This window comes from Cupressus sempervirens, chromosome 1 (assembly GCF_028749045.1).
Source record: "Cupressus sempervirens isolate cs-2001-9-10 chromosome 1, ASM2874904v1, whole genome shotgun sequence".
NCBI classification, from domain to species: Eukaryota; Viridiplantae; Streptophyta; class Pinopsida; order Cupressales; family Cupressaceae; genus Cupressus; species Cupressus sempervirens.
In genome coordinates this window covers 735,774,721-735,918,899 of record NC_143118.1, presented here as the reverse complement: position 1 = coordinate 735,918,899, position 144,179 = coordinate 735,774,721, and the positions used below count along the sequence as shown (strand labels likewise).

At 34.6% G+C, this 144,179-nt stretch overlaps 1 pseudogene; it reads right to left on the bottom strand.

Moving 5' to 3' along the window:
• Positions 1-38,208: 38,208 nt before the first annotated feature.
• LOC149580030 (putative anion transporter 3, chloroplastic) lies at positions 38,209-109,356 on the bottom strand (annotated as a pseudogene).
• Positions 109,357-144,179: the final 34,823 nt, after the last annotated feature.

Below are 144,179 nucleotides of genomic sequence, written 5' to 3'. Positions count from 1 at the left end.
AGTGTTTGATATTCAAGAAAAGAGCTATGATTCAAATAACAAGATAGGCTTGGATGCCCTAGTAGGAAGATGGATAGCTTTTGAACTAGACAACTTTGACAACTATGTTCCTACTTCAAAGAATATTAAAACAACATTTGAAGCCAAGCTCTCACTCAAAGAAAAGGTCAAGAAATCAAAAGCCAATCAATTAGGAAGTGAGGAAGAAACTAAAGAAAGTTCTAATAGTGATCTTGAAATTGTTGAATCCCTACTTGCAAAGAAATAATCTAGAGGCAGAGGAAAATACAAAGGTAAAATCACTCTAATCTATTTTTTTTTTGAAGAAATTGGTCATATTGTTGCCAAGTGTCCAAAAAAAGAAAGCAAGGATGAAAAGAAATACCACAAATACAAAGGCAAGAAGGAATTCAAAGGTCACAAATCCTACAAGGACAAAGGTAAGAAAACTTTTTTTATGGCTAAAGATTCTAATAATAGTAAAGATGAAATGGTATACGTTGCTATAAAAGATGTATCTGATGATGATGAAGATAAGATGACACTTATTTCTAATGTTAGCAAAAATGTTACATGGATTATTCATAGTGGATGTTCACATCATATGACTGGTGATAAAAAAAAATTGAAAATTTTGAATACTATGATGGAGGTAGTGTACGGTTTGGAAATAATGAACCTTGTTGCATAAAGGGAAAAGGTTGTATCTCATTAACCAATGAAATTGTATGTGATAATGCCTATTGAGTTGAAGGACTAAAGAATAATCTTTTTAGTAAATCATAGTTAAACAACATTGGATTCAAGGTAGAATTCATGAATGACAAAGCAAAACTACTAGATGACAAAGGAAATCTGGTTGGATTAGGCAAGCAAACTAAAGGTAATCTATTTTATCTTGAACTTGGTGAATGCTCATGTTTTATTTCTCAAGTAGAAGAAAGTTGGTTATGGCACACAATATTATTTCATTTAAATTTTGATAGTCCAAAATTAAAAGAGTAAAAGGTATTCCTAGCTTGAAGAAACCTGATGTTGGATTGTACAAAAATTGCCAAATTGGTAAAATGGGAAAAACTAGTTTTAAGAGCAAAAACTATTAGTCAAAAGAAGTCTTAGAAATTGTACATATTGCCTTATGTGGACCCATTGGAATAGAAAGCTAGAGTGGAGAAAATTTCTTCATTCTTTTTGTTGATGATTATTCTAGAATGATGATTGTGATGTATCTAAAAGAAAAATTAGAAGCCTTTGAGAAATTCAAATGGTATCTAGAAAGAGTTGAAAAAGAAACTCAAAATAAATTGAAGTGTTTAAGATCAGATAGAGGTGGTGAATTCATCTCCAATGAATTCAATAATTTTTGCATTGAAAGAGGAATCAAAAGACAAGTACCAACCCTTGGCACACCAGAGCAGAATGGAATAGTTAAAAGAAGAAATAGATCCATCATGGATTATACAAGGACACTAATGATTGAGAAGAATGTTTCTATAAAATATTGGAAAGAAGCTATCAGTATTGTAGTTCATACCTTAAATCAAGTTTAGTTGAAGAAAGACTCAAAATAAATTTCCTATGAACTATGGTATGGCTACAAACCCAATGTAAGTTACTTGAAAGTATTTGGCAACAAGTGTTATATCTTGAAAGAATCTAGAAAAGAAAAATTTGATGTAAAAGGTGATGAAGACATATTTCTAGGATACTCCTATAGAAGTAAAGCATACAAATGTTTGAATTTGTCTACTCATAAGATAATAGAAAGTGCACATGTAAGAACTGATGAGTTTGCATAAAGGAGTGAAGAAGAAAGCAAAAAGGAGCAAGAGGATTATAGAAGATTTGTCTACTATGAACTTGATACCCTACCAAATCTATTTTAGAGAAAGGAGACTTTATCTCCCGAGCTTTACAAATTTCCAATAGTTACTGAGTTGTAGGAAGTGCACACCAATTCACAGGGACTTGAGTCACATTCAAAGGCTATCGAGCTAGTTCAAATTGAGCTGGATGAACTTGAGCCACAAATAGAAGGACCCAAGCCTAAAGCTAAAGTTCATAATGAATATAGTAGAATTCATTCTAAAACCAAAGAACCTATATTGGAAAAATATGTCAGAAGGCATCATGCACCTGACCTGATCATAGGAGATAAATTAGATGGAACAATGACAAGAAGCAAAGTAAAAGGTACATGTTTACTTGCTAAATTTGAGCCGAGAAATGTTAAAGATTCTCTAGAAAATGAAAGTTGGATTGAGGCTATGAATGAAGAGATAGAATAGATTGTAAAGAACAATACTTGGACCCTTATTCCTAGTCCTAAAAATAAAAACGTAATTGGAACAAAATGGGTATTCAGAAATAAGTTGAATGAAGATGGAAAAGTCTCCAGAAATAAAGAAAGATTGGTATATAAAGGCTATTCTTAAGAAGAATATATTGATTATGGTGAAACCTTTTCTCCTGCTAGATGGATGTTAAATCTACATTCTTGAATAGAATTCTTGATGAGGAAGTCTACATTGAACAACCATAAGGTTTTGTAGATCTTAACAAAAGGGACATTGTCTACAAATTACACAAAGCACTATATGGTCTCAAACAAGCTCCTAGAGCCTGGTATGAAAGACTACATAACTATTTGATATAGATTGGTTTTCAAAGAAGATAATAGTAGTCTGTAATATCAAGGAAGGACCAAATAAGAAGATTGTGTTGGTAGAAATATTTGTTTATGATACTCTATTTATAGGAAATGATGACTTATGCAAAGTAGTTTTAGAAGAAATGAGTAAAGAATTTGAAATGTCCATGTTTGGTGAGATAAAATTCTTTGTTGGATTGTAGATTCAGTAGAACAAAAATAGTATCTATATCACTCAATCCAAGTATATCAAGGAGACACTAAAGAAATTTGGATTGGAAGATTCAAGACCATTTGGAACTCCCATGTGTATTGGACATAAGCTAACCAAAAATGATGACTCCAAAGAAGTAGATCAGACCTTATATAGGTGAATGATTGGAAAATTATAGTATGTAGTACATACAAGACCTGACATTGCCTTAGCAGTTGGGATAGTGGCAAGATCCTCAGCAAAACCCAGAGAAAATCACATGATGGCAATCAAAAGAATCATGAGATATCTATAATGAAATAAAGATTATGGATTATGGTATAAACTTGGAGGCAATCTGGACTTGAACGTGTTTACTGATGCTAATTGAGCAAGATGTCTTGATAATAGAAAAAGCACTAGTGGTGGAGCATTCTTTCTTGGTAAAAGACTAGTATCTTAGACAAGTAAGAAACAAAAGTACACATCCCAATCTGTAGTAGAGTAAACTATTCTAACATTTTTTGGTTCAAAAAATTGTTGGAAGGAATAAAGGTTGAAATGAAGCAGATAGTAGTCATTTATTGTGATAACACTAGTGCAATCAACATATCAAAGAATCCATTGATGTATTCCAAAATAAATCACATTGCTATAAAATATCACTTTGTAAGAGAATTAGTCTAGGAAAAATAAGTTAGATTGGAATATGTGAATACAAAAGAATAGATTTCAGACATATTCACCAAACCATTACCTAAGGATGCATTCTTGTATCTAAGAGGTAAGCTAGGGGTCATTCCCCTATCTGAAGGTCACTAAATAAAGTTTAGTAAAGCATCAATAGGAACTAAGTTGAAGATCAACTAGTTGATGTAGTATTGATAAGAGCATATTGTAGATGAATCAATACTCAAGGTACATTGATGCTAATTAGAACTATTTTCTTTGGCATGTGTTGTCAAAGAGGGAGAAGCTTACTATCATATTTCTCTATTAAAAAAAAAATTTATTTGATAGAGCGGGAAGTTCTCTAAAGTAAGATAGTATAAGAGGGAGAATTCTACAAGAGGGAGAAGTTCTATTAAGGGACATCAGAAGAATAAACTTGGCAGAAGATTGTTGCAAATGGAAGTTTACTAACAGAGGGAGTCTTGTTCTCAAAATTCCATAATGTTATGACATGTTGTGTTGCCATTAATGCCAAAGAGGGAGATTGTTTGATACATTTGATTAATTGTGTGTTGTCTTTCATGTTACACAAATGTCATAATAGTTTTTAGTTAGTGCATGCTAAGACAGTGTCTACTGAAGATAGTGTCTACCCATGCAGAAGACAATGTCTACTGAGTTCACTCAGGCATTGAAGGAATTCATGTAGAAAAGAGTGTTAACTAAGCTCACTCAGTTAATAAAGGAAAGTTGGATGGCATCAGTGGTGAACAAGTTCACTTGGCTACCAAAGGATTTTTTCCATTTTGTAGTGTTAATTGAGCTTCTATTAGTTAACATAAAAAATCACTTCTGAGTTAGTTTCTATTGAGTTAAGTCATCTAATGAAGGATTTTCTTATTTTGGCATATTAAGCTCAATTGATTTATCTATTGGTTCTAGCCAATAGTGATGATGAATATTAGTTATTCTAAATTGTATTTGGGATGACTTGACAATATGAAGAGTATAAGTAAAAGGTCAAGTTGTGATCTCAAAGTGTGAGAGTTGTATTAAATGAATTACAAGAGATGAAGAAAGGAAGTGAATTTAAAGGATAACCATAATATCCTTGAGGAGAAGAAAAGCTATATTTGATCAAGAAGGATTAATTGTAACCTAGAAATAGAGATTTTTAATTAGCAATTTAGTTGCATCTCAGTCAAGTCATTTCATTGTTACTCTCTAACCATTGTAGCAGTGATCTAAAATCTCTTAACAGAGTTGATTCAATAGCCATTTTTAAATCCTCTTACTTGGTGGCAATTCTATTGAATTTTTTTGAAGACCTTTGACAAGGCCACTCCTAATAGGTTGATTAAATCCTTTAATAGGGTCGCACCTAATAGTGTATTTTTTAACCTATAACAGGGTTGGCTCCTAATAGGGCTCACTTTAGAAGAGAGAAAAATAGTAACTAGTTACCATTAGTGATTTTTTTCAAATTGGGTTTCCACGTCAAATCCTAGTGTCATATGTGTTCATGTTATTCATTTCATGCTTGCAATTAAGATTAAGTAATCATTGATAATATCTCAAAGATCTACAAAGTTAACACATTCTGTATTTACCGAGTTATGGTATTTTATATGTTTACCAAGCATCAGTAGTATTTAGCTTTCATATTGTAATTTTGTATTGACATCTAAGGGATCTAGAATCTATTTTAGTAGTAACTAATTCAACCCTTCCCTCTTTTTTACTCCTCTTATATTTCCAACAAAAGCAATTCCTACTAGGGTTGAGGCTTCTAACAAGGCCTAGTCCTCTAACAAGGACTCAAGACACTATATGTACTTCATCGAATCCTAGTAGGCTCAATATCCTTAACAAGATTCCTTTGTTTAGTGGATTATCTAGTGGGTATCATCCCCACTAGGGTTTTCCCTTGTCCTAGGTTTACCTAGTTAACAAATAATATTATGAGTTCTCTTTGTGCATGGTTATATTTATTTTTCAACATTGTTATTTTACTTTCATATGCAAGTTATAAATTAATTAACAATATTCAGTTGTGGGAAAGGTTTACAAAATATTGATCCCCTCCACTATTATCTATTTCTAATATTGTTTCAAAATATGCACACATTTAATTTGTGTATGAGCACAATTATCTTAGAGGATTCAATTTTTCCACTCAAATAAAGGAAGAGAGAGGAGAATAAAATCTATTTGAATCCTTGTTGGGACAATATGTGAGAAGATGAATTTCAAACAAGGGAATATGATGAAAGAGGGGAAACTACACATCCTAATGGAGGTATGCTACTTTTTCCTACAATAGTAATCAATGGCATAGGAGGAGAATGCACAAAATTAGTTAACCTAGAAGGCATTCTTTTCACCATATTAACACTAAGTGAATTAAAAATGATATAATTTGAAGTATCCTTGACCAACTTAATTGTAATGTGTTCAAGTAGCATACTTTTCCATACATAGAAAGAATATGATGCTTTCAAGAATGAGTAGTCTAAACCCATATAAATTCTAGAAAAATACAACCTACATAAAAATGGAATGTTACAATCTATAGTCTAACTCTAATCAATATTCTAACTAATTATGGTCAAGAACATATTAAAATGTCTCTACTAGAGAGGAATGTATAAAAAAATTCCACAAGAATATGGAAAAAGGGTGATATGAGAGAATATTTTAGTGGTTTGGTTCACCATTACAAAAATCCTAATGAGTTATCAATGCGCATATAGAGAGAATTATACTTAAAATTAAGAGAAATGTTTAGACAAATCCAAACTAGTAATGGATTAAATGATTAAATGAGAGGGATAGTAGAGGAAACCCTTACTAGAGAAAAGGAACATTCCATCCCAAAACCAAGAAGGAATCCTAAACATAATATCTTATTCAAAGATCAAATCAAATGCTACTATAAAGAAATCATTAGCACAAGGATAATCTAAAATATTTATCTATTCATAGTTATCTCTTCTCAAAGTTTTATCAATTTAAATTAAAAAAGGGAAGTCCAAGATTTATTAAATATCTATGTATTAATCCCTTCTAACATTAGAAAAACACTAATATGTAAGGTAGTGAGCCCTAGGATTCTACATACATTCTCAAATCTCAAATGTTCATATCATAGCATTGGAATACAAATTTGTTCATCTCCAATCCTAATAGGAAATTTAAATACTAGGATTTTATTCCTTTGTTGGAGAGTTGGAGAGAGAGATTGGGTTTATGAAGAAAAATGAGTGTTTCAAAAGTATCTCATTCTAAGGCATTTAACACTTTGTAAACCATCACTAGTAGAATTTGCATCTATTTTCAATGAAAATTGGTCAAATTTTCTACCTAAATTGGTCGAACGATCCACAAATGGCCTTGTCACTATTTTTTTTGTTGAACTTTCAAAAAATCCTTGTTCAAGTCAAACTTGATACACAAGTCCTTGTCAAAATTGACACCAACATTTGGCCATTGTGGTCATCAAAAATTCAATCATTGTTGGCTGAAACATGTCCCTCGTTGGACCAGGATACCAAACTAACAATGATATCCTAGTCAGTCATTTTGTTAAAATTTTGACAAAGGTTGGTTGAGCTTTCGACCAGCCTTAGTTAAAGTTGAGAAATCAGCATTTACGTTTTTCCATATATGGTCATTGAACCTTCCACCAATGCTCATTGAAAGGGATAGCCCATTTGACCCATGATGGTGGCCTTGTTAGTGAGTTGGTCAAAAGTTGGACTACTTCTGGTTGAAATTTTGACTATGGTTAGTTGAAAGTTTGACTATACTTTGTTATAATTTTTTTAAAACACCTAAAGATAAATATATATACTAATCACCAATGGTATCCTAGTTGGTGATTAGTCTAGATATTTATCTCCAAGTGTTACTTTGCATTCTTAATACCCAATCCATGGGAAGTCGGTCCATGTATGACTATGGAACAACTTGGGGCTAAAGAGATAAGAGAATGCCTCAAGAAGGCATAGATGCAAGTTAATTCTTCCCAAGTGTTGAGGAACAGTGAAGAATTCAAAACTGAGATGAATGGTAATAACCATTTTTTCTAAGAAGACAAAGTGAATTCCATAGATCAAAAGTATTTGCATGTGCTACGATGTTGTTGAAGAATGTTGATATCCTTAAAGGCCATACGAAGGTAGTAAGTTTGAAAAATTGAAAGAATGTATTAGAGATAAGGAAACAAATTTTCTACTTCGCATGTTAGGTTTTTGTATAATTGCTTGTTTTTTTCTCTCATTCGTTATTGCATTTTTATTCAGTTGTATGTATAATATTTTTACTACATGCTTAATGCACTATTATATTCACCTCATGGAGCATAGAAACCAAGTAGGATGTATGCAATAACCACAATAGATTATTTTTTAAAATATTTTTGTGTATACATGAAAACCTAACCTGTCAGGAGCATGCATAACCAAGAAAACATTAGTAGCATGTGCATATCAAAGATTTGAAACAAATGGAAAACAATGAATGTTAGGCTTGAGTTTTATAACTTAAAGCAACTAGAAAATAAGAGTTCCCATACAACTTCAAAGAATCTCAACAAGGGCACCCATAAGAGGCCTTGTTGGTGTTCTTTAAGTGTGGGGGATATAGATGTTCTCTCCCAAACACAACTATTGAATCCTAATGACTGATAAATGATATGCAATGACAATGAGACTATACTACGATGAATGGAGAATGCTTCAAACAATGGCTATGGAAGCAACCTTGCTTGAAAGCACTCAAGGATATGGATATGAATGAAAGGAATAAAACTAAGTTAACAATGAAAATGACATGAAATCTAGCAACTACCAAAGGTTAGTAACAATGCATAGGAATGCTAAAATCACTAAAAAGCTCTAATTCTAAACTAGCATGATAACAATGCAAATATGGGAGATGAAAAATGCTTGAGACAAGGGCTCTATTTATAGGTTTAAGAGAGGCCTTGGGGAGGTGGCATCTATGTGACATCCACATAAGTTCCACAAGGGAGACACATGGGCTAAATGAAGAGTCATGAAAAAGTCAAGAATAACCTTTATGGTTGAGAGGATCAAGGTGTGCTCACACATGTGTGAGAAACCTTGGGGAAAGGAGTAGGGGAAAAAGGTGTAAGAGTACCCTTTGGAGAGTTTAATGAAGGGAGGCTCCTTGAGCCTTGTATTGCTCGGATATGTGTGAGCAACCACTTAGTTGCTAAAAAAGGTGATTTAAAGAGGTTTAAGATAATAAAGTGGGATTAGTTAATGGATAGGCTTAGGAGGATGAGAGTGATAGGTGTAGAGTAGGTTTTAGGATGGGATTAGGATTAAATTAAATATGAGTTAACTTAATCATAAGATTAAAGAATTTAATAAAGTGGACGGACTTAAATAAATTAGAATTTTTCTAAAAGGAGATTTATGGAGCACTATGCATTAAATAAATTTAATACATTAAAGGGGAAGTATTTAAATTAAATTTAAATACATTAGGAAAAATGAGCCTATTTAATTAAATAAATTTAATTAAATAAGTAGAAGAATATGAAAAATATAATTAATTAATAATTAAAAAGGAAATATTAAATAAATTAATATAGCATTTGGGATAATTTTAAGCATCTACATTTTGCCCCTCTTTGATGTGATGTCAAAATGACATTATATTAAAGAAAAGAAAATATAGGTTGCCTTAGAGAGGATAGGAATCCTAGGAGATGTGCCATAGTGACAATAGGAGAGGAGGGTGCCCCCTCAGAAAAATAGAGAAAAAAAATTTTGGGCAGTTTTCATGAAAAGGACTTTAAAAGAAAAGAAATGGTAGTAAAAAGGCATAAATAAATATTTTGCATGACTCGAGGATAAGCGGGGCTCGACATGGTCAAGAAAAGAGCACAAGCTTAAAAGGGGGCCTTGGAGGGCCTATATAAGCCTCCTAGTGGCTTAAGGAAGGGTCATTTGCACCCCTAAAGAACATAAAACCAAAGCAAAAGATGGATCCAATCGAGAAATTATAGCTTGGAGAGTGCATTCAGGAGCACTAGAGTTTAGCCAAGATGGGTCCATCGATAATTTGACCATCTCAACTTGTCAAATGTTGGATTACACATTTAAATTCAACATTTATTGCACATTAAATGGGGAGAAAAATGAGGTTAGGGTGGAGACAATAGCTGTCCACTCTATCATCTTCATAGATGACAAAATAGGGGTTAGGGCTCTATGGAGACAACAAGTTTCATCCTGTCATCTTCAAAGATGACATGCTTCATACTTTTGTCTATACAAACACCAAGGGGGGGGCGGATAGAAGGTTTGGGGATGGGTTACAGATGATGATCTTTGTGTTATAATCTCTATAGATGATAGTTGAGCAACTACCAGCAAAAAACTAGCATCTACATAGTTGCTAGAGATGCCAAATTAACATCTCCATGGATTGTCATCTCCTCTAATCCATGTCTATGTGGATTGGAATCTTCACTGATTTGGACAAACTAGTAGAATTAGGCTATGAGATAACCTAGGGATGAACAAAGTAGGATGCCCCATGCTTAGGAAAGAAAAATGAGTAAGAAGATAATAGATATACTAAACATTGCATGTATGTGTTGTAGATGGTGATAGTGAAATTTTGATCATGGGAGTACTAACCAGTGATGATGGTGTTAGGAGACACACTAACTGCGGTAGAGTGGGGTCACATGAGACTATGCAGTTTTGAGCATGTCCATGAGTGGCCTAATCTAAGGGTGCAGTTGTTGGCACTTATAGAGCAGTGGCATACACTAACTTCAAGATTTTGTCTACCTACTAGAGAGGCAACAATTACTCTGCTTGATGTATGATAGATTCTCCAAGTGTTGATCTATGGTAGTTATTTGAAGTATTTTCTAGAGAGTGTAGATCCTTATCTATGAGAGTGTTTTAGGCATTGATGACAGAGGCTATTGATCTAGAAATTGTGGTTGATATGGTGGAAAGCATTAAAGTAGAGGTTACCACAACTTGTGCTCTACCTAGCCTCACTAGTATGGAGAATGGTGCCAAACCATGCTAGGCATGGATTTTTAATTAGCTGGACATGAGTGCTAAACATTCTATTATATGATGATGGCATGGTCTTCTACTGGGTTCAAACTATCTTAATTGAGCTATATCATGATCTACACGTGTGCCTATATGACATAGTAGACCCTAGGCCTAGGATTGACATTATTGATGGTGTGGTCATGAGATAAAATAGGTGTGATGCACCCCATTACAAGGCATGAGACTTGATAGCATAGTGAGCCATTGGCACATTGATAGCAACCACCAATCCAATACACCTCAATTGAGTTAGTCAAATTTTGGAGATGTCTAAATCAGATCATTATGTTTGACTGGAAACCATACGATAATGTGGAGCAATGGGGGCCTACATTAGCAATAGGAAGAGAGGATGATAGTAAGGATTAGCTCTACCTTCCTTACATGAAAATAGACTATTGGCTCATTGATCAAACCATACATATTGTGATGAGATATATGCCCTCTAGGGTAGAGTGATAGTTCGGGAGGATTCAAGATGTGATGCCTGATAGATTCCTATATCTGGTGGTATCCCAAGAGTATGGGAGATTATGGGGTTTCATGACCATGCTAAGATTGGCTTAGATCTCATGAAAAGGTATCTAGCTAGTGCCCTAGGTGCATGGACAAGATCAAGGGGATACAGGGATGACACCTACATACACACAATGGTGGATGACTATGCAACTCAAGATACCAGAAGCACCACCAATACTAGAGATGGGAATAGGTGGTAGTGGTATCACTACTACCATAGGGAGCACAATAGGGTCCACAAGGGTATAGAGTTTGTCAAAGGAGAGGACTAGTACTAGTAGGGGCACTAGTAGTATAGGGGCCATAGGTGTAGGGGCTACAAGGATAGGTACCATAGGGGCCACCACCATAGGTAGAGGTGGATAGAGGGAGGGTGGAGTGGGTTAGCCTCCAGATAGAGGTTTCCTGACTATAGGCTAAGGTATAAGTGGAAAAAGCAAGGGAAAATAATGCCCAATAGGCCTTGGCATCACTGTAGGTTGAGGTATAGGTAGAGTGAGCAAGGGTAGACAGTGCCCAGCAGGGCTTGGTAGCACTGCAGGCTAGGATAGATGTAGGGGAGTTTAGTGAATTCACCATGTAGGCCAAAGATGGAAAGGCTGGTGGAGATAGACACTTTGTGGTAGGAGGTGGGTACCCTATGGCTAGAGAGGGAGATGTAGTAGAGGCAGATGGATGAGTATCATAGCCAACACAATATTTTGTGATAGATGGTATAGTCTGGCGGAGCGATGGTTGTGATGTAGGAGGTTGTGACTACATGTCAACATGTGGCACAAGCTGTGTAAGAGGTGGCCTACTATAGGTCTTTGTATCATGATGTTATGCTAACAAATCATTGTTAGCCAAATTTTTGGGATTCATCAAGCTCATGGACTACAAGGGGCTACCAGAGATTAGAGTTGTCAGTTGGACAGGGTAGGCCTCCATAAGGAGGGGGTATAGGAGGGGTTGAGCCCTCACAACTAGCTCCATGATTTCTACAATGAGTAGTTTTTTGACATAGTGATGTAGATGTAATGAGTTTTTGATGATGCATTATGCATGATGTACTACATGTAGTGCCTCTCCCATTTGACTTTTGTAAGTCATCCTGATGGATGCAACCTTGCTGATCTTTTGTTATGATGGATCATGATTGTGACCCTAAGTGGTCTACACCGTTGAGGTGTTTGGGTTTATGTTTCTGTATTAGTTGCTTTGTTTATGCTTTTGACTAATCTTTGAGATTATGATGTGATTTTTGGTTCACTAAGGTTTGTGCTAGTGGTTACCAGGATCGATGTGGTATCATGAGGTTGTTTCATGATTACCTTGAGATGTGTGCAGAGATTGCACTATGTTCTATTAGCATGCTACATGGGACTAGGTTCCTGTAGCAGTGGTTAGTCATGTTTATGACTGTGTTTGCTTATGTGTTTTAAGTGTTTTTTTTATGTAGAGTAATCAATCATTATTAAATGCATAAGTAATTAAAAGGATTGTTCTTGCTAGATTATTTGGTTATGTGCTGCAGACATTTACCTTGTTTTATTTTGATCTGAGAGATATTTCTTACTCATGTTATGTTTATATTTGAGAGGACCTGAGGGTCAGATGTTACATCTTGATTCTAGTATCATAGATTTTAGACTACTATGCTATTCAGTAAATCATATTGCATTATGATGCCATTTTGAGATGAAAGTGTGTTTTATGATGATATTTGGTTATCTGGTATTTGGACATACCTCTGATTTTGTTATGTGATGGATTTAATGCTATGGTTATTTACTTCATTCTTGCATTTTTATGCTTTATGCGAATGTGAGTGATGTAAATAGATTATTTCAATATAATTAAATAAATGGTTAAATTAGGTGATTTAATGCATTTATTGCTTTGGCTATGTTATTATATGCAATTGCACTTGATCATGTTGTTTAGTGTGCAGGATTATATCCCTGGCAGTGGCACATGGAGTTAGTGATTCAGCCTTTCATATTTTACCAATTTTGTCCTTGTATGGTTGACGTATCCTTTATTAAAATGTTTCATTTAAACCTTTTAGTGATTATTAAATCCAAACTCATTGCATTATGTGATTAGATCAGTAAGCGTGTCTATGCATTTAGAGGTTCGCATTGTCGCGAAAGTTGTTTAAGGTGATATTTGTGTTTTTGGGTTTTCGGGCTTTTTATTTGATTTATTTTAATTTTTGGCAGCTTTGCTATAGATGAATTCCTATTTATAGGAATAGCCTATTTTCGTTTGGGTTGATTCAGGGTTTAACTAGATTGGCTGGTTAAATGCCCTAATCGATTATTCACCCAAAAAGTGAATAAGTATCCAAAGAGGAATTTAATTCCTCACTTCTCACTTTCAAATTGGAAAGTTGGAGAGTAAAACCCAAAATCCTCTTCATGAGGATTTACTATTTTGTTCATTGTGGGAGCTACGGGTGTGGAATCGTCGCGAGGTTGGGCTCGTTGGATCTAGCTCGGGGAAGCCTTGGATTGTCGCAATTTTTAGCTACTTCTACGAGATACTTATTTTATGGTTCAAATTCTTGTTTTTCCCTTTTGGCTGTGAGGTAGGGCTTTCCCATTTTATTGTTTCTGCTCTATTTCTGCTTCTATTTTTGGTAGCCATTTGTTTGGAGGCTGAGAACTAGTGTTCCCCTTCATTTCTGTATGCTAGTTCTACCCGGTTGGGCAGGTATGAACATTTCCCTATTTTTTGGGATGAGGTTTTGGGATTTTATGCCATTATGCTAGCCATTTTTGCATACAGTGTCCGATTCCATTTATTTTTGGATTTTTGGGGTTTTTGAACCCAAAGGTCAAATGGGTTTTAATTTTGAAATTTTTCTAAAATTTGGGATTTTTACCTCATTTTGTGTGTTGCCCTGTTTTCTCATATTTTCTTGGCACAATGTGGGTTGTGGATCTGGATGATCCATTTGGATATCAGTCAGACCATTATTGCACTTTTATGTTGCATTGGGATGCATGTTACATATGTACTCCCGACATTGTGTTTGGTTGAGTGATTTTATACCTATTATGGTTTCTTTTAGACCTTTGCTTTTGTTTTGTGAATGCTAGGATTCATGTAGAATCCATACTCTCGGATTGAGGCCGGTTGAGTAAGTTCATGACTTTTGGTCTTCTTTCATCATTGGGATTCGTGTAGAATCCATACTCTCAGATTGAGGCTAGTTGAGTGATTTTATGATGTATGGTTTTTTGGCTTTGGGATTCGTGTACAATCCATCCTTCCTATGTTTCTTTCGGTTGGGTGTTTCTTTGCATTGTATTCTCATTCCTGTCCTTGTGTTGTGATCTTCATGATGGTGGTGCACCACACACGAGTACGTGCGCATACATTTGTTGGGTGAATTGCGAGGCCCGATCTTCTGTGGTATTGCCGAAAGTTATGATCATTGGGGTTGGGATGGGAGTATGCATGCCCACAAGCACTTGTTGTAGGATGAGCATAGGTAGGGTAGGGTAGCATATGGAGGGGGCTTCTATCTCACAACCTAGTGACCTTAGTCCCATAGGGTTGGCAGAGGAAATTTTAAATAAGTGATAATTAAAGAAAATGTGTGACTGGTAATAAAACTTAAGATAATAAAATGTGTGTTCGGGGCCCTCCATTGAGGAGTTGAAATGCACAATCCAAGCTTGGGTTTTTCAATGCCAAGTGACTCTCCATGATGTCAACCCCTACTTAGTAGCCTTTTGAGTGTCTAACGAGGACCTGTACTGCTTGCATTGTCTTAGGTTCTTGGTTCAACCATCATACTTTCTAGTGTGAGTGTTAGCCATGGATGTTGTGTTTTATGTGTGTTTGTGGTTGGATCATTATCTCCATCAGCACAATGGGTGTGGACCTATGGATGCCACATGGTTGGGAGGCATAGCTACCTTCACCACTACTAGGGATCGGTGTATAGAGATGATCTTTGTCCTAGTGCGACCGTTGCTAGATGTCTTCACTTGGTACTTCAAGTTTCGGAGTCTGCTTTCTTGTGATTTATGCTTTCATTGGGATGCTTGTATATCATGTTTAGATGATGTTATTTTATTTGGTGCATTCCCTTATTATGATGTTTAGCATATGATTAGATGATGTGATTTGCTTTAGTAGTATATCTATTGCTTACTACTGGTTAGCATGTGATAGGTGATGTTATCTACTATAGAATTATCTTATGCATTATCACTAACATGTTAAATTTTCTTATGCTGTTATTGTGCATGTTTTAGTAGTGAGGTCCCTATTATGAAAGTACTGACGATTTGGTGGGTGGCTTGGGATGTTACGCACGGGGGATGGCTAGGACCCACAATGGTCTTATGATGCTATTGACGGTTGGGAGGAACCGTGTACTTAGTTTGGTTGTTTTGTTCCTAAGATATATTTATGTACATTGAGATGTTGCTTTTGTTCTCTGCGATGTTTATATTTAGTGTGTTCTTTGCTGCTGTAGTTTAGATGGATTGATGTTCTTCATTCTATGTTGTTCTTGCACTCAAGTGTTCATTCCTCAAGCCTTTGTGGATCTGGTACTCCCTGGTGTGGAGGTTCTTTGCTCCATTTTGGTTCTTTTTTCTTTTAGGAGTGTTTTTGTTTTTTATGGGTGACATTTGTTCAGCATTGTACGACACTTTAAAAAGTATCACACGCCCATGCAAACTATGTCGTACGACACTATAAAGTATCACATGCCTTCTTGAGAAATGTCGTACAACACTGGAAGAGTGTCGCATGCCTTCTTGAGAAGTGTCGTACGATGCTGAAAAGTGTCGCATGCCTTCTTGAGAAATGTCGTACGATATTGGAAGAGTGTCACACACCTTAAGGAGAAGTATCACCTTCCCTTAGTAAAAAGTGTCGCATGGTTTTTGTGAAAAACCTGCACGTGCCATCAGCGGTCACTTTTGTTCATGATTCGATCTTTTTGAGAGTTGTTTTGGATACCTTTTTGGGCATTCTTCGACCCTATGTTGTTGCATTTTGTATTCTGTTGGTTTTTCTTGAATGCAATTTTTCATGTTCAGTTGTTGTCTCTTGGGGTTTAAGATATACCATTTAAGTATAAGTTGACGTATATATTTTAATATATACGTCAAATCATTTGAGATAGGTTTCAGACCTCCCAGAGATAAGTTATGGATTCTAGGAAATTTTTGGGCTTCAGAAATCCAAACTTAGCCAATTTTTAGGGCTTCAGGATTTCAGGCTTAGCCAAATTTTGGGATTCTACATTTTACCCTGGCTTGGTGTTTTGTTGATGAGTGGTCATTTCTTGTGCCCTCATCTTGTTGTGGTGGTTGTTGGCTTTTGTTTGGGTATGTCAGTTGGGTAGTGGCGTTCAGAGATTTGTTGGTTGCCGAGATTGTGTTGAAGTCTTCCATTGTGATCTTTGTGATCCCTGTATGATGTTGTCTTGTGCATTCATACTTGTGAAAAAAAAATATCCTGGCTTGATTTGAATCCTTGTTTCCAAGGATCTCTGGGCGAGGCATTACACTACATGATTCTTTTGTATATGGATTGTACATAGACACTTTATATATATATATATATATATATATATATATATATATATATATATATATATATATATATATATGACATGATTTGATGAGCCTATATGTATATGGATGATTTTCTCTTATGAATGTGATGTTTATGATGTTATTACTAACATTGTGATGTAGGATATGTGTGATGTTATGATTCCTATGATGCATATATGATGACTAATATGTGAATGATATAGGTCCTATGGTGATATATGAGATGCATACATTTTGTTATTGTACATGTATGGATTTACTATATGCTTTGTGAGATGTATCATGATGTATATGTTACTAAATGTAATGGGTAGAATGTATATACATAATGGATTAATATAATGAATAATGGGATCTAATAATGAATGAAATGTCTAATGCAATGATTGTACTAAAAATGAATGTATCCTACATGAAAATGTTAGTAACAAAAAAAGGACCCTAATTATGAATGTAAAGTAAAATAATAAAAACTTAAGTGTAAATATGAGATATGAAAATGTAATATGAATGAACCTATTGAATGGAAATGTTTCAAACTTTTCACTCATAGGAATCAAGTAGCTTAGCATAGGAGGGGGGATAAATAGAACCATTGTCTCAAGTAGGGCATAATCAAATCCTATACTACATGAAGCCTAGCCTACCTACATGATACTAAGGGATTCAGTTGTGTTTATATGGGAGAGCACACCCTAGTTTGATTTTGGAAAAGGAGTTATGCACCATATGCTATAGAAGCATAGATGAAATGGTTCCTTTGCATAGACTAGACTCTCAAAAAAATAGATACTTTAGGATGATATATATAGTTTGCATAGTCATGATGGAATAAATGTCATATATGCCTTGGAGTGCTCTAAGCACACCCAAAGTCTTTCTAGGGATCTTTGGTGGAAAGTGTGCTAACCTATTGCCCCTAATGAGAAATGCATAACCATAACTCAAAACTGACATATATGTACTAAAGCATAAATGACACATGTAGTCAGTTCGAGCCACTCAAGTGATACCAAAATATGGAAGATCAAGGCACACCATAAAAGGCACTATTAACATACAAAATGAAATCAACCAAAAAGAGGCTACATGACCAAGTAGTCATTCAGTCCATAGTTCCTACCAAGAATGTTAAGTCCCAAAGGTGAAAGGTCATAATGCCATGTATAGGAAGGATTAATCCTATGAAAGTTTGTTTGTCTAATGCTATTTTTGCAAATATTTGTTGGCAAGGGCTGTAAAAAGAACAATTTTTTTGAATCATTAAGTCTCAAATAGTGATTTGTTTAGGTTTTTTTGTAGTCACTATTGTGAGAATAACCTCAATGTAATAGGATTAGGACAAACACTTGATAGGAAAATGCCTCACAAACTACAAGTCTTTTGAAAGATGGAAGTGAATGGATGCTTCACAAATAAGAGGTCTTTTATTGGATGCATGGAAAGTTCAAGTTAGATGAGACTTTTGCACAAAGATGGGATGAAATGGGGGAATATGGTGAAGTGAGATGAGCCTTATAGATAATGGACCTTATAACTTTTTTAAGGAACTTTTTCTTCTTTTTAGTCATTTCTTCAAGAACATTTTATTAATGGTTTTGGAGTTTTTTGATTTTCTAACTTTTTTATATTTTTCATGGAACTATAGCAACATTGTACAGGGACTGGAGGACTCAAGCATAGAACTACTTGAGATATTAGATATTTATAGGCTGATGGAGTGGATCTCCCTCTAAAGTGGCAATCTGATATGCCCTAGAACCATATTTGGCTGTAATGATGAATAGATAAAGCCAATTACCTTCAAAATTTTCCTTTCTTTTCATGATTCTGGAGGTTCCTCATGTTATGCTACAAAACTAAGTCACCCACCTCAAATTCCCAAGGTCTAACTTTTTTGTGAAACTTGAGTTGAAGGTGGTTTTGATACATGTAGAGGTTGTTTAGGGCATTGAGGCATATCTCATCAAGGATTTATAGCTATTGCAAGAAAGCAACTTGGTATTCTTCTTTGAACATTAGATTCTTAAGAGAGATTCTAAAGGAAGGGAGCTCAATATTGATCAGTAAGACTACTTTAGAACAATAAACAAGGGAAAATGGAGTTGCTCCTATGGGGGTATGGATGGAGGTGAGGTAAGCCCAAAAGGAAAGATAAATTTGGAGGTGCTAGTCATGGCCAGCTACATCAATAGTTTTCTTTAATATTTTCAAAATGGTTTTATTGGTTGCTTCAGCTTGACCATTGCCTTAGGGGAAGTATTTGGTGGAAAAATGTTGGGTGATTTTGAATTTCCTACACAATGTGGTAACTTCCTAATTTTTGAAAGGAGTTCCATTATTAGTCATGATGTCTTGAGGTATATCAAAATGATAGATAATGTAGTTCAATATGAACTATGAAAGCTATTTTTTGGTGGTGTAGGTTAATGGGATAGCCTTTAGCCACTTTGTGAAGTACTCAGTGGTGACATTAATATACTTGTGGCCATTTGAAGAATTTTGATATATTTAACCAACATCAAATCTCTAATGAGAAGAGGACCATGGTGTGATGGTGAGTTGAAGGTCTTGGGTGGGGGCATGTATCAAATCTCCATGTTGCTAACAAGGAACACATCTTTTTCACAAAATGATAGGCATCCACTTCCATAGTTGGCCAATAGTAACTGATTCTAAGGAGCTTTTTTTCTAATGTAATGCCATTGGAATGGGTACCATAGATTCCTTGGTGAACCACTTCTAATGATGTTCTAGCTTCACCTGAATTGAGACATCAAAGGAGGGTTCCATCAAAGTGTTTTTGAAAAAATTTAACACCTAGGATAGTATATAGGGCAGTGCAATGGATAAAGGTTTTTCTTTCATTTGTGGAAAGGGCTATGGGTATGGTTTTGTCATGAACGCAAGAAAAAAAATGTAGGAGTACCATGGAGACTTAGGACAGAAAATCTCACACACCAGCTCTGGTTTAGGTTTCTCATAAGTAGGAAGAAAAAGATTCTCAACAAGAAACTCACACTTAGGACTATACTTAGGCATGGTGAGCATGGATGCAATGGTTTCCATAACATCTATTTCTTTTTTATTAGTCCTTGGTATCTACTAGAATACTATCTCAATGAAGTGTTGTTTAAGATATTCAACTATTTGGCGATATGGCAACAACTTTTCATCCTTTGTTTGGTATTCATCTATGGCTTTTTAATGACCAATTGAGAGTCTCCAAAGATAAGAAAGATCTTAATATTCCATCTAATAGCTTAAAAAATCTGTATTACTAAACCTTTATACTCAATGAAGTTTTTTGTGCAAGGGAATGAAATCTTATAAGACTTAGAAATAAGGTCTCCTTGTTGTGTAACAAACAAAATTCCTACCCCCAATCCCTTTTTCATGTAGGAATCATCAAAATATAGTTTCCATTGTGTACTAGGTGTAAAATTCATAATTGTGTCATCTAGAAGATTTTCTATAATAGGGTTGTCTCCTTGAAGAGGAGCTTTAGCAAGCTGGTCTGCTATAATAGGACTAAGATAGTATATGGCTTGCTAATTACCTTTGTCATCTAGTTATGCCAAAAGAGAACCTAAGGTAACTGAAGTGGCAGAAATGTATAGAATTAATGGTCATCCTATAATTGGAGGGACTAGAATTGGTGGATTAGCCAAGTATGCTTTAGCTTTCTCAAATGCTTTTTGACATAGGCAATCCCATTGAAACTTAGTGTCTTTTCAAAGCAAATGGTTGAGTGGATGAAACTTATCTGATAAATGGGACACAAACCATCTAATGGATTGTAGCCTTCCTTGAAAACTATGGAATTGTTTCAATGTAGTAGGTGGAGGCATTTTCATGATGGCTTTCACTTTGGTGGGATCTAGCTAAATGCCTCTTCTTAACACTATGTAACCTAACAACTTGCCTGATTTGACCCAAACACACACTTCTTTGGATTAAGGTGCACTTTATATTTCTCCAACCTTTCAAAAATGGTGGTGAGAAAATCAATGTGGGAATCATGTGTCTTAGACTTTCCTAGAATATCATCAACATAGTCCTCCATTATGACATGTAGAAGTTCATGGAAGATTGTACTCATTACATGTTGATATGTGGCGCCGACATTCTTCAAGCCAAAAGTCATGACTTGGTAACAAAAGGTTCCCCATGGGGTAGTAAATGATGTTTTATGTTGATCTTCTATAATTTTTATTTGATTGTAACTAGAGAAACCATTCATTAAAGACAACATTTAATGTCTAACAATCAAATCCATTATGATGTCTATGTTAGGAAGTGGAAAATCATCCTTAGGACATGCAATATTTAAATCTAAAAAATCTAAACAAATGTGGATGCCCCTAGATGCTTTCGCTATAGGAACCATGTTGGAATGATGGAGACACAACCCAAGAACAGAATGGACACAACAAAAAAGGGAAATTATATTAACTGAGAAAATAAGCTAGTACAAATAGTACAGAGAAAATAAACTTCAAAACATGCCCTAAGGGCTTACAATAGCATAAATCTGGAGATAAATTCTCCTTTCAGTACCTCCTCTCAAACTCTACTCCAAAACTGTCTTTTACAATGCCAAAAATCTCCTTAAATAGACCCCAGAGGGTTAAGGACTAGGAGTACATTCTAGAAAGTGCTAGTAGGCACCCACCGACCAAATAGAAGGTTCTAAAAGCTGTAGCAGAAGTCGGTGCACATCTAGAAGAATCCAGAAATGGTAACCGAACTTTCGAGAGGCATAACTTTTGAACCTAAGCTCCGATTGATGAACTATTTACATTTTTGGAAAGCTCTCAAAGCGCTCTATAGCCCTATGGAAAAGCTTCACTCTTCCCCCATTTTTTGACCCTTTTCAAAGTCATTTAATGCCCCTAACCTAACTTTGAAGCATTCTTAGGAGGTCTCCAAAACTCAAAAAGCTGCAATAACTTTCAAACCGTGGGGTCTATTGACCTGATTCTTTTTTTGGAATTCTCTAAATCATGATTACATTCATCTAGCCAATTCACACCTTCTAGTTTACCAAAATGATGGCCCAATTACATGCTCCTATTTTTTCAAGATTTACAAACACACTTATAGTTGAACTGTGAGAGTTGGAACCTTTATTTGACCCAAATGGGTATCCAAAAATGTAAAGACATGAAACAAAAACTAAGTCTAAGTACATTTTTTTGGGTGACATAGGATTGCCCTTATACCTCTGGATGCTCCTACATCAGACACCTAGGGTAGATTGAAAAGTGACCCTGTCACATTATGGATGGTAGAGGAAATTCCAAATGGGAAACCTCAGCTGTTGAAATCCAAGTTGAGTCCTTGATCAACCGTCCTTTCCATTTGACCAAATACTCTTCATACTACCTATTTCTGGTACTCCTACCCACATGATGATCTAGAATGTCTTCTATCTCCTCCTTCTTAGAAGTAGGAATTGGACATGGCTCTAACACCAACTCCTCATCTGCACCATCATCATGATACTCTGTTAAATCTACAACGTTGAAAATGGGATAAATGTGAATACCATCTGGCAGCTCCACCTCATATGCATTTCATGAGTCATGTTTCTTCAAAATTTTGCAAGGGCCAAATTTCTTCACTTTCAGCTTGTTGTAAGTACCGGCTGGAAATATTTCTTTTTGTAAGTGCACCATGACTAAATCTCCTACTTGGAATTCCTTATGTCTTCTCCTTTGATCAGCCCTAGCTTTATACTCTTGATTCATCTTGGTTATGTGTGCCTGAACCTCCTCATGTAGACGCTTGATATGTTCAGCAAATTCCTTAGCTTCAACACTCATCCTCTCCCCGTGTTCTATCTTCCTCAACTCTAGTGTAGTCCTTGGGCTATTCCCATATACAATTTGGAATGGTGATTTTCCAGTACTCCTATTTACAAAGTTATTATAAGAAAACTCTGCCTGTGGTAGAATCAAATCCCATCCCTTGGGCTTATCCCCAACTAAACATCTCAGCAAATTGCCTAGACTTCTGTTTACCACTTCTGTCTGGCTGTCATTTTGTGGGTGATGCATGGAACTAAATTTCAAGTCTGTTCTCAACTTTTTACATAATGTCCTCTAGAAATACCCCACAAATTTAGTGTCTCTGTCAGAAACTATACTCCTTGGAAGACCATGTAGTCTTACCACCTCTTTGAAAAACAAGTCTGCAATATGGACAACATCATGAGTTTTGTGGTATGGAATGAAATGTGCCATTTCGGAGAACCTATCAACCACCCCGAATACTGAGTCATTATCCCTTTATTTCCTTGGCAATCCAAGAACAAAATCCATACTTATGTCCTCCCATGGCCTTGATGGAATAGGCAATGGCTGATATAGGCCAGTATTGTGACTAAATCCCTTGGCAACTTGACAAACCTGGCAACTCTGTACAAACTTCTTCACATCCTGTGTAATTTGAGGCCAAAAATAATGTTCTCTAAGAATGGAAATGGTCTTATCTTGACCAAAATGTCCTACCATCCCTCCACTGTGTTTCTCCTTAATCAATTTTTCCCTCATGGAACTCCTTGGAATGCACAATTGACTACCTTTGAACAACATGCCATCTTGAATCAAATAGTCTAACCACTTGGTTCTATCTATAGCAACAGGTTCTTTACAAGCTTTCCATGCTTTAGCAAAATTAGGATCCTCACGGTACAAATTCTTGAGTTCATCAAATCCAACTACTTCAACCTGCATTACTGTAAGCAACAATTGCCTCCTACTTAGTGCATCTGCAACCTTGTTAGATTTTCCACTTCTATGCTTCAACACAAATGTATAGCTCTGCAAGAACTCTACCCACTTCATATGCCTTTGATTCAATTTACCTTGGCTATTTAGGTACTGTAATGCCTGATGATCAGTATACAAAACAAATTCTTTTGGCAATAAATAATGCCTCCATTTCTTTAAGGCCTGAACTATTGCATAGAACTCTTGATCATAAATAGAATACTTCTTCTTTGCATCATTCAATTTTTCACTAAAATATGCAATAGGCTTACCTTCTTGGCTTAATACAACCCCAATAGTGCTTCCACTGGCATCACAATCTACCTGAAAAACCTTTCTAAAATTTGGAAGTGCCAACACAGGCTGTTCTGTTACCTTCTTCTTCAGCAATTCAAAACTTCTCGTAGCTGTTGCAGTCCATTTGAACTCTTTTCTATCCCCTCTTATTGTATTATTTAGGGGTGCACATATGCCACTGAAATTCTTAATAAACTTCCTATAAAAACTAACCAGACCATGAAATAATCTTACCTCAGTAGTAGACCTTGGAGTAGGCCATTCCAAGATGGCTTTTACCTTCTCTGGATCCATTTTGAGACCTTCAGGTGATATAACAAACCCCAAATAGACTAACTCCCTTTTTGCAAAGTTACACTTCTTCAGATTAATTAACAATTTCTCTTCCCTTAGCCTTTCAAGGACACTACAAATATGCAATAAATGTTCTTCCAAAGTCTTGTTAAAAATTAAAAAATCATCCAAATAGACAATAACAAATTTTCCCAAGAACTTCTTAAGTACCTCATTCATGAGCCGCATGAAAGTGCTTGGGGTGTTCGTCAGTCCAAAGGGCATGACTAACCACTCATAAAGACCCTCCTTGGTCTTGAAGGCTATTTTCCACTCATCTCCTTCTTGAATCTATATCTGGTGACAACCACTCTTTAGATCCATCTTTTTGAAGTACTGAGCTCCACTCAAGTAGTCCATAATATCATCCATCCTTGGCAAAGGAAACTGGTACTTGATGGTGATCCTATTTATAGCTCAAGAATCTATACACATCCTCCACTCTCCATCCTTCTTTGGTATGAGTACTGCAGGTACTGCACATGGACTCAGGCTCTCTCAAATCAAGCCCTTCTTTAATATCTCTTGAACCTGTCTATTTAGCTCCTTTATTTCAATAGGAGTCATCCTATGAGCAGCCTTGTTCGACAAACTAGCTCCTAGTATCAGATCTATCTGATGACTAATTTTCCTTATTGGTGGCAATCCATCTGGAACATTATCAGAGATAATATCTCCAAACTCCCCTAGTAAATTTGAAACTTCAAGTGGCATTTCACTACTACCTTCTTTATCTTTCCTAGGAATCAAAGCATAACACATATGCTGATGTTTCATGCCATCTAAAAACTTCCTTCCATCAACAAGACAAATCCTAGCACTGCTACATACCTTTTCACCTTCCTTTTTCATGGGCTTCAATTTGTGGCAAACTCCATCCTTTGTGAGAGAGTATGTGTTTGCATGTCCATCATGCACTGCATGTCTATCAAACTGTCATGGTCTTCCTAACAATAGATGGCAAACATCCATCGAAATAACATCACAGAGAACTTCATCATGGTAACTCCAAATTTTGAATTTCACTAAATATTGTTTACTTACCAGGACCTTATGATCATCTTTTACCCAAGCAATCTGATAGGGCTGGGGATGTTTCTCCCTCTTGAGCTTTAGCTTAGAGACCATCTCTTCTGATACCAAGTTATTAGTGCTACCACCATCAATGATCACATCACAACATTTATCCTCACACTTGCATCTGGTACGAAACAAACTCCTTCATTGTCCTAGTTCAATCTCACCACTTAGTAGGACTCTTTCATTTACCAAGGTCTCTCCACTTTCTGCATCCTTTGAATGTGATGATTGTGCATCCTCATCCACATGAGCAACCCTAGCTTGGCCCTTAGCTCTCCTATCTATCCTTCCTTGTCATTGAGGGCATTCAAAGGCACGATGACCTTCTTCATTGCAATGGAAATAGGTACCACAAAAGCCTCCTCTTCCTTATTGATGTCCTCTACCTCTTCCTCTCTAATTTCCAAAGTCTTGATCATGGGAGTGGTTGAAACCCTCATTCCTCTGGTTCCTGCTAGTACCCTCATCTTCATTTTTCTTTTGGGTTTCATTGCGGCCTCCAGATGACCTACCGCTTCCCCTTCCTCCTTGACCATTCCCTCTTTGTCTTCCTTCAAACCTTTTATTTAGCTTCTCTTCAACTCTTAGGGCAAACTGGTATGCCTCTTCAATGTTGGTCATTCTTACTAGACTTAATTCCTCCTGGATGCTAGGTCGCAACCCACTGATATAATGAGAAACCTTCTCCTTATTTGCTTCTACATGCCCTGCTCTAATCAAGAGTCATTAAAACTCCTCTATATATTCTTGGACCGATCTTCTTGCTTGCTTTAACCCATGCATCTTCTTAAACAAATCAAGCTCATAGTCCACAGTAATGAACTGCTTCTATAATTTGTCCACCATGCAATCCCATCTTGTGATCTTCTCCTTTCCTCTTCTATTTCTTTCCAATTGGACCTCTTGCCACCAAATTTTGGCATGGCCTTTCAGTTTGGCCTTTGCAAACTTAACCCTATCTGGGTCCCTGATATCCTCATACTCAAAGTATTCTTCCAGTTCATTGATCCAATCGATCAACTCATCTGGTTTCAGATTTCCTGAAAATACACCCACTTCAATTGTAGGTCTTTTCCCAAACTTAGTAATGGCCCTAAAAAGCCTTTCCTCTGCATGATTCAAAACTTCCCCATCAAATTCCCCTTCTGGTTCCATTACTTCTTCTTCATTTTCATCCTCATTGTCGTCACCTACGGCAACATTTGCTCCTCTACGGAGCTCCTCTTGCAATGCCTGCACCTGCCTTTGGAGGGCTCTAACCTCCTCAAGATTAATAGCTCTAGCCCTTCCACCACGCTCTCTTCATGGAGGCATCTTCTAACTCGATCCCACAACCACACAGTCCTGGTGCAAACTGCCTCACAGTCGGCACTCTATCTACACACTCAGGAAAACCAGCTCTAATACCACTTGATGGAGACACAACCCAAGAACAGAATGGACACAACAGAAAAGGGAAATTATATTAACTGAGAAAATAAGCTAGTACAAATAGTATAGAGAAAATAAACTTCAAAACATGCCCTAAGGGCTTACAATAGCATAAATCTAGAGATAAATTCTCCTTTCAGTACCTCCTTTCAAACTCTACTCCAAAATTGCCTTTTACGATGCCAAAAATCTCCTTAAATAGACCCTGGAGGGTTAAGGACTAGGAGCACATTCTAGAAAGTGCTAGTAGGCACCCACCGACCAAATAGAAGGTTTCAAAAGCTGTAGTAGAAGTCGGCGCAAATCTAGAAGAATCCAGAAACGGTAACCGAACTTCTAGGAGGAATAACTTTTGAACCGTAGCTTCGATTGACGAACTGTTTACATTTTCAAAAAGCTCTTGAAGTGCTCTATAGCCCTATGGACAAGATTCACTCATCCCCCATTTTTTGACCCTTTTCAAGGTCATTTAATGCCCCTAACCTGACTTTGAAGCATTCTTAGGAGGTCTCCAAAACTCAAAAAACTACAATAACTTTCAAACTCTGGGGTCTATTGACTTGATTCTTTTTTTGGAATGCTCTAAATCATGATTACATTCATCTGGCCAATTCACGCCTTCTAGTTTACCAAAATGATGGCCCAAATACATGCTCCTATTTTTTTGGGATTTTCAAACACACTGATAGTTGAACTGTGAGAGTTGGAACCTTTATTTGACCCAAATGGGTATCCAAAAATGTAAAGACATGAAACAGAAACTAAGTCTAAGTACATTTTTTTGGGTGACACAGGATTGCCCTTATACCTCTGGATGCTCCTACATCATGGAAACTCACTCATGATAATCAATAGGTCAGATGAAATTTACCTCTAGCATTTTCCATAGTTCTACTTTGACTAAAAGTGATACCTTAGGATGTATCTTGTGCAACCTTTGTTTCACAAGTTTAATCTTTAGATCTACTGCTAAGTGATGCACAACCAAATCTATGTCTAAACTAGGCATGTCTTTGTATGTCAATGAAAAAATTGATTTTTACTTTTTGTAGGAACTTAGTCATCACATTTTGTTCTTCTAGACTTAGGGTAGCTGCAATGTAGGTGATTTGTGGGTTATCTATCATGCCCAAGTTAATTGGAATTGTGTCCTCATTCAATATAGATGACTTTTTTGGCAGTAAAGATCTAAATGGAAAGTCAACCTCTCCCTCTTCTGGCACCTCTAGGAGGTTTTCACTAGAAGATGAATCCTTTATTTTGTCTTTTTCTTCATCCAAAAGTGCTCTAAAAGAGTTTTCACTAGAGGATGTTTCTTCTATTTTTTAATTTTGATCTTATTTTTCACTTTTACAACTAAGAGAGTTTATTTGACTACAAAAGTAGGCTTCCTCGTTGTATTTGATCTCATGTTCATAGTCGTGGAGACTCTTAAGGCCAAAGAGTGCCATCACTACTATGTTACAGCTATAGATACCAAGAGCTGGTGGTGTGTCTTGAAGGTCCTAGACTATCATGTCATGGTTTGTGAGGGGTAAGTTAGTAAATGAAAGGTTGGCTATGGTAATGGTGTGGAGATAATTATCTAGGTCATCTTCAATATATTGGCAGGGGACTTTGAAGAATTCCTCCTCCTCTGTCTCAGAATTAGGTTCAGCCATACAATAGTTGTCAACAAAGGACACCTTGGGTTTAATGGATCCCAAACCACATCATTTAGGATAGTTATTAGCCTCAAGGGGTTGTCTAATTCCATCTTCTTTAGGTCTAAGGCTAATGTCATTATATCCCACATTTTCAATGATGGGAGAAGCCTTAACATACTTATCTTTAGGGAATTCCACATGCTCATCTTTTCCATCAAAATATAGCCAATCTAAGATCTTAGACTCCATGTGTTCATCACTAAGTGAACTCCAATGTTCAAATGTTGTCTTATTAAAATGCATAGTATCCTTATTTTTAGAAGATGGTATTCGAGAAGGTTTTCTAAAGGATTGAGGGGAGAGTGGTTGTTTTCCAACACACAAGGCATTTTAAAACTTATACTCTACCATTCCTTGGTCAATAAAAGTAACCTTCTTCACTGTAGTATTGACTTTAATATCTCCAACCTCCTCTTTTCCTTTACAAGAACTAGAATCAATATTGGATAATTTTGGTACTATTGTAGAAGGTACTTCTATTATTGTGAGAGATCTAGGTATAACCTTAGCAAACTCACTAATTGGAAAAAAATTTGTTGGGGCACTTTCCAATCTTTTGCAAAAAGTGTAAGGTAAAGGATCGCCTAGAATTGTGATCTCTCTTCCTTGGTAGGGAAACTTCAAGCATTGATGACATGTAGATGGTACCACTTTGAGTGTATGTATCCAGGGTTGACCAAGCAAGATGTTATATGACAAGTCCAAATCTAGGACATGGCATTCATTGTTTATTACAACTAGCCCAACCTTTAGTGGTAGCATGATAACTCCCTTTTATTCTCTTTCTCTTTCATCATATTCTTATATTGTTATCCTTTAATTGATATCTAGGAGGTCTTCTAGAAGCCCCGAGAAATAAATCATCTTTAATGTACAAAGGTTCCAACCAGATCCATTATCTGTAAGGACTCATTTTATTTTATGTCACTATATAAGGACTTCAATATGGAGTGAAAAATTTTGGTGTTGATTAGGACCTTGGAAATCTTTTTCTATGAATACAAGGTGTTGTTGTGTGGTAAGATTTCCAATCATGGTGGTGAATTGGGATGTGTTAATGTTTTCAAGAACACAAGACTCTAAAAGAGCAGTCTCCAAAATCTCTTTGTGGATGCATGAGGTGGTGAGGAGCTCTAGAATGGATATCTATATAGGAGTCTTCCCTAACTAGGATAATACATCATAGTGAGAAGTGGGCCTTTGTGAAGTGGGTGGCGCAATAGGCACATGTGGAACTGATGGATTGGTGGGATTGGGAGTGGTAGTTTGTAAAACAATCCTTCCCCACCAAGTGGTTTCATCACAATTAGTTGCTTGGAGGACAAGGGTATTCACAAGAGTGTCCACCTCTTCAATGCGGCCACACATGGATTCAAAACCACATATATCATTTGTTTCTATTTTACCACACAAGGAGTAAAATCTTGATACATGATTAGTAGAATAGGCATAGTGTAATGCATTGGATGTGGAAGCTCGGTTGAAATTGCTTGTATTTTTATTTCCATTGTTGTTATAGTCATTATTATGGTAAGAAAATTGCTTTTGAAATATCTTCAATTTAGCATCTTTAGAGGGTGGTCCCCCTTTTACCTCAATTTCTCCATCATCGAAAATAATTTGAATGAAGACCTTGAGTTTGATACACTTGTTTGTGTCATGTCCTTTGATGCAATGGTATTTTCAATATTCATTTTCCCTATTCCATTTCAATTTGGTTTGATTTTCATCAAAGGGCCATGTGTTGGGAACCACCATTGAATTGTGATCCACTAGTTTTTTGAATATGGCATCCAATAGTTCAAAAAAGTTAGTGAACTTCTTATTGTGATCATATGTCATGGTTGTAATTATTGTTGGTATTGTTTTTGTTGCGAGGAAAAAATTGTGTTTGATTACAAGATTACTTGTCATTTTGGTTGTTGTTTTAATTTTAATTGTCATAGTTTGAATTGTTGTTATTTCGGTTATGATAGCTGTTGTTGTTGTTGTTTCCACCTTGCAGGTTTTGTACACTTTTGACATCGGTAACCCCATCATTGGTAACACCTTTTTTTTGGACCAAAATTTGGGTTTTCTATTGTTGTTCATGTCATTTTTTGAGGATGAAGAGATATAATGTTTAATGGAACCTTTGTCGAACAGTCCATTTTCAATGTTCTTTCCTTTCTTGACTAATGTGGCAAAGTCTTTAGGACTAGCCATCTTCTTTTGGAAAGACATTTCTGGTATCAAATTCTTGATAAATATATCCACAAGGTTAGAATCCTTAGTTTTGTATGGCATGTGATTAGCAAGATGCCTCCACCACTATAGAAAGCTGGAAAATGTTTCATCATTTCATTGTTTTGTGTTGCACAAATCACTCAGTGCGGCATGATTTTTGATGTTGTAAGAGTATTGTGCTACAAATTTTCCTATCAAAACATTGAAGGAAGTGATGGAACCATTGGGTAAGTTCATTATCCACTCAAATGCAAGGCCTTTAAGAGTTTGTGTGAAGAGCCTCTTAAGATAATCCTCACTATAGGACACTTCTTAACATAGGGTGGAAAAGTCCTTGAGATGTGCAATGGAACATGTTTCTTCCTTGTATTTATAAACTTTAGAAATCTCAAAGTTTGGTAGAAATGGTATCATGTTAATGGATATATCAAATGAAAAGGGACAAATTTCATCAAAAGAGAAATCATTCACCCCTTTATTGTTCATGTTATGAACCAAATTTTGAAGTTCATGCAACTACTAGGCTAGGCCTTGGTTTGGTTGTATTTTTTTATTGTAGAGAATTCATAAACCCAACTCCAAAGTTGTATGGATTCCAAAACATATTATGAGGTGGTGAAAGTGGCAGTGCACCACTTTGGCCAATGTATTGATATGTAGTCATTGGAACTGGCACAAATTTTTTTGTCATACTTGATGGCATTTGTAAATAAGAGGAATATATTGGTTGTGTTGGAATTTTCATCTATTGTGTAGGTACTTTCCCAATGTTTAAGCATCCTATAATTGGACCTGTCAAGGTTGACTACAAAATACTAGCATGTGTAGTAGTGTTGTACATAGCACTAATGATTTGTTGGATATCTTCCACACTTAATTGGAACATTGGTTTTCTTGAAACACTTGATATAGGTATGGAAATAGTTCTCACCACAGGTTCATTTTCCTTGCTAGATGTTTGGGATATGTTTGAAGTTGGCAACATGGAAGCACCATCCTTGGTAATTTGTCTAAACAAAGTGCTCTCATCAAAACTCGTAGGGATGTTAGCACCATCTTTAACTAGGTTTAGGATGGTCTTAGTCTTGTTTGCCCTAATAGATTTTTCCAACATTTTCAAGCTATATGGATCTGCAAGAAATTTTTGGACATCACTAGGGATGTTATTATTGTCAACAAGATCTCCATCTTGGTATAATTCTTCATCATCATGTGAATTAATCCATAGAGTGGTGTTTTGAAAGGGATTCTTTGGTTCTTGTGTGGATGTTGAGCTAGGCATACCAAAGTTTTTACTAGGGGGAAATGTGCTCCCTAATGAGGTTGACCATGGAGGAAAAGGATTATCTATCTCTTGTTGTCTTAGTGATTCCAATAATTGAGACATGGGGTTAAATGTGATCCTTCCAAATCGTGTTTGTACCATACAATTATGACCAAACCAAATGGATGGAGGATTGTGGAATAAAAAAGAAAATGTAAGAGAGTAGCTTAACCTTATATGATAAGAGGGCCAACAACCTAAATGTAAAGAAAAGACCTTGTTAATTTTGAAAACCAAGTGTGATATAGGATAAAAGTATCTTTCTCCTACCAAAGATGGACAAGTGATCTTTGGACAAGATAAGACACCAAATACATTAGTCACTATTTGGAGATGGACTTGTGATCCAAAATGTGTGATTATAACTATGATAAATGTTTTCTTGTGGATAAAGGTCTAGTGTTGTAACCTTAGAAGTTTTATGACTAATATGTTCTTATGCCAAAAGATTAAGGTTCAAATGATCAGGCTCTCTAGAGGAAATTTTGCAAATGGAAGACTAGGAATTTTGAAAATGGGTTGATGTGGAAAATGAGGGTGATATAATCACTATGTGAATAACTCAATCCTCTCTCATTAGAAACAAAAATATCAAGTTTACTCCAAGAAAGAAAAACCAATTTCGAAGTTTACCATTGTATAAGATTCTATCATAAACATCCTATTTAGCTTCTTCTTTCTTGATGTCTTTGATAGCGTATCAAAATTATTTATCACTATATGCTAGGTTTTTCCTTTCCATATAGGAAAATGGCTTGGATAATTTCACCTTATTAGGTTTGACTGTTTCAGTCATGGTAGGAATAAAATAGACCTAGTTACAAGACTATGTATGAAAATTTTGCAAGTAAGATTATGATTAAAAGACCAAATGAATTTCAAGTGCTAGACCAAATATAAGGACTCCTAAAAATAACTATAGGTCAAGAGGACCCACTTACAACCATTTCACTCATTTTTTGACTTTTTTGATGTTTGGTGTTGGTTTTGAATATTTAAACAATCAAGCACATTGAACACATCAACAATCCTAATAAGGTTGCCACTAGGATGTATAAAGATTATCTGAAAGATGTCCTTGATATACACAAGATACATGAGGCCCAAATCTATAGATGAAAGAAAATAGTGTCACATAGTTGGGAGGACACAGTAACTCAAATCTCCACCTTCACTTCAAAAAGGTATAAAGTTCTTTGGGGCTTAGCCAAGAGTGACAAAATTTTGCTTCCAAGAGAGGTGTCTTTTGATTCACCCACTAATATTTATACTCTACTAGAATGCTAGAGTTGAGGTTATACCAAGAGGTGATGAAATATCTAAGCAAGCCTCCTAAAAATAAAAACAAGACTCACTTATTTCTTATGCACTCAAGATCACACGAAGGCATGAGAAGAGAGAATATGTAAGTGGCCTTGGGGCTTAAAAGAAACTTGTTCTTTCCCAATGAAGCTTATATTTTCTATATACTTTGAAGACACTCATGTTTAAACATGTATTATTCTTTCTAACTTGATGGCATTTTCAACATAATAAAAGCAAGAATTCATCAACATAAAGTAAATTGATCATCTTCAACATAAGAAAAATACTGAAAATAAACAAATTCCGTTAAGTCATTCAAGATTGAGTGAATTCATTTTAAGCACCAAATCCAAATATTTCATAGCAAGCTTCTTTGACCTTAGGCATTCAAGAGTGTATGCACTATCTAACCATTCATTCCGATGAAAGAATGTCAATTTCCTTAAGGCACTCAAGATTGTATTTGACTACTCTACACATGCATTCCAATGAAAATATTGTTCATTCATTAAGGCATTCAAGAATGTGTTTGAACATCATTCCAATGAAATATGTGTAAGTTTCCTTAAATCATTCAAGAGTATGTAATGTTTTTCCTTAATGCATTCAAGAGTGTGTTTGATTTTTGATATTAGTTGAAACATACATTCCAAGGAAAAATTATTAGTTTGTATAAGTTCATTCACCATTTAAATCCTACAAGTGATTACATTCACTACAAATTCCCAATTGATTGAAATCACTATAAATCCCTAAGTGATGAAAATTAATACAAATTCTCAAGTGATTAAAATCATAAAAATATTTCCAAAGCTTATCTCCTACAATAAAAACCAATCCCTGTAGATCAACCAATCAATGAGTTTATTATTAAAACTATAAGTTAATCTGTCAACAATTAGAGATGAAAAACACCAGGTGAAGCTGATAGGACAATGTAGATGCCAAAACACATAGACAATAGGAAAGCACATACACCAAAATACTCAGATGACAAAACAATGAGTAGTGCAATTTTCTTTTCACAGATAGTTTTAAAGTCACAAATGATGGACTAGTCTTAGAGACGTTAAACTACTCAAATGAAAAATAATGTAGACAACATAGATTTGGAAGTGTTGTTAGGCATAGATGATATAGTAAAGAAGTAGAGATAACAATATAATATTATGTAGGGTTTAGTATGCCAACAATGTAGATGATAATGAAGGAAAGATGTCAAAGACGATAATCTAAAAAGATGAGTAATTTCTACACCTACAATGCAGATGACAGAGTACCAAACTATGGAGATGACATAGTAATGTTCGAAGACATCAAATTATTTCAGAGACAACAAGATGTTGCAAGATTAACAAGTCAAAATAGCACAAGCAGAGATGCCAATATGCATGGATGTTGATCTACATAAATGACAAAGCCTCTTTATAGATGACCTTGTATCCTAGCAAAGATGATAGTACATGGGTTTTGATAGCAAGTTACAATTTTTTCATGCAATTTGATATTAGAGAAGGGAATGGGTTCAATCGAGCATGCCAAAATGTATGTGTGAAAACCTAACCTATTTAGAGCATGTGTAAACAAGAAAACATTATTACCATGTGCATATCAAAGATTTAAAAAAAATAGAAAACAACTAATGTTAGGCTTGAGTTTTATAACTTAAAGTAACTAAAAAGGAAGAGTTCCCACACAACCTCAAAGCAGCTCAACAAGGGCACCAATAAGAGACCTTGTTGGTGTGCTTAAGTGTGGGGGGTGTGGATGTGCTCTCCCAAACACAACTATTGAATCCCAATGATTGATAAATGAAATGCAATGATAATGAGACTATGCTAAAATGAATGGAGAATGCTTCAAACAATGACTATGGAAGCAACCATGCTTGAAAGCACTCAAGGATATGGATATGGATACAAGGAATCAAAATAAGTTAACAATTCAAATGACATAAAATCTAGCAACTACCAAAGGTTAGTAAAAATGCATTAGAATACTAAAATCACTAAGAAGCTCTAACTCTAAACTAGCCTAATAACAATAGAAATGTGGGAGATGAAAAATGCTTGAGACAAGGGCTCTATTTATAGGTTTGAGAGAGGCCTTGGGGAGGTGGAATCCATGTGGCATCCACATAGGTGCCACAAGGGAGACAAATGGGCTAAAGTAAGAGTCATGCAAAAGTCAAGAATAACCTTTATGGTTGAGAGGCTCACGGTGTGCTCACACATGTATTAGCAACCTTGGAGAAAGGAGTGGGGGACAAAGGTATAAGATTACTCTTTGGAGAGTTTAATGAAGAGAGGCTCCTTGAACCTCGTGTTGCTCACATGTGTGTGAGCAACCACTTAGTTGCTAAAAAAGGTGATTTAAAGAGATTTAGGATAATAAAGTGGGATTAGTTAATGGATAGGCTTAGAAGGATGATAGTGATGGGTGTAAACTAGGTTTTAGGATGGGATTAGGATTAAATTAAATAGAATTTAACTTAATCATAGGATTAAAGAATTTAATAAAGTGAAGGGACTAAAATAAATTAGAATTTATTTTCAAATGGATTTATGGAGCACTAAGTATTAAATAAATTTAATGCATTTAATTTAAATACATTAGGAAAAATGAACCTATTTAATTAAATAAATTTAACTAAATAAGTAGAAGAATATGACAAATATAATTAATTATAATGTCAAAGGAAATATTAAATGAATTAATATAGCATTTGGGATGATTTAAGTGTCTACAGTTTGTTACAAAATATTTTCCAAATAAAGTATTTTTTATGCTTAATTTTAGTTTGCATTCATGACAAGATAACAAGAAAATGGCATGATATTTTGCATAAAAAAATTGAGGGTGAACTGTTAATCATGATATGTCTTCATACAATTTTCATAGGATACATTTATATATTATAACAAAACTTAGAATGCTAAGTTATGATCCCATGTAACCTTCAAGCATAAGTAACAAGAACAATTTATATGAATTTCCTTCTAGTCTCTAAAATCGTATAAGTATTCTCTAACATTGATAGAAAGTTTACCAGTAGTATGAGGCACCCAAGATGGAAGAAAAAAAATTGACTAAGTGTAGGAATCAAACGTGATACAATTTCAATAACCAAGAAAAATGTATGGCCTTTCTACAATAGGGTGATTTAACTATAAAACTCAATTCTTCACCAAATATTGTAAGCAATCTCTCAAAATGCACTGCTCAACAAGATTTTTCAAGTTATATCTTACCAAGTGTTTTGAAAATAAAATAGTTATTAGATTGGTTGCATGGTGTTATTGTTGGATACTTCTAGGAAGAGACTGTAAATTACAACATAATTTGTGATGGCTTGATTCTTGGATTCCCTTATTCACACACTTTAGTAATTTACATCTATTGTCACTTGAGCACTATTTTCACTCAGGTGCCCCATATCTTCTCTTTTATAAACTAACAGAAGGGGAAAATAAAGTTAGCTCCTTCCAAAATACTGTTGCATTTTCCACCAATTTTGTCTTGTGATGGAGATAATGAGAAATCAAGAACAAGTCCCACACCTCAAATTTTCTAATTGTTTCATGTTATCATAGATAGTATTCCTTGTATCCTACTCAAATAATTTATATTCATATGATTTTTAAATGTGTTTAGTATTTAATACTCACTCATATTGTAAAGACCTATACTACTTGAGTAGTACTTTCTTCCATGACCTTTTTGATAAATAATCTCAATAATATCACCAAAAACATAATTAGAATATCAAGCTTATTTTGTTTTCAATTTTCTTTTAATAGATGCAGAAAAATCATGTTGACATCATAATCAAAAGTGTCAAGATTCCATGTTGATTCCATCAATTTCATCCTTGTAACAAAAAAAATACAATTTAGCTTTTACTTATTTTTAAGAGGAAAATTTACATTATGCACATTGATTCCTATCAACAAATACACATTATATAAATTACCTTGGTCATTTTTCATTGTAATGAAATGAAGGCCATGCAAAGAGTGAGAGATTTAATATTGTGATGACAATTTTCCATGAGTAACATTGTAATAATTTTATTTTTATTCCTCTTGTTGTCTATGGCCAACAAGGTGCACTTGCACTTACAGCTATAGGAAAAACTTAATTTCTACGTTACTAATTTCTTTGTGAATACTAATTTTCATATCTATTGTGACAATTGAATGCTTTGTACATCTATTTTCACTATTTTTCTTTATAATATATATACCTTATACTCTTGTTGAACTTGGCAACCCAGGCAATGAAATAATCGGGTTACAAATTCCTAGTAGCAAAGAGACCCTAAACCTATGCTACATTTTCTAGAGACATGGGAGAAGTCACTACTGGCTTTAGTACTTCATAACATTTTGGATCATCTAGTGATGCCCAAATTAATAGTTGTAGTAGATAATTGGGATCCTCATAGGAAGATTGTTCCAATACATGCATGCTTACATCCTTGGATTCTATTGTTGGGCTAGCATATGGAGCCTTTATACCCAAAAATTATTTATAAGTTGGGGAATGTGCTTCATGCCTAGCATGCAAGTGATGCATTTGCATATGCAATTTTATCACCTTGGAAAAATATATTTGATCTTGCTAGCTAGGAATAGGTGATTTTTCATTTTATTGTACCTAATCTGATGATAGTTCTATAGGAATTTGTAATCAACCCAGCTAATTAGCAACTAGACCAATTTAACTGGGTTATGGCTTGGCCATCTGCTATTCTCATTTATTAGAACACTGATTATAAAGCTTTAGAGTAAAATCATATTATGAAGCTCGGGTCTTCAAATGTCAACCCATTATTTTAGGACACCCAAAGTGATAGTAAGTGTCAAGAAACAGTGGAATAAACCCAACCACTGAACAAAATACCCTATTCTAATTGTGCTCACAATGACTCTAAATGTCCCAATTGAATTTTTGATACCTACCTAGTATAGATATTAAGAATAAGAATTTTTTTCATGAATGAATCCAATTAATAAGAAATCAATCCATTTCCTTGAAACTTGAGGATAAAAAAGTGATCAACCATCATACTGTGAAGATCTCCTATATATTGTGGTGCTATATCCTGATTATACAACAAAAAAAGAAGAAACCAAATATTCAAAAAGTGATTTTTCTAAGTAGATAAAATCATGATATCATTGTTCAAATTTCTTTACGCTATTGACACATTGAATTCAAATGGAGTACTTTTTATAGTCAAATTTAAGTTAGATCTTGTTATTTGGTGTATGGATTTATGGAGTACTTTTACATATATAACAAAGTTAGTGGAGCTCTCCATTTCATAAAACTAAGCATAGTCATAAGATTTGAAGGCATGAAGTTTTATGAATACTCAAAATTTTGTGAAATATAATCAATAAAATGTTTGCCTATTTTTTAAATTTTTTTTATGAAATCCAACAAATAGACTAATCTATTTTTTTCAAACATGTAAATCAACCAAACCCATTGCAAAAGTGGTAGACTGATGATAAACATGGTATTGGGAGTTAAGATAGAATTTGGAAACAAAAGCATTATTTAAAATTGTCACAATTCAAGGTTTTTACTTGAAAATCTTATGACTAAATAAGTAATTTATCTATAAACATAATAAGCTTTAACTAACCTGCACGATTTTGCACATTGTAGTGACTGAATAGCCTGATTGAATCAAAATGTTTTAAACAATACCAGCTCCATACCCTGCAATTACCATTATCCCCCATGGAATAACATTAAACCATGCAACTTGCTTCAAATTTACATTAAATTCCTATATGCAAAGATAAAATTGACTTTACCATTTCTATTTTTGAATTCAAATGTAGTGAAATTTTCAATATGAATGAACTAAAACTGTACTCATGACTCTTGCAATTTTGTTTTGACATATTCCTTGATTAAAACTATTTTAAAAAATAGTACACATTGTGATTAGAACAAAGCTTACAGTTTTGAAATATATTGGCATCCAAGAGAGAAGAACAAGATAACCCTTTGAAAACAAAAGAAAAAAAATATTATACATAAAAAAGATGGACTTGCGATGTTCAAGTAAAGGTATCCTTTTTGTTGAGTTGTTGTTTTGTATGATGCTTAATGGTAGGAATCCTTTCAAACTCCTCTCTTGAAAAGCTAATCTAGGATCAACTTCAAAGTTTTGGGTGATCTTATGACCTACTAGAATCTACTCAATTGAAGTTAAATGTGTATGTTCACAAGGAGGCCTTTGATGATTTGAACAATTTTAGATAAAATGTTTGATCTATTTTTGTAAAAGGTAACTACAAAAGAGGTGTATTTTTGGTATTTTCTATTTTATGATGAATACAATTTATTGATGCAACTATATGAATTATTATTTTAACCAAGTATTAGAAAATAAAATAATAGAGATAAGCTAATGAGAGATTGAAGAAAATAACTTGAAATGGAAATTCCTAATAGACATAAACCATGACAAAAATAGGTTTGTGAGTTAAATCATCAAAAAAATTAGGTAGGAAACCAATGAAAATAGGAGTAGTGCTTTCTCAATTCTATTGATGCAATCATTGATGGGAAATCAATAATAATCAAAAGATGTTTCACTTCTCATCAAATTGCAAAGCCACAAAAAGTGCACTCATGCAAGAGAAGAAGCTATATAGGAAGAATAAGTGATATCTCCAACTTGGTACATCAATAGAATTCATTAACACAAGAAAAACACCAAAACTAATAGGTTGCACAATCGTAAAAATGCAATAAAACCATTGGCTTCATTATTATTCATTAACATGTATTCACAAAAATAACACACTCCGGCAAGAATAATTACACTCAGAATGAGAGCACCAATAACATATATTATTGCATCAAAATAGCAACTTGGAGTACATATTACATCCATGTATTTATTGTTGAATACAATTGATTAATTGTGTGTTGTCTTTGATGTTACACAAAATGTCATATCATTACCAGTCAGTGTATGTCGAGCTCACTCAGGCATTAAAGATAGTTTTTGGTGACTACTGAGCATTCTAGAGTTTTTCTAGATTAGAAGGTAGTATCTGTAGTGCCTCTCATGCTTGCAGTTTGTACCTTATTTTGATTTGAGAGATACTTGATACTCTTATTATATGTATGTTGAGCTGACATGAGGATCAGATGTTATACTTTGATTTGGTCCCATAGATGCTTTACTGCTATGTTGTTTAGTTTACCATATTTGCATGTTGATGCCATTTTGAGATGATAGTAGATCTATCATGATATCTAGTTATCTAGAATTTGGACATACTTTCTGATTATGTTATGTGATGGATTTTATGCTAAGGTGATTTACACCATTCTTGTCTCTTTATGCTTTATGCGAACGTGAGTGATATAAATGGATTAATTAGGTATTTAATGCATTATTTCTTTGGTTATGATATTATTATGAAATTTCACTTGATCATGTGTTTTAGTGTGCATAAATTATATCCCTGGAAGTGGCACGTGGAGTTAGTGATGCAACTATTCATATTTACCAATGTCATCCCTATATGATCGATGTATCCTTATTTTAGTTATTTAAATTAAAACTTTTTGGTGATTATTAGATCCAAACTCATCTTCATAATGTGATTAGACCAGTGAGTGTGTCTGTGCATTTAGAGGTTCACATTATCATGAAAGTTGATTAGAGTTTTTTGTGATTTTGGGTTTTCAAGCTTTAAATCTTCTCAAATTTAATTTTTGGCAACTTTTCCTTAGGTGAATTCCCATTACAAGGAATAATCTTTTTTTTTTGGGGGGGGGGGGGGGGGAGGGAGGGTGGCGCGGTTAATTTGGAGTCTAGCTAGCCTAGCTAGCTATTTTCCCTAATTGACTATTCACTAAAAAAGTGAATAAGTATTGAAGAGGGGGTTTTATTATTCATTTCTCACTTTTGAAAATACAAATTTGAGATCTTTTCTAAAATCCTCTTACTAAAGGATTGGATTTCTATTTGTTCTAGGAGTTATGACTATGGGATCTTTGTGAGGTTGATCTTGTTGGATCTAACTCTAGTAGACCTTGCTTTGCTATGATTTCTGGTAGCTTCAATAGGCATTTTATTTTATTGTGTGAGTTTTAGTTTCTATCCCTTTTTTTGTTAGGTAGGGATTTCCCATTTTATTGTTTCTACTCCATTTCAAGTTCTTTTTTGGGTAGCCATTTGTCTAGAGGTTGAGAACTAGTGTTCCCCTCCATTTATGTTTGTTGGTTCATCCATTTTCTTAGTTTTTGGGATGGGGGTTTGGGGTTTCACAACATTATTCTGCTCATTTTTGCATACAGTGTTTAAACCCAAATATTATTGGATTTTTGGAGTTTTTCTACTCAAAGGCCAAATGGGTTTTAATTTTGAAGTTTTTTAATTTTTGGGATTTTAGCCTTATTTTGTGTCACCCTATTTTCTTAGATTTTCTTAGCATGAGTTTGGTCATAGACATGGATCATCTATTTGGATGTCAATTGGACCATTGTTGCACTTTTATTATTGTATTGGTATGCTTATCACATTTTTACTCCTAAGTTATTTTTGGTTGAGTATTATTTATGCTTTTGTTCTCATCCAATCCTTGTATTATGATCTTCATGATGGTGGTGTACCACACACAAGTACGTGCACATACATTTGTTGAGTGACTTGTGAGTTCTGACTTTTTATGGTATTTCCAAAAGTTATGATTATTGGGGTTGGGTTGGGAATATGTATGCCTATGGGCACTTGTCATTGGATGAGAATGGGTAGGGTAGGGTAGCATATGAAGGGGGCTTCTATCTCATAGCCTAATTTCATGATGCCATAGGGTTGGTAGAGGAAGTTTTAACCAGGTGATAAATAAAGAAAATACACGGTGGTAATAAAGATTAAGATAATAAAACAATGCTTTAGTGTGAGAGTCTTCCATTGGGAAGTTTATTCTGAATAGATCTAAGCTTGGGTTTGTCTATGCCAAGTGATTCTCCATGATGTTAGCCCCTACTTAGTAGCCTATTGATTGTCTAACCAGTACCTATAGTTTATGCATTGTCTATGTCTTGGATTCAGTCATTATATGGTCTGGCATGGTGATAGCCATGGATATTTATTTTGTGTGTGTTTGTGGTTGAATCATTATCTCCATCATCATGGTGGGGGTGGTCCTATAGGTTCCATATGGTTGGAAGGTGCAGCTGCTCATATCACTACTAGGGATTGGTTTACAGAGATGATCTATTGTCCTAGTGCAACCATTGTTGGATTTTTTAACTTGGTACTTCAAGTTCCAAAGTATGTTTTCTTGTGATTTATGCTTTCATTGGGATACTTGTATATCATGTTTAGATGATGTTTACTTATTTGTGCATTTCCTTATTATGATGATTAGCATATGATATATGATGTTTTCCATATCTGTAGGATTATCTTATGCTTTTCTCCTAGCATATTTTAGTAGTGACATCCTTATATGATAGTATCGACAATCTGATCTTGTAGCTTGGGATGTTACATATGGGGGATGGCTAGGGTCCATGATGATCTTATGGTGCTATTATGATTGGGAGGAGCCATGTACTTAGTTTGGTTGTACTATACATTGTAATGTTATTTCAGCTACTATGATGTTTCCTTCTATACTTTCCCTTCATTAACTGTTAGATGGTTAGATTGGGTTTCTATCTTTCAACATTGTATTTGAGTGTTTATGCCTTTAATTATGGATCCAATACTCCCAAGCATAGAGGTTCTAAACTCTATTTCATTCTCTATTCTTCCCTTAAGAATTTTTCCTTTTGTTCTTGGGGAACCATGTGTCATCATGGGGTGATACAATAATGTGTCATGCGCCTAATATAGTTCTGTCGTGTGTTCCCTAATTGTGTCACATGCCTCTTAGAGAAATATCATGTAATACTTTCTTGTATCACACACCCATTGAAGAATTATCATACGATACTTGTAAAGTAACACACACCCTTAAGAGAAGTGTCACCAAAACCCTAAAAGTGTTGCCCTTCTTCTTCAGAAATATTGTGTGATACTAGAAAATATCACCTAGTTTTTTGTAAAAACATGTCCAAATGAAAAGTGAGCACCTTTTGATAAGGACCAAACTTTTCAAGAAGTGTTTTGGCTATCCTCTTAGGTTCTCTTCAATCCTTTGGTGTCACATTTTGAATTCAGAATGTTTTGATTCAAATTTAGTTTTGTTTCTTTCATTGTTAGTCATTTTGGTTAGTGGTGGAATTTGGAGATCTATTGGTGTGAAGATGTTTGGTTAGTCTTCTATTGTGATATTTTTTATCCTTGGATGTCATATTTTGTATGCATCCATAATTATTTTAAAAAAAATTATCTTGGCTTATATTTATCCTTATTTCCAAGGATCTCTAGGTAGGGCATTACATTTGGTATCAGAGCCCATGTTGAAACATTGGGATCTATGTGTTATGCTTCAACTATGTTTTATTTTCTACTATGTATTGTTGTATTATATTTTATTATTTGATATCTCATTAGTTCATGCTTTTGACTCTTATGCTTATGATCCTTATGTTTGACTTTATCTTGTTGCTTCCATAATGATGCCTCTTGCACATAGGTGTAGTTAGAGTAGTAACTGATAGGTTGTTCAAGAGGAAGAATACCATGAGGAGGACCCACAAGAGAGTGGGGGAGAACAAGGTAATGCTAATTAGAATGTCATGGGAGCATTGATGGTAGTGATTTAGGAAAGTCTTGCTCATTTGCACCCTCATGTGGTGGAGCTCCAATAGGACCATAACCAGGAGGAGGGATCCCATCATGGTGATTCCCATCATTCAAAGCATAGAGAGGAGGAACATGAGAAAAAAAATTCTCAAACACCAATTGGTGGTAGGAGGCATTGATGGAGAGGCCAGGTTTAGGATGATGATGATTTCACTAAAATTGAAATGATGTAGGAACTTTAGAGGTCCAAACCACTAGTGTTTGATGGTTAGGGAACAAGACTCAAGGCTGAGACCTGGTTGCTTGATATGGGGCATTTTTTCTCCTTACTACCTTATGGAAGCAATGTGAAGGCCCATTTTGCAATCACATAGCTAAGGAAACATGGTTCTATTTGGTGGGATTCAAAGAGTGATAGGCTTTAGATCAATGCCATAGATCTCACTTAGGAGATCTTTGACGAGAGGTTCAGAGAGAAATTTATATCACCATAGTATTGTGAGGCTCGCATTAATGAATTTCATGAGCTTAGAAAGGGCTTTGTGATAGTTGATTAGTATTAGAAGAAATTCCTTGGTCTAAACTAGTACATGAGCTATAGGCATGATGAGGCACTCACCACTCAGCATTTTGTTAGGGGCCTCAGAGACTCCATAATCAAAGATGTTCATGCTCATCAATCAAGGATACTTGCTCTTACCATTGAGAACATGAGGATCATTGAGAGAAATGTGGCTAGGGGTTTCAGTGGTAAATCTAGCTCTCAAAACCAAATTTCTTAGAATTCAAGGCAAGATGCATAGTTTACCTAGTCCTTAGGGAAGGGCTAAGCCCAATTTGAGCCTTCCTAGAGTGGTAAACATCATGGTCATCTATGAGGATATTGTACCAAGGGTGGAGAGTCTTTTGGTATCACAAGAAAGAAAGGAGATAACCAAAAACAAGGAAAAAATATTAACAAGATCATCCTCCTTAGAGTGCTCAACAAAATTCTAGTATGGGTAGTGCACCTTATCGTAGTGCCACCCAAGGTGGTCATGGAATAGGTTCCAACTTTGGAGGAAATATTTACTCTTTTGGCCAACCTAGCCATAAATCCTTTGAGTGCTTCATTAAACCATTTTTAGAACCTAGTAAGGGCATAGTGAGATCTAAGCCTACTATAGGAGATGCTAGTAAGAATCACTGAGTCTTTGTGATGGTTGACAACTGTCAAGTTGATCATTAGGGTATAATAGTCGAGGCTATATGTACATTACATGGTATTTCATCTTCTATTTTATTTGACTTAGGTGCCTCTAACTCTTTCATATCACCATTTTTTTTTCAATGATGTGGGCTAGTGGTAGTGCATTAGGTTGATAGATGGTAGGTTGAGTTAGCCATGGGTTCCAAGGTGGTTGTTGACTTGTTGGTTAGGAGTTATGTTTTGAATTTGAGAACCTTCACCACCATAGTGGATCTACGCATTCTACCTCTAGGATTGTATGACATTATGTTGGGCATGGATTGTTTAGGCACCCATCAAGAGAATATTGATTACCATCATAAGATGGTACAGTGTGTTAATGACATAGGTGGGTAGGTGGAACTTTTGGGAATCCCAAGACTAGTCTCAGTTCAGATGATCTTAGCAACTGAAGTAGAGTGTGTGGAAGGGTTATCATTCATTTCTTATTTCTATTAGTGATATTTAGGAAGTTGAGAATTGTATGGTGACACTTGATGATCACCCACTCCTTCATAAGTATGTAGATGTGTTCCCTTATGAGATTCCAGGTATGCCACTATAGTGCAACATCAATTTTTGAATTGATCTTGTACCAAGAGCAGAGTTGATTTCACGAGCTCCTTACCACATGATTACTCAAGAGTTGAGTGATCTCAGATTGTAGTTGGATGAATTGTAGGCCAAGGGCCATATCCATCCTAGTGTACCCCTATGGGGTGCACTAGTCATCTTTGTGAAGAAGAAGGATGGTTCATTGCATTTGTGCATTGACTATTGATAGTTGAATAAGGCAACAGTAGAGAATCGATATCCTTTGCTAAGGATAGATGACTTGTTTGATCAGACGAAGGGAGCATGAGTGTTCTCAAAAATGGATCTAAAGTCAAGATACCATTAGCTTCATATCTAGGAGGCTGATATTCATCAAACATATTTCTATACATGGTATGGGCATTATGAATTCATATTTGTACCCTTTGGGTTAACCAATGCATCATGATTGTTTATGAGTTTGATGAATGGTGTATTTCACACTTACCTTGATCAATTTTTCATTGTATTCCTAGATGATATATTGATCTATTTAAAGACTATTGAGGAACATGAAGTCCATTTATGTCAGGTATTGTAGTGCTGGAAAGACCATCAGTTATATAGTAACTTCAGTAAGTGTGGGTTCTTCTAGTCAGAGGTAAAGTATTTGGGACACATCATCACTAGTGATGGAATTGTAGTGGATTCAAAGAAGATTTGTGCTATCATGGATTGGTTGGTACCCACTAATGTCTTAGAAGTTCATATTTTCATAGGATTGGTGGGTTACTACAATTACTTTGTGAAGGATTTCTCACATGTAGCTCATCCCATCACTTCTCCTCAGCAGAAAGGGGAGCAGTATGTGTTGGCTCCTAATTTAATAGATTTGAAAATAATAAAAAAACTAGACCAATACATCTAAGGCTACAAATTCATATAATGGATGCACTTGACTAATGATATTGGGCCTGTAAATGAGCAATGTTAGTATGCTAATAGAAACCAAATTTAAATAAAGCTTCTACAAACTAAACAAAATTCATAAACTTCAAGATAGACTAAGATGAACTCTCAATTGAAAATATGAGCCATTAATGGACTCTCTCAATGAGAAGCTCTCTTGTTGAGTAGCTTTATCTAAATGGATAAGATGTATGCTCAATATGCTTCCAAAGGCTTCAATGGATAATTGTGGATTTTTGGTGTGGATAGATGGCTTTAGTATGGATTTGGCTCTCAAAATAGCATTATAACTTTACTTCATGGATTGTGTTATTTTGCAAAGGAGAAGGATCCAATTCATAGGAAAGAGGCTTGAGGGATTGAGGGCTAAGATGCAAGGATGGGAAAAATCTCATGGAGGGCTCAGATTGCATGAGAAGAGAGCACATGGATTGTGCTTCCTTATAACCAATCAAGGAGTGACACATGTCACATGGTGAGAGGATGGAGGAAAGGGGAAGGATGAGTCAAAAAAGGAGGCTCAAGGGATAAAATCTTCATAAAGACCCTCATAATGACTTGTAAGAGCAATAAAAGGGCTTGTAAGAGTCATTTATGACCTAGTGGACTTCATAAAGTTTTATGGTTGAGATATTTTGAGGGTGATGAGAGAAATTTTGACTTGGACTTGATTAGGAAGGTTTTAATCTTGTTTAGGCTTGTGAAAATGATTAGAGGATGGATTAGGATGGTTTAGGATTAGCTTAGGGATAGGCAAGTGGATGGCATTTAATGAGGGTGGGTGAAGGAGGAGATATTTGTTAACTTTGGCTTGGGTTAGTAAGTCTTAACCCATGTTTAGGGAATGTGACAAGGTTAGGAAGGGATTAGGATTAGGTTTAAAGACATCTTCTAGAAGAGTCTAGACTTTGGATGAGGATAAAGACTTTCTAGAATAGTCTAGAATTTCCTAGGATGAGGATGAAGACTTTCTAGAAGAGTCTAGAACTTCTTAGGATGAGGATAAATTAGATTTTTAGGAAATAAATAAAGTTTTATTTATTTCAAGGGTTTGGGTTGAGGAGATATTTATTAAAACTTTTTTAATAAACATGAGGATTAATATTTAATCTTAATTAAATATTTTGAGTTGGGATTAGGGGTAGCAAATGATGGGATTAGCCTTTAATCAAAATTAAAGAAGGATTAGAAGATTTTGGAAGAGGTTAGTGGTCTTAAGGAAATTGGCCAAGTTTTGGGCAAAAAATAATTTTTTTATTTATTTTGGGTTTTTTGGTCAATTTATTAATTAAATAATTAATAAATAAGGAAATAATGTTTAAATAAGATTTAAACATTTTTGGGAGGGATTCCTTAATTAAATATTTTTAATTAAGATAAAGGGATTTAATGGCATAAAAATTAATTAATTAATTAAATAATTAATTAATTAATAAATGATGATGTCATCAGAACTTTTTTAGAAAATAAAAATACTTTATTTTCTAAAGGTTTTTTAGGTGTCTACATTTTGCCCCTCTTTGATGTGATGCCGCAAGTGGCATGACATCAAAGATAAGAAAATAAGATGCCCAAGGCTAGAGTAGAAGAGGAGAGAATGGACTGTAAGATGCCCCCTCAAGAAGGCGGTGGGGAGAGAAAGCGAGGCTCGACGACTTCTTAAAAAGTACAAGAATCTGAGATGAGCAAGAAGACTTAGATTTTCTTAAGAGAAGAGGTTTGGTTAGCTCAAACTCTCACTAAGGGAGAATGATAAAGGGAGAATTAGAGGCACAAGAGGAAGCAAGCTTAAGATCTCAAGGATTGCAGAGGATGAAGGAGCGGAGTGCTATAAAAGGAATCCAGGATGGGGAGATGGATGAGGGGATTAAAAAAGCTGATGCAACAGGATTTCAAAGAGTCAAATTGGCGGAAGATGGGTTTCGGAGATCCCTAGGACTAGGATTGTGGATCTCGAAAGATGAGGCTTAGTGGATTGATTTGGATTGGTGGATCCTAAGACTAGGATTGTGGATCCCTAAAGCTAAAGGTGAGGAGTGATTCAAAGAGATACTGATGCATAAGCTGGGGTAGGAGAGACAAATGCTGGATATGGATGGGGGATAATGGAGATGAAGGAAAACCATTGAAGCTTTTTGAGCGGAGGGGATACTTCAAAGAGAAGTACCACCATGTAGTTGAGCACTAGATTTGCTATAGGACTATTGGTTAATTGCCAAGGTTACCAAGAACATCAAGGCCTTTTCACCAACTATCCAGAGGACTGACAAACTGACTCAAAACAAACACGCAAGGATTGCCCCAGTATCACACATGAATCCCAGAGGAAGCAGTGTGGAAATGACACTAGGTAACCCACAAGCAAAAAAGAAAACAAGCAAAAGACATGATCAAGACCTTACGCTCTGATTGCCCCATTCACAGTATACCATGATATGGAAGATCGTGGCAACCTTGAGGAGGGAACAAGGAGATTGCTTGGAAAAGATATTTCAAGACCCAATAGGGAAGAGTCCAAATCAAAAGAAAGCGAAAATCCAAAAGAGAACCGTTTGCCAATGAGATGGGTAGGGCAAGGTACTAACGGACCAAGATCAGACATGAGAAAAGCTATATCCCGCAAGGACCTATCGGAGAGCACCACAGCTGGTGGATTTGGATGAGTGATGCGTCGGGCAAGCTGAACTAAGAAAGATAACACTTTGGTGATAGGAAATCTAGCTAAAGGATACGTTGGAATAGCTAACCAAGATGTGTGATGGGTGCAAGATGCTGATCAAGGACGAACTGACATGAACGCTAGATAGATACAATGGTACTAAGCTAAAGAAGATGTACAAGCTGACAGACCAAGATATTTACAAGTGAGCTAATCAAGATATGGTACAAGCTAACGGACCAAGATAGTTACAAGCAGGCAAAAGCTCAGGATGATAGGATAGCGGGATGGTTCGATGTTGTGCAAGATGTGAAAGCTAAGGGTGGGGTGATAGCGAAAGATATGGATTTGGCAGGATGCATCCAATGATGATGAGAGATTTTGTCACCAAGGATAGCTAGAGGAGTAGGATGAGATGGCTGGATAGGATGGTAGATAGCTAGGATTATGATGGATATAAAGAGATGACATTGGGTTTGCATGAGGATAGCCTAGAGCTAGATACCAATGACAAGGGAGGATGGACAAGACAAGATCTCCAAGGAATATAGTGCCCCCAATCAGAAGATAACATGCGGAAGGAGGTCTTATGATGGATGTGATAGGATTGAAGCTAGGATGGAAAAAGCTGAAGGGGCTAGGGAGATGGGTGATAGCTGGGATGGTTGGTTGAAGCTGCAGGAGATAAGTGGATGGTGTGAGATGGAAGATAGAGGGTGGAGGATAGGTGGATATATTGGAAGATGGAGTTGGATGTCAAGAGATGACCAAAATCATGAGGGTGATAAGCTAAGCTGGGGATGGCGGGATTACGCATGACGCTTGTTTGCCAAGTTTTCATCATGGTACCTGTCCAAGGCGCTTGAATTGCAAAGTTTTCACTAGTGGACGCTTTATTTTTCTTTTCTTTTTTGACTTTTTGACTTTGGACTTAGCTAGAATGATTTTGGCTTTCTTCAGCTATTTTGGCTTTTTTGGGATTTTTCACTGGCTGTTGGAATGTTCAATTTTGTTGCTAACTATTGGTACACCGAATGTGTGATTTATGCAATAGATCAGATTAGATGGGATTGATGGTAGGAGATGGAGGGATGGAAATGCTAGAAAGGAGCATGAGATGAGGATGCTTGCAAGAGCAACATTGGCGCATGTTGGAACGGGTGTGAAAAGAGCATATGGGGGATAGATGGTAGATGCGGGCGTGATGGAGGATTTTTGGAAGCGTGCTTGGGGATATAGGCACCCAAGATGGAGTTTGGAGATGGGGGACATGAGTCACTAGATGGGGGATTAGCAATGGTGGATGCCATTATGCATTGGGTTTTAACTTTTTTCTTGGGGATCCACATGGTTTTGGATTTTCTTTTCATAGGCTTTTGCATTGTTTTGCATTCTTTGATTGGATTTTGCCTTTTTGGAGTATGTCTTTTAGAATAGACATATGATTGCCTAGGATGTGGATTTTTAGCTTTATGCATTTTGAAGTTGGCATTTACATTGTTGTGGTAAGCTTTGGGAAGATGGTTAGGAGAAGCTTTGTGAGATGGAGAGGATATGAAAGAGCATGTAGGGGGATGATGATGGATGATGTGCCCTGATATGTGCCTTTGTTGATCTTGCATGGAAATGGATGGAATATGATTTTTATGATGGCTGATAGGAGGATGGAGGATGGTAGATTTTGGGACATAGGGACCCAAAATGGATTTAGCAGATGAAGGGGGGATATGGTAGGTTTTTTTGGGTTGCAAAGATGGTGGAGGGGGGATGACATAAGATTTCTTGAAGGAGTGATGGGAGGCTGGCATGGTGGGCTTGGAGATAGGCTTGGTTTGGGGGTGTGGTGTACCAACACCTTTAGATGGTGAGCCTTTGGATACATATCCAAGACCATGAAATCCTAGATTTTTTTGTGCAATAATAGGCTCTCTGATTCCTTGCTCTTGTGGTCCTAAACCTTGACCTTGATAATGCCATCGATTGAGCATTTGAACAAGCTGAGGAAACTTTTTGCTTTTAGAAAATGGTAGAAGTGATTTATTAGGTGTATTGCAATGGGGAGATACTGCTCTTAATTCTTCTTCTGAGAGAGGGCCACCGTGGATGAATGTAAGTGAACCAAGAGGGTAGATTATAGATGGTGGAATAGCTTGGATAGGTGTTAAGATGGAAGCATGGAGTGGGGGAGATGGAAGGATAGGATCTTGATGTAGCTGGTGGGATGACAAGATATCTTGTAGTGGAGGAGATATGGCTTGAGGTTTTGGAGATGGAGGAGATGGTGATTGCACTATGGATGGAAGACATGGTACGATGATATCTTCATTTATGCTTTGGGGGATGTCAACATGCTTTTGGGTAGGATCTTGTTAGGATTGGTTTGGAGTGGATGGTGTGATAGGAGGTGAAGGGATGGAATCTTCAAAGGCAGTAGATGGATAGATGGGAGATTCAGTAGTGGAGATGGGTGAGTAGAAGATGGATGCATAAGGGTCATTATGAGAGATTTGGGAAATCCTTGGAGGCGATGTGGATAGGATTTGGAGGGAGTTGATAGGTGGTGGGATTTTGATGCTTGTGGGAAGTGGAAGGATTTTAAGCAATTTGATGGATGGTATGGGGATGATAGCTATGGGAGATGGAGGTGATATTATAGATGGGGAAGCTTCATCATTGACTACTTCACATGGTTGGATTAGATGACATGGCTTATCGACTGTTGGAGGCAACTTTTCTTGTATTTCCTCTAGGAGATTCCTTGGAGACTCGTGTGTCAAAGGTGGAGGTGGATTGATAGGAATAGCTAGTGTGATGGGGGTGGAAGATTGGAAGGTTGGTTGATGGGGTGATGGAGGGGAAGCTGGAATATCAGATGGCATGACTAGATAGTTTGGAATAACTCTTGGATTTTGGGGGATGCTTGGGGGAATGTTTCTAAGGCTTTCAATATACCCGTCATAGTCAACAAGATTTTCATCATCATTGGAATAGGAGGTGGTGGGAGCAAGGACAATGTGACCAAACACATCATGATAGGATTGGTACTTCATGCTTTGATGGTGAGTTTGATGGGGATGGGGTCTTGCATATGGATGAACACGGAAGCTCATGGTTGGATTTGGATTAAGCACAGATTTTGGATTGGCTGATGAAAGATTTCCTAGGGAGAGTCAAAGCTGTATGACAGACCTAAGGAGGATTGGCTGGAGATTTTTGGCTTTCCTGTGGATGGGAGACTTCAAGGGCATGTTGTCAAAAAGTGAGAGTTTTGCTTTCCTATGCACTAGATTTGGTGGTGGCTGTGTCAACTTGAGGATAGACTAATGATCCTATGGGCATGACATGAGATTGACCACTTGTGGATCCCAACCTTTAGCTCAAGGTGATGAGGGATGCAAGTGACAAAGCTAGATTACCCTAGACAATGCTCTGTCAAAGGGATAACCTTGGTGAGATTGGTTGATTGGTAGGATAGATTGATTGGATAGAAAATTTTGGCAAAGTGACAACAACTCTTTAAAGGCTGGGGTGATTTTGGATTGGGTTGCTAGCTGGCTAGGGGGATGAGTTGGAGAGACTTTGGATTTGGGATTGTTCTAAAGCAAGGAACTAGATAGATTTGGTTGCAGTGGGGGAGCTTGGATGATTTTTTCATGAGGCGGTGACTACGCTAAGTATGCCTTGAGCTGGGAGATTTTTGCTTTTTTGGAATTTTGACTAAAGTTGGCAAAAATTCATTCAAAAGCTATGAACAAACAAGCAAACAAAAGTTTTGAGCAAGCACGTCAAACACACCAACATCCTAGGAAGCTTTCTACAAGGATGAAATTTGTTATAGCTAGGGAGTCCTCGATATACGCAAGGTACGTGAGGCCCAAATCCGTAGATGAAACCAAAAAGATGTCACATAGCCGAGAGGAGCGGTAACCCACTTCTCCTCTTTCACTTCTCAAGGGTATAAAGTTCCTTGAGGCTTAGCCCGAGTGACAAAATTTTGATCCCAAGAGAGGTGTCTTTGGATTCACCTCCTAATCTTTATACTCTGCTGGAACGTTGGAGTTGAGGTCGTCCCAAGGGGTGATGAAATCCCCAAGCAGGCCTCCTAAAAAGTGTAAAACAAGACCACATACATGATCTTGGGCTTTAAAAGACATGGGTTCATTCCAATTAATGATTTAGATTTTGTAAGCTATGATTGAAGACACTTGTGATTATGGCATACAATGTTCATTCCAATTTGACAGCGTCATTAGCATAATGAAAGTCGAGAGATCGTCAACATAAGAAATGCGAGCGTCATTGAAAATGTGTCCAAACCATGCAATGTTCATTGATTGTTAGGCATTCAAGATTGAGTGTGAGTTTATTTTAAGCCCAAAACAAAGATTTGTGAAACTCGATTGCCAAGCGCGCGCCCGGAGGCCCTCCACATCAAGAGTTGTTCAATTTTTATGCCAAAATGAAGTGTTAGCCAGACTAATGCGCATTCAAGGAATTTTCTAACTTAGAAAAACCACTAAAAACCCAAGTGAGTGGAGTTTGATTTGCGTGAAGCACTTAACACCCTCTTAGGTGGACCCATCCCCATAGATGTCACTAAGATTGCAACCAATGGTTAAATTGATGGGTGATTAAAGAGGGTGAGTCCAACGACAAACTCACTCAAAGCATTTTTATTTGTTTTTATAACTTAAAAGATTACAAAAATGTAGATTCTTTTTATGCTCCAAAAGATGATTATTTGATCTATGACATTCAAGATTGGATTTTTTGTTTTAATCATGCATTCATAAAAAAACAAACTTTGATTTTAATCCATGGCACTCAAGAGTGATTTTAACAACATGCATTCAAAGACAAGTGATTAAACATTCATGTTTTTTCCTTTGAGCATTCAAGATTGAGATTTTGTGTGTTGTTTTAAGAACTTTGAAGTGCTTTGTTTTAACCTTAGATCATTCAAGATTGTTTTGGACTCAAAAGTGAAAATGACTCTTTGGACTTTGGTTTTCATTCAAGATTTTGTGTTCTAGTTTGCATATTTTAAGCCCAAAAATGATATTCCTAGATTGTTTTGATGCATGAAAAACCTAAGAAACATTCAAGATTTTGCAATAAGACATTTGTTTGGAACAAATAACAAAGCTTTTAGGACAATTTTTGGCAACCATTTAGGACTCTTAGTTTTCATGAGATTTTTTAAAAGAACTTTAGTGTGCACTTAGTGTTGATTTTGAACCTTTTGAAATGGAAACTTGAAGTTCTTTTTAAATTCCCAAAAATGAAGTGTTCCTAATTTTGCATGAATGCATCTAAAACCTTGATGTTGCAAGGATGCAAATGATTAGATTGGTTTAGTTTCGCTTTTTAAAAGATTTTTTCTTTTTCGCAAATTTTTAATTTTTCAATGGATTTAAGTATGATTTGGGGGTTCATTTTAAGCACTAAAAAGAAGTGTGTATGATTTTGATTCCTTAAAAAAAAAATAGCCAAGATCTCCCACAAGAAGAAGAAGAAGAAGTAGATAGAATAAGAAGAATATATACAAGAAGAGGAAGAAGAATTTCAAGTTCTTTGTCCACCTATAAGCTTGAAAAATCTGCAAACACTATGAGATAGATTATGAGTTCCTTTGTCTTCTTCATGCTCATGTGGACCTACAAAACCAATTTATACAATCCTACCAATCACAAAAACAAGTAAAATTAGCCAAAATCAGCAAATGACATACAAAACTTGACTAAAAAAGCTAATGAAGATGACCCATGCGGGGTCCCACCGGGTGTGCCAAAATGTATATGAGCAATGTTAGTATGCTAATAGAAACCAAATTTAAATAAAGCTTCTACAAACTAAACAAAATTCATAAACTTCAAGATAGAATAAGATGAACTCTCAATTGAAAATATGAGCCATTAATGAACTCTCTCAATAAGAAGCTCTCTTGTTGAGTAGCTTTATCTAAATGGATAGGATGTATGCTCAATATGCTTCCAAAGGCTTCAATGGATGATTGTGGATTTTTGGTGTGGATAGATGGCTTTAGTATGGATTTGGCTCTCAAAATAGCATTATAACTTTACTTCATGGATTGTGTTATTTTGCAAAGGGGAAGGATCCAATTTATAGGCAAGAGGCTTGAGGGATTGAGGGCTAAGATGCAAGGATGGGAAAAAGCTCATGGAGGGCTCAGAATGCATGAGAAGAGAGCACATGGATTGTGCTTCCTTATAGCCAATCAAAGAGTGACACATGTCACATGGTGAGAGGATGGAGGAAAGGGGAAGGATGAGTCAACAACAGAGGCTCAAGGGATAAAATCTTCATAAAGACCCTCATAATGACTTGTAAGAGCAATAAAAGGGCTTGTAAGAGTCATTTATGACCTAGTGGACTTCATAAAGTTTTATGGTTGAGATATTTTGAGGGTGATGAGAGCAATTTCGACTTGGACTTGATTAGGAAGGTTTTAAGCTTGTTTAGGCTTGTGCAAATGATTAGAGGATGGATTAGGATGGTTTAGGATTAGCTTAGGGATAGGCAAGTGGATGGCATTTAATGAGGGTGGGTGAAGGAGGAGATATTTTTTAACTTTGGCTTGGGTTAGTAAGTCTTAACCCATGTTTAGGGAATGTGACAAGGTTAAGAAGGGATTAGGATTATGTTTAAAGACATCTTCTAGAAGAGTCTAGACTTTGGATGAGGATAAAGACTTTCTAGAATAGTCTAGAATTTCCTAGGATGAGGATGAAGACTTTCTAGAAGAGTCTAGAACTTCTCAGGATGAGGATAAATTAGATTTTTAGGAAATAAATAAAGTTTTATTTATTTCAAGGGTTTGGGTTGAGGAGATATTTATTAAAACTTTTTTAATAAACATGAGGATTAATATTTAATCTTAATTAAATATTTTGAGTTGGGATTAGGGGTAGCAAATGATGGGATTAGCCTTTAATCAAAATTAAAGAAGGATTAGAAGATTTTGGAAGAGGTTAGTGGTCTTAAGGAAATTGGCCAAGTTTTGGGCAAAAAATAAATTTTTTATTTATTTTGGGTTTTTTGGTCAATTTATTAATTAAATAATTAATAAATAAGGAAATATTGTTTAAATAAGATTTAAACATTTTTGGGAGGGATTCCTTAATTAAATATTTTTAATTAAGATAAAGGGATTTAATGGCATAAAAAATAATTAATTAATTAATTAATTAATTAATTAATAAATGATTATGTCATCAGGACTTTTTTAGAAAATAAAAATACTTTATTTTCTAAAGGTTTTTTAGGTGTCTACAGGGCCAACTATAAGGTTAATTCCTTCTTCTTCTTCAAGCTCTACAAGACCTAGTGGGTGGATCTCAAATTCTTTATATGGTACTAGCATAAAGAGATATAATTGAATCTCAATAACAAATAAAACCCTTTAATCTTCTATGTTTATGCAAGCATTCATGGTCATGAAATATCTAATAACAAAGCACATGAACATGATAAACCAAGTGAAGGAAACTCTTTTAACCCTTGAACATAAAGGGAAAGATATTCAATTGATAATTTGGATCTCAAAATAACCCAAGTATGCAACAGTAGAGAACATGCAATCTCTAAGCTAACTAGTCCCTTATCAATTGGGCATGAACTAAACCTTAATATACACATGGATACCTAAAGTATACTTGTATATCTAGACATCTAATCTATCTATCCAACTTGCAAATAGGCATCAATCTTCACAATAACTCTCATACTTATACTAAAATCCTCCTAGTGTAACCTACAACCCTTTCAATGTAAACAAGCATTTACATGGATCTTTGTTCCACTAGAAAATTTATCTAGACATACAACCTTAAAGGATTGCAAATGAGTTTAAGCTCTTCATTCTCAAACACAAAAGATTGTAGATAATAGAGGAAGGAGATGAGAATCAGAATGAAAATAAAGAAAATGAAGTTCTTGTATTAATTTCATTGAAAAAAATACATCATATGTATGTCAAAATTCTGAAAATAACACCAAGGAATGACTATATATCTTAAAATGCTTCAAAGTAAATACACTACCACAATTCATAACATAGGAATATTGAGGATGGTATCAAAATAGTTAGAAAATTCTTTGACTCTGGCACCAATATTGTCTCACAATCATGAGAAAAATCTCAAAAAATGGAACCCTTACAATGAGTAGAGAGCAAAGATATATAGAAGAGAAGATATTTTAGGATTTAGAATATGAATTTTGACATGTGTCCCACTGAAATTGTCTTCAAACTGATTATTCTTGAAATTGAACTTCCTTCATTTGCCTACAATTATAACCATAAGTGATGCAAAAATATCTAATGTATCCCCCTTTAAAGTAATCAAAAAAATATCCTATGGAGAAATATCAAGAATTCATCATAAATTGTGCTAAAGCTTGAAAACTAATTTTGGCCTGTCACTTCTGCTTTTGCCATGAAATTCAACTATTCCACTGGCAAAAAACTTAATCACTTCCAACAGCCTTAAAAAACAATCAAATATCCCTTAAAGTTGGCAATGAGATAAAAAATGATGAAATTATGGCTATATTTGATTTTAATTCCTTCTAAAAACATAAATCTGCTTTTGTATTAAGAAGCCCCCAAAATTACAAATCCTCCTATAGCTGCTTCTAGAGAATACATGTACATAAATTGATTGTATAAATGAAAAATTCATCTTTTCTTGGTTCCAATGGTATGTTACACTGTACAATTTAGACAAGAATTGTGCCCCTGAGGTTGATTTGAAATTCTGGCCCCCAAACCATGAACAGAGTTAAAATAAAAAATTTGAATGATTTGTATAGTCAAAACTATATAAATTTTTAAATCATTTGAAATTCTACATTTGAAACATATCTGAATTTTATTTATATTCATTTTTCCCTTCCTTCCCTTTATCTTCCAATCCACTAATGCCAAGTGTCACATTCCCATTTGTTGATTATCTAGGTGGGCCCCACATCCAACTATACAACATTCTAATATTTGAATGTTGAAATTTTACCATATTATTTTAGCCATATAATTCATATCCCTAAGCCTACAACAAGGTCACTTCATCTCTTCATAGCATCTCATCTATCTGATTTCATCTCCTTGATATCCTAACCATGTCATAATATTATATCACACCCTATTGCATCTCCCGACCACACGGTTGTCCTCACATCATAGCCCAATTTTTGCTGCCTTGCGATCTCCCAACCACATCATAGCATTAGAGCCCTTTGAAATCTGCCTCCCAACCACACGATGGATTTCCACATGGCACTCCTCTTTGGCGTTGAATGTCACAATTTCACTGACCAAATTGTCCACTTGTCCATGATGGCCCCACCACATGAACCTTGCCTTCTCTTCCAAGGTGTTCTCATTGAGACATTTAACACTTGTGTGGTGGTATTTTTAAAAAGAGGAAAAATCCCTTCCCTATTGCATGTGGGATATCACAACCTTAACCAAACCTTCCATGAACTCTCCCTCCTTCTTGTGGCCATGGGCATTCCATTTTCCTCTATCACTATGAGTTTCCTCATTCTTCTATGTGTGGGTTGTTTCTTTTGCATCTAATATGGATGTGAGGCTTCCTGTGTGAGCTACTTTCTAAGATCTGGTCTCCCCTTTGCATGAGCAACTCTTCTACCTCCTGTTGTGGACTTCTAGTTCAAAACATGGGTGCCCTCCATGCTGAATAACTAGGATGTGACAACACAATGCAGAAACTAGAGCATAATTTGTGTTTCATGTAACCCATTAAAAGATGTGAAGCTGATCTTTAGTAGTTTTAGTGTATTCAAATTTTTTAGAATCATGCACCAATATCCAAACTTGCAAACATATATTTCAAATGTGACAAGGGTCAAGTTGGCATCATTTTCTTCCTACTGTGGAAAGCTCTGCTTCTTGAGTTCAAGGTGTGGGAGTTTCCCCTAGCACCCTTCTAATAGTCTCTCTTCCCATACGTAGAGATGTTCATAAATGTAGGAAAGCTTCAATTCCACATGTTGTGGATATTCTTTATTTGGGATTGCTCCCTTCTGCCCTAAAATGTAGTATCATATGTTGTGGGCCTTAGCGGAGCCTTCTTCACTAAAGAAAGATGAAGTTCTTGTATTAATTTCATTGAAAACCATATATCATTTGTATGTCAAAATTCTAAAAATAACACCAAGGAATGATTATATATCTTAAAATGCTTCAAAAGAAATACAGTACTACAATTCATAACAGAGGAATACTGAGGATGGTATCATAGTAGTCAAGAAATTCTCTAACTCTGGAACCAATCTAGTCTCACAATCATGGGAAAAATCTCAAAAAGATGGAACCTTTATAATGAGTAGAGAGGAAAGATATATAAAAGAGAGGATAATTCAAGATCTAGAATCTAAATTTTAACATGTGTCCCACTGAAATTGTCTTTAAACTAATTGTTGTTGAAACTGATCTTCCTTCATCTACCTATAATTAAAACGATAAATGATGCAGAAATATCTGATATATCCCCCTTTAAACTAATCAAAAAAATATTCTATGGAGAAATATCAAGAATTCATCATAAAATGTGTTGAAGCTTGAAATCTGACTTTGGCCTATCACTTTTGCTTTTGCCATGAAATTCAACTATTTTGTTGGCAAAAAACTTAACTACTTCCAATTGCATTAAAAAATAATCATATCATCCTTTAAAGTTGGAAATGAAATAAAAAATAATGAAATTATGGCTATATCTGATTTTAATTCCTTCTGAAAACATAAATCTGCATTTGGACTAAGAAGCCCCTAGAATTACAAATCCTCCTATAGTTGCTTTTGGAGAATACTTGTGCCAAAATTGATTGTATAAATGAAAAATCATCTTTTCTAATTCCAATAGTATGTTACACTATACAATTCGGACAAAAATCATGCCCTTGAGGTCCATTTGAAATTCTAGCCCCCAAACCATGAATAGAGTTAAAATAAAAAATTTAAATGATTTATATAGTCAAAACTATATAAAAACTTAAAATAATTTAAATTTTTAAATCACTCAAAATTCTTCATTTGAAACATATTTGAATTTTATTTATATTCATTTTTTCCTTCCCTCCCCTTATCTTCCAATCCACAAATGCCAAGTGTCACATTCTCATTTGTTGATTATCTGGGCGGGCCCCACATCCAACTATGCAACATTCAAATATTTGAATTTTGAATTTTTACCATATTATTTTAGCTTTATAATTCATATCCTTGATCCTACAACAAGGTCACTTCATCTCTTCATAGCATCTCATCTATTTGATTTCATCTCCCCGATATCCTGACCATGTCATAATATCGTATCATTTCCTACTACATCTCTAGACCACACAGTTGTCATCACATCCTAGCCCAATTTTTGTTGCCTCGCGATCTCCATACCACATCATAGCATCAAAGTCCTTTGGAATCTACCTTCTAACCACAAGATGGATTGCCATGTGGCACTCCTCCCTGGCTTTGAACATCAAAATTTCACTAACCAAACTACCCACTTGGCCACGACAGCTCCACCACATAAACCTTGCCTTCTCTTCCAAGGCATTCTCATTAATAGATTTAAAACTTGTGCGGTGGTATTTTTAAAAAGAGAAATACTCCCTTCCTTGTTTCATGTGTGATATCACAACCTCAACCAAACCTTCCACAAATCTCCCTCCTGTTACAGCTGTGAGCATTTCATTTTCCTCTACCATTTTGAGTTTCCTAATTCTTTTCTGCATGGGCTATTTCTTTTGCATCTAATATTTATGTGGAGCTTCCTGTGTGAGCTACTTGCTAAGATCTGGTCTCCCCTTTGCATGGGAAACTCCTCTACCTCCTTCCATGGACTTCTAGTTCAAAATGTGGGTGCCCTCCATGTTGAATAACTAGGACATGACAACACAATGGAGAAGTTAGAGCATAATTTGTGTTTCACGTAACCCATGAAAAGATGCAAAGCTGATTTTCAATAGTTTTATCATATTCAAATTTTCCAAAATCATGCACCAATATCCAAACTTGCCAACATATATTTCAAATTTGACAAGGGTCAAATTGGCATCATTTACTTCCTGGTGTGGAAAGCTCTGCTTCTCAAGTTCAAGGTGTGGGAGTTTCCCCTAGCACCCTTCTGACAACCTCTCTTCCCATATGCGGGGATGCTCATAAACATAGGAAAGCTTTAATTCCACATGTTGTAGATGTTCTTAATTTGGGATTACTCCCTTCTACCCTACAATGTAGTATCATATGGTGTGGGCCTTGGTGGAGCCTTCTTCACCAATCATGGTGTTGGCTCCTAATTTAATAGTTTTGTAAATAAACAAGAAACTAGACCAATGCATCTAAGGCTAGCAACTTCCTATGATGGATAAACTTGACTGCAATCTTTGGCAAACTATAACACATAACTCCTTCTTCACTTCAAGCTCTACAAGACCTAGGTGAGTGGACCTATAGATTCAATTGATATCGTACCAGTGCAAAACATATCCCTGAATCTATTTACTGTAGATGAAAACCCCTTATATCTCCTAATAACTCATGTAATAACACAGATCTACAATAGCAAATTGCAAATCCTATGATATTCAAAAGTTGAGTGAGGTTATCACATTTAGGTTCTTCAACATAAAAGTGAAAGAACATTTGATTAATAATGTTGAATTCAACAAACCCTCAGATATGTAGTAGTAAGACTTTAATGATCCTATAGCTAACTAGTACCTAATCCATTAGGAAAATATATAAATCAAATGCATACATATGGATATCTGATACTTATTTATATATTCAGATATACGATCTATCTATTTACCTTGTAAATAAACATTTGTGCTCAATCCAAACCTCATTCTTACATGATATACCCATTAGTAAACTTGCAACCCTGTTAATTTCCCTAAAGCATTTACATAACCCCTTGAGTTATAAGCAACAATGAAATAACATACAACCTTAAGGGACTACAACTACAACCTAAGCTCTTTGTTCAAAGATTATAAAATGTTGAAGATCACTGATAAGGGAGACAAGATTCAAGATGAAACTTAACCTACTTTTCTTTCTATTAATTTATTTGAAACAATACATTCATATGCATGAAATGAAAACATAGAAAACACCTAATAGATCTGAACTATTTGTATTATCCTTTCTAATTTTGTTCATACAAGAGAGAATATGTTGAAGAAAAATGGTTTCATAGTAAAACACTGGAACCCTGTTGGTATTACCTAGAGAAAACTGTCAACCAACCCACAAATGAAAGAAAGAAAGAATGATATAGGAAAGAGAGAATTCTCAGATTTGATCTTAGAGTGACTTGTGTCCACTTATAATTCTATCTCCTGCAACTAAATAAACTCTCTCTACCTTCTCCCATTTGATCTGATTTGGTTTCATCATTATTTTGTAATTGATTTGCAAAATATCTCTTGCTAAAATGATGAAAACCTTTGAGTCACCAAAATATCTGATCTACCTTATGAAATGCTGGTGAAATCTCAATTTTTACTGAATATGGGTGACCAAATTTGACCCAAACTATATTTTCAATGATATTTAGGTCATTTCCATGCTAGAAAACAATTTTGAACTTTCTCACATGAATGCAGTTGCATATTGGAATCCTGAGAGAAAACCTCTTATTACTTGAATAGATGGCTTCCTGTACAAAAATGAACTTCAAAATCAAAAAGCTCATCTTCTCGCAATTTTGGTGATATATAATATTTCTATATTAGCCCTCCAAAGACTCCTAGAAAGCCATTTTGAAAAATACCCTTTGTTACAAGGTTTGGGTCTACACTTGAAATTCAAAAAAATTTAAAGTCTAAAGTTTAAACTTTAGAATAAAAGGCTCCTTTGAATTTAAAATTCTCAACTTGCAAACCCCTTTTTGAGAAAATAATTTTAAAATAATTTACTTTTTTCCACCCCCTTCAAATTTTGGGTCAACCCTCTATTGACCAACTACCATGTGGCAGTGTTTGATTGGCTGAGTCTTCTATCGAGCGCAGTACCACATCATCATTGGGTGGGCCCAGTGCCACATGTCACATGCCTACATACCCACTTCGCTTAACTCTCAAGCATCTTGGTTTTGTGGGTGTGCACCCACTGTCAAATTATGACACGTGTCATGATTTGGTCGATTCTCGCCTAAACCTACTCTGCAATGACACCTCACCATGTGCCAGACCCACTACCATGTAGTAGCATCCTGCATTCCCACATGTTCTAAACCTCATAAAACTTTGTTTTGCAAGCATGCACTAGCCACACGATCTGGCCACGTGGTGAAATCTTGGTGCATCTCACCACACCAACATCTTTCAACTTTTGTTTAAAATTTCTCCATGGTTAGATCTAGCTAGCATCATCGGTGAGGGCCCTACACATAGCATATGGCTTCCTTTAGCTTCGAGTGCTTAGCACATTTAAGTGTGTGTAAGGTATTACATTTAAACACTCTAAAATTGTTAACGTAGAAAATGTGGGACAAAAAGCTTCAAAATTTCTTTCAAACTATCGTTGACTGTTCCCTTTTTTATGAGCTCCTACGCTTGGTTATGGTTTGGTGCATGCCTTTGAATATGCCTTGCGCTCCCTCAATAGTGGCCCTTTCTTCATACAATTTTAAACTCCCCTATTCTTCTTGCTTAGTGCTCACAGGTTTCCTTTCATGGTGGGTTTTCTCACTACTTCATTTGTTGGGATGCTCTCGAAACTGTGGGCTTTGTTTTCTGTTTGAAGTATGCCTTGAAAAACATGGTTCTCTTGCTTGGCAGATTTCTCCTGTTGACTACTCGGCATCCTCCCTTGTTTGGCATGAGTCATCTTGAATTCCATGCAACTTTGTTAAAATGCGCAAGGCTCCCTTATTTATCATATTACATGCTTCATTCTCTATAGATTGCTCTGCCTCACGTGCCTCCTTATTCCACAATGCATGGGTCTTCTCCTAGGATGTGATGGGTGTCTTGTGTTATTGAGCCTCTTTTTACTTAAAACTGTGGCACTTTCCCTTGTGCATGACTACGAGTTTCTTGCTATTTATTGCAGGTTCTTCTCTCAAAATGGCTTCCTTTTTATAAAATGTGGCTCCCTTTGCCTGCGGCTTATTTCTTTAGATGCCTCTATTCCTGTACATGGGGTCTTTGATATTTAGCATGGGCCTATATCTGACTATGGATCCTCTCTTCTTAATGCATGTATTCAAGTTCCTCCTGATGGCATTGACTCTAATTTATTGGTGGCCTCTAAGTCATCTTGCTCTATTTACAACATGGACTCCTTTGCTTCAATGTGTTGACTTATTTTATTGCTTTTATGTTGGCTTGTAAGTTCCTACGCATGTTGTTGAAGTTCATCCTTATGTGATCACAAGCTGCTAGTGACATCCTCTAGCATAGTTGGCTCTGTTCTACTCCCTCTTTGGCTTCTCTCGCTGTGATGTGGATTGTCTACCTTGGTAAATCTTCTATTCTACAGTCTTTCTCACTGATGTCGGAGAAAATAATCTAGGCATGAAGGAGATCATAGGTATGTGGACAGGTTGAAAATGCTTCACACCAGTTGTGTATAGTGCCTAACAGGCCTCTATCATAGATCACCTTCAATGTGTTTGGACCATTCTCTGGAACAACATTCATCACTCAAACATCTTTTTTGTTAATTGTAGCAGCAAACCCACCTAGATTTTCTTTCATGTCCATAATATTCCTAAAAGTATCATTTTTAATCTTGGACTTCATCTGCTTGACAGTGGCTTTTACCTTTCCTTATGCATGGGTGTCTCAATAGCTTGTCTTATTTTCTTTGGCTTCCTTGAGAAAGCCATGGATGTTGCATTTAGATTATTCGCACACCAATTTCCTTTTGAAAAGCATGATCTTCCCCTACTTTTCTTGTCGCTAAACTCTTGGTGATTAACCATATGTTGACTGAGGATTCTATATGCATGGGTCTTGTTTAATCATGTTGTCCAATTCTAATCCTTCGCCTTGTGATCTCACACTCATCTTCAAATCAATACTAAAACATCATTTCTAGCTGGCTTGGAGCTAAAAGCTCTTGCTCTCCTTTCATATGGTGTGAATTTACTATGGTAATTGGCATTGCAGCTCTTTTAAGTGTGGGTTGCATGGGCTTTATAAGATGCCTTCTTCTTATCCAAGGTTGGAGCAGCTTCCTCTATGCATGGAGAATGCACTACAGTTAGCATCTTCAAAGAATAAGTTGCTTGATAAGGCACCATAATAATACACTATTATTATCTTATACCATATCAAGGGCTAATTAGAAATTGGTGATGTCCAATTTGTCATATGTGAATCATCATTATAATAGGTATTTAACCTTTCTCCAACTAAACCAATGTGATATGTCCATAACTCTTGTGACAAGCATGAGTTCCATCTTTAAAACCTTTGGATTGCTACATTGCTTATTCTTGCACTCTTTTCAACCCAATGTGCTCCTGAATTTGGCAATCCAACCATCATACTCAAGATAGCTATATCATTCTCCCAAGGCTTAGAGAAATGAGTATCTCAACATAGAAGCTTGGAATTTTTCTATGGTCAATTTGAATCACCTTTTTGACTTGTAAGATATCCTTTATTTCACCTCTAAAACTTGTCAATTTGACATAATTAGTCGGGCCCCAAAGTGGGTCCAGCTAAAAAAAATTTGTTTTTGAACAACTGAACCTTCAAACTGATCCACCAACCTTCTCAAACTAGCTGGAATCCAATTTGAGCATTAATTGATCCTCAAAAAATTCCTTTTTCATTAATTTGCAACCTGTCAATTTTGCACTAGGATGTCTATTGACTACCCTTAAAAATGGACCCAAACACCTGACTGGGCTCTAAAATATGACCCATTGATTCTTTGTACCACACACTTTTACCACGTCAAATCTCATCTAATGAAAAATTTAAGGTCAAAAGATATTCACTGTCAAAGTTTCCCTTTCAGAACTGCATGCAAGAAAACATGTCAAAAAACACTAAATTGGGTTCAGAATCGGCTTCAAAAATTGGGTAAACTAACACTTGGGAAGATAAAAATGAGGGCATTGGTTCTCTATCATGAGGACATTATAAATCTACAATTTAGGCTAATGAAGAATAACTGGGTGCAAATGGCAATCATTCAAAGTGAGCTACTCAGATTTTGCAAACTGGAAACATTGACAAAACATTTTTTGTGAATGGAATTGACCTAGGAAAGTGTACAAATGGATTTGTCAAAACTTGCAAACTGGCACACTTGGAGTATTTTTAGAGTACAACACAATGGTACAATCCATTTGATCTTACCAATCATAGATCTCAAGTTATGACATCCTAAATAGGGGTACTGTTCAATTTGCAAATGCTGACACTAGTAAAAAGATAGAAATTGCATTTGGAATCGCATTTGAAAACTGATTAAACAGATTCTTAATGAGCTGAAAATTGAAACATAACAAGTTTCTAACATCTACAATACAACACAAAATGAATTTTTTCTTTTCCATCAATAGGGTTAAAGTTATAACACGTCAAATAGGGCTTCCTAGAAATTTGCACAATTACATAAAAGCATGAAATAGTAACTGACCAACTTTGAGAGATTCAAAACCTAGTCAAACGGACTTGAAACAACTCAAAATATGAAACATAGGTTCTTGGATATGGAAACTAGACACTCCCAAAGTGATGAATCACAAAAAATTTCTAGGTGCAAGATATTCGATGACAAACATAGCCTCTTGTCGTTGTTTGACACTTAGGTGAAAATGCAGATTTGGCAAATGCTCAAAATGAGACTTCACAAAAAGGCTCAGAATGTTGCTTTAGCTTCATGAAACACTTAGATACACTAAATGGAGGGTGTTAGAAACATTAAACACCTCATGAGGCTCAAAGGTACAACCAGATACACGCATTTATGGGGCTTGATTTTACTCAAAATTTGAAATAAATGCTCTGAATGAGAATGCAATTTTGAGCACCAACACGTGGAATGTTCCATCCCCTAGCTTTTACAAGAAAAGCTCAAATTTATCTTTTGAATTGTATAATGACTAATAACATCTAAAATGCGTGTATACTTGTCACTTCAAATCTTAAATGATTTTCAACCATTATTTGAGTTCCTTTCACTGCTACACAAGGGAGAATCTCTTGTTTCAATACTCTATCCTTATATGATGCTTTGTAACTAGTCACATGTACAACAATTGTCATGCTAGCAAAAGCTTCTCCTTGGAAAACTAGTGGGCTGATTATTTTCAAATCTTCATATGAACTCAATTTTAATGTTGTGTGCCTTGTCAGAGATTTGGATGAGCTTGAGACCCTTGTCCCTAATGTAGAAATTGATGGAAGAAGAGGCTACATCCAAACTATTTTCCACCAATCTTTTAACAACACAAAATGGGCACTGGATAACTTCCCCTTTTAATCTTTTAGTATTTTGATTTATTCCAAACAATTATTCAATCCCTCCCCTATTCCAATTACATTGCCTATAATCCACATTTTCCTTTCATCCCAAAAAGAATATAACTAAAATTTGATCATTGCAAACACTATAACTTTTGAATACATCTTTCAACACCCAAACATCTTGACAATCTAATGGGAGTCAGTCGGGCCCTAGAGTGGGTCCAGCTAAAAAAAATTCATTTTCAAACAATTGAATTGCAGACTATTCCATTGATCATCTCAAACTGATTGAAATCAAATTTGACCACTGGTTGATCATTAAAAACTCACTTTACCCTATTTACATAAACAATGACTTTCTGATAATACGACCTATTGTCTGGCTTTAAAAACTAAAATGGACAAATAACAAGGCTCTGAAAGTTGAAATGCAAATACATTGTTCTACATTCTCATACCCTGTCACATTTCATCTCACAAAAATAATCCAGTCAAGATATTGACTTTCCAAGTTGCGTAGTCAAAACTTTTTGTAAATAAACTTGTCAGAAAACCATAAAATGTGTTTGGTTTGAGATTGAAAAACTAGGCAAACGTGTACTTGAAGACTTGAAAACTCGGGAAATACTTCTTTGTCATGAGGAGAATGTAATTTTGTGATTTGGGCTCATGAAAAATTATGCGATACATTTGGTGAATATGTGAAGCAGGCTACTTAGAGTTTCAAGATAGGTGACATCGGTAAAAAAAGTGTTTTTTGCAAATGGAATCTCCCTGGGAAAGTGTGTAGAAAAATTTGTCAAGATTTACAAACTGGCATACCTAAAGTATTTTTGGAATAGATCATAGTCAAACAAACCATTTTATTTCATCTATTATAGATTTAAATTTATAACATCCCGAATAGGGGTACTAGCCCATCTACATTTTATGACACTAGTAAAAGATTATATATTGTATTCAAAATCTTGCTTCAAAATTGATCAAATTGATTCTTCATAAGCTCAAAACTGGAGCATAGCAAGTATGAAACTTCTAAAATGAAATTCAAAAAGAAATTTCTTAGTATGATCAAGTGGGTCAAAGTTATAATTGGTCAAATAGGGCCTTCCAGAATTGTGCACAATTTGCAAATGCATGAAAATAATAAATTACCAACTTTGAGCAGTTTGAAACCTAATCAAATAGATTTTAAATAAGCTGAAATTTGGAATATAGGTTCTTTGATATGCATATTAAACATCCCTAAAGTGGTGGGTCATGAAAAATTTCTAGGAAAATGATATTCAAAGGTAAACTGGGCAACTGTACACCATTTGACACTTGGGTAGATTTGTGAAATATGACACTGGCTCAAAATGGGACTTCATCAAATGATTTGGAATGTTAGTTTATCATTATAGAATAGATGAAAATGCCAAATGAAGGGTGTTATAAACATAAAACATCTTTTAGACCTTAATATGACAGTCAGGTACAAAAGCAAGAAAATGTGCTTATAGGGCTCAAAGTGTCTCAAATTTTGGAATGGACACTCAAAATAGGAATGCAATTTTGAGTGCCATCAATATATTTGGTTAGAAAAATACAAGGAAACATTTAATCTCTCAAGTAGTTTTTTACTAGTGCACCAATCCTTGTAGTGCCTAATCCTGTAGGTGATTTCATGGTTTGCACAGATGCTTTGTTGGAAGGCATGGGTGCGGTGTTGATGTAGGATGGTCGTGTAATTACATATGAGTCCAAGAAAATCAAGGACCATGATCTTAACTACCCCACTCATGATTTAGAACTCATGGCCATAGTGCATGCCCTTATCCATTAGAGGCATTTTCTTTTGGGACCTAGGTTTGAGTTGCATAGCAATCACAGAAGCTTGCACTATATCTTTACTCAACCAAACTTGAATGTGCAATAGTGTCATTGGATGGAGTTCTTGAGCAAGTATGACTTTGATGTTCATTACATTGAAAGGAAGGAGAATTTCATCATGGATGCCTTGATTTGGAGGTGACATAAGGTATCAGTGATGTCGTTGGGAGTGTGTCATGTTCCCTTTTCAAATAATTAAAAATAATAATCTTTTCTAAGGCAGGCAGCCCCAAAAAGGTGAAGTTTTAGAAAAAGGGGATAATATTTGGAAGCTAATGGACTAATAAATGAAAAATATTATTAAAATATGTTTTATTAACCCCTCTTGGACGTGAGTTAGGGTTATGCCCTCTTTTAAGGAGTTTGGAGGCATTTTGGGCTCATTCCAGAACTTGATTTTTGCTCATTTCTTTGTTATTCTTCAGAGGCTACCAAACTTGTGGAGAAGGAGACACAAGAATGGGAGTTTACAGGTTTACAAGAAGGCTAAGGATGGCAGTTTGAAGCCATTCCATGTACATGCTGATGCAAAGTTTGCCTTTGTGTTGAACAGTGCAGATTTGTGGTTTTTCGAGTGTGTTTTTGTAAGAGTTTGGTGTTTCCAGTTGCGTATTTCATATCAGTTTGGGTTGCTGCTGTATTTCAGACTTTTAGATGTTAAAATAGAGCTAAATATATGTATTTGGTTGTGATTATACTTCTGTGATAGATTATTATTGTTTTTGTTCTGTTTTCGGGCTATTCTATGTTGTTTTCGAGAGCTCAATGAGCATTGTTTTTATCCTCCATTTGGGAGCTTTTGTGTAAATTTTATATAGATCTGAAAATGTCATTTTGTAGGCTGTTATACTGCTGAAATTTTTATAAAAATTTCCACTTTCAGATTTACTAATAATATGTGAAGCTGTGAAGTTTTTTGGCACTATTTTTGACATACCCGATTTGGGGTTTATTGAGAAATTGGTGGATCTTTGAAAGATTGGTTGTTTGATCTTAAAGATCTGATTAGAGCTTTTAAATATCATATAAAATTAGAAAAGGGACATTCCAGTGGTATCAGAGCTATGATCTTACCAGCCTGAGGGTTTGTAGAAGTTTTCATGTCAGTTTTGACAACTACCCAAATCTTGCATGTCAAAATTTATGGTTACATGCTACTTGTAATCATTTGCATGTTAGTTCTTGGTGAATTTGTGGTTGCATGTTTCTTCTAATCAGCTGCATGTCAAAATCTATGGTTGCATGCTACTTCTAATCATTTGCATGTTAGTTCTTAGTGAATTTGGTGGTTGCATGTTGCTTCTAATCAGCTGCATGTCAAAATCTATGGTTGCATGCTACTTCTAATCAATTTCATGTTAGTTCTTGGTGTTTGAAGAAGTTATAACCTATTGGGGTTACACTCTACTTTATCTAGAATGGACAGGTATAGTACAGAGTCTCAGAGGACACAATCTTGGACAATTGATATCCAAAGTCAGAACAATAGAAAGGATGGTTATTTAGACATTCGAGATAAACTTAGGAAAATAAGCCATGACATGTCTGAATAGTTGGTTGAGCACCACCATATAATGAATGACATGTTGTCCGACCTAGCTAAGGTGGATAAGTTGACTGGATTTCTATTTGGCAAATTTTCTCATAGGGAAAATGACACAATTACCAAGAACTTGCATGAGGAGTTTGAGAAACTAGCTTATAGCCAGGCAGAGGTCTCAGATTCTACTCTGCCATAGGAGGTAGTGAGAAAGGATATTACGTAGATTGATAGTAATGGTCAACTTGATACTCAAATTGAGACAATTGTATATAGGTCGTTAAAGGGTGATATCATAGGTATTCAGGATGGTATAGTTACAACAGGTAGTGACTACAGCGTAGTGGGTTCAGATGATGATTATGAGGATGTTGTTGTGCATGATGGTGAGATTCCTGGTAGAGATGAGAAGACATTGAGCATTCATGAATTTGTTGAGAAAGAGTACCAAGCACAGTTAGATGCTTCGTCACATGAGGTTGAGGCTAGTAGTACTTCACACAATTTGTCCAGCCAACTGAAAGTGAACAAAGATAGTGTTGTGACTTCATTATCTCATCATGATAGGTATGTGGAGTTAGTTGGTATTGGTCATATTACTCAAGTGAGGATTTTTCTTGAGTTACCATCTGATTCTAGTTTACAGATATGGACTTGAGATTGTTATATTGGCATTTGGGATTTAGTTGACTGGAGATCTTTAACACTTTTTGGTAGCAGCGTTTGTTTGGGTGCTATCATGGATTTGATTAGCAGATTACACGGTGTTGTCTTTTCTTGTGCTAGTAGCTTGTCCGATGTTGGTATTAGTTTTTATACACCAGTGTTGGGCTTTGTTCATATATCCAATCGACCATACTTGCTAGAATGTGTTGATGATCTTTCATATTTGGCAGTGTGTACAGATGAGTCCCAGGATCATATTGGCATTGATGACATCTAGGAGGATGCAGTGGGTAGTTTTGAAGACTTAGTTTCCTTGGGTACAAAGGAGTTGGACAGCAGTGCTATAATTTTTGATACTCCATTTGTTGATATGAGCTTTGGAGTTGATTCGCATGATATGGATGGTAATACTCTAGAGACAAGTAACATTGAGGATGCTCCTTTAGACAGTGCATCGGAGGAGGTTTGTAGGATATAGTCTAGCCAGTGCCATCATGTGTCTAGTCAGTTGAGAGTTAGTGAGCGATACATGCTATCGCTTGCCAACATTTTGATGATGCTCGTCAATTGTTAGTAGTTTATGGATGGGGTTCTCCTACTAGTGATGAGCAGGGAGGCAGTTATCTTTCCTTGACAGAGTTCCACTCTTTATGGGAGGCTATTCAGATTTTGAGACAGGATTATATGCAGTTGGTAGCTGACAGAGATTATCTTATGGAGTGGGGCAGTACAGCATACAATGCATTGTTGGCTAAGGAAGATGAGGTGAGTGAGCTTACTCAGCAGCTTGAGGTGACTTCTAAGATTTTTGAGAGTACATAGTTGGCTTTCAAGGAGTCATAGTTTCATTTGGCTAAGGTGACCATGGAGTTAGAGAAACTACAGTCCTTACTAGATTTTGTACAGTCACAAGCTATGGTGTCTGGTGATCTGAGGATGTCCATGGTCAAGATTGTCAAAGATAGTGGAGATGGGGATGCATCCATCCTTGATACTAACATTGGCATATCGGGTTCATCCCCACTAGAGTTAGGTTCAGTTGAGTTGGGTGCTGCAGTAGATTGTTGTGGTATGCCTGACACGGTGGTGACCTCTAGTACTAATGGCATGGAGACTAGAGATGTTGTATCAAAGACCATGTGTGATGTTGGTGAGCTATCAATTGGCATGGTTCCTGCTAGTAATACTACTCCCTTGGTGATATCCTCAGAGGTAGTAGTCAGTTCCAACTTGGTTAGTGATCGATTACAGTTAGTTACATCTGGATTGCAGTCTGAGCCACTGACTGAGATTGGCACGTTCTATCAGCATTACATTGTGAGGTATGTTCATCAATTTACCTTTGATGACCATGTTGATGAGATGATGATACAGAGATGTACTTTGGTTCCTAGTGCTTATCATCAGTTATGGGATAGTTTGATGCCTTGAGATGAGAGTCATGATGGGCATGACATGGTGATAGGTTCTATAGTTTATAGCTTGATAATACATGACTTAGAGAAGAAGTTTTGGAGTGATGCTTCAGCGGGTGTTGTTATTTATTTTACTCCTTTGGCTATGAAATCTCCTAACTTAGCTGGTGATTAGTCACAGTGGGTTGTATCACTTGTTCATGGTGAGCTATTGACCGAAGTTGGTTTTCTTTATCAACATTATATTGCAGGGTATGTACATCAATTAGCATTTGATCCTTGTGTTAAGGATTTAATGGCAGGCAAATTTGGTTTGGGTTCCATTTCTTACTATTCATCTTGTGATGGTTTTTCACCATTAGCTGTGCATGGGAGTTATGGTTATGAGATAGTGGCTGGTGATCTGCAGAGTTGTGTTGACTGCAAAAGTTGTACAATGTGTGGATTCTCCATACTTGGTATAGTTTCATTTGGGAGCATTCACCATTGTTGCAGAGTTGGATTGTACATTCCGTATAGGCCAGTGGAATGCATTGATGGTATTTACTATGTTGGTATTTTGATTTGTCCACTTTACTTAGGATTTGATGTTCTAAGAGTTTTTGTCTTGTGGGTTTTTGACTATGGAAGTTGTGACTTTGGAGTTTGGTTGAGCAGTAATTGTCATTTTGATTATGGATTCCTCTTGGTTATATTGCAGAGGATATTGCAGGAGCCTATGTTAGTTGACAATAGTATAGTTCATGACTACATTTGGGATCTAGGTGGATTGATTGGTTTATTGTTCAGCCATTGCTTGAGGACAAGCAATATTTGGAAGGGGAGGACTTGTCATGTCCCCTTTTCAAATAATTAAAAATAATAATCTTTTCTAAGGCAGGCAGGCCCAAAATGGTGAAGTTTCAAAAAAAGGGGATAATCTTTGGAAGCTAATGGACTAATAAATGAAAATTATTATTAAAATATGTTTTATTAACCCCTTTTGAATGTGAGTTAGGGTTATGCCCTCTTTTAAGGAGTTTGGAGGCATTTTGGGCTCATTCCAGAACTTGATTTTTGCTCATTTCTTTGTTATTCTTCAGAGGTTGCCAAACTTGTGGAGAAGGAGACCCAAGAATGGGAGTTTAAAAGTTTATAGGAAGGCTAAGGATGGGATTTTGAAGCCATTCCATGTGTATGCTCATGCAGAGTTTGCCTTTGTGCTGAACAGTGTAGATTTGTGATTTTTCGGGTGTGTTTTTGTAAGAGTTTGGTGTTTCCGGTTGAGTATTTCATATCATTTTGGGTTGCTTCTGTATTTCAGAATTTTAGATGTTAAAATAGAGCTTAATATATTTATTTGGTTGTGATTATAATTTTTTGATAGATTATTAGTGTTTTTGTGTTGTTTTCGGGCTATTCTATGTTGTTTTCGGGAGCTCGATGAGCATTGTTTTGATCCTCCGTTTGGGAGCTGTTGTGTAAATTTTATACAGATCTGAAAATTTCATTTTTTAGGTATTTATGCTGCTGAAATGTCTATAAAAATTTCCACTTTTAGATTTACTAATAATATGTGAAGCTGTGAAGTTTTTTGGCACTATTTCCAGCATACCCGATTTGAGGTTTATTAAGAAATTGGTGGATCTTTGAAAGATTGGTTGTTTGATCTTAAAGATCTGATTAGAAGTTTGAAATATCATATAAAATTAGAAAAGGGACATTTTAGAGTGGATTTGCAAGGCCATATCTTAGAGGCTTTTCCTAGTGACAATTGGTATTAGGAGGTGAGGGCAAAGATTGGGTCTAGATGTACCCTTGAGGGAAGATTCTCAAGTTATATTCTTGACTCTAATAGACTACTATGAAACTTGGGGCATATCTATGTACCCATGTTAGGAAATCTTCATACCTTGGTTTTCTTAGAAGCATGTTGTGCATCATATTTTGTACATCCTGGTGTTATGAAGATGCATGCTAATCCCAAACAACTTTACTTTTGGGCAAGGATGAGACACAATGTGACTGATTTTGTTGCTAGATGTCTTGAGTGCTAGAGAGTGAAGGTAGAGCATTAGCATTTGGTGGGTCTTTGGTAGCTGCATACCATTCTTGAGTGGAAGTGGTATACATATCCATTGATTTTATCACAAGGTTTCCTATGTCATCACAGAGACATGATTTTGTTATGGTGATAGTAAACAAGTTGTCCAAGGTAGCATATTTTTCACCCATGAGAGCATCTACCACAACTCTTTTGTAGCACATTTTTTCTTGGAGGATATTGTACATTTGTACAGGATCCTGTGTTGGATCATTTTAGATAGATATCTAGTGTTTATTTCTATAGTGTGGACATCTCTCTAGCATGCTTTGGGTGTGCAAATCAATTTTAGTTCATCTTATCACCCAAAGACCGATGGTCAAACTAAGAGAGTGAACCAAGCTCTAGAGGATATGCTTCACATGTATGTTATCGATAGGTAGGTGAAGTGGGAGGACTATTTGTACCTTGTTGAGTTTGAATAAAACAATAGGTATCACATTTCTCTTGGCATGTCACCTTTTTAGGCCTTGTATAGTAGACCATGTCATACCCCTTTGAGTTGGGATTTCTTACAGGACTGAGTTCTTTTGGGTCTAGAGATTCTTAGGATATGGTGCAATAGGTTGTTTTCATTAGGGAGAATTTGGTTACTACTCAAGATAGGCAAAAGAAGTATGGAAATACCTATAGGTTGGATCATCGCCTTTTTATCAGTGACAAGGTATTTCTAAGAGTGCGACTGGGGAAGAGCCCCATCCATTATGAAAAATGCTCTAAGTTGGTGCCATGATTTTTTTTAACTTTTGAGATCCTTGAGAGGATTGGTCCTACTTCTTATTGACTAGCATTGCCACCTAGCCTATTGCACATCCATGATGTCTTTCATGTTTCTATTTTGAGATAGCATATTCTAGATGTGACCTAAGTTCTTGATTGGGATGCTTTGTAGGTAGCAAATGGGTAGCTTACTTTGGATCCCATTCATATCCTAGAGCACCTCAAGTAGATAAGTGTCCAATGGGACCTGAGTGATGAGACCTCTGCGACTTGGGAGGATGCTACATGACTAAGGGGATTGTACCCCTATCTTTTTGCTGGCTTCCAAGAGTAACTTTATGCTAGTGGGGGAGGATGTAGTGCCTCTTGTTTTTATAGTCTATACCTTGTCTATTTTAATTCATGAGATACTTGATACTCTTATTATATGTACTTTGAGATAACCTGAGGGTCGAATGCTATACTTTGATTCAATATATTAGATGCTTTACTACTATACTATTTAGTTTATCTTATTTGCAAGTTGATGCCATTTTGAGATGATAATAGATCTATAATGATATCTGATTATCTAGTATTTGGACATACTTTATAATTATGTTATGTGATGGATTTTATGCCATGGTGATTTACATCATTCGTGTCTCTTTATGCTTTATGCGAACATGAGTGATGTAAAAGGATTAATTAGGTATTTAATGCATTATTTATTCAACTATGATATTATTATGTAATTGCACTTAATTATATGTTTTAGTGTGCAAGAATTATATCCCTCACAGTGGCACATGGAGTTAGTGATTTAGCTATTCATATTTTACCAATGTCATCCCTATATAGTTGATGTATCCTTATTTTAATTGTTTAAATTAAAACCTTTTAGTGATTATTATATCTAAACTCATATGTATTTTGTGATTAGACTAGTGAGTGTGTCTATACATTTAGAGGTTCGCACTGTGATGAAAGTTGATTAGAGTTTCTATGATTTTGCATTTTTGGGCTTTAAATCTTCTCAAATTTAATATTTGGCAACTTTTCCTTAGGTTAATTCTCATTATGAGGAATAACCTATTTTGTTTGGATTGATTTGGAGTCTAGCTAGTCTAACCAACTATTTTCCCTAATTGACTATTCACTCAAAAAGTGAATAAGTATTAAAAAATGGATTTAATTATTAACTTCTCACTTTTTAAAATACCAATTTGAGAGCATTTTTGAAATCATCTTCTTGAAGGATTAGAATCTTGTTCATTTTGGGAGCTATGAGCATGGGATCTTAGCAAGGTGATTCTTGTTGGATCCGACTCATGTAGACCTTGCTTTATCGTGATTTTTAGTAGCTTTGACAGGCATTTTATTTTATTGTGTAGGTTTCAGTTTCTACTACTTTTGCTATCAAGTAGGGCTTTCTCATTTTATTTTTTTCTGCTCTATTTTAGGTTCTATTTTTTGTATTCAATTGTTTGGAGGCTGAGAACTAGTGTTCCCCTTCATTTCTATTTATTGGTTCTGCCTGGTTGGTCAGGTTTGAACATTTTTTTGATTTTTGGTTTGGGGGTTTGGGGTTTCATACTGTTATGCTGGTCTTTTTTGCATATGGTTTCTGAAGCCAAATATTATTATATTTTTAGGTTTTTTGTACCCAAAGGCCAAATGGGTTTTTATTTTTATTTTTTTCATTTTTTGTGGTTTTTACCTCATCTTGCATGCAGCCCTATTTTCTTAGGTTTTCTTCTCATGAGTTTGGTTGTGGACATGGATCATCTATTTGGATGTCATTCAAACCATTCTTGCACTTTTATTGTTGCATTGGGATGTGTAACACATCAGTACTCCCAAGTTATTTTTGGTTGAGTATTATTTATGCTTGTGTTTGTATCTAGTCCTTGTGTTATGATCTTCATGATGGTTGTGCACCACACATGAGTATGTGCACGTACATTTTTCAAGTAACTTATGAGTCTCAACATTAATCCATGCTATTTCTAGAAGTTATGATCCTTGGGTTTGGTTTGGGAATATGCGCTCATCATTGGATGAGTGTGGGTAGGGTAGGGTAACATGTGGAGGGGGCTTCTATCTTGCAGCCTAGTGTCATGATGCTATAGGGTTGGAAGAGGAAGTTTTAACTAAGCAATAACTAAAGAAAAAGCTAGGTGGTAATAAAATTTAAGATAATAAAACAATGCTTTAGCATGAGAACCTTCCATTGGAAATTTGAGTAGGTATAGATCCAAGCTTGGGCTTGTTGATGCCAACTGACTCTTCATGATGTTAGCCCCTACTTAGTAACCTATTTTGTGTATGACCAAGACCTATAGTTCATGCATTTTCTATGTCTTGGATTTAGTCATCATATTGTCTAGCATGTGTGTTAGCCATGGACATTTGTTTTGTGTGTCTTTGTCGTTCGATCATTATCTACATCAACATAGTGGGAGTTGGCCTGCAAATTCTATATGGTTGGGAGGTGTAGCTACCCATACCATTACTAGAGACTAGTGTAAAAAGATGATCTATTATCCTAGTATGACGTTGCTAGATGTTTTCACTTGGTACTTTAGGTTTTGGAGTATGCTTTCTTGTGATTTATACTTTCATTGGGATGCTTGTATATCAAGTTTAGATGATGCAATTTGTTGAAACATTTCCTTATTATGATGATTAGCATATGATAGATGATGTTTTCTATATTGATAGGATTATCTTATGCTTTACTCCTAGCATGTTAAATTTATTTATGCTATGTTGTAGCATGTTTTAGCAATGATGTCCTTATATAATAGTACTAACGATCTGATCGATAGCTTAGGATGTTACAAGTGGGAGATGGCCAAGGTCCATGATGGCCTTATGATGCTATTATGGTTGGGAGGAACTGTGTACTTAGATTGGTTATACTATACATTGCGATGTTATTTCAACTACTATTATGTTTCCTTCTATACTTTCCCTTCACTAACTTTTAGATGGTTAGATTAGGTTTCTATCTTTCAACATTGTGTTCGAGTGTTTACACCTTGAATTTTGGATCCCATACTCCCTAGTGTGGAGGTTTTGAACTTTGCTTCATTCTCTAGTCTACCCTTAAGAGTTTTCCCTTGTCTACTTGGGTGACCATGTGTTAGCATGGGGTGATACAATAATGTGTCACAAACCCAATATAGTTTTTTCATGCATTCCCTAATTGTGTCACATGATTCTTAGAGAAATATCATGTGATACTTTCCAATAGCACACCATCATTAAGGAAGTATCATGTGATACTTTAAAAGTATCACATGCACTTGAGATAAGTGTCATCCAAACCCTAAAAGTTTTGCCTCCTTGAGAAATATTGCACAATACTGGAAAGTATTGCCTATTTTTTGTAAAAACCTATCCAGGCAGACAGCGGGCACTTTTCAGTAAGATTTAAAATTTTCAAGAAGTTTTTTGGCTACCCTCTTAGGTTCTCTTCAATCCTTTGGTGTTGCATTTTGAATTTGGAATGTTTTGATCTGAATTCAGTTTTGCATCTTTTATTGTCAATCATTTTGGTCAGTAGTGGCATTTGGAGATTTGTTAGTGTCAAAATGTTTGGTTAATCTTCTATTGCAATTTTTGTGATTCTCATATTTCATATGTCATGTGCATCTATACTTGTTTAAAAAAAAAATATGTTGGCTTATATTTATCCTTGTTTCCAAGGATCTCTGGGTGGGGCATTATAGCATCTACCAAGTTCATTCAGGCGCTAAAGGAAAGTCTGCTAAAGATGAGTGTTAATTGAACTATATTAGTTAATGAAGGAAATGTTACATGGAACTAATGTTAACCAAGCACACTTAGTTAGCAAAGGAACTTTGTGAGTATGTAGTGTTGAATGAGTTCAATTGGTTACCATAGAAAAATTAATTCTAAGTTATTATCTACCAAGCTGGATCAACTATCAAAGGATTTTCTTATTTTGGTATATTAAGTTCAAATGAATTATCTATTTATTATAGGTGACTAAGGAGATGAATATTAATTGTTCTAATTTATATTCTATCTAACTTGATAATATGAAAGATATAAATGTAATGTCAAGATGAGTTTTAGAAAGTGTGGAATGCATGAAAAGGAATTGAAGATTTGATGATGCTAAGAGGAATCGAATCAGAAGGATAAGAAGAATATCCTTGTGGAGCTAAAAAGATGTATTTGATCAAGAGGGATCAAGTATAAGCCAAAAATGAGATCTGTAATCAGAAAATTCAGTTGCATCCAAATCAACTCATGTTATTGTTACTCTCTAACCATTATAGTAGTAATGTAAATCTCTTAATAGAGTTGGCTTATGATCTGATGAACGGATCTAGACTATTTGCAGTAATGAATGCTTAATAAAATCAAATTAAATAAATCACAACTTAGCGGAAGTCTTAATTCATTTACTATCAATGAAATCAAAACTTAAGATGAGAAACAGAATTGAGAGAGAAGATAAGAAGATGCAAACAGAGTTTGATTTCGGAGTTCACCACAAACGTGACTACGTCTCCGAGTCGGCTCCAATAGAGTACAACCGATTCGATTAATCTCCAAAACAAATTACAAATGCACCAAGATTATTCCCTTAAACACATCAGCATAGCATGCCCTCGACGTGCATAATAGTCTTCAAAAATCTCTTAAACATTCTCCTATTCTCACCACCTGAATATCCTAAGAGTTTCCTAAACCCCCTTTTTATACATGAAATTAGCCTATAATAGGCTAAAACAAATTATTTTATTTTTAGGACCTTACCCTCTGAAAATACCCCTTATCCATTTTACAAGATTCGGCTATAACAAATTGGGGTTTAAAAATGCGAACTACCCATAACAAATTAACTATTTTCTAAAGTGGATGGTTCTCACGATAAGGTTTAAATAAAATATCTCGCTTTTATATCTTTAGTTACACAAATAGTGCAACGGCAGGCTCAATTTTAGGCTGGCCGTCGGTCGGGGGTTCCAAACCCACCGGTGGCCTTCTTTTTTATGAGGGCTTGCGACATCATTTAAGTTATATAAAATTTCGTGCAACCATATTTTAAAAGTCACATGTTCAAATCTCATTAGAACCCTTTTTATTTTATTTTTTTTTAAACTGCCCCATGACGTTATGATGACGTCACCAAAATTCAAATGACACTTTTACCTTTGGGCTCGGAAGTAAAGGTCACGGGTTCAAATCTCATTAGAACCCTTTTTATTTTATTTTTTTTTAAACTGCCCCATGACGTTATGATGACATCACCAAAATTCAAATGACACTTTTACCTCCAAAATTCAAACTGCCATAACTTCTTCATACGAGCTCCGTTTTTTATGAAAAAAATACCGTTGGAAAGCTCTCATCAAGCTCTTTATTTTGAAATCCATTGTTGACCACTTTCGAGATGGTCTAATTTTGCCTCCTATCTAGCCCTTTGGTTTACCTGTTGACCAAAACTTTGACCACGCATAACTTGCACAAACGGACTCCTTTTCGCTCCGTTCAAGTTGTGTTAGAATTAGGATGCTGAGATCTTTCTAATGGTGCAAAAATTTGGAGATTTGAGACACTTCAAATTTCACTAAGATTGTCCACCGGATCAAGCCTCCCCACTGAAGACCTTTTGGACCTCCAAAAGTGACATTTATTCTGACATAAAGTGAGAACTTGGCCTCCCCACTTGTCCTGTATCATCTATACATTTGAATACTTGGATCACAAGAACAATGAAGACTGCAACAACATTGTTGATCATAAACAGTATTCTATCACTTCCATAAGCATCTACATTAGTTGTCGTAGCCACTAACCAACAAACATTGACTAGCATCAAGCTGAACAATAATGCAAAAATGAAAGAGAATAAGTCAACAATATATCGATCCTTAACAACAAGAACATCTTTACCCAAGGAACCATCAATGCTTTCAGTCATCATTCCCTCATGTTGTACTGCAGGTGCATCCTGCAACATCTGACCCTGGTTAGCTACTCCAAGTTCAAGTGTAGAACCACCTGTACTGATAGACATAAGAGTTAACTCTTTACTTGCATTAATTATCCTCTTTAACTGCCCTATATTTGCAAAAGAATGATCAGTCTTAATCTTGTGAGAATGTACAATATATTGAATGCCATCTTTAAATAAGTGATAATGATTCTTTTCCCTGTAGAAAATTGCTTTTCGATCATAAAGATAAGGGCTACCAAGCACTATCCCACAGATATCCAATGGAACAACATCAAATTGTACTTCATCCACAAACTTACTAGTGATTGCAAATCTTAAGGTGCATTGTCTTGTTACTTGCAACTTATCATTTTCACAAATCCAGCCTAGTGGATAAGGTTTCTTATGTAATGTAGTTTTCAATCCCAAGTTTCTTACAACACTTTCAAAAATCAAGTTCACTTGAGAACCACTATCTATGAGTGCATTAATTTTAGTGTTCTTAGAAACAACCCTTAAATGAAACAACTCATTCCTTTTTTTATCTTCAGGGAAATCATTAACTTTAGATGAAGAAGCGCAACTATGAATAGAAACACCAGAGATAGGAGCTTTACCTTTTACACCCATAGCTGTTATCTTAGTCTCATCATCTGAATCTGAACCAAGATCCATAATAACATTTGTGGCTTTCTCCTTACCTTTTTGTTTCTGATTTTGTCTTTGAGCCCACTTAGGCTTCAATTCGGGATGCAACTTCCAACAATGTTCTTCATCATGACCCTTCCTGTCACAATGAGTGCAAGAAAGTTTCTCATCCTTCTTAACTATAGCTGCCTTCTTTCCTTTCTCTATCTATGCATTCTTAGAAGATTTCTTTACAGAGTTATCATCATCAAACTTATCAATAAAAGATCCTTTACCCCTTGACTCTAAGTGCGTACCTTGAACTGACACTTCATCCAAATTACAAGGGTTTAATACCAAAATAGAATGTCTAAGGTAGGAATGAAGACCTCCTATGTACTTCAACAAAGTATCCTGGGTGTACAAAGGAACATTCAAAGCAATAGCCCTTTTCCTAAATTCATGGGTGTACTCTTGTACAGTTTGCCCTTTCCCTTGCCTAAACATTTGCCAATCCATCATTAACTGTTGCATATGTCCTAGGGGATAAATCTGCTTCTTAAGAGCATTAACAAACTCTGCCCAAGTTAAACTGACTCTACCATGCCGTGAAACTTCTGCCTTAGTCTTACTCTCCCACCAGGTTAAAGCTGTACCCCCTAACCTAAGAGTAGCTAATTGAATCCTATCAACATCATCTAATAGGTTCTGGACTCTACAGTAGACTTCTACTTGCTGAATCCAATCATCCAATTTTTCAGCATTAAGTTCACCACAATACTTAGGCAAGTCAAATTTTACATCCAGTTTGATCTTAGGCTTATACCCACTCTTGAAAGGATTAGAATAAGTAGAATGAGGAGAAGATGGAGAAGAAGGAGAAGAGGGAGGAGAAGAAGAAGAGGGTGGATCTGGTTTCTTGTCACCATCTCCATGATGTTTCCCTTTCTTGTCTTTACATTCTTTCTGCTCTTGCCTCTCCTGAAAAAGAATGTCCACCTTAGCCTTCATCTCGAGGAATGCTCTTCGAAATTCTTGCTCACTGAGCTCATCAGGAACATCCATTCCAGAAATAGACATCTTTGGAAAAGTTCTTTGCTTCCTGATCTCAGGATTAAATTCTTCAAGCTTGCCTTCACCCTTCTAAATTCTGGATCTTGTTAGCATTCAAAAAAAAATAACTGCAATAATAGTCAACCTGGCTCTGATACCACTTGATCTGATGAACGGATCTAGACTATTTGCAGTAATGAATGCTTAATAAAATCAAATTAAATAAATCACAACTGAGTAGAAGTCTTAATTCATTTACTATCAATGAAATCAAAACTTAAGATGAGAAACAGAATTGAGAGAGAAGATAAGAAGATGCAAACAGAGTTTGATTTTAGAGTTCGCCACAAACGTGACTATGTCTTCGGGTTGGCTCCAATAGAGTACGATCGATCTGATTAATCTCCAAAATAAATTACAAATGCACCAAGATTATTCCCTTAAACACATCAGCATAGCATGCCCTCGACGTGCATAATAGTCTTCAAAAATCTCTTAAACATTCTCCTATTCTCACCACCTGAATATCCTAAGAGTTTCCTAAACCCCCTTTTTATACATGAAATTAGCCTATAATAGGCTAAAACAAATTATTTTATTTTTAGGACCTTACCCTCTAAAAATACCCCTTAGCCATTTTACAAGATTCGGCTATAACAAATTGGGGTTTAAAAATGGGAACTACCCATAACAAATTAACTATTTTCTAAAGTGGACGGTTCTCATAATAAGGTTTAAATAAAATATCTCGCTTTTATATCTTTAATTATGCAAATAGTGCAACAGCAAGCTCAATTTTAGGCTGGCCGCCGGTCGGGGGTTCCAAACCCATTGGCAGCCTTCTTTTTTATGAGGGCTTGCGGCATCATTTAAGTTATATAAAATTTCGTGCAACCATATTTTAAAAGTCACATGTGGTGCAGTGGTCGCCACCTTTGGGCTTGGAAGTAAAGGTCACGGGTTCAAATCTCATTAGAACCCCTTTTATTTTATTTTTTTTAAAACTGCCCCATGACGTTATGATGATGTCACCAAAATTCAAATGACACTTTTACCTCCAAAATTCAAACTGTCATAACTTCTTCATACGAGCTCTATTTTTTATGAAAAAAATACTGTTGGAAAGCTCTCATCAAGCTCTTTATTTTGAAATCCATTGTTGACCACTTTTGAGATGGTGTGATTTTGCCTCCTATCTAGCCCTCTGGTTTGCCTATTGACCAAAACTTTGACCACGCATAACTTGCACAAATGGACTCCTTTTCGCTCCATTCAAGTTGTGTTAGAATTAGGATGCTGAGATCTTTCTAATGGTGCAAAAATTTGGAGATTTGAAGACACTTCAAATTTCACTAAGATTGTCCACCGGATCAGCTTAGCAACTATTTTTAAATCCTCTAACAAAGTGGCATTTCTATGAAATTGTAAAAAGACCTCTAACAAGGCCACTCCTAATAAGGTGATTAAATCTCTAATAGGGTCACACCTAATAGTGTGTTTTATAACCTTTAATAGGTTTAACTCCTAACAGAGCTCACTTTAGAAGAGTGAAAATCAAAAACTAGTTGCAATTGGTGGTTTTTTCAAAATTGGGTTTCCACGTTAAATCTTGGTGTCAAATAAGTATGTTAAAGTAATAAGTAATCACAAATAACATCTTAATATTTTCATGTTAAGTATTTGTTGAGCATTTTTTGTCTTTACTGAGTTGCAACATTTTTTTGTGTGATTGCCAAGCATCAGCAGAGCTTAATTACCAGAGTTTATTTTGTACTAAAATCTAAGGGATCTAGGATTTATTTTAGTGGTAAATAATTCACTTGTCCCCTCTTAGTTGCTCCTCTTATATTTCCAACAATTGGTATCAGAGCTTTTGGTGCTTGCAGAGAATGTTTCAAGGACCTAAGTTAAAGATTAGGATGTCTTCTAGAAGAGAGATTCCTAGATTGAATAGAGATAACTTTGTAGCATGGAAAGGACTTATGAGATTACATCTAACAACTATTTGTAAATCAGGTTGTAAGTACCTTGATACTAAATATAAAATTCCCACTCAAACATTATCAGTTGAAGATATTGCTGAAAAGAAGAATCATAATGTAATAATGATTGATATTGCATTTGCTCTTAAATATGCTAAATTTGATGAAGTAAAAGACTGTATTACAACTCATGCAATGTGGATCAAACTGAAAGACATTTATGGAGGAGATGAAAATGTAAGAAGAGCTAAAGAAAAAAGTTTCAAAGGTCAATTTGATCAGATAAAAATGAGAGAAGATGAAAACATTACAAAATATGGGGAAAGAATCAAAGAAAGTGTGACCACAATCAAAGCATATGAAGGAGACATTGATGATAAAATAGTTGTAAGAAAGGTACTCAGAACCCTTCTTCCTATCTATGCAATTAGAGTGTCTATTATTCAAGAAATGAGATGTGATCCAAATAGAAATATAACTTTGGATGATGTAGTTGGAAAATTGATATCTTTTGAGTTGGATAACTATGATAACTATGTTCCTATTCAAAGGTATTGAGTTTGAATTTTATGTCAAACTCCAACTCAAGAAAAAAAGTAAGAATTCAAAGGCCAATCAATCCAGAAGTGAAGGAGAATAGAAAAAAGTTATGATAGTGATCTTGAAGTTGTTGAAACCCTACTCACAAGAAAATTTTCTAAAGGCAAACAAAATTATAAAGGTAAGATTCCTCTAATCTATTTTTCTAGTGAAGAAATTGGTCACATTGTTGTTAGGTTCCCAAACAAAAAAACAAGGATGAAAAGAAAAAGAAAAAAGTACAAAGGTAAGAAGGAATTCAAGAACTACAAAGACTATAAGGACAAAGGTAAGAAATCTTGTTTTATGGCTAAATATTTTAATAAAAGTGAAGATGAGATGGTATATATTGTTGTAAAAGATGAATGTGATGATGAAGGAGATAAGATGGCACTTATCTCTCATGTTAGAAAAAATGATACTTGGATTATTGATAGTGGCTACTCAAATCATATGACTCAAGACAATACAAAGCTTGAGCACATGGAATATTATGATGGTGGTAGTGTAATATTTGGAAACAATGAATCTTTTTTAATAAAAGGAAAAGGATGTATCTCTTTGACTATGGAACTTATATGTGATTATGTGTATTGGGTTGAAGGACTAAAGAATAATCTACTGAGTGTGGCACAATCAAATAACATTGGATTCAAGGTGGAATTTATGAATGGGAAAGGAAAAATGCTAGATGGAAAAGGAAATGTGGTTGATTATGGCAAACAAACAAAAGGTAATCTATTCTATCTAGATCCTAGTGACAGTTCATGTTTTATTGCTCAAGTAGAAGAAACTTGGTTATGGCACAAAAGATTATGTCACTAAAATTTTATAATCTAGTTAAGATGAGGAAACATAGAAAAGTAAGAGGTATTCCTAGCTTGAGGAAAGCTAATATGGGTCTATGACAAAATTATCAAATTGGTAAGATGGGAAAGACTAGTTTCAAAAGTAAGAACTATCATTCTAAAGAATTCTTAAAGCTTGTGCATATAGACTTATGTGGACCTATTGGAATAGAGAGTTACAATGGAAATAATTTTTTCATTATTTTTGTTGATGACTATTCTAGAATGATGATTGTAATGTATCTAAAAGAAAAATTAGAAGCTTTTAAAAAAGTCAAGTGGTATTTGGAAAGAGTAGAAAAAGAAACTGGAAAGAAGTTGAAATGTTTGAGATCAAATAGAGGTGGTGAATTCATCTCCAATGATTTCAATGAATTCTAAATTGAAAAGGGAATTAAAGGACAAGTATCAGCCTCTGGTACACCTCATCATAATGGTATAGCTGAAAGAAGGAATAGATCCATCATGGGTTGTGCAAAAACACTAATGATAGAAAAGAATGTTGTAATCAAATACAAGAACAAAGCTATCAATACTATAGTTCATTCTTTGAATAGAGTACAACTGAAGAAACACTCAAATAAAACTCCTTATGAACTATGGTATGGTACAAACCTAATGTAAGTTACTTGAAAGTATTTGGTAGCAAATGTTACATCTTGAAAAAATCCAGGAAAGGTAAATTTGATGTCAAAGGTGATGAATGCATATTCCTAGGATACTCCTACAAAAGTAAAGCATACAAATGTTTGAATTTTTCTACTCATAAAATCATAGAAAGTGCACATGTGAGAATTGATGAGGTTGCAAAAAAGAGTGAAGAAGAAAGCAAAAAATGGCCTAAGGATTGTAGAAGATTTGTTTACTATGAACCTAGTACCTTGACAAATCTATCTGAAAGAAAGGAGGGTTCACCTCCTAGGTCCTCAAAATCTTCAATAGCTATTGAGCTACAAATAGTGCAATCTGAGTCATAGTCTAAAGGACTTGAGTCACAGTCAAAAGCTACTGAGCTACTACAAGAGTAAAATAAGTCTAATGAACCCAAGTCATAGACAGTGGGAGCCAAGCTTAATACTAAAGTTCATGATGAAATTAGTAAAACACACTCCAAATCTAAAGAACCTATGTTAGCAAGATATGTCAAAAGGCACCATGCACATGATCATATCATTGGAAAAAAATCAAATGGAATAATGACAATAAACAAATTGAAAGGTACATGTTTACTTGCTAAATTTGAACCTAGAAATGTTAAAGATGCTGTGGATAATGAAAGTTGGATTGAAGAAATGAATGAAGAAATAGAATAGATAGAGAAGAACAAAAATTGGACTCTCTTTCCTACCCCCAAGGATAAAAATGTAATTGGCACAAAGTGGGTATTTGGAAATAAGATCCTAGCAAAAAGGACATGGTCTGCAAATTACACAAGGCATTATATGGTCTCAAGAAATCTCATAGAGCTTGGTATGAAAGACTTATAACTACTTGATAAAGATTGGTTTTCAAAGAACAGATGATAACAGTAGTCTATATATCAAAGAAGGACCAAGAAAAAGGATTGTGTTGGCAAAAATATTTGAATATGACACTTTATTCATAGAAAATGATGACTTGTGCAAGGCATTTTCAAAAAAATGAGTAAAGAATTTGAGATGTCTATGTTTGGTGAAACAAAAGAAAGATGGTATCTACATTACTCAATCTAAATATATCAAAGAGATACTAAAGAAATTTGGAATGGAGGATTCAAGACCAATTGAAACTCCTATGTCTATTGGACATAAACTTTCCAAAAATGATGATTCCAAAGAGGTAGATCAATCCACATATAGATAAATGATTGGAAAATTATAGTATGTAGTACAGAAAAGGCCTAATATTGCACTAGCAGTTGGTATGGTGGCAAGATTCTCAGCTACTCCCAAAGAAAATAACATGATGGTTGTCAAAATAATCATGAGATATCTAAAAGGTACTAAAGAATATGGTTTATGGTACAAAATAAGAGGTAATTTGGACTTAAAAGTATTCACAAATGTTGATTGGGAAGGAAGTGTTGATGACAAATTAAGCACCAGTGGTGGAGTATTCTTTCTTGGTAAAAGACTAGTGCCTTGGACAAGAAAGAAGTAGAATTGTATCTCTCAGTCCACAATAGAGGCAAAATATGTGACAACAATAGTCAATTGTTCTAATATTGTTTGGTTCAAACAATTATTAGCAAGCATGAAGGTAGAGATCAAGGATCCAGCAGTCATAGACTATGACAACACTAGTGCAATCAATACATCAAATAATCCAGTGATGCATACTAAAACAAAATACATTGCTATAAAATATCATTTATTGAGATAATTGGTTCAGGATAAAGAAGTTAGATTGGAATATGTAAATAAAAAAGAACAAATTATAGACATATTCACCAAAACATTGCCTAATAATGCATTTATGTATCTAAGAGGTAAGCTAGGGGTCATTTCCCTATCTAAATCTCACTAAATGAAGTTTAGTGATGCATCAACTAAAGCATGTTGAAGATCAATCAGTTGGTGTAGTATTAACAAGGGCATATTGGAAATGAATCAGTACATGAGGTACATTGATATTCATTGATTATTGTCTTTGGCATGAGATGTCAAAGAGGGAGAAGTTTGATATCATATCTCATAGAAATTTTGTAAATAGAAAGAAGAGATGTCAAAAAGAAGAGACATCAATGAGGGAGAATGAACTTGGTAGAGTTTGCTATCAGAAGAAGTTTTCTAATAGAGGGAGAAATTCAAGGTAGAAAAATTTCACACTGATAGAGGGAGTTCTCATTGATGAGAATCAAAATGAAACTAAGGATATGTTCCTTGCTTTATTCTTTCTCTAAAATTTCTTTGCACTATGACATGTTGTGTTGCCATCAATGCCAAAGAGGGAGATTGTTGAATACAATTTATTAATTGTGTATTGTCTTTGATATTACACAAAATGTCATATCATTACTAGTAGTGTATGCCAAGCTCACTTGGGCATTGAAGATAGTTTTTTGTGACTACCAATTTTTCTAGAGTTTGCCTATTTTAGAAGGAAATATCTATCAAGTTCACTCAAGTGCCAAAGGAAAGTCTGTGAAAAATGAGTGTTAACTAAGCTCACTCAATTAATTAAAGAAATGCTAGATGGAATCAATGTTAACTAATCTCACTCAGTTACCAAAGAAACTTTATGAGTATGCAGTGTTGACTGAGTTCACTTGGTTAACATAGAAAAATCAATTCTGAGTTAGCATCTAATGAGCTAGGTCAGCTAACAAAGGATTTTCTTGTTTTGGTATATTAAGTTTAATTGAATTATTTATTGGTTTTAGCCAACTAAGGAGATGAATATTAATTATTCTAAGTTATATTCTATCTGACTTGACAATATGAAAGATATAAATATAAGTTCAATTTGAGTTTTAGAAAGTGTGGAATGTAGGAAAGAGAATTGAAGATTTGATGATGCTAAGAGGACGCGAATCAGAAGGATAAGTAGAATATTCTTATGGAGCTAAAAAGATGTACTTGATCAAGAGGGATCAAGTATAAGCTAGAATTGAGATCTATAATCAACAAATGTGGCTACATCCAAGTTAGGTCATGTCATTGTTACTCTCTAACCATTGTAGTGATGATATAAATCTCATAACAGAGTTGGCTTAATAGCTATTTGTAAATCCTCTAACAAGGTGACATTTCTATTGAATTTTCCAAATACCTCTAACAAGGCCACTCCTAATAGGGTGATTAAATCCTCTAATAGGGTCACACCTAACAATGTGTTTTGTAACCTTTAATAGGGTTGGCTCTTCACAGGGCTCACTTCAGAAGAGTGAAAATCAGTAACTAGTTGCAATTGGTGGTTTTTCCCAAATTGGGTTTCCACATTAAATCTTGGTGTCAAATGTGTTCATACCATTTCTCTTATGTGTTTTCCACTAAATTAAAATAATAAGTAATCATAGATTACATCTTAATATTTTCATGTTAAGTATTTGCTGAGAATTTTTTAGTTTTGTTGAGTTACAACATTTTTATGTATGTTTGTCAAGCATCAACAGAGCTTAGTTTTTAGAGTTTATTTTGTACTGATATCTAAGGGATCTGGGATTTATTTTAGTAGTAATTGATTCACCTCTCCCCTCTCAGTTACTCCTCTTATATTTCCAATATTTATAAGAAACCCTCTCCTCCCTTTGTGTTGGGAATGAGAGCTCTTAAAATGAAAACTCATGCTAAAAACTAATAAAATAAATCTAATTGTATACAAACTGACTCTCTAAATGGTTCTAATTAGGTCTCCACCCTTGTTAATATCAATTAATGGGTGAATGATTCTTTATATGAATTTAAAATAATGAAAGAGAAAGTAGATAAGAAGAAGGAAGCTACAAGAGGATATGAGAGTCATTGGAAGCTTTAAAAATGGAATCTTATCCTTCTCTAAGCTTTACTGGGAGTTGAACTATGGTCAAAATGTGTTTTTGGTGCATGGAATGCTCTTAAAATAGCAACTAGTAGTTAACTATTAGCACATTGTTTCTTCTTCAAAATTGTCGATGTACCTCTAAGAAAAGCACACCTATGCACCTGCACACCTCATTGAATAGAAAACCTATGCACTTGTTCTCCTTGATGATAGGTTAGAAAAATGGAAAAGTTTTCCAAGTGTCAAAATTGAATTTCTAGTATCTGGGTATTCTTCTCCTTTATACCAAAATGATGTCTAGATGTTTTCTCTTGATTTTCTCTATTATTTTCATTACTTGGGAAGATTCTAAAAAACCCAAAGGTTTATACTTATCCTGTACTAATTGTTGATAATTGCTGACTTCTATCCAAGTTACTACAAGATCCTAAGTTTGGTGTCTAGCTCCAACCGTACCTCTTCAGTCTTGAATGTTTGCTCAATATCCTCATCTAAAAAAGCATCTTCAAAGGTTCTTGGAATTTTTGGACCACTAATTGCATCATGTTGAGCTTGGTTTTTGAAGTCAAAAATCTTAATGCAAGCAATGTTATAGTACCTTTCTGCTTCCAAAATTTTCTATTGAGTTTGGTCCCTTACCTTCTGAATACCTGCATGTAGTCCTTTCATGACTTTATTTTTTGTAGATATTTTTTCAATCCAATCATTGAGCTTGTCAAGCTCCTCAAAAGTAAACACTTCCATGAATGTATGATACCTTTAAACTTTTATTTATTGGAGTTCCTCAAGGTCTTTTGCCTAGGTATGTACCTCATCCATCAATCCAATATCTTGGTTCACTATGGATACCATCTTATCTACACTTGACTGAATGTAGTGTAATAGGCTCAAATTACCCTGTATTATTGGTACACCCTTTTTCTCAAAATTTTCATGCCATTGGTGACATGATCCCATTTATGAATCTAACTATATACTCCCCTTCTCCTTTCTCTTAAATGATGCAACAAGAATGATCTCTAGATTATCCTAGTCTATAAGGCCCACAACTCCATGCAGTTAGTCTCTCAAAAGTTCATTCTATTTTTGTAGCATTAGTAACTTGGACTCTTCTCAATCCATATGTTTGAACACCTCTTTCATGCCTCCAATGATCATCACTTTTATGGTATCTATTGTGGGCCTTGCCAACATGACCTCCTTGATCTATTAATCCTTAGAAATTAATTCCTCAGTATCAATGTGTGGAGGAGGATTAACTATGTTTGCTAGAAAGTACTGAACTTGGTTCTTCATTATGAAGGCTAGTATTCATGCATCACCCATAGGTGGCTCAGGATTCTTGATGACTTTAATTAGCTCTCTCATTTTCTCATTAGTAGTTAAATCCAATTGCTTCTTTTTCTAAAACATAACCTCCCTCTTCATCCATGCTAGTATAGTGCTCATTGGAGATATGTACTTGATTGAAGAGGTGGTTTCCACTGCAAGCCCCTTTCCCTTATCAATCCTCTCTAGAGTCTTTTCCCATTAAGATAGATAAAAAATTGGATCTTTTTTATTTACTTGGGCTAAGGTCCTAGCCCTTATATTTTGAGGAGTTTTCTAAGGCTCTTTAGGTATTTTACCTTCCTCTAATACTTAATTGGCTTACAATTAACGGGGCTTGGCTTCCTCCATTGCTTGTTCTTCTATTTATGTAGCCTAAGTAAGTGGTGTTATTGAGCTTTTGACTATCAATTTTAAGTCCTAAGATGGTGGTAGTGGAATTCCCAAAGGTCCTTGAGGTAGAGAAGGCAATTTGACTCCAATCCTCTCCTACGAATTCACTCCTAGGGGTATCTCTTATCATTTCTCCAACCATCTTAGTAACTATTTGCATGAAGTTATAATTAGAGAGATTAAAGACATTCATTTCTTACTCCTCCATATCATCTATCCATTTTTGTTGTTCATTCTCTAATGTTGAAATGTGAATAGTATCCTTTTGAGTAGATGGAAAGGTCAAGGTTGAGCTTCTTCTTCTTTCTTCTTCTATTGCCTGTGATGAGGGAGTCCTTGACTCAAGGGGATATATTGAATTTTCTCACCCTCTTCTTCTTTTTCTTCAACTTCTAGAATTTTTTTAGGGACCTATGGGAGTAGAGTGTTCTTCTTCTTCAATATTCTCCTTCATGTCTGCTTGGCCAAAGAAAGGGATTAAAATCCTATAGCAATGGACTTCTTAACCCAAGATTAGACATCTTAAGTGGTTCTAACCGAACTCATTCGGACTCATTTAATTTATCAACTAGGGATATAAACTTGAAATGGTGTCTACAACATATATGCTTCAAACTTATCTCAACTTAAGAACTACTCTACAGAAATTCAAATACTTAAGCTACAAGAAATCTAAGCTAAAGATGAGAATCAAATGTATTTTAATAAAGAATGAAAATACAATAGAGAATTACTTCAACTGCTTATGCTATAGGAATTTTCGACTAATTCTATTTAATGTTATTAGTGGCTGCAGGAACAATAGAGTCTACTTTGGTTCTACGAATTGAATATAAATCCTATGCTTAACTAATTAGTTCAATCTTTATGTGGGCCCCCATAGAGAAGTGAAGTGAAATGACTCAAAGATGGAAACATGAAATGATCTTTTTATTCATAACAATAGTAAATGTATATATTGATGACCAACAAGATTATATTTAGTACATAAAAACTTAGTTACTTCTTTCTATTAAAAATGACTAACTAAAAGCTCCTCTGGAACACAAACTTCCAGTTATTTAAGCATAGACTAGGAATAGAATTCCTAGATTCAAGACTTCACCAACTACTGAAAAAAATGGACGCATTGAATATTAAAATAGGTGAATTAATTTTGGTGCCAAATGGAATATGAATTTAGGAGCTCACGACCCCTACATTTCCTCCACTCAAAGCAGGTCTATTAATGCGAGCTATCGCTTTGACTCCCACTTTTTTGAGTTGACTTTGCCTTTATATCTGTAAAATATTAGTGCCTTTAAAATAATAACATACATCAATACTTATTCAAAATATGTCATCTAAATTAGTTTACCCTATGTCACATTGCTATAGTAGAACTACCCAACCTAGCTAAGGAAGAAAAAGCATCATTCTCACCATTTTGTAATTAAATGACATATATTTTCATAGCATATTCTTTTTAGTCCTAGAAATTAATTATGTACACATTTTTCTAAAATTATCATAAGAATCATGTTCTTAAACATCAAAGTCTTTAGAAAGTTTGCAAATTCAACTGAAAATGCAATGATAAAATAGACCATATTCTAGTCTCATCATTCCCCCCAACTAAAACTTTGACTTGTCCTCAAGAAAACATGAAATTTTTCTACCTCACAGCCACCTTAAGATCTAAGGAAATAATGTTAGTGTAGTTTTTTATTTTTCCTATTTTGGTAGGTTTTTCCTACACTTTTAATAATCTCGCTTAGGTTAATAAAGCATGTCTTATTAGGTGAATGGTTGTGAGGTGTCACCTTCCTACATGTGAGCATCCATTAGCTATCTTGGGAAGATACTTTGCTATCTTTAGTTCGATAGATGGTTGCTCCTCATTGGTTGGTGTTGCCACCTCCTCCCTCTTCCTAGCCTATATAAGCATGCTACCTAGCTTGTATTTGCATCTCTCTTGTTTTTGCATCCTCTTAATTCTATTTTACTTCCAGCATTTGAATTACTCTCTTGGAGACTAGCTCTATGATGCTATTTTGATTTTGTATCATTTGCATTCATAGTTTAGATATTTTTTTTATTTGCACTAGTTTTCTGGGTTATTAATCTTATCAGATTCTAACATGGTATCAGAGCTTTTCTATGTGCAAGAGTATATTTTAGTTTCCTTATTTGAGAGATTTTGGGGGGGCTAATAAACTTTATTTTAGTTTTTTGAAAAAAAAAATAATGCTCTTCTCTTGCATCTTTGGATGATCTTGAGAATCAGAAAAGTTTTGACAAATACGGTTTTTCTCTAGGGTTTCAATCTCAAATCTGACAACCAACTTGCATATTTGGAGTTTTCAATTAGTATTGCAGGTTCAAGCATGTCATTGATGGACTTAGGAAGTTGTTCCAGCATTTGCATTACTCTCTTGGAGACTAACTCTATGATGCTATTTTGATTTTGTATCATTTGCATTCATAGTTTAGATATTTATTCTTTGCACTAGTTTTCTGGGTTATTAAGCTTATCATATTCTAACAAATACTCTATCCTTTACCTCTTGTAGCAATGTTCCAATAAAAACCTTTATTCTCCTTGTACCTTTCCCATTTGCGGATCTCTTCTATCATATCAAAATTCTCTAAATCTTGCTTATTAGCAAGTAATGGGGACACTAGCAGTGGAGGTTGAAAAGTTAAAGGGATCAAATCATTTTTTATTTCTTCCCCTAGCTTAATGTACCCGGGTGCTCATCGAGTAGCCATGATAAAATTTAGTAGAGAATGAGGTTCCTTCTTCTACAGGTCTTCACTCAATCCTATCCAACACCATTGATTCCTCTGCTTTTCTATAGGAAGATTTATTCCTACCATAGCTTTATATTCTTGATAGGCTACCTCCCTTAAAGGAGGAATAATCTAGATTTTAGGTTTTGAGTAAGAAATTTTCAACTACTCATAGTTCATAGTTCTAGCATCCTTAGCTTTAGGCCTTAAAAAATGTGAAATCTCATTCTCTAATTCTCTTTATTGGTGGGCCTAATTTTCTCTACTAATTTCATTTTGGATCCAAGACATCAATGTCCTGAGTTGAATATCACCCACATAAGGTAGAGGGTTCCAATCTCTATTGTCAATGACTACTAAATTATCTAAAAAGAGTTCATAGAGTAAATTTTTGATGGCTACAAGGGAAACATGGAAAGCTTGGAAGAATTTATGAGTATTCAATGTTAAACTTTTATGTTGCATTACATAGGTCATTTGATAACTGACAAATTTTTCTTTCAAAAAGAGAGCATAAACATGAGAAGGAGAGTGACAAGACATCTATTTAGGAATCATGGCAGTGACTTTTGTAATTTTTCCACGTAATTGTTCAATATGATCTGCATCCTTTTTAGTAAAATCTTGAGTTTGATTGAAGATGGTTTTTTCGAGGCTCTCTCCTTGTTTTCCATTCTTCCCTTTCTTGAATTAATTGATTAGATAACTATAAAATAGTGGAACCAAGATGGTAAGTAACATGTGTCTTAGGTTAAGGATCAAGAGGAAAAGCTTGTTGGGTTGTGAATGCTAAAGCATCAAGTCCTTGCAAAAGAATTTATTCAGCAATAGTGTTAACTAAATCAAAATTTATTCCAACATCATCTTAATGAAAATTTTCCCTTTGAGGAATACGAGGAGAATCTAAAACTCTAATAGATACACTATCATCATTGTCTAAATCTATGGAAATGATGGGTGGTTGGACAAAGCATTGCTCTTTTTCAATAGTCGCATTCAGACACAAGGGATTGAAAAGACAAACCTCATTAGGTTTTACAAATGTTTCGATCCTTCAAGTTCTATGCCTAGGGGGCACTTCTATTTCCTTTGAGGCTACATGAAGTTTTGGGGATGTTTCCTATACATTCCCCCTTTTCTTCTTATAAACCCTAGGAACTGTAGGAGAGCTACTAGTTTTAATTTTCTTCTTACCTTTATCAAATGTTGAACTCAAACTAGAGGTAGTGGCTATACGAATGGAAATTGGGGTTCTCTATGACCTCCTGGGTCTGGACAAGAAAGAACCTAGTGCTGGGTCTACAGGATTTTCCTAAGGTTCTTTTACCTCCTCAATTTTCTCTATAGGCTACCTAACATGGTTTTGCACATTTTTTGAAATAAAATCATCCCAAGATATCCCAAGTTGTTCCCTAAGGGCTTTTTCTATGATGATCTTAATAAAATAATGGAACATAACATCTTTTTGGGTTTCTTTTTGCACTATAGCAGCTCTTTTTAACAAAATGTGATACATAAAATGAGGAACATTTAAAGGGTAGTCATTATGTCTTAAGCAACTCAAAAAATTTAAATGTATGGCATGCAAATATGAATGTCTCCCCTCACAAGTAAAATATTTCACAATCTAGACAACACATTGGTTAAATATTTCTAGTAAAGATGTGCACACTATACCTTATTTCTTGTATATTTGAAGCTGTGGGTCTATGTGCATTGTAAATTGGGCTCTGGCTGAAACTAGGTCCAATGTGTCTAAAAATTGCTCTCCTCCCAATGGAAATTCCATTATATCCACTACAATTTTAGGTGAAAATGGAACCCTTACTCCTCTAACTATGGCAAAACCATCTCTCAACATCTGCAAGAACTCAAAGGAAAGCTCCTAATTTCATGCAGACAATTTGAACATGTAATTCGCCCACCCCTTGGCTTGAAATATAGGTAGGAAAACTAGATCTCCTAACAATATTGTATGGTCAGCTGGTTCTTTTCTTTTCAAATCACCCCTCATTGTTCTTCTAGTGATTACAATAGTAATTTGAAAAATTCCCTAGTGATTGGCTAGGAATTCTCACAACAAAGTCACATAGAGATTTAGAAGGAATTTTGAAAATAGAAAAGGTTGGAACAAGACGAGAAGACAAGTGATAGTACATTTTAAGTGGCTAATGTTTTAACATTTAAGATCACTTAATTTCTATTAAGTACCTCAGCTAGAATTTGTACTTACCAACTTGCAAAAAGTGTGTTACATAAAGGTGACTATCACATCACATTATTCTCTTAACATGATTTATAGAAAAGGACAAAATATGTGGCAGCATATAAAGAATAGCATTGACATTTAATTATTAAAAAAAATTAAATATAATACCCTTCCCCCCAGCTAAATTGAGCAATAGCTCCTAAAATGTCTAGTGACAAAGGTAACTAAAAATAGAACAACATATTAAGAAAAATATTTATCTTGAGCATGTGTATAAACCTGTTAAGTCATGTTATCATTTGTTGTCATCATGCAGAAGTTAATAAAGGATGAGGTGATGTGGAAGACCAAAAAGAGTGGAGTGAGGTGGAATTATTACAAAGAAAATACTTTCATAAGGAAAGTAGTTTATTAGGATAAGTGAATTGTGCTTAGAGAGAGGATGAAAGATGAGCAAAAGACTCATCTATAATTGTTATAGGAACTCTAGGATCAATAGTTGACTAGAACTACTGAAAGAATTCTTCACAACTAGATGGCTTATGGTAGAATTTTAAGCAGTGCCCATTAACAAGTAGTTTGAAGTGAACAGGATCAATGGTAGAGAGTTGTACTGCACCATTCTTGAACACAAAAATGATTTCATAGGGTCCAAGCCAATGTGTTTGGAATTTTCCTGGATTTTGTTGATAACATGAATCATACAGCAGACCCAGTCTCCAAGGGAAAGCTTCTTCTCACAAATGAACTTATCATGCCATTTATTTTCCTACTATTGGATTATCTCAGTATTATGTAGGGTAGATTTATGATATTCATCAAAGACATTTAACTATAGTAACCTATCTTCTTGAGCCTTTGAAAGATCAACATCTAGCTCCAAAGTAGTTTTTAGAGTCTTGTGCTCAAATTCTATAGGCATGGAGACAAATTTTTCATAAAGTAACTTAAATGGGGTAAATCTAGTGGTGCTCTTCCATGTAGTCCTATAAGCCCAAATTGCTTCAAGAAGCTGGGTAACCCAGTCCCACTTGTAAATAGTAGTTGGTTTGGTGAGGATTGCTTCTATCTCTCTATTCATGATTTCTACCTAACCATTAGCTTGAGGATGGTATGGGTAAGATGTGTCATTATGGATCATGTACTTCTTCATGAGTTTAGCAATTAGGTTGGATGTGAATTGAGCCCCTTAATCTATGAAAATATCTTTGGGTACTCCAAATCTAGTAAATATGAATTCATATAGAAAATTTTCTACTTTATGATCTATGGCATGTGTCATAGCTTATGCTTCAACCCATTTAGTTACATAATTAGTACATACTAAGATGTATGACTTGCCATGAGAAGAGGGTTCTATTGGACCGATAAAGTTAATACCCCACTTGTCAAAAGGTGTGACTACCACTTGTGGCTACAAGGGCATTTCATCAAATTTAGTGGGCCTTCTTAGGCATTGGTATTGATCACATTGTCTTGTATAGTTTGTGGCATCTTTGTGGAGAGTAAACCAGTAGTATTTGGTTGTCAAAATCTTGTAGGTTGTTCTCTTTGCTACAAAATGACCCCCACATGGTTCATCATGACATACCCATAGGATGTCATAGGTTTCATCTTCCCTTACACATAAGAAAGTTACTTTATCTAGTCTAGTGTTGAACATTAATCCAACTATCCATGAGAAATTGAAACTCTTTTCCACCAAGAGACAGTGCTACTTGGGTAAAAAATTTCATGGTGTTATTCCTGTAACAACTTAATTTGTTATAGTTGTGAACCATGGGTTATAAATTTCTATTGAAAATAGGTGGTCATTAGGAAAGCTATCATCTATGGCTACAAAATCATTAGGTACTTCAAGTCGTGATAGAAAATTTGTTACTATATTGGCTTAGCTAATTTATATATTATCTTTACATTAAACTCCTGCATGAGGAGTAGCCAATGTGTTAGTCTACCAGAAATAGTAAGTTTGTTCGTCAAGATTTTATAGTAGATTGATTAGTGTAGACAAAAACCTCATAGCTCATGATATAATGCCAAAATTTATTAAGTGCATACACAACAACAAGCAATTCCTTTTTAATGATAGTATAATTCATCTTAGCACCCTACAAATTCTTACTAATATGGTAAATGGCATGCTCAATAGTACCTTATTTTTGTCCAAGAACTACTCCTAAAGTAGTGTTAGATGCGTTGATATGAATGTGGAAAGTTAGCTTCCAATTAGGTCCTCTAAGAATAGGTGGTGTACTCAAAACATCCTTCAATTGCTAGAATGTTGTTCATAGTCTTTTGTTCGCTCAAATTCAGCTTGCTTCTTAAGTAAGTTCTACAAAGGAGCAGCAAGCTTGCTATGGTCTTTGATGAACCTCTTGTAGTATCCTACATGTCCAAGAAAGCTTCTAACATCTATTTTCTTGGTTGGCATTGGTAAATTAGTAATTACAACAATCTTTTTAGGGTCCACTTGAATTCCAAAAGAGGAAACCTAGTGTCCAAGAACAACTCCTTCCATCATGAAATAAACTTCTCACTATTAAGAGAAATGTTGTATTCTTGACACCTTTTTAATACCTTCTCCAAGTAGGCATGAGCTTATTCAAATGTTTCAATGCAAGTAGTGAAACCATCCATATAGATCTCAACAGAGTCAACAGCCATGTCAGAAAATATGCTAAGTACCACTCGCTGAAAACTTGTAGGTGCATTACATAATCCAAATGGTAAGACAGAGTAAAAAAATGTCCCCTATGGATAGGTGAACATTTTCTTATCTTGATCCTCTAGAGAGATCTAGATTTGATTATATCCACTAAAACCATCTAGAAATGAAAAATATATTTTTCCTACTAAGTTATCTAGTACTTAATCAATGAATGGTAGAGGAAAGTGATCCTTTTTAGTAGCTTTATTAAGCTCTCTATAGTCTTCACATACTCTCCATTTTACTCCCTTTTTGGAACAATAACTAGAGGTGACACCCACTAGCTATCAAAAATAGGATAGATAAATCTAGCACTAAGAAGTTTTTGTGACTCTACTTTGACTATATCCTTTAATGTTGGGTTTACTCTCCTCTAGGGTTGTCTCACTAGCTTACATTCCCAGTTGTTAAATATCCTATGTGTAGAAAGACTAGGATCTAAACCCTTCATGTTAGTATAGTCCCATGCAAAGGCTTATTGACTATCTTGCAGTAGTTGAATGATATTTGTCATCTGTGATGCAGTGAGGTCATTATTGATATTCAAATCTTTTCCTATAGTAATCTCAGCTTTCTTTACCTTGTTAACCATCAAAACCCCTTCTATTGATGGAGATTTAATTTCATGGGGTAATAATGTATGAAGGTAATTAGGTGCTACAGGAGATTGAGGTGCATCACATTTAGGCATTACAATTTGCAAGGATCTGATAGGATTTTCAGAAGTAGACTCCTCAAAATCATACTAATTAGTAAGGATTTCTACCAATATATCATCTTCTTCCTAGGATACAAAAAATGGGTTTCTCTCAAGCATCATGAGTTGTTGAATAGAATTAACTTCTGAAGGACCATCACCAAGGTTTGACCAAGAAACTTGTTCAAGATTTAGCTAGGGTTGCACAGGAGAGTACAGAGTTAACTTTTTAGTGTTGGCACCATCTAATATTGACATATTTTCTTGATTGACATGCAATGTAGGCATCTATAGTGGTCAACCAAGGTCTTCCTAATATTAATGGATATCCTCCAAGGGTGCCTCTTGGTGACAAAACAACAAAGCCTGAATGAAAATCTAAGGAATCCAAGGTTACAATGATATCTTCTATCATACCATTAGGTTTGATAGTTGAGTTGTCTAGTAACTGGAGTATTGTAGGAGTGTCCCTTAATCCAATAATGCTAAGTCTTAAAAAGAATTCTCTAGTCATGATATTAATTGATGCTCCCAAATCAATCAAAACATTCTGAATTTGGATGTCATTTATATGTATGATAACCACCTAATTTCCTAGATTAGAATACTTAGGCATTAGGGCTTTGCTCAACATTAAATCAAAAAATTTGTCCCAACACATGGATAGTAGGAGGATTCTTTTTCTTTCTACCAGATTGCTTGACACATGCCTCCTTCAAATTTTTATTGTAAAGTGGAATCTCCTTAAGCACATCCATTAAGGGAATCTAGATCATTATTTTCTTAAGCTAGTCTAGGAGATCAGTTGATACAAGATTTGGTTTTGATGAAGCTACAAGAACTAACCTTTGTGGAAATGGAGGAGTAGGTGCTTGTATAGATGGGGGAATTCGAGCATCAACTGGTTGACTTGTTGGAACATTTTTAGTATCAACGACCTCAGTTATTATAGGTCCTTTAAGTGTAGGCAACTTGGTTTCGGACCTATGATGAATATCATTTATTTGCAAAGAATAAGCCTACTACTTATTGTTGGGATTTGGTGCTTTCTGAGCAAGAAGTTGTGGTTGCTTCTATGGGCTAGTATTGGTTGTAGGAGGTGGACGCATCAAGGATTGTTGCTAAGGTAGAGGCATCAAGGCTTGTTGTTAAGGTGATTGGATAGGCCCCCACTAAGGTGGTTGCTACCAATTCCCTTGATAAAAAGGTTGTTGGTTAAGGCCCCATTGAGGATACTAGTTATTTTGTTGAGTCCATTGAGTATTTTTCTAGAGATACTAAGGTGGTTAATGGTAGGCTTGGTTATACTAAGGCTATTGGTTGGGCCAATTATTGTTCCAATTCTATCCTTGAGGGGAAAAATTTGGGGGAATATTGTCTTGCCGCTAATTATTGTTATAACTAAAATTATTTAGAGGGTCTTGAGGCATACCTTGTCTTTGAGCCCATGGTCATCTTTGAGAAACATAAATCACTTCTCCTATATCCTCATCAATTGCTTTGAACTTAGTGGGAATTGGTTGTGCATTCAAGGCTACAATAGTCTTGCATATGTAGTTCTTCTTCCTTTCTCTACAATGAGAGCAGAATTCAATTAGCATAGCATCAACTTCATCCTTTTTCCTTTGAGCTTGCATGGTATCCAGCTGAGTAGTGACATCATTAATGATATCTTTCTTGAAGTTAGATAGTAGGTTAGACAACTCCATCTTAGATACTCCTAACCCACCATTGCTCTTATGTGGTAGGCTCCTTAGTCCTCTACCTTTCTTCACAGTAGCTCTTGAATAGTTCTAACATTTCTCCTTGATGTCATTCCAAGTTTTTTGTGTAACATCTCCTCTAGCCATTAGGTCTAGGCTTCCATGCTTTCTTCTTGCACACCTCTCAAAAAAAGATGCATCTTACATTCTTCATTTAAGTTATGTTGTGTATTTTGCTACACATTGAACAAGAATCTAGAAACATAGTCTTCCAAGGTTTCACTCTCCTTTTGTGACATTTTAAAAATGCCATCCCCCTTCATATCTTGACCTCTATAATATTCTTTATGTTTTTGAAGGAAAAAATTACTCATCTCAGTCTAGTTTGCTACAACATTTGCACCCAACCCGATGAACCATCGTAGAGCAACCTCCTTTAGAGTAGAGGGAAACAACTTTAACTTATGGGCATCATTTGTGTAGTTATAGCTCCTTTAGAGAATGTTAAACTCAAAGAGAAAGGTTTTGGGGTCTTCTATAATAAGGCCATATAATTTTGGAATTACAACAATAGGTATGTTCTTCAAATTTTGGTTCCCTTGCTAAGGTGGAATAGGAAAAGGAAAGGTAGGCACATCCATTCTTGGAGGAAGAGGTGGTGCTTGATAGATAATAATGGCTATTGGATTATCTTGATATTTCAGCTCAACAAAAAGTTCATTCAAGTAAAGTGATTCTTTTGAAGATGAAGGAGGTATTTCAGCTTGAATGTTAGCAAATAGATTTTCAAATGGTTCATCTTCCTCATTCTCTCTTAAGGGTTCATCAAGTTTAGGTTGAAAATCATTGAAATGGTCTTCCTAATTATCATGAGGAAGGAATATCCCAAGGTGGTCTCTTCTTCTATACATAACATGTCTTTTTTACCACTAAACTCTATTTTACAAAGAATAGAAATATAACTACAAACACTAGTTTGAATTAACACCATCCTTGGCAATAGGGCTAAAAATGCTTGGCCAAAGAAAGGGATTAAAATCCTATAGAAATGGACTACTTAACCTAGTATTGGACATTATTTTGACTCATTTAATTTATCAACGAGGGACATAAACTTGAAATAGTGTTTGCAAAATATATGCTTCAAACTTATCTCAAGTTAAGAACTACACTACAAAAGTTCAAATGCTTAGGCTACAAGAAATCTAACCTAAAGCTAAGAATCAATTATATTTTAGCAAAGCATGAAAATAGAGATGAGAATTACTTCAACTACCTATGTTGCAAGAATATTCCACTAATTTTGTTATTAGTGGCTACAAGAATAGTAGAGTCTACTTTGGTTCTATGAGCTGAATATAAATCCTATGCTTAACTAATTAGTTCGCTCTCTATGTGGGCCCCCATAGAGAAGTGAAGTAAAATGACTCAAAGATGGAAACCTAAAATGATCTTTTTATTCATAACATCAGTAAACATAAATACTAATGACCAACAAGATTATATTCAGTACTTAATAACTCAACAACTTCTTCTTTCTATTAAAAAAGTCTAACTAAAAGCTCCTCTAGAACATAGACTTCTAGTTATTTAACCACAAACTAGGAATATAATTCCTAGATTCAAGACTTCATCAACTACCAAAAATAAATGACAGCATTGAATATTACAACAGGTGAATTAATTATGGTACCAAATGGAACAGGAATTTAGGAGCTCACAACCCCTAGATTTCCTTAGCTCAAAGCTGGTCTATTAATGCGAGCAACCACTTTGACTCCCACCTAGTTGAGTTGATTTTGCCTTTATATCTACAAAATATTAGTGCCTCCAAAATAATAACATAGATCAAGACTAATTCAAAATATGTCATCCAAATTAGTTTACCCTATGTCACATTGCTAAGAGAACTACCCAACCTAGCTATGGAACAAAAAACATCATTCTCACTATTTTGTAATTAAATGGCATATATTTTCATAGAATATTCATTTTAGTCTTGGAAAATAATTATGCACACATTTGTCTAAAATTATCATAAGAATCATGTTCTTAAACATCAATTCTTTAGAAAGTTTGCAATTTCAACTAAAAATGAAATGATAAAATAGACCATATTCTGGTCTCATCAATGTCCCCACCATAGTTGATTCAGTCCTTGCTCTTTTGAGAGTGATGGGGAGGATTATTCCTCTGGTGTAGCTATTGGAGGCACCCTTTTCTATTCCAGCTACCCTTCTTCTACCTATTCTTTATGCACCTATTCTTCATGTGGGGGCACTTTTGGTTCTTGGTCAAGCTCTTGTTTGGGCTCTTGAGCTTCAGTCTAGAGTTGTGGCTCTTGTTCCTTGGTAGAAACTCCCTTCCTTTTGTTCTTTCCCTTATCTACCCTAAAGTACTCAACTGCCCTCTCATGTTGGTGTATTATTTTTGGCCTCACTAAGGATTGAGAAAAGAAGGTTGGTACCATAACTTTTTCACCTTTTCCCTTCATTGGGCATGTTGTGGCTTGAAGAGGAATAGCCTGAGGAACTAGATCAAGTTTGATAGGTTTCTTGATCCATTCCTTCATTAATTAAATTATGTGTCTAGCTCTATAATTGATGTCTACATTTCCATCTCTTTCAATCTTTGCATTTATTATAGGCCTATCATAAATCTTATCCCTATTGTATAGAGGATCCAAGATGTCTTCTATGTCTTTCTTCACAACCTTTAATGGGATCTTTATCTTGAACACCTTCTCGACCAAATATAGAGTCATCTTACAATGATCCTTTATACACATATCATAATCATCTACAACATTTATCCAATGAAATTTCAACACATCTTCATCCCTAAACTGCTTCCCTTCCAAGTGTTGCACCATCCCTATATTGTCAAAGTAGGGGCAAGGCAAGTTGTACTCTTCCAATGGATATTGGTTCCTCTTAGAATAAAAGGTGGCAATATATTATTTTTTCTTGACTTCAAAAGCACCATTTTTCATGGGTCAGACCCATGTCTTCTTACTCTATCGTATGAAGATGTAAGTTGGCATTCAATCTACAGCACTCAAGAGTTACTTTGGGTTTTCTAGCATACCTGCTACCCTTAGGTAAGTGAATATTTTGAACTAAATGTAGTATGCACTGACCTCTATGATCTTTGCCATTGCTTCTACTAACATCCTTTTTTTTTGTAATCACCTTCAATAAACTTGATGATTACAAATATAAAACTATCATTCACCACCCTGTATTCCACACTCTACTTTAAGACATTATTCTTTACTAGTTGTGGATACACCACATACGTCTAGGCATTAGTATCTACATGCTCCCCTTTCTGTAAAGTCCTAGGTAGTATGTGGTCCTTTCCACTAGTAAGTACACCATGTACAATGTCATATAGAATCTTGGATCAACTTTTATAAACATGAGTTTCTCATGTAGATTATTAGTAAGGATAGTAGCCTAGTCTATTGGCATTTTTGTTGTACTAATGGTATCAATAAAATGGACCATCCATGTGTGAAGATGTCCTACTATTAGTAGTCCCATAACCCTTCTCAAAAACATTATTGTGTACCTAATATCATCTTTCATATAATCTTGGGTCATGTCCACTTTACTGAATGTGTAGCCTACTATGTTCTATTTATTATGAAGGAAGATTGAATTATTTCTTCACTTCATTTTCATTCTCCCTATACCATCTTTTTACTTGGTCATATTTTAACTTCATATATTGATTGGCTCTTGGGAGATGGAACACTTTCTCAATATTCCTAGGTCAAAGGTCCAGAACTATCTCCTTTGTGACACTCTTGATTTCTTTAGTCACATAGTTCTCTATGAGAGCCATTATGAGTTTTGAAGATTGCACTAATATGCAATGTGATGTTGCATTTACATGACATGATCTAATCATTACTAACACTATTCTAGATTTTTCTTTTGGCTTGTTACAAATGTTAAGGAATGCATTCGAGTCAATGTGGCCAATTTCAGTATCTCTAATCTTGACATGTCAATCTTGAAAATGTGATTTTCTTGGTGCACCTTAGTATTTGAAAATAATGAGTTTGGAAGCTATCTTTTTGGCCATTGAAGAGGATGAAGATGAAATTTTATCTACAAAAGAGAGGAAATATTAGTCTAGAAAGAAAAAATGAAACCTATAAAAAATTAAAACCACACACAAATCCACCCAAAATAGTCAAAAAGAGTCAATCTTCCCTCCCCAAAAAGCCCTATTATGTAGATTAGCACAATGAGTGCACCCTTATAGGTGCACTGGGTGTGCTAAATGGTCCCTAATTGACCATTTGAGTGCAGTTATGTACTTGCATGCATGTGCACCTCAGTAAGGTGCACACATGCAGAGTGGCAAGTGCTCATAGTGGGTGGGGATTGACTTAGTTTTTTTATGTTTTCTTAAGTTTTATGCACAAGGGTGCACACGTGCACCTTAATGGGGTGTGCATGTGTGCACCCTAGTATGCACTTAATTTTTGGAAAGAAAAAAAAAAGTTGTGCATGTATGCAACTTTTACTTTAGGTGTATCTTTAGCTTTAGAAGGTACACACATACACATCTTGAGGAGATGTGCATGTGCACACCTTCGGTTTTCTCTTGTCTTAGGTTTTTTAGGGTTTATATTTTTTAGGGTGAAAGAAGGTGTGCATGTGTTCACCTTCTAGTGTTTTAGATAACCTTAGTGTTGGTTGTGGCGAGTGAAGGTGTAGGGGTCAGGAGCACATGTCAAAGGGGTACAAAGGTACAATTAGAAGGAGAGGAGAGAGAAGAATGAAGTGAAGGAGGGGATCTAGGGTTTATATAGACTTAGTCTTGGGTGTGTAGCTCCATTAGTGTGCACCCTTATAGGTGCACATGTGTGCATCTCTGGAAACAGATGAGTGTGACTCATGCACTAAGTGCACCTATGCACCCTAAGATGGTGCACGTGTTCACTAGTGCACACTTTTAGCACTTAGACACTAAAACTTTATTTTTCTCCTACATCAGGCCCTTAGGACTTCCCTAGTCAGAGATTGAGGTTTGACCTAGACTACTAGGGGAGTCCAAGAATGACCCAAGCCCTAGACTAGGGGTCTAGGAGATAAAAATTTACTAGAGGGTCCCCAGTTCTAGTAGAAATGGGGTGTGCATTGTGAAACCACAACACTTTTCTATACATCTTACCCAATTAGTTGTAACATTTGAAACTATTATTTCCCATGTTAGTAACTTAGAAAATATTAGACTAAAAAGAGGCATTCTTTAAGTAGTATGGATAGTGGACTTTTTAGTAGACATTGGAGAATACTCAATTCTATTGTGAATAAGAAATTTTTTTGATTTTGATATTCTAGGATGAAATTGATTAGGATAATTGCAAATATTTGGAACCCATACATATTGAGATCCAAAGAAAACCTAGGACTCCAAATGTAAGGAAAGGTCCATAAACTCTAGCTTGTGACATTAGTATTGGAGAATCAAGCAAGGTTATCACATTATCGAGATGAAATCTAGCTATTGAGTGGCCTACTATTATAACCCATTTTGTACTAGGAAACCATCTTGAATAACAAGAAAAAAGTTAACATATTGAAGTTATCTTGAGTATCTAGAGTTGAATCTAGTGAAAAAAAAGAGGCAGGATATTTGAATGAATACCATGGGTAAAATTACTTTAAAACTATATGATAAAGACAAAATTAAAATGATGATAAAAAGGAATTGAATTAATTCAGTAAAGTAATTTCTTTGAAGTCTTACCTTGAAATTGTGGTGTTCATATAAGACAATGATACACCTTCAACAACACAAAATAGTGTGTGGACAACAAGGAGCATCCCTATTGAATGACTAGAAGCCCATGGGGTGAGAAAGGTTTTCATTGACCATAAATTAAGATTTAATATATAGAAGTCCATATCTTTAATTGTGGAATCGTAGACAAAGAATCTAAATTTTTTGATATAATTTTGCAAGAAAATGTCTTGTCAAGGAATGATATGATTGTAAAATGACTACAAGATGAATTTCACAAAGACTATTTGATGTCCACATTCTATCTAAACATACAATCAAAATAAATACAAAACTAATCTACCCAAATATAAAACTCTATCAAATCATGTTGGTGTTTTGATCATGCATATGATTTCCTAATAAAATTAGATCAGTTTAGCATAAGTGTGAATAGAGCATTTGTAGTCAAATTTAGATAGAATAACTCAAGCATCATCAATAAGAACAAATTAATTATTCAAGATTAAACATAGAGTACCCCTATATGCAAGCCTTGTCAATGTGTTCATATACTAATTTATTTGTATATGAAATATAATATGATTTTAATATTAGTTTTTTAAGAAGCAAAGGGAGTTTTGAAAAATAAAATAGACTAATAAGATCTCAAATTGTTCATAAACCATGCAAATTTGACACGTTCAAGAAGAGAATACTTACACAAAATGAAACTGAACCATGCTAGACAAGTTGAGTATTGGTCCTTCCATTTTTTTATTTGATATTTGCCTAACAATGACACATTCAAAATGTAGTTATGAGAAAAGGCCTAAAACAAATGAAATTGATTAAATAATGAAGGTATGTTAGTTTAAGCTTCACTTAGTTTTGAGAATAATTTAATATTCTCTACTTAACAAGGCCAACCATGTGAAGGTGAAATCTCATATGACCTCACTCCCCCTCCCCCTAACATCAATCTAAATTCTCTATTAACATCTAATTACATACTTCATTCATTCATCCATCCATTTATGAACTATAACATTCAATCAATACAATCACATAACATTCATGAATCATTAATATGATATAAAATTCATTAATACTAAAAACTAATCAAGAATTAATTAACATGACATTAAATTCAATACTACTATGTAAAATTCATAGATAATTACTTAAAATAACGTTCTTTCATTATCCAACAAAGTTTATCAAACAAGGATTATCAAAGAGCATTTTCAAAATAAAATAAAAATTTTAATTTTTCTTAGATTTCTTAAGGAAAACATTGATAGGAGAATCAATGTCTTCTTCATTCTCCTCCTATGGTGGCTGTAATGTCAAATTATGATGCTTCCTCCTACTTTTAGGAGCACAAGATTGTTGCACTAAAGCAAGGTCTCCTACAATAACAAGTAAATGGGTTGAATTCTCATACTTTTTTTCTACTGCTACAATTATTTCATTAACTAGTAGAACATAACATGCATTTTTCTTTACCTAAAAAAATGCCACATAATGTAAAGTAACATTTTGATTGGTCACCACCTCAACATGTTGAACACTTCGAGCATGCTCCACTCATTCACCATGATGTTCAACATGCTCTAAAATATTCAAGAAAAGGTTACACATATTCAACCAATTGTAATTGAAGATATTTATTTTCTATTAATAATTACATAATTTAGTCCCAATAGAAAATTAAAACCTTCATCACTATGATGCACATCATGGCCTTCGTCATGTGTAGGTTCTATGATTGGATTTGAAGGCTACAATGAAATGTCATGCACATTGTTATCATTGTTTGATATAGAAAATAGAAATACTCAATATATGTTGGAAATTAACACCAAACATGAAATTTCTCAACTATTCAATTTGATTTACTTTTCATTTGACCAATTTACCAGTATCTCATCTAGTGCACTAGATTCTTTAGTATGGCTTTCAGATTCTTGGTGTAGGCATGCAACCATGACTTTATAGCATTCATTCAAGACAATTTTTTATCTTCATCAATGGGATCTACATTGAATTTGGTGCCCCATATTTTTTTCTTAATATCATCAATTTTTCATGTATGATTTGATCAAACAAAATTATTTACAGCCTTATATTAAAAAAATGATATGAAAAACCATTTCTTCTAATTACAAGTCAAAAGTGAATTTTCATATAGCCACTAGAGCCAAGTTTATGTTGGAAAACCTTTTTTACTCTTGTTTCTATAGCTTTTGATTTATTTTTTAGTCTATTAAACATTTTAAACATGTTAGACTATATATTTACAAAGATCACTAATCAGTTCATGATTATATTCTACTTAATTATGATGGCATGCCTTCTTTTTCCCTCTTTTGGTTCAATTCCTATAGCCTTTTCTCTTTTGCATCTTCTCTCAATTCATTCCACTCCATCAGTGAAATCATAGGAGGATGCTTCTACTTTTGATTAACCTTTAGAGCCCTTCTATATTGGTCCCTCATAGTCTTTATTTGTTTGGATGCTCTTTTAAGAAGTAGGGCACTATCAAAAATGTGTTTTTCCAAAGAGGTCTTCTAAAGATCTAATGAGCTGATTTTTTAATTTAGGACCTTGTTCATTCCACCTTTTTTGAAAAAATAAATTGTCAGATCAATAACTTTAATATAGTATAATAAATGGAAGAAAAGAAAAATATTGTACCAATGATATGAAGCTACATACCTTATGGTGGGCCCAAATAGCTTCATTTTAATTTTAAAAAGAATATCATTAAAAAATCATTTCCTAAAAAACATCATGAGATTATTTGTCCAAAATGAGTTATGTATAAGTATACTACAATTATAATTTAAATAATAATAATTTTAAAGCACCTAGAAGCTTTGGTACTTTTAATGGAAACATGGTTTTCTTGTTTGACAATAGCAACCCCACAAATGAACTAGTACTAGTAACACATGCTAATCCAAGAAATGGTTTAGCTTCAGTAGTAGTAGCCTATGTTCTTGTATTAGATGTAAGTGTATATATTAGTGCACAAAATAGGTCCATGAGTATAAATGTACCCAACAAAAAAAAGCATTCCATGATTAGCACATAACAAAATATAGAAAAATATGGTTTTAATAGTTGTACTTGGTATAGACAAAGATGTTTGCAAGCTCCTTATTGTTAATATTGTAGTTAGCAGTATCAGAGTGGTGAATGAAGGAGGCATCCACACTTCATCATGAGATAAAGAATACATTGTTAGAAAAGACATTTGCAATAGATTAAGATCAATTGGGTACTAGAAGCATCCCAAACATAAGTTGAGTCAATAGTGCATGCTAAGGTTAAATGAATGGTTAAAGGTTTAAGGATTATTTACATGAAATCTATGTGCTAAAACTCTCACCATGTTGACCATGTTTCATAGGCATCAAAATTTCTTGTAAAAATAACACATCATATTTTAGATCATGATCCATAAGATAGTATAAAATATAAACATCTATTCAACTTTTATTATTGCTTAAGATTAATTACTTCTTAGCTTCCTTCAATTGACTCTATGTATCAATTCATCTTTGAGTGCCTTTGTCTCCTTAGTTTCATTTTGTCCCATGACAAAGGTAAGAATTTATTTACTATATTTATTTATCATCTGAGTAGCCATGAAGCCAGGGTCAATGCTATATACAATATCATCTAAATATTTTTCCTGAGTTTTTGATCACATTTGATCTGGTATCATTTTTGGTTTTCCCTATCAATAAGTATATAGTTGTGACTGTATATGAGCAATGTTAGTATGCTAATAGAAACCAAATTTAAATAAAGCTTCTACAAACTAAACAAAATTCATAAACTTCAAGATAGACTAAGATGAGCTCTCAATTGAGAATATGAGCCATTAATGGACTCTCTCAATAAGAAGCTCTCTTGTTGAGTAGCTTTGTCTAAATGGATAGGATGTATGCTCAATATGCTTCCAAAGGCTTCAATGGATGATTGTGGATTTTTGGTGTGGATAGATGGCTTTAGTATGGATTTGGCTCTCAAAATAGCATTATAACTTTACTTCATGGATTGTGTTATTTTGCAAAGGGGAAGGATCCAATTTATAAGCAAGAGGCTTGAGGGATTGAGGGCTAAGATGCAAGGATGGGAAAAAGCTTATGGAGGGCTCAGATTGCATGAGAGGAGAGCACATGGATTGTGCTTCCTTATAGCCAATCAAGGAGTGACACATGTCACATGGTGAGAGGATGGAGAAAAGGGGAAGGATGAGTCAACAAAGGAGGCTCAAGGGATAAAATCTTCATAAAGACCCTCATAATGACTTGTAAGAGCAATAAAAGGGCTTGTAAGAGTCATTTATGACCTAGTGGACTTCATAAAGTTTTATGGTTGAGATATTTTGAGGGTGATGAGAGAAATTTCGACTTGGAGTTGATTAGGAAGGTTTTAAACTTGTTTAGGCTTGTGCAAATGATTAGAGGATGGATTAGGATGGTTTAGGATTAGCTTAGGGATAGGCAAGTGGATGACATTTAATGAGGGTGGGTGAAGGAGGAGATATTTGTTAACTTTGGCTTGGGTTAGTAAGTCTTAACCCATGTTTAGGGAATGTGACAAGGTTAGGAGGGGATTAGGATTAGGTTTAAAGACATCTTCTAGAAGAGTCTAGACTTTGGATGAGGATAAAGACTTTCTAGAATAGTCTAGAATTTCCTAGGATGAGGATAAATTAGATTTTAGGAAATAAATAAAGTTTTATTTATTTCAAGGGTTTGGGTTGAGGAGATATTTATTAAAACTTTTTTAATAAACATGAGGATTAATATTTAATCTTAATTAAATATTTTGAGTTGGGATTAGGGGTAGGAAATGATGGGATTAGCCTTTAATCAAAATTAAAGAAGGATTAGAAGATTTTGGAAGAGGTTATTGGTCATAAGGAAATTGGCCAAGTTTTGGGCAAAAAATAAATTTTTTATTTATTTTAGGATTTTAGGTCAATTTATTAATTAAATAATTAATAAATAAGGAAATAATGTTTAAATAAGATTTAAACATTTTTGGGAGGGATTCCTTAATTAAATATTTTTAATTAAGATAAAGGGATTTAATGGCATAAAAATTAATTAATTAATTAATTAATTAATTAATTAATTAATAAATGATGATGTCATCAGGACTTTTTTAGAAAATAAAAATACTTTATTTTCTAAAGGTTTTTAGGTGTCTACAGTGACATCAATATCTATAAAATTCTATGAAAATAACTCCAAATCCATAAAGAGAAGAACATAATAATATGACATTTTATTTCTATATAATTTGTACAAATACACTAATTAAGGTTTACCATTGTTGAAGGTGTGTGAGGAACATCCCCGTGTGTGCCTTGTAGTGGACCCATGTCACCCTATGAAAAAGATTACTAATTCTTATCAATCAGTAGGGAAATAAAAGTAATAGACTTACCAAAAAAAAATTAATAAAATAGTAGATTTTATATTGGAGTCAATATTAATTGGAGACAATTGGTTTAAAATATGTTATACTTATGAGTCCCATGGTAGCAATTTTTATTGTATCTACACTACTTAAATTGTGATCTATCAAAAGCTCTTCCCCTACACTTATTAATTTTATCTCACATACAAAAATGTGATTTCCCTTGCATGCCTCAAATATACAATTCGGTTGCTTATTAGTTTACACAACTTGAGAACTATTTATAAAACCTACAATATTACCTATTCTTTTTGGCCTTCCATCAATATACATAGCAAGACTTTTTCTTTGTTCATTTTCTTTGCATTGTAAATAATTTTTTGACAATGCATACCTATGCATTTTTTTATTATTATACAATTCACATCCAATTATTGTAATTGTAACAAAGTCTTACATACTCCATCAATCAAACAACTTTATTATAACTAGCCTTTATGTCATCCATGGAAAATAAGCCCAAACCATGTACTGAAGACCGATCTATGCGATATATCCTTTCACTAATAGAAAAATTAGTGTTAACTAAAGAGATCTAATTTCTGCAATCCACTATATTAAAAAAAAAATTTTTTTGATTTAACTGTGTAAAGATTTTTACCTTAAACATTTTGAATCACACTATGTGATCCATCATAAGGATGAAAGAGAGAAAGAGATGTAAAACAAAGTGAGTTGCAGATGTTGACTAACCAAAAGATAAAGGGACCAAAAGATGTATCTTCCCTTGGTCCCTTTATCTTTTGGTTAGCCAATATCTATAACTCAATTTGTTTTACATCTCTCTCTCTTTCATCTTGATTATGGATCGTGTACTGTGATTTGAAATGATGATGGTAAAAATATTTACATAATCAAACCCAAAAATAAATCAATGTAAAATTAGTGTTAACTAGAGGTAGTTCCTTGGGTACCCATTCTTTTTGAAGATGTGTGTACCTTAAGGTAACCTTCCTATTGTCTTTGGTCTCATTATCATAAGAAAATGATCCCCCCTAAGCAAGGGAAAATTTCATTCATTTATTGATTTTTCTTATAATCTATTGAACTCTAGTTGATCTCCCTATTTTAGACCTACTAGATGTATCACTTACATAATGTCTCTATTACATTCTTTCTAATATGTATAGCATCAAACAAATGCACAATTGGGAGATCTTTGTAGTACGACAACCTAATAAATTGAGTACGATAAGTTTTTATTCCTCTAGGAAGTTGGTTGTTAATGTCTTGACAACCTTCATGGGCATACATTACATCATTACTAAATAAAAAAAAATATCAAAATATAAATTTTAAATAAAAATCATTAGATGGAATGACATTACCTTGATGATTCAGTCTATTGTATTCCAACTTCCACATACGAGGTGTCATTCTTCATGGCCTTGATGTTGTTTCTTTCCTATTAAAAATATATTTTTTATTAATTCAATACTTATGATTATTGTGGATAAAGTGCCTAAACTCATCGAACACCTGCTTTCATAAACCTCTTGAATGACAAGAGTTAATCTTTGGACCACAAACTAGACATTCAAATTTTCCCTTTGTCTAAAGACCTAAAATATCATGTGCAATTATCATGTGCAACTTAAACATAAAAAAATAATATGTAAACACTATAACATACCAAAAATATGTGACCTTAACACTATAACATAATGCAAAAATGAGTTAGCCCAAGGGCATCATGTATTGTCCATACAAGTAATGTATAGAATTGAAATTTCCTTTGTCCTATTGGTCTAGATATGTCATACATAGTGACTATTAGAATGGGGTTTCTAATACACCAAAAGACTAATCTATTAATGTCTGATACAACAACCCAACTTATAGTACACAATAGGCAGTTAAGCCCTTGTCAAAAATCTCAAGTGGAGCACTTGTTGTATATAATTGATTAATTGTGTATTGTCTTTGATGTTACACAAATGTCATATAATTATCATTCATTGTATGTAGATCTCACTCAGGAATTGAAGATAATTTTTTGTGGCTACTGAGCAATCCAGTGTTTTCCTAGTTCAAAAGGTAGTATCTATCGAGTTCACTCAGGTGCAAAGGAAAGTCTGTAGATGGTGAGTGTTAACTTAGCTCACTTGGTTAATGAAGAAAATTTTGGATGGAACCAATGTTAACTAAGCTTACTCAGTTAACAAAGGAACTTTGCTAGTATGTAGTGTTGACCGAGCTTCACTTGGTTAACATTGAAAAAAAAAATTTGAGTTAGTGTCTACCAAGCAAGGTTGGCTATTAAAGAATTTTTTATTTTGGTATATTGAGATCAATTAATTTATCTATTGGTTCTAGCTAACTAAGAAAATAAATATTAATTATTTTAAGTTATATATGAGCTGACTGTTGAGAATTTGAAGAGATGAAAAAAAAAGGGGAATATATATGTGATTTAATGATGCTAAGAGGAAGCGAATCAAAAGGATAAGTAGAATATCCTTCTGGATTTGAAAGTATACATTCAATTAAGAAGGATCAAGTACAAGCTAGAATTGAGATTTATAATCAATAGTTTAGGTCATCTCATTTTTAATCTCTAACCATTGTAGCAGTGATAGAAATCTCTTAGCAGAGTTGGCTTAGCAGCTATTTATAATTCCTCTAACAAGGTGGTAGTTCTATTGAATTTTCTAAAGAACTCTAACAAGACCACTCCTAACAGGGTGATTAAATCTTCTAACAAGGTCACACCTAAAAATTTATGTTGTAACCTTTAATGGGGCTGGCTCCTAATAGGGCTCACTTTAGAAGAGTGAAAATAATAACTAGTTGCAATTCATGATTTTACCCAAATTTGGTGTCCACGTTAAATCTTGGTGTCAAATGTGTTCATGCTATTTTTTTTCTATATTTGTAACTAAGTTAAAGTAATGATAATCAAAAATAAAATATTAAGATTTACATGTTAATTAATTTCTCAATGTTTATCAAGTTACATCATTTTATTTTATTTTAGGCATCAACAGAATCAAGTTTTGACAGAATTATTTTACTAACATCTAAGGGATCTAAGATTTATTTTTGTAGTAATTGATTCACCCTTCCCCTCTTAGTAACTCCTCTTATATTTTCAAAAATTGGTATCAGATCTTTTGGCTCTTTTAGAGAAGGTTTCAAGGACCTAAGCTAAAGACCAAGATGTCTTATAAAAGAGAGATTCTCAAGTTGAATAGAGATAATTTTCTAGCATGGCGAGGACTTATGAGGTTATATTTAGCTACTTTCAGTGATTCAAGTTGTAAATATCTTGATATTGAATACAAGACTCCCACTAGAACATTATTAGTTGAAGATATTGCTAAAAATAAGAATCATAACATCATCATGATTGATATTGAATCTGCTCTTAGTTATGTTGAATTTGATGAGGTAAAAGAATATAAATTTGCTCATGAAATGTGGACCAAACTAAAAGACATTTATGGAGGAGATGATAATGTAAGAAGTGCCAAAGAAAAAAGTCTTAGAGGTATTTTTGATTAGATAAAAATGAGAGAAGATGAAAACATTGCAAAATTAGTGGAAAGAATCAAAGCAAGTGTGAGGGAAATCAAAGCATTTGGAGGAGACATTGATGACAAAACTATTGTAAGAAAGATACTTAGAACTCTTATTCCTATTTATGAAATTAGAGTGTCTACTATTCAAGAAATGAGATTTGATCCAAATAACAAAATAACTTTGGATTCTCTAGTTGGAAGATTGATAGCTTTTCAATAATATTGACTTTGCATTTGAAGCCAAACTATCACTCAAGGAAAAGAGCAAGAAATCAAAATCCAATCAATTAGGAAGTGAAGAAGAAATAGAAGAAAGTTTTGATGGTGATCTTGAAATTGTTGAAGCCCTACTTGCAAAGAAATACTCCAAAGACAAAGGAAAGTACAAAAGAAAATTTCCTCTAATCAACTTTTCTAGTGAAGAAGTTGGTCATATTGTTGCTAGGTGTCCAAATAGAGAAAAAAAGGATGAGAAGAAAAGTAACAAGTACAAAGGCAATAAGGAATTAAAAAATTACAATAACTACAAGGAAAAAGGTAAGAAATCTTTTTTATGGCTAAAGATTATGATAATAGTGAAGATGAAATGGTATATATTGTTATAAAAGATGAATTTGATGATGAAGGAGATAAGATGCCACTTATCTATCATGTTAGCAAAAATGATACATGGATTATTGACCATGATTTTTCACATCATATGACTGGAGATAAATAAAAACTTGAACACATGGAATATTATGATGGAGGTAGTGTAAGATTTGGAAATAATGAACCTTGTTACATAAAAGGAAAAGGTTGTATCTCATCAACAACTTATATGTGATAATGCTTATTGGATTAAATGACTAAAGAACAATCTACTGAGTGTGGCATAGCTAAATAACATTTGATTCAAGGTAGAATTCATAGATGGAAAGGACAAACTATTGGATGGAAAAGGAAATCTAGTTGGATCTAGTGAGAAAAAAAAAGTTAATCTATTTTATCTTGATCTCAATGAAAGATCATGTTTTATTTCTCATATTGAAGAAAGCTAGCTATGGAGGAAAAAATTATGTTATGTAAATATATATAATTTAGTCAAGATAAGAAAAAATAAAAAAGTAAGAGGTATTCATAGTTTGAAGAAACTTGACATGGGTCTATGCAAAAATTGTCAAATTGCTAAGATGAGAAAGACCAGTTTCAAAAGAAAAAACTATCATTCTGAAGAAGTCTTAGAGCTTGTGGACACATAATTATGTGGACCTATTGGAATATAGAGTTATAGTGGAGAAAATTGTTTCATTCTTTTTATTGATGATTGTTCTGGAATGATGATTGTAATGTATCTAAAAGAAAAATCTAAAGCTTTTCAAAAATTCAAGTGGTACTTGGCAAGAGTACAGAAAAAAACTAGAAAGAAGTTAAAATGCTTAAGATTAGACAAAGGTGGTGAATTCATCTCAAATGAATTTAATGAGTTATGCATTTAAAAAGGAATCAAAAGATAAGTATCAGCCCTTGCGACACAAGAGAAAAATGGTATAGCTAAAAGAAGAAACAAATTCATCATGGATTTTGCAAGAACATTGATGATAGAAAATAATGTTACAATAAAATACTAGAAGGAAGCTATCAGCATTGTAGTTCATGCCTTGAATAGAGTATAGCTAAAGAAAGACTCAAATCAAACTCCTTATGAACTATGGTATGGCTACAAACCTAATATAAGTTACTTGAAAGTATTTAATAGAAAATGTTATATCTTGAAAGAATCTAGAAAAGGGAAATTTGATATCAAAGTTGATGAAGGCATATTTCTAAGATACTCCTATAGAAGTAAAGCATTAAAGTTTTTGAATTTTTCTACTCATAAAATCATAGAAAGTACGCATGTGAGAATTGATGTGTTTGAAAAAAGAGAGAAGAAAAAATAAGAAAAGAGCCAGAGGATTATAGAAGATTCATTTACTATGAACCTGATGCCCAACCAAATATATCTAAGAGAAAGTAGGATTCACCTCCTGAGTCCCCAAAATATCTAATAGCTACTGAGTTGCAGACAATGCAACCCAAGTCACAATCTGAAGGACCTCAGTCAAGTCAAAGGCCACCAAGCTAATTGAAGAGCAAATCAATTCTAATGGACCAAGTCATAGACAGTGGGACCCAAGCTTGATACTAGAGTTCATTATGAAATTAATGGAACTCATTCCAAGTCCAAATAACCTATGTTAGTAAGATATGTCAAAAGGCATCATGAACTTCATCAGATCATTGGAGACAAATCTGGTGGAGTAATGACAAGAAGAAAATTAAAAGGTACATGTTTACTTGTTGAATTTGAACATATAAATATTAAAGATGCATTAGATAATGAAAGTTGCATTGAAGCAATGAATGAAGAAATATAACAAATAGAGAAGAACAAAACTTGGACTCTTGTTCTTAGACCTAAGAATAAAAATGTAACTGGCACAAAGTGGGTGTTTAGAAACAAGCTAAATAAAGATGGAAAAGTATCTAGAAACAAAGCAAGGTTGGTATGTAAAGGTTATTCTCAAGAAGAAGGTATTCATTATGGTGAAACTTTTTCCCTTATTATAAGATTAGAAGGTGTTAAAACTTTACTTGCATATGCAACTCACAAATGATTTAGAGTTTATCAAATGGATGTTAAATCTATATTCTTGAATGAAATTCTTGATGAGGAAGTCTGCATTGAACAACTAGAAGGTTTTTTATATCCTACCAAAAGAGACATGGTCTGCAAATTACACAAGGCATTATATGGTCTCAAGCAAAATCCCAAAGATTGGTATGAAAGAGTTCACAATTACTTGGTACATATTGGTTTTCAAAGAACAAATGATGACAATAGTTTGTATATCAAGGAAGGACTAGACAAGAAGATTGTATTGGTAGAAATATTTGTTCATGATACATTATTCATAGGAAATGATGACTTGTGCAAGACATTTTTAGAAGAAATGAGTAAGGAATTTGAGATGTCTATGTTTGGAGAGATAAAATTCTTTGTTGGATTACAGATTCAACAAAAGAAAGATGGTATTTGCATTACTCAATCTAAATATATCAAGGAGATACTAAAGAAATTTGGAATGGAAGACTCAAGACCAGTTGGAACCTCTATGTGTACTGGACATAAGCTTTCCAAAAATGATGATTCCAAAGGGGTAGATTAGACCACATACAGATTAATGATTAGAAAACTACAATATGTAGTGCATTCAAGGCCTAATATTACATTAGCAGTTAGTATGGTGGCAAGATTCTCAACAAATTCTAAAGAAAATCACATGATAGCAATCAAAAGAATCATGAGATATCTAAAAGGTACTGAAGAATATGGCTTATGGTACAAAATAGGAGGCAATTTAGACTTGAAAGTATTTACTAATGCTGATTGGGCAAGAAATATTGATGGTAGGGAGAGTGCTAGTGGTGAAGCATTCTTTCTTGGTAAAAGACTAGTGTCTTGGACAAGAAAGAAACAAAATTGCATCTCTCAATCCATAGTAGAGGCAGAATATGTGGTAGTAGTAGTCAATTTTTTGAACATTATTTGGTTCAAACAATTGATGATAGGAATGAAGATAGAGATCAAGGATCTAGTTTTCATATATTGTAATAACACCAATACAATCAATATATTAAAGAACCTAGTGATGCATACCAAAACAAAGAACATTGCTATAAAATATCACTTCTTAAGATATTTAGAGCAAGGTAAAGAACTTAGATTAGAATATGTAAATAAAAAAGAACAAATTATAGATATATTCACCAAAGCCACTACCTAAAGATGCATTTCTGTATCTAAGAGGTAAGCTAGGGGTCATTCCCCTATCTGAAGTTCACTAAATAAATATTAGTGATGCATCAACCAGAGCATATTGAAAATTAATTAGTTGGTGTAGTATTGATAAAGGAATATTGTAAATGAATCAATACTTAAGGTACACTGATATTCATTGATCATTATCTTTGGCATGTGTTGTCAAAGAGGGAGAATTTTATTGTCATATCTCATAGAAATTTTTTTTAAATAGGAGAACTTTTTTGTAAGAGATAGAAGTTTTCTGTTATAAAATTTTTATGAAGGGATGTCAAAAAAAGAAGATTAAACTTGGTCTAATATCAAAGGTAGAGTTTTCTATTAGAAGAAGTTGCTACAAACAAAAGTTTTCTAGCAGAGGGAGAAACTGAAGACAAAAAGAATTCACACTGGCAGAGGGAGTTCTCATGGATATGAATCAAAATGAAACTAAGGATATGTTCCTTACTTTATTCTTGTTCCAAAAAAATTATTGTGTTATGACATGTTGTTTTGCCATCAATGCCAAAGAGGGAGATTATTGGATACAATTGATTAATTATATATTGTCTTTGATGTTACACAAATGTCATATCATTATAAGTTAGTGTATGTTGAGCTCACTCGATCATTCAAGATAGTTTTATGTGGCTACTAAGCAATCCAAAGTTTTCCTAGTTTAGAAGGTAGTGTCTACCAAGTTCACTTGATCACCAAAGAAAAGTCTACTAATAATGAGTGTTAACTAAGCTCACTCAATTAATGAAGAAAATTTTGGATGGAATAATTGCTAACAAACCTCACTCAGTTACCAAAGAAATTTTTCTAGTATGTAGTATTGACCAAGCTTCAATTAGTTAACATAAGAAAATAATTTATGAGTTAGTGTCTAGTGAGCAAGGTCGGCTATCAAAGGATTTTCTTATTTTGGCATATTGAGATCAATTAATTTATCTATTGGTTCTAGCTAACTAAGAAAATGAATATTAATTATTCTAAGTTCTATATGAGATGTATATGAGCCGACTTGACAAAATGAAAGATATAAATAAAGGTCAAGTTGAGAATTTTAAGAGATGAAAAAAAGGAGGAATATATATGTGATTTAATGATGCTAAGAAGAAGTGAATCAGAAGGATAAATAGAATATCCTTGTGGAACTTAAAGGATACATTTGATCAAGAAGGATCAAGTACAAGCTAGAATTGAGATCTATAATTAGCAAATTGAGTTGTGTCCAAATCAAATCATCTTATTGTTATTCTCTAACCATTGTAGCAGTGATCTAAATCTCTTAAAAGAGTTGGCTTAATAGCTATTTATAAATCCTCTAACAAAGTGGTAGTTCTATTGAATTTTCTAAAGACCTCTAACAAGGTCACTCCTAATACGGTGATTAAATACTCTAATAGTGTCACACTTAACAATGTGTTTTATAACCTTTAATAGGGTTGGCTCCTAACCGAGCTTACTTCAAAAGAGTGAAAAAAGTAACTAGTTGCAATTTTTGGTTTTTCCCAAATTGGGTTTCCACATTAAATATTGGTGTCAAATGTGTGCATGCTATTTCTTTTTTATATTTGCAACTAAGTTAAAGTAATGATAATCACAAATAACATCTTAAGATTTGCATGTTAATTAATTACCTAGAATTCTTAGTGTTTACTGAGTTACATCATTTCTTTGTTTGTCGAGCATCAACAAAATCAAGTTTTGACAAAATTATACATCTAAGGGATCTAAGATTTATTTTTGTAGTAACTGATTCACCCCTCCCCTCTTAGTTACTCCTCTTATATTTCCACTAGCACTTAAAAAATTTCTAACAATCTTCCCCTCAACGTTACTCAAGGGTTTGAGGATTCAAACTTGTCATGAAGCTTTGATACCACTTGTTAGAATGGAGTTATCATTGCACCAAAAGACTGATTTGTCAATGCTCGATACAACCACTCAACTTATAATACATAGGAGGTGGTTAATCCCTTGTCACAAATTTTAAGGGGAGCACTAAAAAAATTTCTAACAGTGACCCCATTCCATAACTTCAAAAACTCATTAATGAAGAGGCTCAATATACACATTCATATCTTTAACTTGGAAATTACCTAGTTGAATGAACAAAAACATTACATAATTATTATGACCATTTTGATATGGTGTTTATAAATTAATATAGATAACTATTAAATGAAAAAATACCATGTACAATCATTGATAACATTATGTGCTCAAGGATGAATGTTATTACTAATAACAAAAATAGGCCACACTAAGTAAACATATCTCATATCTTCAAGTGGATTGACACTATTTGCTACCACTAAAAGCTTCAGATTATAAGGTTCTTATTTAAATATTGGCCACCTATATTCTATGTTCTTAAATGTAGAACTATTCATAATCATTCATATAATTTTATCTTGACTTCTATTATGTGCATGTTAATTAATAAATTATGCTAAGCTAGTACATTTGAATAATCATTCAAGATGTAGAATAATGGGAATGTATTGAAGAACTTTTTGAGGCACTTTTTTTGTTATTTGATATGATTGATATATACTAATATGACAATCAGGGCATTCTATTGCAAATTCATGTTATTTATGGTATAGAGTGTGATCATTAGGACATGTATGTATTGTCTAATACTTCATTCCAATTTGATTCATAATAGTAGATAACTCTTGGTATGAACGAGCTAGAATATTTGATGGTGGTAACAAAAAATCACCTATCAACCTACAACAAATAATATGATTTTTTAATATGATGAATAGTAATGGTATAATAATATTGAAGGTGACAAAAATGACATACCTTAACTTATGTGATGACGATCTAATCTTACACTTAGTTTACAAAGATTTTATCTTGTGAAAATCAAGAAGAAACTAGTTTTTAATTGCTTAGGGTTTCTAAAAATGTTGTCATCCTCAAGAAAAAGCCCTAGAACTAGTACCATACCTGTTGGTGTAAATAAGTATTTACTTATTACACTTACTTAAGTTTACTTAGGTTAATGCATTATTTAATTATTTTGCATTATTTTATTATTATTTTAGGTGATACACTTAGGAGTTTTTGTACTCTCATTGAGTTACACAACTCTAATTATGCACATGGTTTCTATAATACAAGAGTATGCATCATTCACTAAGTTGTCATGTTGACAACACAGTTATTAGCACTCCTCATTTAGCACATGTTGTCTACACCATTGATTTGCGTGCTACACCATTATTGGCTTATCCTCACATCATCACACTTAATCTTGTGCTTAATAGAAGATAACCCATATCTGGTGGACATGTGCCTAGTTGTATGACATATCATGATGCTGACTTCTATGCATTCTAGAAGCCCTCTTGAGGCCTTTATATACAAGCACTCCTAGTGTACTCTCAACAAGTTATTGAATGTATATCGTCATTCTGATCATACTCTGTCTATTTTGATCTACTGTGTGCTTGTGTTGAGTTCTTTAGTTCTTGAGTGAATTCTGGCCTAAGCCAAATTCTTACATAGTATCAGAGCTGAGGGAGATTCTCATCATGTAGCCATTCAAGACCATTCATGCTTCAGCACCTCGACATGAATCTAGAGGATCCACAAAAATTAGGAGCATCTAGGGCTAGATCTGACCTCACTGTTGCATTCAGAGCATCGATTTGGTGAAGATTGACTATAACTTTACCTATGTTGGGTGAAAGTTCGTGAGGCAAAAAAAAATTTGCAAATCAAAACCTGGAGCCCCTAATTTGTAGTCTAGGTATGATCATTTTTAGATCTAATTAAATTGTTGTTTAGATCTAAATTAATTTTCTTCTATTCAATTATTGGATATTTTTGAAATTATTTTAGGATTAACTACACTAGCGAAATTTTTTTTTGCCAAATCAGGCAGTGATTGGCCAAATCAAGCAGTGATACCTCAACTTGGCTCTATATTTTGGTGGATATTTAATTTGTCACAAGGTTTATTTATATTAAATCGGAGGGCTTATTATCATTGCAGGCACCCCTACATAATTCGACCTTACTGCGCATTAATCATAGTGAGTGGCCACAATCATTTTACAGTATTAAAATCTGAACCTAGGCACAATAACCTCACCAATGAATATTTTGTTGGAGTTGATGAAATCCAACTCCAAATATTCCCAAGATCAACTGCATGCAAAAACCTATCAAAGAGAAACCAAGGAAGGAAGAGAGTGGAGCAAGGGAAAAACTTTAAATAAACATGAGAGACCACAAGATATTGAAACACAAGAAAAAATGTATTTACAATATGAGAATTGATGTTATGAAAATAAAATGAGGGAGCTCGAATATAAAGAGCTCCAGAAATCTTTTAGAATGAGTTAGAAGATGCTAGGAGATAAGTGTAACAACTAAGCATACATCTACATAAGGTGGAAAGTCCTTGAACAATGTGAGAGGATAAGTATGACTTAGGAGAGAACAAACTCCCATATTGTCAACAACTTATAATGAACTCTTAGACTATAACTAATTAATAAATGCATTTACCTAAGTAAGCTTAAGTAAATAGAATAAATAATTAGTAAATAAATTTACTATAACACCTCCCCTTAAGTGCAAATTATGGAAATGTCTTAAGCTCACAAAACTAAGATGAATGCAAAATGGGTCCTGACAACAAGGCCATGTTAAGTAGCCATGAATAATGCAACAAAATGCAACCTCTGTAAATGGGGAAAGAGAGAAAATCACATGGGAAAAACCCTCCCCCAAAAAGAGGTAAGAACCTATTGAAGAACTGAAGAAGCCTCCAACTAGGGAAATGTCTCCTAAAATAGAAATAAAAAGTGATCATGAAGAGCATCATGAAGCATGAAGAAGCTGTAAATCTACCAAACTGCTGATCTAAAAAACCTCCATGGAAGAAGAAGGCACAAATTGAGCGTGTCTATATGGTAGATTATCCATCTCATCAAAATGCATAGGTAGCCAGCCACTGCAATCACCTTGTATATAGGATCAACCACTGAATACATAGCTCACACTATCAAACCATAAAACCACAAATGCATTAGAACAATAGCATAACCCTCCCTTAATGCAGATAGGGTATAATGATAGGCAACTGAGAAGGTGGGCCAAAGTCTCCTACAAACAAATCAAGAATGATGAGAGAGGGAAAGAGGTACAAACACCTATAAAGACACAGTCACACTGACACTACATGGGGCTAATGTCGTGGAAGGGACACTCACTTGACAAAGGGAGAATGTCTAAAACAACAAACAACTATCCCCCCCATGGTGCTTTATAAAAATAGTGCATGTACAATTGACTCAAAACAATGTTCATGACCCTCGAAATGTAAGAGTGGCACTTTATCTCAGTGTGATACATAAAAGTGCTTCAAAATGATAGCTACAATGATCAAAACTGAAAACAAGCTAATACAAAACAAAGTACAGCTCAAAACAAAGGAAACCATGCCAGGAAAATGATCCTCAGGCCTAAAACAATCAAGATATCCACGATATAGCAAAAATGCTAAAACTATGATAAAAAGAGCATAGGCTAAATACTAAGGAAAAGAACCACATTTCTAAAAAGTACATAGAATGAACTTTCCAAAAATAAAAAAGTTTTCAAAAAATTGGCATGGGATGTAAAAGATATGCTTGTCGGAGTCAAAAATAGGACTTTAGATTTTGACTAAAAAATAGGCAATAAAAAGCATCAAAACCTAAAAATACCTACACCAATGTCTCTGTCTCAGAACCAGCTTTTTGGCACTTCTTTCAGATCATAAAAATACCTATGTATGCTCAAGTTATGGCCAAAAAATTGCAAGTAGGTCAAAAAGTGACTCTGGAGATGTGCAAGCAAGGCTGATGCAGTGCTAACATCATGCTGATGTCAGTAGTCCATAGGCTTAAATTTGACAACCCAGAGCCCATCAATGCAAAAAAGATGTCATGTGGCAATGCCACATGGATGCCACATGGTAGGATGGATGAAATGGAAGGGGCATGTGGCAAAGTGCCATGTGGTAGACTTACCACGTGTCACGTGACAAGTGACTACTAGACCTGTTGACTTGGCAAACTGTCCACGCAGTAGCTAATTGTTCTGATGATGTAGAAAAGTAGAACTTCACTGTCAGAGTAGTGTTGGAATGGAGATTGAGTAGTGAAAACTGGTGGCAAACTTGGGAGGCACAGCCGGTGGAGTTTTGTGGGTGGGTGGCGATCGCGGAGCTAGCTGCGATAGCCCGTGGGCAGAGCACTGGTTGCACGGTGGTGGCCCCGTAGTGGTGCACCAAATTTTATTTTATTTTTTAATTTTCTTGCAAAAAATCGTCTGTACGACAGGCCCTTTGAGTAAAATTTTTTTGCGTCTCAGAGCTCTATCTCCAAAATTGATAAGCTTTATATGAATCCTAACTGGAAACAGCCTTTTGGATCTAATGGCGATGCTCTTTTGGGATAAATGTGCTCCAAATTTTTTTTGATCCCTTGATTTGAAGAAAAAATTAAAACTAATCTAGGGTTTGTGACTCCAAATCACGGCTTCAAAAATCTTCAACGAAGCAGCAGCAAGAAGGCTCTGATACCATGTTGGAGTTGATGAAATCCAACTCCAAAGATGCCCAAAATCACCTGCATGTGAAAACTTGTCAAAGAGAAGCCAAGGAAGGAAGAGCATGGAGCAAGGGAAAAACCTTAAATGGATAGGAGAGACCACAAGATATTGAAACACAAAAAATAATGTATTTACAATATGAGAATTGATGCTATGAAAATACAATGAGGGAGCCTAAATATAAAGAGCTCCAGGAATCTTCTAGAATGAGCTAGAAGATGCTAGGAGATAAGTTTGACAACTAAGCATACATCCACATAAGGTGGAAAATCCTTGAACAATGTGAGAGGATAAGTATGACTTAGGAGAGAACAAACTCCCATATTGTCAACAACTTATAACAAACTCCTAGACTACAACTAATAAATAAATGCATTTACCTACGTAAGCTTAAGTAAATAGAATAAATAATTACTAAATTAGTTATTTACTCTAACATATTCCTTGTAAATACAACAATACATTGCCACCGGTAGCCATGCCAAACTTTTTGACACATATAACACATCCTGTGACAGACTTCAACATAGCACTTGCGGGAGTTTATATGTAAGAAGTGCATTAAGTGCTCTCCCACACAATGTGGGATAAAATCCACACATTCTCACTACTATAAAATAAATCTTGGCAACAGTCTCTCCACCAATGGGCACATAAACTTACGGCCATGGGGACACTCTAGTAAGCTCCAACACCCATCCCTTTTAGTAGTGACGAAGATAGACACACAACATTCAAGTCATCTGCACAGTCACCTATGATAACGTGGAGCCCATGTCACTACCACGTCAGCATACAGTCAACAGACATGTGGACTTTCTATACTATTTGTATTTACTTAAGTACACATAAGTATTTACTTATTACTCTTACTTAAGTTTACTTAGGTTCATGCATTATTTAATTATTTTGCATTATTTTATTATTATTTTAGGTGAGACACTTAGGAGTTGGTGTACTCTCATTGAGTTACACAACTCTAATTATGCACATGGTGTCTACAACATAGGAGTATGCATCATTCCCTAAGTTGTCATGTTGAAAACATAGTTATCAGCACTCCTCATTTAGCACATGTTGTCTACACCACTAATTTGCATGCTACACCATTGTAGGTTTATCCTCACATCATCACACTTAATCCCATGCTTAATGGAGGATAACCCATATCTGGTGGACATGTGCCTAGTTGTATGACATATCATGATACTAACTTCCATGCATTCTAGAAGCTCTTCTAAGGCCTTTATATATAGGTACTCCTAGTGTACTCTCAATAAGCTATTGAATGAATATTGTCATTCTGATCATACTCTATCTATTTTGGTCTACTGTGTGCTTGTGTTGAGTTCTTTAGTTCTTGGCTGAATTCTAGCCTAAGCCAAATTCTTACAATACCCTATGTTTTGATGAATTATTCATAAGGTTGGCATGCAAGTATAAAATAGGAATGCTATTAAAGATTTGTTTATATGTTAAAATTTTCATATCCCTAATTTCTTTAGTTATTTTCATAATTATAAGTCATATCCCTATGTGATTTTAAGTCTATTGCAACATCTCTCTATTTTTCCTCTAACTATTTTGATAGCTATGAAGTTACAAAGTAGTCATCAAAAGGGTCTTTACAGTATCACAAGCATCAATGCCAACTTTCAAGTTAGAGCTATGAAGAGGAGATTAACTAGGGATTTCAAGGTCATGGCTTGGGATAAGCTTAAGATATTTTAAGTTGTGATGATGCAAATCATAACCATGGTAGTTAGAGTTATAAGCTATCACTACATCATGGATAGTTAATCTTGACCTGGGATTACAACAAAGAAGTGGAAATAGACTTGTTTCATAGCTTCATGGGGTTAAGAGGTGAGTTAAAATTTAATGTTGTAAAGCCACAAAAGGTAACAACACTTAACTCTAAAGAGTGATTGCAACATCATGGGTAGCAAGATAGACAAATTTGAGTTGCAAATGTATGAAAGGTAACCTAGGAAATCAAGATTAAGGCTATCAATTCATCTCTTATGAGTAAAGATGATCTGAGGTTATGGTTGCAAAGAAAAGATGTATAGTCATCACACTATTGCAAGGTTTTCTAACAAATTAAGTTCTTTGGTCATGAAACCACAAAAAAAAGTAATAGTCAATCAAGATAGTTATCACAACATCACACAATTTAAAATTATTATGTGTCTAGTAGTTGTAAAATGGAAACAAGGTTAGAAGTTATGGTTATTATAGCATAGCATGTGATAAATATGTTAAGTCATAAGTTGCAAAGAAGTTTTGTGGCAATCAATTCAAACGGTTTCATTACTTCATAGGCCTAAAGTGATGGTTAAGAATGTGTTTAGTGATGTGGAGATAAGTGGTTTCACAACATCACAAGTATCAAGCCATTGTTAGCTTTTCAATTAGTGATAAGATGTGAAGTAGCCATTTCACTAGGTTGTTGCAGTTAAAGAAATAAAAACTTAAAAGGTTGTGAATCTATGAGATGGTTAAGTTTTATGAATTTTCTACTACAGAAGGTGTTCACTCATAGTCTTTTTTAATGTTACAAAGATGTGATTGTGATTAGTGGTGCAATCATGCAACATCTTTGTCGTTAGTGAAAGGGAATAGTAAGTAGTTACGACGAGGTGATAAAGAGTTACATGAGGTCTTTGTTATTTTGTGGGTCCATGTGGTAAAAAGGAAAATAGATTTGTGAAAGTAGAGAATGACTTGAAGTGTGTCATCACATGATTAAGCTGGCAATTGAAGAATTATCTGGAAAATTTGTAAAATAGTCATAATATCCCATTTTGTGTGGTCATAGTCAAAAATAGAGAAAAGCAGGAAACTGTTGAGAATTAGAGATAAAGAATTGATCACCACTTCATAACTCTTAGTTTTAAAGGTATAAAATCAAGCTAAAAAGTGCATGTTTTAGATGGAAAAAGGGATGATGAGCTAGAGGTATGAACAATGTACAATTTTAAAAATAGCACAACTTCTGAAGGACTGAAAGGATTTCAAGCATGCCAATTTTAATGACATTAATGTTATGCTTCATTTTTCAGAAACATATAAAAATAGAAAGAACAAGAATTTTCATTACCATTTACATATTATTTGAAATTTCAGAGTAGAATCCAAATTGCAAAGAAAAATTTAGCATACAGAGTTTGAAATTGTTGTGATACTTGAGGCTATCACACAAAAGGAGATTTAATCACATAAATGCAAATTGAGGAAATTGCAACAAATGCAAAAGCCCTAGCCCTTTCATAGATGAGTGGTTAAAAATTTTACCAAGTTCCTCTAATCTAAAATTTTCTAATGACCACACATTCAAAGACCCCTACTATTTTTGCAGAGATGTGGAGGTGCTTGATAGGAATGGAAGTGAGCTATTTTGGTACTTCTACAAAAATAGGGTGGAAAAGGTTCCTATTTCCAACCCTTAGACTAGGGATTTGAGGAATTTGATCATGCCTAAGGTTTTTCTCAATGTTCATTTAGTCAAGGCATTGATAAAATCATACAACCCAGTCAACAAAGCATTCCATAGAAGAGACAAAATTCTATGTTGTACACGAGACAAAGAAACATTAATTGAAGCTTTTGACTTGGGAGGACCTCTGTTATTACCAATTGAAATTGATAAATTCAATGAGAATTTTAGAAATCATAAGAAATTCTACTTGGGTAGAGCTATGATGAGACACATCCCAATTTCAAAGAAGGAGAAAGGAGAGATATGAAAGAAGGTGGGAGACTTTATACCTCTTGAATATTTTCAAAGATATCTTCAGAACATGGTGTTTGGATTGAACAAAGTCCTAAGTTTAGATGGAACCATGAATGCTACTGGTGTAAACTACATCATGACATTGAACATTCAAGACCCATAGACTAATGTAGGGTATAATTATGTTACATACATAGCTGGCAAAATTCATGATGAGATTGTTCCAACATGGGAAGGGAGGATGGAAATTTTCAATTGTCATCACTACTCATTGTTGATGCACCTAATTATGTACAAGAATATATAATTGCTCAACCAAATTTTCTTTGAGAGCATAGAGATATGGGGAGAAAGACTACATGTATAGTGATGGAAAAAGGTATGGCAATGATTATAACCTTATTCAAATACTATCTCTTTTTATAATGGTTTTGTATACCCTATTATGAACATGTTAGGGAATATAATTGAAAGAGAGCCTAGGAGTGTTAGGAAATTGGTTAATCCCAATCTATTTTATGATGAGGGAAAGCAATTAGGGCATGCCTGGGGAAGTTTATTTCTTTATGAAGACTATATAGTCATTAGGGTTTATGGATGTCCTTAGCTACCCCATCTTCTCCCAAAATATGTTTCAGAAAGATTAAGGATTGTGGATTTTTTTCTTACAGTACTTAATTTTATTGAATATAGAGCACCTAGGTCAAATTTTTAGGAAGGGAACTTCTTTGTGTGGATTCTCTAAAGTTGGAGATTTTGATGATGGAAAAAAGGAAATCAAGGAAATTGATGCCTTCCTAAGAGATTACAAATTGCCAATTGCCCCTACTAGAACATATGACCCTTATAGTATGGTTAGAAATGCATTAAAATAGATGATGGGATACAATTTTCCTCCAACCAAGGGTTTATGGGAAGAGTATGTAATTAAAGATTTTTTGGATGATAATAGTTGCTAAGGAAGGATGTTAAAATTTAGAGATGAATTGAGTTTTGAACAAGAAATCAAAAAGATTGATCCATCATTCAAGGGGTTCTATCATTAGGTGGATTACTAGTCTAGATTAAATCAATGCATATAAAATTTTGATGAGATTTCATCTCAAGTCCCTGAGGAGATCAAAAAGAGTAGATCATGAGTCCATTGATCAGGATATTACTGTTGAAATTTGTGATTATGAGGACCAACTAAAAAGCTTAGTGTGGGTTAATTAGAAGAGAAAAATAAGAAGATGGGAGAGATTCCATGAAAGGAAAAAGAAAATGCCTTATAGATTTTAACAAGGACCAATCAGTATTCTAAAAATGCAAGAAGAATATACTTGATGGCTCAAGCCACCAAAGATGAACTTAGGGCCAAACAGTTGGAGCTTCAAGGTCAAATTATTGATGACAAAATCATTGAGACTAATGAGTTCATGAATGATAAGAATTTCATCAAGAAAAAATAATTCAAAATTTTTCTATTTAAGTTTAAGAAAAATGAACTATCATTGCAGATGAAGCCAAGTGACTCTAATGAGGTAGTAGCTTAGATGGTCAAGAAGCTACAAGAGTATAATCCTAGAAGTGAGACTCTAACCATAGAAGAGTAAAGAGAGATGATATAGAGGAGTGGCATGATTATCTTCCCAAGATGGGATATTAGTTCTTCTTTTAGATCAAATAAGGAGACATGAAAGAACTATCTCATTTGAAGATGAGAATCAATAGGGGTTCAAAGTGTCTAGATATAATATTGATGCCTAAACCATGGAAATATGGATTTTAGCTCTAGAAAACTAGAAGCTAACCCTCATGGAAATTAAGGAGTCCCCTAGAGAAAATGTGATATTTTGGAATTTCCATTCCACATCAAGTAGCCAGATCTATGGGTTGTTGACTTCAGCATCACTGTTAGGAAATAATAGAATTGATGTCTTAGAAGAGAAATTAGAAGGATCCTATGAGAAGTACATCAAGACCAAGAGGCACTATGAAGAAGAGATGAAGAAACCTTATGTTCTAGAACATAAGAATCTCGATTGGAAAATGAGATTATGGTTTTGGAGAACACTATTAGATCTAGCACTAAGATTAATAATAAAGGTGTGCAAACAAAGGGCTACACACCTGAAGTAGAAGATATGATAGAATAGGCCATGGCCACTAATGAAGAGGAATTAGATTCTAGAAAAGAGATAGAAATTAGGACCATAAATAATTTGATGATCCATAAAATAGGTTCCTTGAAATATGCTTCATAGAATGTGCATAGCAATTATATTGTTTTGCAAGTGGTGGAATATTATTTCTCTAAGGTAATTGCCTTTTTGTCTCCTTTAGTCACTACATGGGGCCCTTGCACCCAATTTTTGGGAGCCTTGTGCCCATGATGACATATAAGAAAGACTTTCCAAAAGGGTTGATCATCTCTATCAAAAAATTAATTCATAGGGTCAAAGAATTAAATGGTTTCTTTGTAGGAAAATTGTAGTTGATTCAAAATAAGATGAAAATAATTGCTAAAGGAACACCAAACTTTTTTCCTAGCATATTGGATAGTAATAAAGGAGTGAAAGAATGGAAATAATGGTCATCCTCTTTTGATGACATTTTGAATCACTCTTGGTTTATGGTGTATTGTAATGGTGAGGCAAACATTGTGGTGGTATATGATTTGATTGATATGCTATATAAACTAGAATAAAAAATGGGTAAAGTGACTATTGAGGTCAAGGCCATTACAAATAAGAAATGGAATAAGTACCTTGAAGAGTTGAATGAAATTAGAGATGCCACTTGGCCTAACATTGAAACTGACATAGAAATTTGGTAGGTCATAGCTAGCATAAGGACTTTACCATCCAGGGAAAGTGATTGAGCTATTAAAGTGACAAAAAAAAGGCACAAGAGACAAAGTGAAGAAATAGTAGTGAAAGAAACAAGTTTTCAAATTTCAAATAGATTCATGTTGAAGACACCTAAAGAAAGTACAACCTACCAATTTTAGAACTACTTCCCCAATTTTGTCTAGGTACAAAGAATGTTTTGTAAAGTAACAATGTAAAAAATATATTTTTATTTTATTTTGAATTAGATTTTGACATGTGTCCTCCCATATAAAGCTTATTGCAATCCTTGTCTATAAAAGGATTTCCAAGATAAGGAGTGAGGGTCTAAGTACTCTATAATTTTAGATTTTATGCTATTGCAGTCAATCCAATTTTTGTGTCAATTGTATGTTATTTCAAGTTTACAAATCTAAGAATGTAGTGAATATTGAATGACAAAGTTTATCATATTCTAAGTTATATCTTGAATTTCATAATAGTATTGTATTATTTTCAAGGAAGATTAATACGAAGGGAAAGTTCTAAATATTTGTGTCTCTAATTTTTGTCTCCATTATTATGTGCTTGTTACTTTGAGATTAAATGAACAAGATGTTGGCATTATGTTATATTTTTCATTAGTGGAAATGCTTATTTGATTCTAAATGGTTACTGAGCTCATCACTTAGTCTATAGTTTATACTAAGCATTCAGTGGTTGCCAAGTAAGTTCATCACTTAAGCAGTTTACACCAAGCATTTCTAAAGCTACCAAGTGAGTGTGCAGTTAAATAATGTCTACCAAGCTTATAGTGTTAACTAAAGAGGTATTGGTTACCAAGCTTCATAGTATCTACTGAGTCATTAGTTTGTGTGATGTGAAGTTAGTGTATATCGAGTGATGGATGTGTAGTGTTTACCGAGTGGATGCAAGGTAAATAAAAGATTTAGTATTTACTGAGTGACACTATATCTACCAAGTATCCAATGGTTACTGAGTTCCGAGCTATGCTATGTGATTAGTATGGACCAAGATTCTACTTCTACCAAGTGCATGATGATGCCGAGTAATGCAATGGACACCACATATCAGAAGGTCACCAAGTTAGCTTGAAGAACCCAAATTTTCTACTATTTGGCTAACTCATTAATATTTTGTTTACTTATGTTTTAACCGACCTTGAAATTGTAATTATTGGAATGGTATATATGTAATGTATTGTATCATTTGCAATGTATGATAAGTATGTTAATGGAATGAACATGTAATGTTTTAAAAAGAGTGAATACAAATCAGCAGCAAAGTAGAGTATTTAGCAAGGTTTACAAGGAGCAGCAAAGACATATCAATCACAAGAGGTGATATGCACTTCAAAGATCTAATCAGCAATCAAGTTTTAAGTTAGATCTACTATTTCATCCTAACAAGTGAATCAGTTTTCTAAATCCTTTAATAGGGTAGACTTAATAGTCTTTGTATAAATCTCCTAACAGAGTGCATAGTTCATTGTATGTTTGTAAAACCTCTAACAAGGTGGATCTAGTAGTCCAAATTGCTCTTAATAGGGTAGATCATCAGAAGTGGTCAATGTAAGCCCTAATAGGAAAACTTTACAATGTAGTAGTGAAGTTTTGTAGGTATCACCCCCACCCCAATTTTACTTTCTATTTGGAAGGTTTCTAGGTCACCAAAATACTTTGTTCATGTGTTATGAATGTTTATCTTTCTCATGCATGAAATAGATTAGATGAATGAATGGTGAATGATTTATATTGTAAAGTTTTGAATTGATTTAAAAAATTTTGAGGTTATTGGTTCACCCCTCCCCTCTCAGTAACCTAGTTAGTCTTGGTTATTTCCAACAATTGGTATTAGAGCATTGTGGTTCTTAGGATAAAGTTTGAAAACTTGAGCAAAGATCAAGGATAATGAAGATATTTAGACTTGACAAAGCTATTGAGAATGAGAAGCTACATCTGGAAATGGCCATAGCTCAACTCAAGGAAGCAAAAGAGCAACTTTCAGTATCACTAAAAAGAAGGAAGAAATTTGCAAGATAGATGAATGACCATCAATATGTTGAAGAAAAGATTGAAGCCTTTTTCCCATCAAGTAGTTTAGATGAAGCTAATGAGGTAATCAAAGAAATCCTAAAAAAGAATAGCTCTCTACAAGAAGAGGTAAGAAAATTAAAAAGAGAACAAGAAATTCAGTCAATAAGAATGTGTGAAATCTTGGAACAAAGGAATAAGGCAAGCGAAGACTTGGAGGCAAGGAAAAATGCAAATCAAAATCAACCCCTTTAGCAAGAAAGCCTTATTAATTAGCTCTCCAATGCAAATGAGGAAATAATGAATCTAAGATCTGATAATGAAAGTTTAAGGAATGATTTAGTCACTAAAAGATAGATCAATTAAAGATTGAAAGCTGATCTATTTTCTGAAAAGAAAGTCAATGAAAGGATGATGAAATCTCAAGTAGATATGGATCAGTTGAATCAACAAAGTGAGAAAAATCTTCATAGGCAAAAAGGTAAGGCAGGACTTGGATACAAAGAAGAAGGTGAATCTTCCAAACAAGGTGCCTAAAGGAATCAAAGACCTACTTGCAATCACTATGGTAAGTTAGTTCATACATCAAACAAATGTTGGAGCAATGGAAAGGAAAATTCAATGGAAAATGCTACAATTGTAGTAAACATGGTCATAAAGCTAATGAATGCAAGGAGAAACCAAAATTTGAAGGAAAATGTCACAAATACAAGAAACAAGGTCACAAGGCATCTGAATGTAGATCCAAATCATTCAATCTAGTTGAACAAATTGTCAAAGCAATATTTGGTTAGGACTACAACACTTGGTGTAGATGTCACTATTGTGGAGAATATGGACATATTGGCATAGACTGCACAAGGCATCACTTAAGAAAGAGAGATTCAACAATAAGATGCTATACATGCACTAAAATTGGTTGTATAGACAAAAACTACATGAATATAGGAAGAGTTAAAGATGAGAAGAAAACTAAAGCTGATAACATTAGGAAGCATATGAGATAGCAATGGATTCCTAAATCTATTGAGAAAAATAGTTCAAATGATGGCAATGTCACTCAAGAAGTGAATGACTCCACCATTTCCAATTAGATTCATGATGGAGGAACCAGAACTATATCATCAAGTCATATCTCAAGCAGTTCCAAATGAATGAAAGAAAAGATCCAAATTAGTATTTCAGATACAAATGGATCACATGAGATCAGTTCATATCAAGCAAGGTTGGTCACAGACTCAATCAAGCTAGGTTGGGAGTGATGAAAGTTTGTTTGATCATCAAGTCACAAGTTTCTACTAAGCTAATGAAGAGGATGATAGCCTATCATGCACTATGTCATTATGGTACCTAGCATTAATGGTGAATTTTCATCAAAAAGGGCAAAATTTGATTTCATTTTTCACCGTGACTTCAATATTCACAGTGCTAAGAGATTTCTAGGTGCACTCAAGTGATTTTGAGTGAATTTTTAATGAAGAATTTTTTTGAAAATTTCTATCATTTACCAAGTAGTGAAGGCATCTAGAAGCACCAGCAACAGCAAGGCAAAAAGAGGTTCAAAAATGTTGGTTAAGGGTGTGGAATGGAAAGCACCAAATTTCAAGCTAGTTCTAGCAGTTGCGGAGGCACTCGACCTTACTGGTGCAAAATCTCAAATTCCACCAAAGGTACTTTTAATTAACAACAATCACACTCATTTTAAGTGTTCTATTCAAGAAATTGGAACCTTAGAAATGGATAGTACCCTAGAAGAAATGTGTGTTGATGGTTCACTTAAACCTGAGCACAAGTACCTAGAAACAAAAGGGTTGACTCATATCATACACTTGCCAAGAAGTTTTCAAATTAAGTGGATTAGATACATTCTTAGTCATGTGCACAATGGTCAACTATGGTTAAAGAAGCCCATGTTAATAACCAAGAAGATGGTTCATAAGATTATGAGTCTTCCCATGTTGAACAAAGAAAAATCTACCAAAACCCTAGGTCAGGATGAACTTTAGAAGAAAACCCTAGCCGAGTGGGATGGTAGAGGTTTGAAAATTAGCATTGTTTTTGATGTGGAGTTAAGATTTGGTATTCATGTAATTACCCACAAGATTTATAGCTCTAGTCATTTAAATAGTGTGTCATGTGAGGTAGTGGATTTAGCATTTAAGGTTGTGAAGAAAAATATGGAATTTTACTTGTTAGAATTGTTGTTGAAACAATTGAACAAGAATATGGATAGTATTAGGACATCAAAGAACAACTCTTAATGATTTGGTTCTTTGTTGACATTTCTTTTCTTTTATGTGCAAAAGTTTTTCCCATATAAAGGTTATGTTGTGTGGAGAAAATATATTCCTATTTTATATTAGATAAATGAGTTCGTTGCAGAAATGAGTGTAAACTTTGATAGCATTATGGACAATTATTTTGAAGATTTCAAGAAAAGGATGAACAAAATTTTTAAGATTCCTCCTAAACTTGTTGAGGATTATAAAGATGATGTGTGTTTTATGGTTGACTATTATAGAGTGTACATTCAGGCAGTCAGGCCCCAAGTTGCATGGGTGAAACCTCTCCCTTATGAGGTAAATATTAATGAAACTAGGGACATTATTGAAGCACTGGTGAATGAGCCAATTGATCCTAATCTAACAATTTTTGGTACATATGATGAGGCAAAAGGTATAATTGAACTTGAAATCAAGCTACACTAGGCAATCAACAAAGGCAACAGGAAGATAGCTAAGATAAAAACTACCACTGGCCCTCTCGTGCTTACAAAAGGTAAAGGAGAAGATGATGAAGAAGAAGAAGGAGAAGGAGGAGAATAAGAAGCTAAGAAGGAGGTAGAGCTAGCAAAGAAGAAAGGTAAGGTAATCATTACCAAGCCACCAAAAGCTTCCACAACTATTTCACCAGAAGATCAAAAGGAAAAGGAAAAGGTGAAGTTGTGCTCAACAAGCTCCCACTTACCTTCTTGGATAGATTGAAACAAATGGAAGAAGGAGCTGGCATCACAAACTTCAAGGCTCTAAAGTCTAAGATGAGAACTAATGCTGAGAAGATGCAAATTGAGGAGTTGGTACTCACCAAAATGGGAAAATGAAAATATTCTCCAAATCAAATTGCTCCTCAGATCTCAAAAGTATTCTCGGTAAGATTGCAGCCAAGGTGGGAATCTATTGTATAGATAGCAAAAGATATTTATGAAGAATCTTTGAGGAAGTTATTGCCAAATCTTACAGATGCAAAAGTCAAGGTAGCAATGAAGAACAATGAAGGTAAATTGATGATTAGATTCCATACATGTTTGATTTTGATTAAAGATACTAAGCATGTTGTTAGAGATGCAACAAACATGTGGAAGAACATCTATCATCCACATAAGCCTAGTGATGACCTAGTGGAAATTAAGGATGATGATGGTGATAGTGATGATGAAGAAGATTATAACACTCCATGTGTTACTATTGATGTTGAAGACTAATAGGCATTAAAGGTTGATGATGAAGAGAAAGAGGAAGAAGCTGAAGAGGAAGACAAGGAAGAAGATAAAGAAGATGATCCAATGAAAATAGTAGTAGAAGTCATTGCTTCCCTTCCTCACTCTCCACCCAAAATTGCTACATTATCAAGATTGGAGATAGCTTCAACAAGCATGATTGCCACCACCACAGATATATCATCTACACAATCATCAGTTGCTACCTCATAGCTCCAGGTATCCTCAATGAAAGTGTCAATCACTTCATCTAAGCTACAGCCCTCTTCTTCAGCTCCTGAGAAATCTACTTCAGTAATATGCATAGCTGCCAATTTTCCAATTGTGTCAACTTCCACTGTAGCATGTATAGTAAGTGTACTAGTATGTTCTACAATTTTGTCCACTATAGCTTTAATTGCACCAGCTTTTTTTCTAGTTAGCTCTTCATTTGTAAATATTCCAATTTATACACCACCTATTGGTACTTCATTTTTGGAAAGCACATTAGTTTTGGATATAGTTGGTACTTCTTTCAGTTTTGCTTTAGTTGGACCAATTCAAGTTTTTACTGCAAGTCCAGCTACTTCTACTATTGTTCCTATTTCTAAGTCCAAGGAAGTAAGCTCATAAGTAAAACCAAAGACTCTAAAACTTCTACTTACTAGCAAGGCAATAGATGAAGATATTGATTTGGACAAGGAAATTGTCATTCCCAAGATAGATCTAGATACTACCATAGTTGATGAAATGAGACTAGTCAATTAGCTTTTGGAGCAAAAATAAAGGTAGAAGAAGCTTAGAGATGAGAGAGATAGAGAGTTCACAATAATTGAAAATTCTAAAAATATAATAACTAAGGCTATAGGTGTTGATGTGGACTCATCTCAACACATTTTACTACAATTAGAAGAGGTTGTAAATAAGTTCAATGAGGATACCTCTGGCCAAAAAAAGCTCATTGAGAAGGTAGAGAAGAAGTTTGATAATAAGGTGCTTGAGCACATTTCTTAGCACATTGCAATAAACTAGGTAGAGTTATCTACAATTTTGAGCAATCTAGAACAATCTTTTACCAATGTAACATCACTTTTTGGCAAGCTTTGTGATGTTACCGAGTTCACCAACGATATAAAGGAGAAATTAAGTAAGATTTATTTTCATATGAAGGAAAGCACTCAAAGGCTATAGCTTGACCCTAGTTCAAGCTCATCACATCATGTGAAGGTGAAATTTTTGTCAAAAATGTAGGCAGAATTACTAAGAGAGGAAGCTAGGATAAGGTCTACACTAATTGATATTCAGAATATGATCCTTCCAATTATGGACTTAATGCAAAAACACATTGCATATTCAAAACATTAGTCCAAGATAACAATTTTTCTATAGCAGATCATATGATTGAACTTTCTACAGAAGTTTAAGTGGCACTCTCCACCTGCAAAATTTTGCAAGACAATTGGGATAAGACATTGGCGTTTATTCTCAAGATATAGTCCAAATTTCTCTCACATTTTGGTGTCTCTATTTGATTATTTTGCATATCTCTTTGGCATTATTGTCAAAAAGGTGGAGTAAGAGATAATAAAAGTCAGGGGGAATAAGAGATGATAAGAGACTTGTGGAGAAAATAAGGGAGAATATAGATTGATTTATGTACATTGTAAGGCTATGTATATATTATGCCATATGTATGGGGGAGATATGTGAGATATGTAAGATATGTAGATACAATAGCTTTACAAAGATCAATTTTGAAAAATAAAAAATCAGTATGTCAATGTACATAAGTTTTGGCTCATAAGTGTTTTTCTCACTAATGCCAACGGAGGAGATTGTTGGAATTATGTTATATTTGTCATTAGTGACAACACTTATTTGATTCTGAATGGTTATCGAACTCATCACTTAGTCTACAGTTTATATTGAGCATTCAATGGTTGCCAAGTAAGTTCATCACTTAAGCAATTTACACCGAGCATTCCTAAAGCTACCAAGTGAGTGTACAGTTCAATAGTGTTTACCAAGCTTACAGTGTGAACCAAATAGGCAATGGTTACTAAGCTTCATAGTATCTACCGAGTCATTAGTTTGTGTGATGTGAAGTCATTTTCTACTAAGTGATGGATGTGTAGTGCTTACCGAGTGGATGCAAGGTAAATAAAGGATTAAGTATTTACCAAGTGACACTATATCTACCAAGTCTCCAATGGTTACTAAATTCTAAGCTATGCTATGTGATTAGTATGGATTGAGCTTCTACTTCTACTGCGTGCATGACAATGCCAAGTAATGCAGTGGATGCCAAGTATTAGAAGGTCACCAAGTTAGCTTGAAGAATCCAAGTTTTCTACTATTTGGCCGACTTAGTAATATTTTGTTTACTTGTGTTTTAGCTGACCTTATAATTATAATTATTGGAATGGTATATATGTAATGTATTTTATCATTTTTAATGTATGATGAGTATGTTAATGCAATGAACATGTAATTTTTTAAAAAGAGTGAATGTGAATCAGTAGTAGAGCAGAGTATTTAGCAAGATTTACAAGGAGCAGCAAAGACATATCAATCATAAGAGGTGATTTGTACTTCAAAGATCTAATCAGAAATCAAGTTGTAAGTCAGATCTACTATTTCATCCTAACAGGTGAATCAGTTTTCTAAATCCTTTAACAAGGTAGACTTAACAGTCTTTCTATAAATCTCCTAATAGAGTGCATACTTCATTGTATGTTTATAAAACCTCTAACAAGGTGGATCTTGCAGTCCAAATTGCTCTTACTAGGGCAGATCATTAGAAGTGGTCAATGTAAGCCCTAACAAGCCAACTTTATACTATAGTAGTTAAGTTTTGTGGGTATCATCTCCACCCCAATTTTACCTTTTATTTGGAAGGTTTCTAGGTCACCAAAATACTATGTTCATGTGTTATGAATGTTTATCTTTCTCATGCATGTAGTAGATTAGATGAATGAATGGTGAATGATTTATATTGTTAAGTGTTGAATTGATTTAAAAGTTTTTGAGGTTATTGATTCACCCCTCCCCTCTCAGTAACCTATCTAGTCTTGATTATTTTCAACATAAGGTTCTTTCAATTTAATGCAGTTGGGATAGGTTGTATGTTGGTTTTTTGTTGATTTTAATTCAAGGAATTAAGTAAATTCTTTTATGAACTTATGGGGTTTCTAAGTATATGGTAGGGATATCATAAGAATAGAATTTAGGGTTAATAACTGATATATTTAATTGCAAGTCAATTAAAATAGGTAAAGGATTACTGGATTGACTCTATGTAATAATGGATAAGGTATTAGTCATTAATTTAGATGCAAATTGATACTGTAATTTGGTTACGTAATACACATTTTAAAATCAAAATCAACTATTTAAGTTTTTGTAACAAATAACTACATTCTGGGTCATTCACTTATTTGTAATATATTTCCTC